Source organism: Gadus morhua, chromosome 23 (genome assembly GCF_902167405.1).
Source record: "Gadus morhua chromosome 23, gadMor3.0, whole genome shotgun sequence".
Classification (NCBI taxonomy): domain Eukaryota; kingdom Metazoa; phylum Chordata; class Actinopteri; order Gadiformes; family Gadidae; genus Gadus; species Gadus morhua.
In genome coordinates, this window is record NC_044070.1 from 20,878,026 (window position 1) to 20,982,454 (window position 104,429).

Sequence of the window (104,429 nt, forward strand, 5' to 3'; positions counted from 1 at the left end):
TTTTATATCTTTAATTTCTAAGTATTTAAGACCTTTTGGGTTTACCTTATTATTTGTTTTGCTCTTGATGTGAAGCTTGTTTTATTATTAATTATTGATGACTTATATTGGTTTATAAAAGTTCAGACAGGTGTGCAACCAAGTAGATTAGAGATGGCCATTTGTAAATAATTTACAGAAGATGACTTGCATTTTGTTGTCCAAGTACCTGTTAGCCTACTACGGCACGCGCCTGCTTTGCAGCTATAAGGCATTCCAATCTTAAAGGCATATTGTAGGGGATCCAGTATAATATGCACTTCTTAATATGTTGTTGAAATTGGTTTTTACATCCTGACAGCAATAAATAACTTATGGGCAATGAAAAAGAAGCGGAAAAAAAAACGAATTCTGTATCTGCTATAAACCTGTTAAAATGCTTACCAATCGGAGACACTGTGCCCGGATCTAAAGAACCAATCACAAGCCTGCGCGTTCTCTCCCCTCTGTGTACGAGCCTAAGCCGGCCTGAGCGCGTTCACGGAGGGCAAAGAAAGCGTTGTTGTCATAGTAGTTCATGACAGTGGACTAGACCTAGTGAGCCTACAACGTTTACACAATGGAAGAGAAACAACTGAAGTTACCACTGCCGTTGAAGTAAGCCGTAAGCAGCAGCAGCGCTTGTGCACGGCTCTGTGTCGAGGGGTGGGGGCAGGGAGTCCTGAAGGGTGGGGGAGGAGTTAAACGGAACTCCGAAGAGAAGCTAATTTCAAATCATGCTAGCTCTCTCACATCGTACAGTATAGCTTTAACTTAAAGGCCCACTATGCAACTTCGGGCATTTCTTGGCTGTTTTCTTGGTTTTGGCACGCACATTTCTCTACACAGCGCCCCCTACAGCTTCGTAGTAGATATTTCACAACACTGTCGTAACAACTCGTTGACGACCCTTCCCCATGCACTTCTACGCGAGCCATGTGCATTTGTTTTCAAAGAAGCCGGCGAATGCGTGGAGCCATGTCCGAAGTAGATGTTCATAAAGTGTAGGCAAGGTTATACATTTTTAAAAAGGTGTATTTGTATTGCAATAAACATAAATCCATCCTTTTTTATAGTTGACGGGGAGAATGTATATCCTAGATTATAATTGTTATATCTTAGGTTGAACAGAACAATCAGTGTAAGAGGTTTGGCCAACATAATAATCTAAATAAACAAGAACCTGGATTCGGGGATTCAGTCTGTATCTGGGGGACGAGACGGACGAACAGCAAAACACCAATGGAAACAAAGGTGTTTATATGGTTGCAACCAAGCAAGCTAGAAACATACAGGGCTCAACAAAACGGTCGAGAAAACAGTTTTTACAGGGCTCACAACAAAATGGTTGAGCAAACACATTTGTACAGAGACTATCAACATCAAGAATACCACGAAGACAAAGATCACCTAAAGGTACTTTCAATTTCAAAAGCAACACGGCCGAGTCGGCGTCTGATTTGCAGTCTTCTTTTTCTTTCAGTTCACGCTATTCCTGAAAAGCTTGCTCAACGTTTACTTGTGTCTGGCCTCTCTGTCGGTCAGTCTCCCTTTTCTCTTCTTCTGTTCCTCCGACATTGGGTTTCTCTGTCTCTTTTTAGTCGGCTGATCTATGATGAATATAACAATCCCTTAGTTACTTGTGTTTATATCGAGCCGGTTCCGCGTTTGGGGGTCTGTGCCGTAAAGCACCAACGCCCGGAGTTCAGGGGTCTCATTTATAACCGTTGCGTACGCACAAAACGGGGCTGAAAGTTGCGTACGTGACTTTTCACGCCAAGGTTGTGATCTATAAAAAACCAACTTGACGGGAAAATGTGCGCAGCCCTAAGCAAACTCTGACCCATGCGTACGCATGGTTTGGAGGAAAAGGAGAATTGGCGACACAGACGGTGTGGTGGTGAGCTGAAGTCAGACCGAAGAATTGCAGAGTGAGAAGAACGATTATGTTTTATCATCGCCCTTCATCAATTTAATTTCAACCCGTATCATGCGTTAAATCCTAATCAGAATAATTTAAGTCCACTGCGTTATTTCTCAGTTATAACTCCAGAAATATCTCCTTAGAATAGAAATAAAAAGAAATTCTCTACATTTAATCCCGTCACTCCATACTGTCCACTGACGGCGCGACTGCATGGAATAGAGCATCTGTCCAACATGTGTCAATAACATAATATTTTTATGTGACACTGTAAACACCTGTAATCCTTAGCCCAAGTGAAGGAGTTCAAGTACCTCGGGGTCTTGTTCGCGAGTGAGGGTACTATGGAGCGTGAGATTGGCCGGAGAATCGGAGCAGCGGGGGCGGTATTGCGTTCGCTTTACCGCACCGTTGTAACGAAAAGAGAGCTGAGCCGCAAGGCAAAGCTCTCGATCTACCGGTCGATCTTCGTCCCTATCCTCACCTATGGTCATGAGGGCTGGGTCACGACCGAAAGGACGAGATCGCGGGTACAAGCGGCCGAGATGAGTTTTCTCAGAAGGGTGGCTGGCGTCTCCCTTAGGGATAGGATGAGAAGCTCAGCCATCCGTGAGGAACTCGGATTAGAGCCGCTGCTCCTTTACTTAGAAAGGAGTCAGCTGAGGTGGTTCGGGCATCTGGTAAGGATGCCCACTGGGCGCCTTCCTTGGGAGGTGTTTCAGGCACGTCCAGTGGGGAGGAGACCTCGGGGAAGACCCAGGACTAGGTGGAGAGATTATATCTCAACACTGGCCTGGGAACGCCTCGGGATCCCCCCGTCAGAGCTGGTCAATGTGGCCCGGGAAGGGGAAGTCTGGGGCCCCCTGCTTGAGCTGCTCCCCCCGCGACCCGACCCCGGATAAGCGGACGAAAATGAGATGAGATGAGACTGTAAACACATAATCAAATGTCAATTAAATCAAGTGTGAAAAACCAAGCCACACTCCTCATCACAATCGTTGTCCGTTACTCTTGATGCTTTTCATGACAAATCAGGCATTAAAAAGGGGTTATGTTCAAGAACATTTTACGTGGGTGATTACAAACTGATTATCCAAGGCGTTCTCGTCTTATTACCGTAACCCTATAAATACAGAGGTGAGCGCCGTGGTAATGCTGCACCATATGGCACTTCTGGCGGACCATGCAAATGGCAGGATTCGGAGGGAGAGGGTATTTAGGGACCATAACGATTTATTCGTAGTCTACATAAAAATATGTAACTCTCTGTCATACCACTTCTTTTTTTAATTCTGGGACAGTGCGCTCCGTGCTACTGACAGAGTTCACTGCTGCAGCAACATGTTGCCACTCACTCTGCTTTTTGTAATTGGCGATCCCAAATACCGTGACCGCCGAACAAAACTACCTTTCGGTCCTCGCTTCGCTTTTTTGATTTTCTCAGTACAAGTTCTGCCATTGTTTCCAACAAGACATAATACCGGCATCTGAGTGTGTTTTATATGCAGATCGCATTCATGCGGTAATTTGCATTGACCATTTATGGTTAAAAAGGGGCGTGTAGAGGGCGGAACGTGAAGCTGATTCAGCTGCGCACAATTGTAGTCAGTATGTGATTTATAAAGCAAAGATTGCGTACAGGTGTGCGTACGCAGTGTTTTATAAATCCGAATATTTTTTGGCGCACGCAAAACTTGGCTTCTGGGCGTACGCACATTTTTAGTAACGATCCCACGCACAGTTTTATAAATGAGACCCCAGAACTTTCAATGCTCCAACGCGTGACGCTTAGCCACGATAGCCAATCAGCGTGGAGCTTGACCCGACATCACCGACAGAGAGTAGTGACCCTTGCACAGAAGCATACGGCCGACATCTTTCTTTATTCTGGGGGTGGAAATAGTAACATAGTTACGCCATTAAATGCGTTTATGGAAACATTTTTAGCGAGAAATGTGCATTTTACTTTCATTATGTTCGCTCGGTGAATGTGAAGGATGTTTGGTTTGATAGTTATGACGGAGAGGGAACGCTCCGTTCACTTGCATGGATTGGACAGAGTCTCTGGATGCTAAGCAACCTCAACGTCTTGGCGGACTATTTCTCTCCTGATCAACACTACGAATGCTGGAAACACACCAGACACACCATGTGAAGTTATTCAACCCGATTATTGTTATTTATATCAGAGATTATTTAATCTAACCCGATCTAAGCTCTATCACCCAAACGCGGCGTTTGTGTTTCCTACCTCGGACTCCAGCGCAGCCACGGCCGACAACTATCTTTATTCAGGGTGGAAATAGTAACATAGTTACGCCATTAAATGCGTTTATGGAAACATTTTTAGCGAGAAATGTGCATTTTACTTTCATAATACTCGCTCGGTGAATGTGAAGGATGTTTGGTTTGATAGTTATGACGAAGAGGGAACGCTCCGTTCACTTGCATGGACATGGACTCATCTAGCTGCGTTGACGCGTTGGAAGCGTTGAACCGAGTAACCACCACACAATGATCAAGCGTCAGGTTACTCGCGTTATCGAACGCGAGTAACGCGTTTGGTGTGGCCGCACCATTAGTCGATTGATCCATGATGAATGCAACAATTGCCTCGCAACTGGCTGTTTATATCTAGCCGGTGCCATGTTTGGGTGTGTGTCTGTGCCGTAAAGCATTTTCGAAACTACAATCTGACTACATTTTCGAGGATACTTCCGTTGCGTCACATCCGGATTGTGTCGGTCCGAACAGAGCAAGTTGCATATGCGCTTTTTCACTGGAGAGGCGACATGGGTAAATGACACACCCACCAATCGACCCAGAAATGGATGCAGAACCATCAGCATAACTCTCAACCTGCATACTTAATGTAATTTTGGCTAAAAAAGTTGCATAGTGGGCCTTTAAGTCTTTAACTATGATGTTTCTGTAATACACAGCCCTGCTCTTTTCTAATTATTATAATTTCTTTATAGATAGACGGTTGATCAGTATTACCTCAAGAATGTAGTCTCTCTGCCGCGCCGCTTGCTTCGTGTTCGTTTGGAGGACTCTCCCGCCTTCCTTGTATTCAAAATCAGTGCCGGTGGGAGTCTCGGGGATGGGGGGGGGGGGGGGGGGGGGCAGGCGGGATGGGGCAATATTTCCTGGTTGCATTCACCTACAGTCGGACTTTTGAAACTCGCTTTTGTAAATGTCTTGTAAAAGCAAAAAAAAAAAGCCCATGCCACCCCAGTAGATCCGCCCCTGCATTGCATCATATTCCAGCGCACCGCCTGGAGCGCCCTGCCTGGAGCGTCCAGAGTCTGACGTTCCGCACTGTGCTTGAAGTAACGTCAACTCCTTTGAAATTTTCCACACAAACACACTGCTCAATCGGTCTCAAACTGTTTAAGACTTGGTCACCTATGACGATATCTTTAAGAGAATTTATCCGCCTGATTATTTCTAAAAAAGTATTCAATACGGGGCAGACGAGTATCTGCTGCTCAGCAGCACTGCACAGGGTAGTGAGTGCTCCTATACATCCTGGGGGGGACTTTACGTCCTACGTCACTCGCTATGGGTGTGCATGTGTGCGCGTAGCCGTCACTCGCGATGGGTGTGCATGTGAGAAAGGTTTTGGCTTTTAGTGTCTATGGGTTGGTAATAACGGTTCTGATGATTTTTCTGATGGAAAAGTGGTCTTTTATTTCCATAATCTTTGTTCAGTGAACGCATAAACCCGTTTGTTAGTTAGCAGTTAAACAAAATGCGATCTCTTTGTTTACAGTTACCAACGACCAACGTTTAAAGACTGATGATTGGGGGTTCGATTCCCTAGTGATGCAAGGTTTTTTCTTTCATTTTGGACTGCACACACAACGCGAGTGACGGATACTCGCACAATGTACACACATCACTGTCTTTACAATTTCTAGGCAACCGAAGTTTAAAGATTGTCAAGTGGTTAACTCTTGAATCGCATGTACTAAGACCTGATGGGTTAGTGGCCAGAGAACAACTAATTAACGCAGGGATAAGGGGTTCGATTCCTTAATGAAGATAGCTTTTTTCTTTCATATTGGACTGGATGTTTGTATGCCATTTTGCGTAACTTGTAGTTTATGATGAAGAATTGTTACTGGGGTTAAGGTTAGGGTAACGGTAAGGGTAAGACACAAAGTGTTTTTGCAACACAATATTTCTTACAATAACAAAGTTCAAAGTTTTGATGACTCCAGTAGGAAACTTAAGATACCTAGAGAGAGTGCTCACAAAACATCAACAAGTCAGCAGTGTGGTACAGGGTGATCATTTCTGATATACAGTACATAAGCTGAAACTATTAGCCAGGAGTGGGAAAGATGCAGACGCAGACGTGAGAAGCAATAAGGTTGAATCCCATTACTTGGCTCGCTTCAAAATCTCAGCCCTAACCCTCGCTGTTGCGCGTTCACGCGCCGTGGAGCCATGTCCCAATACCAGTTTAAAGGTAGTTTAAGGGGTAGGGGGAGGGCTAACATCCCCTCAAAATTGAGATTTTCGATGGGCACCCTCAAAGCGCTTCAGTTGTGACTTGCTCCCACAATACCTTGCGAGAAAACGGAAAATCAAGAAATATCCTAGACAAGATGGAGGGCGAAAAGATGCGACAGGATTGGAAAAACACAAATGCAAGTGTTTTCTCTGTAATTAACTAGTAATTATTTTATTAATTATACTCTGCAGCCCGGCCGCGGGCTTCGAAGCCCGGCCGTGGACTCTCGGAAGATCGCGAAAGTCCGCGGCCGACTTTCGCGGAAGATCGCGAGGCCGACTTTCGCGGACCGCCCGACCCCGGTTCTCGGCCGGGCTCTGCAGCCCGGCCATCGACCGGGCTGCAGAGCGGGCTGCATATCATGTCGTATGATATCCAGATCTTCCATGTTCTAGTGACTCCAGGTTAAAAATAAGCGTTATACTAATATATTATATTATATTAGTAATATTCTATAAGTAATATTATATATACTAATATATTATATTATATTAGTAATATTTTATAAGTATTATTATATATACTAATATATTATATTATATTATATTAGTAATATTACATGGTTAATCAATGTATTTTTTGGCTGTACTATATTGTGTACATAGCTATTATATATTGTACATAACATATGGCCATATCAACCAGTTCTGGCATATAATTCCTAATTCCTTCTTATTCGTTTTCTTTCAGGACTTCGTTGAGTCCACTGCCACCAGCCCCCCCCCCCCCCACCTCTCCCTCATGCTCCTCCACCCCAGGCACCTCTTCCACCACCCCAGACACCCCTTCCAAGAGGAGAGTGCCAGGGAGCAGGCGAGGCATGAGGAGAGCGAGGCAAAGTTGGCGGAATGGTTGAGAAGATGTGATTCTCCACCATTCTCTCAAAAGCTGAGAGAGAGTGTGTTTGTGTGTGTGTATTTTTAGGTGTGCGTGTGTGTGTATTTTTAGATGCGTGTGTGTGTATTTTTAGATGTGTGGTTCAGTGTTTCTTATTTAAATAAAGTGTTTCTTCTAAAGTGTTCTTGTTCATAACCGATTATTATCTAAGGGTGCACTCACACTAGGCCATCTGGCCGTGGCCGTGGCCTAACCATGCTCAAATCTGCCAGTGTGAGTGTGGCCAGTCTGGCCAGGCCGGGCCAATTTGGCCACTTGGGAGAGGTGTGCTGCTACGGCACGGGCCGCTACGGTACAGATGCTAATGAGCCGACACGCGCACACGCACGGCTACGCAACCTGAGCTGGATGACGTATAGTCAATGCGACGACCACGGACATAATAAAGGCGACGAGCCTTCTTTCCCATTAAACGGTAAACATCGCGTCAAGCAGTTCAACTGTTGGTGTGTTCTCTGTGTTGTTGTCCATTGTTGTTAAAACTCTGACTGGCGGCAGACTTTATTATGGTCCATGCAGCGGACGCTTGGTGATGACGTGTTACGACGTGATGACGTATGTACAAGAGAACAATGGGGCCATTTGAGCACGGTTAGGTGTGACAACGGCCAACGGCCATGGCCTAGTGTGAGTGCACCCTAATACCACCTTTAACATGTAGCTAAGTGATATTCAAAATAAAGGTATATTACGAGGGACAAATAGTATTTTTTTTTTTTTAATACTTTATTTAAACATGCCAATTACAAAATATAAATGCCATTTCAGGTTGAACATCTTTACAATGGGTCTTGCTCGTTGCCCGAGACAATGGCAGCCAGTCTGTCTCTTGTAACATTACCAGGGGTCTGGTTATCTGCTAGGGGGCACGGGGAGGCCATGATGACGTCACAGGGTAGGGTTGTCCCATTTGGTAGGGGATCGGTTAGGGGTAGCAATGAGGGGTAGCAATGAGGGTTAGGGTTGAGACAGAGCAAAGAAATGGGATTGGGCCTAAGACACACCAACACACAGTTGCCTGTTGCAAAGTGGTTCAGGGTTTAATAGAAATAGTTAGGGTTAGCTGGTATGGCGTTATCTGGTATGGCTATAGTCTAATGTTAGCTTAGTTCGTGATTCGTCTTGTCATTTGTAGAAATATAGCCTATCATCACAGACTGTAGGAATGTCACCCACCCTCCATCGCGTACGACACTGACGCTCGTAATCCTGTAGTGCAAGGGAGTTCGTGCACAGATCCCTGAGACAAACGGCTACGCGCACACATGCACACCCATAGCGAGTGACGTAGGACGTAAAGTCCCGCCCAGGTCGAAGTGGCGTCGATTTAGAGAGTCCCATCACTGTTTGGCTTGGAGCTACAAGGCAGCGCACAGCTCCCCCCAAACACACAGCCCACTTGGGGTTATGTAGATCAGAGAATAGGGGGGTGTTGGAGGCATAATCTTCATTAATTTTAGAAACAGGTCCTTAAGTAATACTACGATGGTGATAACTGATAATAACTGACTAGTAAATTATCTTGAATTGCCTCATAAAACATGACCTTTAGACCTTCTGAGAGAGTCAAAGACGACTATATATCCTCTTAAACAATCCTGACAGACTTATGTTCTCTGGCCTTTTATTTTTTGTTCAGCAACACACATGTTAACTTTCCCAGTCTGCTTTTCTCTCTCCTTCTCTCAAACAACCTGACCCATCTGAGAACCTGGGTTCAAATGAGGTCAAAAATGATGCGAGAATCTAGTAATTATAGTAAAAAAGTGAAAGTTTCAGATTTAATCAATGTACAATAATTTTTTTTTTTTTTTATTATTATTATTTTCAACATTCTAAGTACAACCTAAGTGCTATATATTTTTTTTGAATAAATAGATAGTTTGAGTTATGGTGCTAGTCAAAATATCAAGCATAACAAACCAAACATAGAAGACTCTTGATATTAGGTTTGCCAGAGAGACGGTTTATATCCGGTCCAGCTTACCTCCCTGAACAACGACCAGCCCCGTCAGTAACACGACCGTCTGAATCACAACACTGCCCAGTGCTGTCATTGTCTCTGTCTTCCTCTCAGCCGTCTGAATCGGCAGTATAACAATGCTTCCCCCAGAGAACATCGTCCCCATCGTCAGATTCTAACCCTGAGGAAGTTGTCTTGTGTTAAGGAGATAAACCTCCTGACTTTACCATCAGACAAAGCAGGGTTGGACTCGGCCAAAGGTTGAAACGTTTATTTAGAGGTGTGTCTTTACTAAGTATGACAGGTGTAGGCTGAGCCCACAGAGGAGGGGGCAGGTGCAGCCCGCTCCTCTGTGGAACTCGACGACAGGCGGGTAGTCAGGCAGGCAGGGGTTCGGTGGCAGGGGGAGTACTAGAGAGGTGGTTATCAAGGGGACAGGCTAGAGACAGAGTTTCGAGAATGCTGGTAGGACCGATACTGACTAGGTAGACGTAACGACGAACTGGCACCGGCTGGTAGGAGATCCCCGGCTGAAGTAGGGAATGGTGGTTGGATGATTGCAGACTGGTGTGTGAGGAGAAGGACCACTGGCGTCAAGTAGCCACTAGATGGAGGTAGTGGACCGCGTAGCGGGACGCGGCGTGACACTTTACTATACTAGGCCGATTTATGCTCAGTTACGTAAGCGTAAGCGCAAGCGCAAGAGGCCCTTGCGCGCCCTTGCGCACCCATTGCGCGACTTCTCACGTCTTGCGTGCGTCGGGCGATTTTTCTAGACTTGCGTCATTTTTTACGTAAGCTTTTACGCGAGCCGCGCAGCCTGCAAGGCTGTGATTGGTCTGCTGGTCTGGTTACTACTTCCTGTCTGGAGTATCACATTTCCTGTTTTCATACCGCGGTTTGATAGAATGGAACCCGGCAGGCTCATATACAAAAGCATTAACGTGAAGTGAAGTTAACTTTGCTGCCAACACATTATGTCGTTTTAAAATGTAGAGAGATATGCACATTTATACAACCCCAATGATCAACAACTTCATCACCCCTGTTCCTCTGTCTGTTGCCATCATTCACTGTGTATGGGGAGAACACGATCTGGCACATAAACAAACCAACGACTCCCACAGACAAAGACGTCATTCTCGAGGTCGTCTTCAACGAAAAACTTTACTCCACATATTACTCCACCTACTGTTCTGGCGGTAAATTTCTTGGCAACACGCGCAACACGCGCAACCTAAAAGGGAGCATGAATTGCTTTGAGTAAATTTTGCGCAACAACGTAACACCAACGCTGAAGCATGCAGCCGCCTTACTTATTACTTTAATATACTTGACTTACACATGACAATAATTTAGTGTAACTTCAACTTCATTTAAAATTGCATTGGCTATTAAATAAACCATAGTAAACCATTGCTATCCGCTACTAACGTAAGCTGCGAGGCTGCACCGTAAACAACTTAACGCCGCTGACTCTCAGCTCTACGCCCAACACGGGTACCCAGAGGTCCCCCACATGCTGCGCGGGAGGATCTGGCCCTCCACGCCGCCCTACAGGGGCTCACCCCGGAGCAGGAGTATGGGGCACGAGAGTTGAAGACTCGTTTGACCTGGGATCATCTAGTTCGTCCCGTGCTGCTCGCCACAGTATCTTTGCTCAGAAGAAAATAACCCAAAACCAGCAGGGAGATTTGAAATGACAAGCAATAGAGGATTCAAATATCTATATATATATTTATTCATTTAATTTGATGTGGTCACCGTTAACATAATGGGTACAACATTACAATCTGTGCAGCACCAGAGGCATCGTGTGTTTGAGGTGAAGCTCCATTTTAACACCCATCCACAGTGAGGCAGTGAAGACACAGACAAATATAATAATACAAATAACGCGGACAATGATAATAAATCATCCTAGGAGCAACCTTTACCTTAACAGCAAAATGCAGCTCACATTGCTTTTCCATCCAATCAACAGGCAGACTATAAAACACCACGTAGGACATGTATCAAATAAACAGTGAGCAATGTCTGTTTGATGAAGCAGAACGATATCTGAACTCTGTTCATCCAGATACATGTGTCTGCACTCCTGGAAGGGTGCCCTTTGGACGTCCCTGCTTTGGGGCTGAAGCTGTCTTGCTGAAGTTACGTCCCTGATTGCCATCCAATCGTCAGTCTGTCAACTGTCCTCTTCCCTGAAGCTGGTCAGCCCCTCTAACAAGGCTCCCCTAAATGACTTGTGACCGTTGAATCCTGGCCCCTACGACCCAGACTGACCCTGCTGTGTCTGATGGTACCGGTCATACAGTCAGGAGGTTTAAAAGAGTAACATGGTGATGATTAAAATGATCATTAGAACCCCTAGGACTCCTAATGTGATCCAAATGCTCCAAAGTGGGCTAGAAGATAATCTCTCTGGAACAGAAAGAGAAAATATTTATTATTATTTCTCTAATAAGGATGAGAATAATAACAATGACAGCAAGACACATCCTAATTCCTTCACAATAAACATGACCTAGATATTTTTTTGTGAAGATGGCTTATCAGTTACTGGCCCAATGAACATGGTTTAGTGAAGAAGACAACGGACACCCTTTCCTTACTCCCCCAAGTGTAAAAACACAATGTTGCATTTTACACCACGGATGTTTGATTGACTTTGGTCATTTAAAATACGAGTTATTAAAATGTTTTATTAAAAGGTTTTTTGTTATTAAAAGTTTTTTTTAAATAATACTTAGATTGAATTGAAAGCTAGAGAGAGTCGACTTTTCTCTTTATATTTATTTATTTTTGTTTAAATTAATATTGATACAATAAAAAAAAAACGTATACTGGCAATGATGGAAGAGTATAACAAATTGGGGAACAACTTCACGTGACAAATGAAGAAAGAGGGAACAGAAATTGTTTGCTTTTCAAAAAATCATCAATATATGATTTCATTTCCTCATCCTCATCGTCATCCGCTTATCCGGGGTTGGGTCGCGGGGGGAGCAGCTCAAGCAGGGGGGCCCCAGACTTCCCTTTCCCGGGCCACATTGAAATGATTTCATTTCGATTCAAATAATATTTTTCTTGGAATTGGTATCCATTATTATCTATTTTATTTTCTGCTCTTCTCTTCAAACAAACCAATAAAAAATAAAGAAACATTATGTCTCCTCCATTTCGGACACTTTGCGCTTCCTCGGGATACCGAAGATAGTAGCTCTTGCCATCTCTCTGCCCTCCTCCGTGAAATGAGCAAACCGTCTGCAATGACTGCAAAAATATAAATATTCATAAACATTTATAAGTAGCCTAGTCTAGATAGACATAGTCCTTCTGGCAAGAGAATAAACAACAACCTGTTTACCACCTGAAGTGTATTAACCTATCCTATCCCCAGTCAGGTCTCTCTGTGTGTGTGTGTGTGTGTGTGTGTGTGTGTGTGTGTGTGTGTGTGTGTGTGTGTGTGTGTGTGTGTGTGTGTGTGTGTGTGTGTGTGTGTGTGTGTGTGTGTGTGTGTGTGTGTGTAAGGTCTGCCTCACTTGTACATTTGCTTAACTAACTTGAATGGAACTTTAGACATTTGGGGATAAGCAGCATAGCAGTCAGGTAGCTATTTAAAGCTATAATAAACCGCGTATTTCGTTTATTTAGATAAAGCATTAAGAAAAAGTTTGCATGCACAATAAAGCATACACATAAATTTGGCGCGCAGCATTTTCATTTTCACTCTGGGCTAAGCCCCGGATGTTTATGAATCCTAGAAATCCCCACCCAAATCTATTCTCTTGAGTCTATGAATCTATCTATATTAAGTTAATCTTTGATGAGTGTCGATTTGGTGTGTTTATCCTTATGGCGTGTATCTATATGGTGTGTAACTATGGTGTGTGTGTATCTATATGGTGTATACCTATGGTTTGTATCTGTCGTTTGTGTGTGCATATGGTTTGTATCTATATGTTGTGTGTGAATGTGTGTATCTGTGGTGTGTGTGTGTGTGTGTGACAGTTTGACCACTGTCCATGTCTGTTTCACTGCCCGTCAATAGCGGGCATTGATGGATAGTGCATGAACAGTAAACCTTCAAGCATACAATATACATACAAGCTCTTTATTCAAGCCACACACACTCACAAACAATCTCTCCCTCTCACCATGGCTCCGTACTGCAGACTAAAAGAGTCGCGGTGGGGCTGAGGTGTTTAAATATGGTGTCAGGAAACACCTGCTGCCACTGATTGGCCCAATTTGGGCCAAACCATTTTTCCTTGTGTCAAAGGAGGACACTGAACATTGACATTGGACATTAATGAGCGACAAGCCTAAATGCACTAGTGAAAATCACTGATCTAAAAGTTGAAATGAACTTTAACATGCATGCTGTATATTTGATAAGTTTATTCATACTCAGTGATTGAGTTTAATTTGCATTCATTTTGCTAATGGATTATGTGATTTATTGACATTATTTGAAGTACCGGTTTTTGATTTTGAATATGCTTGATTTATTATAGAGAATATTTAATAATTGATTATTTTGATTGAATTATTTGTTTTTGGAAATGGTTTTGAATGTTTTTATTTTACTATTTTCAGATATTTGGGGGTTGGCCTCCTCTGTATGTTTGGCACTTATCTGACACTGTGGGGGGAATGAATGTTGTTAAAAACCTATTTGCAACTGTGTGCCTTGCCATCCTTTGGGTTTGAAAGTCCGGTGTATGAAGGTTACATTACCTTCACGTGTGTGTGTGTGTGTCGCACAGTAAGGTGAATTGAAAGAAGACTTTTTTCGTTTTGAAGTATGAATCTAAATCCGACTCATCCCTTTAATTAAAATGAGGTAGGTCATTTAAGATCAAACACAGAGCTGAAATAGCCTCTCACTGTTACCAAGAAGACCACAGGGCGCCGAACCTGCATTGAGTTTTACTAATTAGCTCAATTAGCATTGAGTTTTACTAATTAGGGATTGTGGTGGTTTAACTCATTTGAAATTGTACCATGAGTAAACTGTTCCTTCCTTCAAAGGTCTATCATGGATATTTAACTGCAGTTCTGTGAGTATCCCAACTTAACCATGAAGATGAACTGCAAACTAAGTTATTAATTTCTCACTACTCTTGGGCACATTGATGTATTTTGGCTTCCTGGTGAGTTAACCTTTTACCTGAAGGTTGATCTGAGTAGCAAGGATGTTTTATTGGTTCATGGGTTACTTAGGGATTTGGTTTATGTTGGTTTTAATGATTTGTTAAAATGGTTACAGGCTCCAAGTTATTGTTGTAAGCCTGGGCAATGGGTTGGTTTCTGATATCTGCAGTCTTCTTTCATTCTACTCTCCTGAGCTCTGCATCTTCATCACATGAGTGTTGCTTTACTGATGAGGGTGTGGTCTGAGTGAGCAGATGTGCATACTGGGATACAGAGCTGTCTGAAGTCTACAGGTCTGTAGACGCGCCCCCTCAGGGGAAACCGAGTGTTTGAGAAACTGTCGTGACGTCAGTTACATGGACTGGAATGTTCTTAAAGATGGAGACAGGGATTCAGAAGGAGAAACACCAGGGGGAGATGAGGGGGCTCCTCAACGTCGCTAGATTCATAAATGCATTTTTTTCAACAAGGAAGTCTCTGTAGCCAATCAGATGCCTCCCTCGTTTTCAGTCAACCACATGACTGCTGTGACTGGGTTTTTACGTCGTAGCCGTTTACTACTTTAACGGCACCGATAATCCCAAAACCCAGTCGAAATTAGATGGAAGAAAAGTGTCGTGACGCAGCATTCACTTCTTCACCACCTAGAGATTGTTATGTACGATCATTCAAAAAACCATGTTCTTTCCGATAGAGTAGACATTTGACAGAGAACCGGGAGGCTTGGAGGCTGGACTCAGAGGTCGGAACTGCAGCCATGTGATTGGCTGAAAACGCGGTCGTCTCCTCGCTGCCGATGGACCACCGCCTCGGCTTCAGGATGCGGTGATTAGCGCAGACCGCTGCCGAGGCGGCGGGAAGCAGGGCTCAAGGGATTTGGTTTATGTTGGTTTTAATGATTTGTTAAAATGGTTACAGCCTCCAAGTTATTGTTGTAAGCCTGGGCAATGGGTTGGTTTCTGATATCTGCAGTCTTCTTTCATTCTACTCTCCTGAGCTCTGCATCTTCATCACATGAGTGTTGCTTTACTGATGAGGGTGTGGTCTGAGTGAGCAGATGTGCATACTGGGATACAGAGCTGTCTGAAGTCTACAGGTCTGTAGACGCGCCCCCTCAGGGGAAACCGAGTGTTTGAGAAACTGTCGTGACGTCAGTTACATGGACTGGAATGTTCTTAAAGATGGAGACAGGGATTCAGAAGGAGAAACACCAGGGGGAGATGAGGGGGCTCCTCAACGTCGCTAGATTCATAAATGCATTTTTTTCAACAAGGAAGTCTCTGTAGCCAATCAGATGCCTCCCTCGTTTTCAGTCAACCACATGACTGCTGTGACTGGGTTTTTACGTCGGTGCCGTTTACTACTTTAACGGCACCGATAATCCCAAAACCCAGTCGAAATTAGATGGAAGAAAAGTGTCGTGACGCAGCATTCACTTCTTCACCACCTAGAGATTGTTATGTACGATCATTCAAAAAACCATGTTCTTTCCGATAGAGTAGACATTTGACAGAGAACCGGGAGGCTTGGAGGCTGGACTCAGAGGTCGGAACTGCAGCCATGTGATTGGCTGAAAACGCGGTCGTCTCCTCGCTGCCGATGGACCACCGCCTCGGCTTCAGGATGCGGTGATTAGCGCAGACCGCTGCCGAGGCGGCGGGAAGCAGGGCTCAAGCGGGATACATTCGCGGCCAACAATCCCTTTCTCCTCCATGTCGTGGTTCATGTAGCCTACTTCAGGGAGTCAAAGCCAAAGTTCCTTTCCCCCAATTCATTCTCAACCATGGCTGAGATAACCCCCACTACGAGTCTCGTTTTAGAAATACCAGAGACGAGAGTCCGACGTGTTATGCGCCATCACACCAACAGCAGAACGGTTATCCAAATAACAAGGAAGTGTACAAGACTTGCGTTACAGTCCTGGAGCTCTGCTCTATATCTAAATAATATCATATAATACATAGATATCTATATCAAATAATACATATTATCACGGCCAAAAGCTGTGTGCGCGTCCAGACGATATAATGAATCACAAAGAACTTCGTCGGGTTCTCTGACGTCTCTGGTTCTTCCACTTCCACATCAATCTGAAGTAGACGCGGTCGTTTGAGATTCATAATAACCTATCGTCTGGAGGCTCACACAGCTTTTGGCCGTGATAATATATATTATATATTATATGATATAGATATCTATGTATAATATGGGTTTCTACGAGCCATTGCGATGCATCCACCGTAAACAGAGCGCATGGTACCGTGGCTACAAGCTGCTCAGGGCCAGGTGATAATATATATTATATATTATATGATATAGATATCTATGTATAATATGGGTTTCTACGAGCCATTGCGATGCATCCACCGTAAACAGAGCGCATGGTACTGTCAGTGGCTACAAGCTGCTCAGGGCCACACCCCCACCCCCCTCCTTGACCTGCCTTGACACGCCCACCGTATACAGAGCGCATGGTAGTGGCTACAAGCTGCTCAGGGCCACGCCCCCACCCCCCTCCTTGACCTGCCTTGACACGCCCACCGAAACAGCGCGTTTGGGGGAAGCTCAATGTGCTACTGTTTCGGAGTGACTGTAACACTGCACCACGGCTGAATTTCGGGGACGTCTTTGAATACTGTGTTTGTGGCCCACTTATACCTATATTAAAGCATCATAAAATAGAATGGCATGGGATCTTTAATATACAATGCAGATGTTTTGTCATTTTGAGAACGCAAATATCTGCTGACCTTCTCCCCGAAGTCGAAGCAGGGCGAGGGGAAGGTCATGTCCTGGCTGCTGAAGGACAGTCGACGGAGGTCTTGTGGATGAGGGCGTCGCCTCATTCCCGGGGTCAGGATCCCCCGCCTCTCCATGTAGGAGCACCCGTTGGGGTAGGAGCCCAAAGGTCAACAGGCTGACCCCCACATCCAGACCGTTGTCTGCCCCCTCCGCGTTCAACACCCGGCTCATCAGACCCTCTGATAAACACACCCATGGTTCTCAGGTTAGACACACGTCATACGATGACCGATCACCAACATTTCAGACAGACTATCTGAAGACTAAAACTCCATCCGCAGGCCAAATGTCGATGAAATGCAAGAAAAGCAACAGAGCTACGATGTCTGTGGATGCAGGGGTTTGACTCAGGGCAGAGCAAGCAGGGGCTTGGGGAATAGGAATCCATTCATGGGAGAATCGGGACTCTTTGATTAAGCGATACTTGATTGAGTAACGTTGTCAGATTGACACAAATCAATACTTTCCTATAGAGAGCTCTATAGGAAAGTATTGATTTGTGTCTCTCTGACAACATTGCTCAATCAAGTATCGGTTAATGTTATGCGTACTCGACAATCGTCCATTTGCATTGAGGACCTGTAGAACAGAAACCACAACGTAAACCTTCCAGAAAGATCAAAATACCGTTCCACAATATTTACAGAATCTCAGTATTCACACAACGGCTTTTCATATCGCATCGTCCCGGCTGATTCCAGACCCTAGGAGAGACTGCGGTGGGCGGGGCAAGTGGGGATGTGAACCAATCACTTTCAGGGAAGCCAGCGATGGTGAGGATGTCCTCCAGCTGGACCTTGGCCTCCAGGGTCATCCTCAGGGTGGACGTGTTGAGGCGCTTCTGCACACACACACACACACACACACACACACACACACACACACACACACACACACACACACACACACACACACACACACACACACACACACACACACACACACACACACACCAGAAGTGAAGACTAGAATATAGTTGATTTCTATAATTGCTGGTTTGGTCAAGTGTTGTTTAATTCAAACCACATCATATAACATTTATAGCGCCTAGAAGGGCTGCAATAGTAACTAGGGCCCCATCCTATTATTCCCCCTAGCCCTAGATTTGAGCCCTAGCCCTAGAAGTTGTGCGTTCCCTCGGAGGGGTAGGGTGATCCAATACTTAGGGGCAAGAGAGAGGGCCTATTTCCCCTTAAAGTCCCTTGGCAGCTCGCCAGCTCGGTACCTCACTTACAGCCAAGGGAGTATCACGTATGACCCAGGACACGTTGAGAACTCAGCAAGCGGCTGTTTTTCCATGTTTCTCAAACAGTTAGACATTATGTTAAATTATTTATCCGTAGACTGGATTTAACTGTACGATCTGAATGTGTAGGTTGTCTTATTTTCGACACAAGGGTGACATTTTCAAACGTGAATGAAAATAGTAGTAGGCTCCTTCCTGTAGTGTAGACACGTCGGTGCTGCGCGTGACGTAGGGGAGCACGATCACTACGCTAATTTGCATAATATTCATTATAGTGGTGTCACATTTCGTAGGGAACGATCTTCACTATCACTTCACTCTTTATTGTGGAGGGAAGTGTTCTCGTTAAGGGGAGAGGAATGGGACAGGGCCTAGTACTCATCTAACGAAGCAAGGATCAACAATATAAAGTCACTAGTTAAAATAGTAACAGGTAACTGTTGGAAAAGCGACGAGTAACTTCAATACAAGCACTAGTAACTCAAATGAGTTTGGCTTCTGGACGCAGTGTTCAAACATAGATACAGAATAGACGGGAATGAGCGCTGGTGGTGGGGAACAGGACGCTCACTTGAAGAGGCCTCCCATGATCATCATCCCCTCCCTCCTCCCCCTCTTCCTCCTCCACCACCACCTCCACCGCCTCCTCCTCCTCCTTCACCTCCTTGTCCCCCTCCTCCTCTTCCCCTCCCCCTCCTCTATGATATGTAAACGAGCGGTTATGGTGGGAGCAGGACGCTCCCTTGAAGAGGCCTCCCATGACCATCATCTCCCCCAGGCGGGGCTCCCCGGTGGGCCACGGGGCGTCCCAGAGAGGGCAGCTCGTCGTTGCTGTCCACAGCGTCCACTTCTGGTCGACCAACCCCAAGGAAACATCAACAATCCCCACAGTAAGTAAGTAATTAAAATCCATTCATAAGGCACATTTAAAAACTGTTTTCATTGGCGAAAGTGCTGTACATGGTGCAACCAAAGTCACATAATAGAACACAGGCCACCTTATATAGGTGGCCTGTGTTCAGACACTGGGTCAAAACCCAAAGTATATACACCGTCAATACAAAGACACATTCAGAAACATCATGACCGGGTTTCTTACTTGCAGGAGTCGATGACGTCGTTGAGGGCGATGCTGGTCTCTGCGATGTTGGTGGACAGGACGACCTGCAGGAGACAGGGAACAACAACAGGAGATGGAAAGGGATGGGTGGATTCCAGGCAGCTGGGCAGGCAGAGGAGCACACGGGGTGGATGGCAGGCAGCTACGGGGTTGGTGATCCTGGGCCGAGGAGAACGCGGAGATTTAAAGGTCCAATGACATGCCACCAGGTGTGGTGTGATTAGCCGTTACAAGCCGTTTTGGAAATCGGCCCCTTATGACATCACAGGTGGGCGTGTCCACCTAGATGTGTGCTGGATAGATCAGTCTACTAGCCTACCCAGTGGACTGTAGCAAACGTTGCTCATCTCTCCGTCAAGTTATTAAAGATATGTGAACCTGTTTATGATTTGTATTTGTTAATAAACCATAAAGTTACTATCCATCTCGATGGATCCAAATTTTTCTGTATCACAGGAAGTCGCATGTGTCAGTTTTAACTGTCTATCACCTACCTTCTCCTTAATCACATATATCAGTACTCACTGTCTATCCCTTACCTGCTCCTTGATCTCATATCAGCATTCACTGTAAGTAGTGTTGAAATAATGCGCATCTGTTTGTTAATCAAGCCATGTGTTGTTACTTATTGCATGTGGAGCCACTAGGGGGCAGTGAATCCACCTCGATGTAGTTCACCTTCTGGCCAACAAGAATAACGCGAAGGAGACACAAAGTGTGTGTGTGTGGGTGTGGGTGTGCACCACCTTGCTTTGGTACCTTTCTGAACACCTTCCGGTAAAAGGTGAAACAGTATGAGGAAGGAAAAAACAAGAGAAGAATCCAACCCAACAAGATTAATGATTTAACAAAGAGATAATGGAGGAAATAGCCCGGCCTAATAAAGAAACATAAATGACATGTGAACGTTGAATCCTGGCCCCTACGACCCAGTCTGACCCTGCTGTGTCTGATGGTACCGGTCATACAGTCAGGAGGTTTAAAAAAGTAATATGGTGATGATTAAAATGATAATTAGAACCCCTAGGACTCCTAATGTGATCGAAACGCTCCAAAGTGGGCTAGAAGATAATCTCTCTGGAACAGAAAGAGAAAATATTTATTCTTTCTCTAATAAGGATGAAAATAATAACAATGACAGCAAGACACATCCTAATTCCTTCACAATAAACATGACCTACATTTTTTTGAAGATGGCTTATCAGTTACTGGCCCAATGAACATGGTTTAGTAAAGAAGACAACGGACACCCTTTCCTTACTCCCCCAAGTGTAAAAACACAATGTTGCATTTTACACCACGGATGTTTGATTGACTTTGGTCATTTAAAATACGAGTTATAAAAATGTTTGTTGTAATACTTAGATTGAATTGAAAGTTAGAGAGAGTCGACTTTTCTCTTTATATTTATTTATTTTTGTTTAAATTAATATTGATCTAATAAAAAAAAAAATACGTACTGGCAATGATGGACAAGTATAACAAAATGGGGAACAACTTCACGTGACAAATGAAGAAAGAGGGAACAGAAATTGTTTGCTTTGCAAAAAACGTCTGCATTTTTATTTTCTTGCAGTGTATATTGTGTGCTTAATAACCATCAATATATGATTTCATTTCGTTTCAAATAATGTTTTTCTTGGAATTGGTATCCATTATTATCAATTTTATTTTCTGCTCTTCTCTTCAAACAAACCAATAAAAAAATAAAGAAACAAAGAAAAGACAAATATTATGTCTCCTCCATTTCGGACACTTAGTGCTTCCTCGGGATACCGAAGATAGGTGGTAGAGTTCCTCTTGCCATGTCTCTGCCCTCCTCCGTGAAATGAGCAAACCGTCTGCAATGACTACACACACGCACACACACACACACACACACACACACACACACACACACACACACACACACACACACACACACACACACACACACACACACACACACACACACACACACACAAAAATAGTTGTTGTAGGTCATTGTTACGGTTGTGTTAATATCGGAATTCACAGCACATCTGCTTCAGAAGAACTATACCCTTCAGTATGGAGATTCTCCAACACAGTGGAGCGCCACCACTTCCTGAGATGTGTTACGTCATGATGTGGAAGATAACAGTATATCAGTCAGAATTAACTTCCAAAGACTGTAATGAGAGTAGACTGTTTGTACTCGACTACATCATAATTTTGCATTAACTTTAGCCATTTCATTTTCGTATATTGTCCTTTATATATATTTGTATGTATCTAGTATACTATTTGAAATTTCGTTGAGATAAATAAGTTGCATGCAATTATAACTATGATTTAAGTGTCTGCTATCGTGGATAAATAGGTTAGCTTAAGGCAGAGGATGTTTATGAATCCTAGAAATCCCCACCCAAATCTATTCTCTTGAGTCTATGAATCTATCTATATTAAGTTAATCTTTGATGAGTGTCTATTTGGTGTGTTTATCCTTATGGCGTGTATCTATATGGTGTGTAACTATGGTGTGTGTGTATCTATATGGTGTATACCTATGGTTTGTATCGGTCGTTTGTGTGTGCATATGGTTTGTATCTATATGTTGTGTGTGAATCTATGTGTGTATCTGTGGTGTGTGCGTGTGTGACAGTTTGACCACTGTCCCTGTCTGTTTAACTGGCCATCAATAGCGCGCATTGATGGATAGTGCATGAACAGTAAACCTTCAAGCATACAATATACATACAAGCTCTTTATTCAAGCCACAAACACTCACAAACAATCTCTCCCTCTCACCATGGCTCCGTACTGCAGACTAAAAGAGTCGCGGTGGGGCTGAGGTGTTTAAATATGGTGTCAGGAAACACCTGCTGCCACAACCATTTTTCCTTGTGTCAAAGGAGGACACTGAACATTGACATTGGACATTAATGAGCGACAAGCCTAAATGCACTAGTGAAAATCACTGATCTAAAAGTTGAAATGAACTTTAACATGCATGCTGATTATTTGATGAGTTCATTCATGGTTGACCTGCAAGATGCCACAGTATTATAATCCCCCTGTTGATTGAGCCTGTCTAGTGGGAGGGGCCATGGGGTATAAAATGGGTGAGCTGCTGTCCTTCTGACAGTCTGCGGGATGCTGTTGCCAGAAGAGGTTGTCTGTGTTGAGCAGGGTGCTCAGCTCTCCACGAGATGCTAAATATTTACTGAGGTGATTATTCCATCATGTTGTAAATTATGGTTAAATATACTCAGTGATTGAGTTTAATTTGCATTTATTTTGCTAATGGATTATGTGATTTATTGACATTATTTGAAGTACCGGTTATTGATTTTTAATATGCTTGATTTATTATTGAGAATATTTAATAATTGATTATTTTGATTGAATTATTTGTTTTTGGAATTGGTTTTGAATGTTTTTATTTGACTATTTTCAGATATTTGGGGGTTGGCCTCCTCTGTATACTTGGCACTTATCTGACACTGTGGGGGAATGAATGTGTTAAAAACCTATTTGCAACTGTGTGCCTTGCCATCCTTTGGGTTTGAAAGTCCGGTGTATGAAGGTTACATTACCTTCACGTGTGTGTGTGTGTGTGTCTGTGTGTCGCACAGTAAGGTGAATTGAAAGAAGACTTTTTTCGTTTTGAAGTATGAATCTAAATCCGACTCATCCCTTTAATTAAAATGAGGGAGGTCATTTTCAAACAAAGAGCTGAAATAGCCTCTCACTGTTGCCAAAAAGACCACAGGGCGCAGAACCTGCATTGAGTTTTACTAATTAGCTGCCGCAGCTCGCCTGCCAAGTGGTTTTCTTAATTAGTTAATTGGTTGCATCTGGTGTGTTTCACTTGAGAGGGAGCCGGACGGTACAGTGGTGTCTTCCACTGTTTGGCAGTGTAGCGTCTCTCAAACGTATGTTGATGTGTTCACAGAAACCACAACGTGTGTGTCTACTGTTTTGTTGAGGTCTGTTGTGACTTATTGAACATCTCTTCCTGTTTCACAGGTTAGAGACTTTTTGAGGTAAAGAGGAGCATCTCATCTGAACCTGATGTGAGTAGAATTGTGTTGCAAAGCACAACTGACGTGACTTGTATGTTGAATATAAATCACTGATAATGTGTGAAGGGAAATCGGGGATTGTGGTGGTTTAACTCTCATTTGGACCATGAGTAAACTGTTCCTTCCTTCAAAGGTCTATCATGGATATTTAACTGCAGTTCTGTGAGTATCCCAACTTAACCACGAAGATGAACTGTAAGTCATTAATATCTCATTACTCTTGGGCACATTGATGTATTTTGGCTTCCTGGTGAGTTAACCTGTTACCTGAAGGTTGATCTGCGTAGTAAGGATGTTTTATTGGTTCATGGGTTACTTAGGTGTTTGGTTTATGTTGGTTTTAATGATTTGTTAAAATGGTTACAGGCTCCAAGTTATTGTTGTAAGCTGGAGCAATGGGTTGGGTTCTGACATCTGCAGTCTTCTTTCATTCTACTCTCCTGAGCTCTGCATCTTCATCACATGAGTGTTGCTTTACTGTTGAGGGTAAGGTCTGAGTGAGCAGAGGTGCATACTGGGATACAGAGCTGTCTGAAGTCTACAGGTCTGTAGACGCGCCCCCTCAGGGGAAACGGAGTGTTTGAGAATCTGTCGTGACGTCAGTTACATGGACTGGAATGTTCTTAAAGATGGAGACAGGGATTCCGAAGGAGAAACACCAGGGGGAGATGAGGGGGCTCCTCATCTCAACGGCTAAAACACAACTTCAGTCTAACGGAGAACCATGGAACACGTTCAACAGTCCCCTCCAGGCATCGTCACTCCTCAGGAAGGTTTCATTTCCAAGGTCTTATTTGGGGCCATCCCCATATGGATCCTGCTCCTCAAGAGCCACCCCCCTCCACTGGGTGGTCTTCTGAACAGATGACCTCCTTCCTGTCCTCAGGCTGACTAAAGCTGCACCGTTTGCATCTGTGAAGGCCCCTCATTCAGGAAACCACTGGACTACAAAGACATGACCTCAGAGACGTTGAATCAACCTGGGACATATTTTGGAGACGCAAAGCATAATCCATCACCAATGTGGGACGCCACTGAAGAATGTTGTGCATAATTTACGTCTCTGGAGACATTGGTTGTTCTGTTATGGGTGCCCTGGCAGGAGGCCTGGGGGGTGTGGGGGGAGAAACGATGGAATGTTATTTGGCATGAGGTTTTTACCCTGCATGATTGTTTGGCCTTTTATGGCTCAGTTGTGTGTGTGTGATTTTTGAGCATCGCTAGGGTTCTACTGTGTCTCCCACTCACACCTGGCATGGGGTTCTACGTGCCTGTCCTGGGTTCTATGTGTGTGTCCGGCTTGCTTTGACCGTGATAATGTTCATACGGAGGTCTACATGATTGGCTTGGGATATTGGAATGGTCAACTAAATCATACCTGATGGACGTCCACACGTTTACTCAAGGGCCTCCAGTAGGCATGAAGAGCCCTGAGCGACATCCAACAGGAAGGAGAGTATCCAACTCGAGTGTAAAAGGATGCAAGCGGCGTGTTCAGATCAGTGACTTCAAATTAGGACTACACCAATCAGGATCAATGGAGGATTGACACCCAAAGGAATTCCACAAGGAGAGTGACGTTGGAAAGGGACCTAAATGGATTTTCAAGATGACCTTCAGACCTGTAATGAGTCGGCTCTTCCTACCTGGCCGGATTGATGGAGAGCCCTGTGGAAACCTTCACTGGGGCTTCAAGGTATAAAGAGGAGAATGTTTCAATGGTATTCCATGGTACCCTGATGAAGACCGTTGTTGTGTTCCACTGGCTGAGGGGGAGAACCCACACATCTTTCTCTTGACCGTTCTCCTCTGAGAATCCTGGTGCCATCTTGAAGGATATTCCAGCTCATGTAACTGATGTCACGACAGTTTCTTAAACACTTGGTTTCTCCTGAGGGGCGTGTCTATAGAACTGAAGACTTCAGACAGCACTGTATCCCAGCATGTATCTCTGCTCACTCAGACCACACCCCCATGAGTAGGATGCAACACTCTAGTGATGGAGATGTAGAGTTTTTATAAGTAACGAGGGAGCAGACTAAGGTGATTAGAACACAATGGAATGTCCAGTCTGTTAATCTTTAAACCATGAAGATGGTTGGATAGTTCAGGAATTGGGCTTCTTTTTATTATGGGCAGTCCTTTCACTCGGATGCCCACGATGATGCCCATGATTTGCTGTTGGTGATGAGGCGGTCAGGGTGACGTTGCAGGGCTATGGTCGGCTCTCTGCTCAACGTTTAGATTGGCTCTGTATGGTTTATACCCGGAATAATCTAGATAATTGTAAAATGTATACACGGTTTTGTATTGAATGATTTTAGTTTTAAAGTTGTTGTGGGACGTACATGGTAGTTTGGTTCTTCGTATGGTTTTGAGTGATATAACTTGTACACACTGGGTGCATAATAATGTAAAGGTACACTGAATAGTAATGACCAACAGCAACAAACAGATCTCCTCAAGGTAAGTCTGTTGGCTGTGTTTTAATGAAGACCATCGCTGGACTTCAGGATCTTCCTCCGTTCAGCTCAAGGTGAGGCGCTGGTTCTGTTTGTTCTTTGGTTGGTTCCGGCCGGAATGTTCGGATTCCAGTCGGACGGTTTGTGCTTCCCGCCGTGGAAGGTTCTGAGTGCGGTCACTTGATTTAGTCCCAATCGTTAGCATAGAACGTTGTAGTCTTAACAACCATGAGAAACCACCTGGCAGTTTGTTGGACTGGAGTCCTCTGAGGGAATCTGGCGGAACGTTCTGGATTGTATTTGCGTAACCTCGAGCCGTTTCCTATTCTATTTCAGTCGGTTTCGATTGGGAATTGTTGCCCCTATCTTAAACAACTTAAGTCTGATATTAAATACATACTGATGCGTACGTCGTACAATATGTTGATAAATTCCGATGATTGTGCCGTACTTTTAACCACGATGACGTGACGGGACTCTCACTGCGTACAAAACGGCGTTCTACTTGCGGGCCCATTTTTGACATCAGGGGAGGCTGAAAATCATTTCAAGGTGGAAGCTAATTTGACATTTCTTCAACGGAACCCAGCACCTGAATATGGCTGAGTATATTTGATTTAATATCGATACTGCTTAGAGTTCTTTGTTACTTCAACTTTTGTACGTTCTAAATATCTGCTGTCATTAATTGCCACAGAAGTTAAACCCTACCCAATGGAATGACGTTAAACAACGACTTTGGTTCAGTTACCAACTTCATAATATCAAAGCTAAAATAATGGCAGTCATTCCCACATGTTACAATAGAAGATACTCTAGAACTGTACAAGGTTAAAAAGGTAACATGTAGTTTGTCCCAAGGTGTCTGCCTCCTCACCCAGAGCAAGACCTCCACCTCCTCACCCAGAGCCAGACCTCCACCTCCTCACCAAGAGACAGACCTCCACGTCCTCCAGAACAGGTCAGTGCTCTGTGTGAGTAGTCTTCTCAGGTCAGTTTCAATGCATGGCCTGAACCACTTCTTTAAACTTGTGGACAGCTCTGTCTTCATTCCCGAAAACGGGATGCTCATGTCTGGTCTCGAGTCTTTTCTAGCCTTGAGTTATAAAATAATAGTTCAATTAATTGTGCAACACTGTTTCGGTTGAGTCAATTAAGTTTATTGTTGGGCAAATGCTGATATAAACCTGCTGCTGTAGCTGAACGGCGAGGCTGAGAGGCTGGGGACCAGAGGCTTGTGGTGCCAGGGTGGACCGGAGACGGGAGGCTGGAGACCAGGGGCCCACAGCACCGGACCAGAGGGTAACCATCACCAAGCTCATCTGAAACACTAAAATCCACGGTAGTTTAGGTCTAGTTTTGATCATCTTATGACTTTAAATCTGTGCCAAGCTGTGATTTTAGTGAATTCATACGGGGGTTATGTAGTAGTCATATGAGCCATTAATGTTACTAGTGCTCCTACGACCGTAGTGGATGAATTGCTGAATGCGACAATCTGCAGACATTGTCTAATTTAAGTGTTTAAATTTGTATTCCATTTTACAAGTGAACCTCAGATGCAGGAGGTGGGGTGTGTTGCGTCACCAGGTGATTTACTGCTGAGATGAACTGGGTTTGTAACCAGACCAGGAATCCATGTCTGGAGGAGCCGTGCTGAAGGAGCTGATGGAGGAGCCGAGCTGATGGAGGACCCGTGCTGAAGGAGCTGTTGGAGGAGTCGTGCTGAAGGCCCTGCCTTGTGGAGGCCCTGCCTGGTGAAGGACCTGCCTTGTGGAGGCCCTGCCTGGTGAAGGACGTCTGTCATGGGGTAGATGGAGCTTGACTCGGAAGTGATCATCACACTCACTGCTACCACAAACTACCGGCGTTTGTACCATGTATACCAGACGACTACATCTGTTTTACCACATGTTGAAGCAAGACTTCCGCTGTTTTTCCAGACTAGGACTCTGTCTGAGGAGAGCTGATGGAGGAGCCAAGACTCTGGAGGAAGACATCGCTCCACCAACCAGGATCCTCGTAAGTTTGCCTAAAATAAACAGTGGACTTGTTGTAACGCAGGTTTAGTTTGTCCAGTACAAGTTCTGGCATACTATTGTGGTTGTTTACCAGACAAACTACAGCTGCTACTTTGTTATTAGAGCCCAACTACTCCTGTGTTTGTGACCTCACATTAGAGCCCATCTACTACTGTGTTTGTACCTTGCATTAGAGCCCATCTACTACTGTGTTTGTTACCTGATATTAGAGCCCAACTACTCCTGTGTTTGTTACCTTTCATTAGAGACAAAGTACTACTGTGTTTGTTACCTGATATTAGAGCCCAACTACTCTTGTGTTTGTTACCTTACATCAGAGACAAATTGCGTTTCTAACCAGACCAGGAATCTGGAGGACTGATGGCGAAGCCGTACATCTGGAAGGAAAATCCTGAGGATCACCAGCACTCTACCATCAAGGATTCCTCATAAGTTTGCATTATCTGGACATGGTGGACTAGGTAGGGAGTTGGGGTTTCAACTCTCAAACCAATGGTGCCGGATTCAAGTCCTCAGAATACAGTGATGTGTCCTTGAGCAAGGCGCCCTAAAGCCTGTCTGCTCCTTAATGACTTATCTTTGGTTCAGATAATGTTGCATTTTTGAATAATGAACCTAATCAATGTCCTTGTTTGGTCCGGGCAGACGCACCTGAGCTGAACCTCACCTGATCCTGTTTGGTCGGGGGTAGACACACCTGAGCTAAACCTGCCCTGATCCTGACATCCTGCTGGTCCCGTCTCCTCAGTTCATCTGAGCCTTGTCCTCCAAAAGACCTGCTGAGCTCAGCAGTCTGAGGCTGATGGATCACTGACCTCCAGTGGGAGTGATCTTCTTGACCCCACATATAACCGTGTGCTTCCACACGCCTTTCCCTCACGTCTGTCACTAACCTCAGTACTTCACTACTCTCTACTGCTTCCTCTTTTCTTCCTTCTCTCTGGTTCAAATCTTTACACTGAAGGCGCGTCTTCCTGCCCTCAGAGGGTTTAGCGTTAGGGTTGAGAGTCAGGGACAGAGCTGGTCAGGGAGGACTGCTTTTACACAAACCTCTTCACTTGCTTTCGGAATGGTGGTGACATTTCGAAAAGATGAATTTGGAAAATGTTTTCCTCTGCTTTCCTTTATAAAATTGTATTACATTTCTGTCAAGTGTTTTTGTTTTCATATATTAAAATCCCACATTGACTTCTACATGTTTGGTGCGGTTCATTTAATTGTCCTTTTCACTTGGTTCGTGTCAAGCTAAACTCCTGCAATACATTTAATATACATGATTGTTATTCAGCAATGTTCACATAATCCATTTTGTAAAAATATGAAACCTCCATATTACTACTAATTCCAAGCCTATTCATGTATTTAACAATGTACATACTGCCCCGCAGGCCATTCTCTGCTACTACAACGCAAATGTTGATTTCCTGAGTGGTAGAGACATTCCTGGGGCCGGGTCGCCACATATGGCGGAGAATCGACCGAGGACTCGACCAAGCTACGGACCATTTTTTTTGAGTGAACGCCAGCCTCCAAAGCAGCCGCGAGGCAGCCGGAGACGACGCAGCGGGCGACGCCGGCAGCGGGAGCAGCTCCGCTTCAGGCAGGACCGCCGCTCCAACACGAGGCCCCAAAGCTGCATCAAAGGGTGGAGGAGTGTGGCAACCCGGATCCGGCCCAGCACCCCTGGAAGCAGTCTACCCCCAGATGACGCCATTGAGGGCGTTGGAGCAGGGGGCCAATTAACTAAATGCAGAGCACCTGAGGAACAGATCGAGAAGCAGGGCTTGAATAGCCTGCTTCTCCACTCAATCAGGGCTCTCTCAGCCATGTGGCTTGAGCAAAGAGAGACAGGACCTCGTGGGATAGGACCGTCGATTCCTCCCAGGTTTCTCGTTTCTCGACTTTTTGGATTAAACAGGCCTTTTTGCCCAGTAAAGTTGTGTCCGGTTTGGGGAGGATGCGGTTCACTGGAGAAGGCGGGTTGCCAGAATATACAGTACATCGTTTTTCAAAAAGTCTTTGAAAATGGCTGATTACAACTTTATAGGCCTAATACAAATAAAATGATCAATATTAATACATAACAATTGGTGTAATCCGTTGGAGATGGTTTTCCTTTAAATCTGTGAAGAAGACAATTCCACTGACGGTACAGTAAGATAAGGGACGCATGTTACAACTCATCCATTCATTGCCTTAAAGATTAATTTAAGTTTCACGACTTCTAATAAATGTCAAAGTAAAAGAAAATAGTGGGATCATAAGGATGACAAATGTCAACGCTTTTCAAGTGACCAAACAAATCGTGTACTTAGTCAAACGTTTCATTCCCATTAATCCAGACTCATGTTTCTTTGCTCTTGGACGTGTGCTCTGTGGTGGGTCACCAAGGTCGTCCATGTTGTTGTTGTTGTTGTGGTGCTGAAGTTGCCTCGGTTGTACCCATCACATTGTCTGTTTGACCTTTTCAAAGTCTTTCTCTGGTGCAGAATCAAAATATCCTCCCAGTCCATCTCAGATGAAGACACCGGGCAACATAGCAGCAGACTCTATTCCCAGCAGAGGACTCAGAGGTCAGAATCAGCCCCTACAGACCACACCTACTCACCTTTTACACACCTCAGCCTCACTCCTGAAGCTGGTCAGTCCCTCCTACAAAGAACCCCCCCCCCCCCCCCCCCCCCCATTCTACTGTTACACCCCTAAATTACAACGTAAACATGGATCCTGGCTCCTGCGACCACAGTCTTACCCTGCTGTGTCTGATGGTACGGTAATAAGGTCAGGAGGTTGAACCCGTTATCTCACAGAGGAACGACTTCCTGAGGAGAGGGTTCAGTACTTTGGTTGTTTGAGCTCCTTCCTCGTCCTTCTTTGGCCTAGGAGTAACAAAAATGTTATATTAATAATAGCTTCATAATCCTATTTGTAAAACTACACAGTCCCACATCACTCATAAATAACCCAGAATTAACCTCCCCACCTTTCTCAAGAAATTCTATAAAAAGAAAAATGTGTAGTAAACATGTTATTAATGAATGCTGAAAGTAGTGGTTTTACCTTTATCGGTTATATGATATATAAACTGTTGATGGCGATGATTAAAATGATAACGGGATCCATGACTCCTAAAATGATCCCAACTGTGCTAGAAGATCCCTCTGAACAGAAAAAGAATGTTTCTTATTCTTTCAATAATAATAATAATGATAACACTCATTATAACAATGACTGCAATACACATCCTAATACCTTCACATTAAACATGTTTCAATCACATTGTCTAAGGTGGCTCCTCAGTTACTGGTCCAGTTAACATGGTTCAGTAAAGAAGACAATGGAGAACCCTTTGCCTTACCCCCCCATGTGTTGTAAATAGAATGTCGCTTTTTCCCACCACAGGTGTTTTAGCATCACACAGATTGCTTTTGTATTTACACCAAGAGCCTACCTTCAATAGGGTCTTCCAATATCTTCGGTTCAATGTGGGTTACGTCTTCTTCGTCTGCGTACCTGAGAGTACACCTGTACGTCCCTTCACTCTGGGCTGATGAGGTCACATACAGCCGGAGGCTGCCTGATTCAGACAGGTGGTCCTTTACTGCATGTCTTCCCTCCTAGCATAATGTTAATAAACAACTCAGTGGATCAACTGAACGTTCTCGTATGTCTCCATTCACCCCTTCATCAGTGGGGAGGGAGGATATTACCACACAAACAACAATGGAGTCTCCATTCACCCCTTCATCAGTGTTTGGAAAGGATATAACCACACACAACAGTGGAGTCCGACTTTTTTAACCACACACACATACAAAAAAACTAAGTAATCTGGGGAAAAATATACAAACACACACTCGCATACAATAGATAAATATTGTAAATAAGAAACTGTTCTTAATGTTTTATATTGTTACGTATTTTAAGAATCTAAGCTACCCACACATGGACCCAATGAAGCAGGACCAAACATATAAGCCGTAAATACCATACATAGCCACAAGGGGAGCAAGACCTTACTGAAGGCTGTAATAAATACTTTAGCCACAGAAGGCAGCACCACAGACCAGGCGAGAAAAGCCGAGGGTTATCTCACGTCGGCTCCCCCCCACTACTTCCGGACCGCGCTGGTCAGATCATAACGGCCTACAGATCCACATTGTCTTCAGAAACTCCCGGTAGCGATTGGACAGGGTTAGGTCTATTGATCAGCTAGGAGTCGCTCAGCACGTGTTTAGAATACATCTTCAATCTCTCTTTGCTTCAGAGTATCAGTTTACCATACCGAAAATACTTTATACAAATAAAGTCTCTTTAAAGCTATTCCTTTGGATTCGAATACTTTCCCTGAAGAAATACGCAATAATCTGGAAAAATAAAGGTTAAAAAAAAGAATAAACACATAAACATGCGCACATTACCGAGTTACAATTATGTTTATTTATTTAATCTAGAAATCGCTGAAGTTCCTTCCTTCATGAAACATAGATAATATAACTGTCAACAGAGTTAGTGAGAAGCTTCTACCGCTAACCCTCCAACGTGTTTCAGGACATGAGTTTAACTTATCTAAATCATCATTCAGAGTTCAAGTTATGCGAGGGCACACCATCCGCGAGGATTGATTCAACACCAGTGAGACACCAGTGAGACACCAGTGGGACACCAGTAAGACACCAGTGAGACACCAGTGAGACGTTCTGCCATTCTTCCAGAACACACAAAGGACTGAGGCCTCCTCAGTGCTGCCCCTGCTGGCCGGACCTCCACATGTCCAGTAGATAGACGATAGTGATGGGATTTTCGGCTCCTTTGCGAGATGCGGCTCTAATGGCTCTTCTTACTGTGGAGAGCCGGCTCTTTCGGCTCCCAAACGGCTCCCCATACACATGTTTTACATTATTAATTAATCAATAGCTTAAACCTAATTTTATAACATTTTGTTTCATTATTGACATTGTTAAGCACTTATGAGTAAAAATGCAGCATAACAATGCTTTATGAGTAAAACCTTTATTACTAAATAGCACCACTTCCGTCTGTGCAGGTTGTTAGTGGAGCCTGCACGATAGGATATTCTGGTTTTGCAGAGTCTACACTCTGCCCTGGTGGAGTCTGACATTAAAATGAGTCCAGATTTTGCTCCGTTTTCTGTCACCACTCATTATCACACAGGCCTATTCAATTGTCACACTGACTCCCCTTCTTTATGCCGTGTGTGCTTCTTGACTGCTGCGTGCGTGACTGTGCATTGACACCTGGCCACGAACGCTATACAGCTTGGCCAATTGCCTGCGGTTTCCAAAAAAAAAGTGGAGAGAAACTTTTTTTTCAGTGTTTTCCCGGCGCATTATTAATTGAAAGCTGCGTGTGATTGGTCAGATGTGTGGAGCACACGCTTGACACGAGGGCAGTGGAGACATTAAGGCACCGACGGAGGAAAAGAAAAAACCTCTGCTTTACCACAGGCAGAACGCGCAAGGAGAGAGAGGGGGAGGGGGAGGGGGAGGGCAGGGGGAGAGACAGCGAGGCACCGCAGAAGAAAAAAAAACGAAAAGCAGAGCAAAAGCACATGCAGCGACGGGGAGGCGGAGAGAGCGAAAAACTGAAAAAAAAAAACCGGCTCCCAAATAGGATCTTAAAACGGCTCCCATCGTAGAGCCGGTTCCAATCGTTCACGTCAAAGAGCCGGCTCTTTGAGCCGGATCGTTCGCGACCGACACATCACTAATAGACGATAGCCCAGAGCAGCGGGCCGCAACCTCATTCTCACCGCTCCCCTGATCCTCACCCCCTGAGAGGGTCCTAAACGCTGGGCCTTCTCTTTAGTCCTGGGGGGCTCTCCCTCACAGCAGAGGGTCCTAAACGCTGGGCCTTCTCTTTAGTCCTGGGGGGCTCTCCCTCACAGCAGAGGACTCCTAAACGCTGGGCCTTCTCTTTAGTCCTGGGGGGCTCTCCCTCACAGCAGAGGGGCTGCTTCAAACCGTCTGACTGATTGACCTCTGTTCAGGATGGTGAGCCCCCCCCCCCCCCCCTCAAGCGCCCCTAACTGGGCTCCTAATGGCTGCTGTTGATTCTGCTTTAGTTTTGTTTGTTTAATTATTCTTATCGATTAAACAAAGTTCCGTTCTGTACGCAATAAAAGGTTGTTTGTGCTTTAACCAAGTACGACCCCTAGAGGGCAGTGTATCTAGTGTTGATTGGGTGTAGAGATGACACAGTCGGCATGGAAACGAAACACCTCTAACGTTGGGATTCATTCATTGGTTGAAGACGGAAGGAGGAATGAAGGAAACAATTAAGTGAATCCAATATAATACGTCTGTAAATAAACAGATGTAGGGAATCAAGAGTATTGTTACTCCTGGGGGCGCAGCGGCACAATCAGCGCTCAGTGAACACCCCCGCTATTTTTCAAAACCCAGGTACTACCAGCCAAGTTCTTACCATGCAACATGCGAGTTGAATAGCAACTAGCCTTGAATTAGCCTCAGAGGTAATAACTTACTTCCGGGTCTGTCCTGTGGTTTGATCCGAGGTGTTTCCGACAGCGTGTTTTTGGGGTTGTTGTCTTTTATGTCCCTTAACTCAGAAGTTTTCAAAATAAAAGTGTTTCCTAAGCTTTTCTTTTTTTCCAGTTGTAGTTTGATACTCTGAGAGTTCCAGGATTTCCCCACAGACGATATAAAGTAGGCTACAGCATTACTATACGATACGTCGACTTTGTATGGAGTCGAACGCGCCCGTTGCCTGGAACGCGTCTATACGTTGACTTTGTATGGAAGTTGCGCCGCCCCTTCGCTTTTGGTGTGAACGCGCCATTACTTTAGTTTCACTAGAATTTCACATAAACGATGTGACGCAGTTAGCTGTGGCAAAGCTCTTCCTCTTTCTGATCTGTCTGCCATAAGGACCCAAGCAGCTCAATCTTTACTTTCAGAACCTTTGTTAATGTTCTGTCTCGCTTCTAAACACTTCTCTGTTATTTGGTGAACACCTAAATCTCTTTATTCTCTCCTTTCCTTGCATTTGTGCTTCTATATTTCCATTCAACACGGGCAGCACACTTTTCGTCACGGAAAAGATAAGGTACCGTTTCCTGAATTCCTGTTTTCTTACCAGATGTATTCAAACTATATTAATTTATTCTTACTAAATTAATCTGTTTCCAGTCCAAGCTGATTGTATCCATGTTAGTGGTGTAAAATAGGTTTTGTGTGTGTGTGTGTGTGTGTGTGTGTGTGTGTGTGTGTGTGTGTGTGTGTGTGTGTGTGTGTGTGTGTGTGTGTGTGGTGTGTGTGTGTGTGTGTGTGATCTAGAAGACATAGAGAATGATTAGAATGTAGCTCTAGACAGAGAGAGTGATAGAGTTTGTGATCTAGAGATTGAGTGTGTAGTTCTAGACTGAGGGACATTTCATGTTTTGTACTTAAAGAGAATCCAGAGAAACAATATGGCATTGTGTTTGTGTCCAGGTCTCCAGTCTACTATGGATGAGGAGAGAGAGGAGGGGGCTCCTACCTCTAAAACCACTCTGTCTGGGGAACATGGCCGCCAGAGCAAAGCTAAGAGGTAAGAAGTGGATCTCTCTGTCTGTGACTGTTGTCCTTCTCAGAGCTCAGCACTGATATCTCATGACTCCATCATCAGTCTTAGTAAAAGCTGTGTGTGTGTGTTGAAGCCCAGAGCAGCGGGAGAGAGCAGACTCCCCTGGACCCAGCTGTGTCTCCTTGAAGAGTGACTGGTCTATGGATTATCCGCATGACTTTAGAGATGGAATTCAGTCTATTGAGAAGAGGTGAGGATTTATCAGATATTATACAACTATATCTATCAGACATCCTTTAATCCTGGTTCTTGTTTTTCTAGAAGAGTCCAGAAGGAGAGAGCAGACTCCCCTGGACCCAGCTGTGTCTCCTTGAAGAGCGACCGCTCTATGGGTCATCCTCCTGACCTTAAAGATAGACGCCCCTCCAGAGAGGAAGGGTAAGGATTTGTCAAAGATTATAAAACTACAGCATCTATCAAACACCCATAAATCCTGGTTCTTGTTTTTCTATAAGAGTCCAGAAGGAGAGAGCGGACTCCCCTGGACCCAGCTGTGTCTCCTTGAAGAGCGACCACTCTATGTATCATCCTCCTGGATTTAAAGATGGACGCCCCTCCAGAGAGGAGAGGTAGGAGTTTCCAACAAACTAGTAGTTTTACTGACTGATATTTACAATCAGGAAATATTTGTATTAAAAAGATACTGTGTGTGTGTGTGTGTGTGTGTGTGTGTGTGTGTGTGTGTGTGTGTGTGTGTGTGTGTGTGTGCACGCTGTCTCCACAGGCGACCACAGGAGAGGTCAAAGGTTACCAGTGCTCAGTCTGTACAGCAGAATCAAGCAGAGCTGATCAAGGTGTGTAAATGAAACAAGACATTTGAATTCAGCTCTAAACGGGGGCGCCGTAAAGGGAGGGGGGGGGAATTCATCATGATCAAGTTAATATATTTCGAGTGAAAATGTTATTGATTAAAACGTAGCAATTTAAACAAACAAGGGGTTCGTTCCTCCATGTTTAGCTAAATGTTCAGTATAGTCTATATATTCCAGAAGGAGAGAGCGGACTCCCCTGGACCCAGCTGTGTCTCCAACTGGTCTATGGATCATCCTCCTAATCTTAAAGATGGACGCCCCTCCAGAGAGGAGAGGTAGGAGTTTCCAACAAACTAGTACCGTAGTTTTACTAACTGATATTCACAATTCAGGAAATATTTGTATAAAAATATACTGTGTGTGTGTGTGTGTGTGTGTGTGTGTGTGCGCGCGTTCTCTCCACAGGCAACTCCAGGAGAGGTCAAAGGTTACCAGTGCTCAGTCTGTACAGCAGAATCAAGCAGAGCTGATCAAGGTGTGTAAATGAAAAACTACATTTGACTTCAGCTCTAGACAGGGGTGACCTAAGGGGGGTGTAGTAGTAGTCTATATATTCCACCTCTCTCTCTTTATTGCATGGTTCAGTCTTGCGTGGATCCAGTTTTCAGCACAGAGTCTTCCACTCGGTGCCCTTACAAGCAGAACAGACGGAGAACAGACTGTCAGTAGTTTGACACGTCGTCGTTGAGGTAGAAGTCGGGGTATCAGAAACAGAAACCTGAGAGGGAGGAGCAGGGCCCACAGTTGGTCACCCAGTTTATACAAATAAAGGTTTTTATTTATTCACCTTCCTGTGGTGCCCATTATCACGGAGCTACCTAGTGAATCATAGAATCTTATATCAATCAAATAGTTCTTCATCAAACATGAAATTCATGAATATGAATCAATGAATGAGGTAGACAGGTGGATGAACCAGGAAACTGTTTACTGAGGCCTTCACTAATTTTCTTCTACTTATCAACTATACAGCCAGGGTAGGTCTGAATACTGACCCTAGTGGTGAAAAGTAATGGCAGAGTATGAAGTATGAAGTGTCTTTTCTGTCCCATTTTACTGAGGTGTTTAGAGCCAGTGTAACATTACTGGCATCTGACAAGCTTTGGGAACAAATTGACCAAAATGTAGAACACCACTGAATTTCTCAAGAGGAAAGCCTTTTGCCAGCACAGCAACAGTAATGAGAGATGCCAATCATTACCTCTAACATTCATACATCAATGGTCAATGACAGCAGGCCAAGTATTGGTTAATTAGCAGTACGCTACACTACAGCTAGTCTATCAATTTATGGGTTGTCAAATGGATTTTCTAGGCTGGTGGGTGGTCTAGGTTGTAGGCCCAATATATTATTTGATAAGGCCCACAATCTCTAGTGGTGCCCTGGCTCTAGATGGGCAATAAAAGCATCTCTTGTGGAGCTTATAGGCTCCAGTTTTCCCTCTTTATACTAGGGAGACGTTAATCTAGGACAGATGCTTCTGATGTCCTCAGTTAGTTCAAAGTAAAGTTCTCCTTGATGTTTGTTCTGTTCCAGAGGGCTGAGGAGAACGCACACGCTTTTCTAGACAAGGAGCTGAAGAAGCTCTGGAGGGAACTCTTCTCAGATTACCCACAATGCTCAGAGAGTCAGAGGGAGAAGGAGGAGGAGCTGGATGATAAGAACGAGGAGCAGAGGAGGCGCGCCATAGAGGGAGTGGTAGACATCACAAAGCTCTGCCTGATGGAGATGAACCAGGAGGAACTGGCCGACAAGCTGGGCAGTGGTAAGATACTCATATATAGGTTAAATGGTTTGATCCAGATATGTAGGGTCATTGTGGGGGCATCAGGTTGAATGGTTTGATCCAGATATGTAGGGTTATTGTGGGGGTATCAGCTTAAAGAATTTTAAACATTAAACTGCAGATCAACACTAGAATAATTCAGTGAAAGAGATGCACCACTATCTTGTTATATCAGGTTAGCAAGTCACTGATACCACTGATACTCAACAACGACAGCACTACTAATAAAGTTATAAGATCCATGTAAAGTAGAATTGTGTAATACTTTTTTCTTTACACCAGTAATATTGCTTGGAAATATGAATGGTATGTTTCTTCTGGTTTGTGATTTAGGAGCTGTTGCGGTCCAGTGGCAACATGAACTCAAGGCTCATCTGAAGAAGAAGTTCCAATGTGTGTTTGAGGGAATCGCTAGAGCAGGAGAGCAGAGACCTCTGAATGAGATCTACACAGAGCTCCTCATCACAGAGGGAGGCAGTGGAGAGGTCAACAAGGAACACGAGGTCAGACTGATTGAAAAGGCATCCAGGAAAACAGCCAATGAGGAAACACCAATCAGATGTGAAGACATCTTTAAACCTGGACAAGATAAACCAATCAGAACAATAATGACAACCGGAGTGGCCGGCAGTGGTAAAACTCTCTTAACACACAAGTTCACTCTGGACTGGGCCGAAGGCAAAGCCAACCAAGACATAGACTTTGCATTTCTCCTCACTTTCAGAGAGCTGAATTTACTGAAAGGGAAAGAGTTTAGCCTACTGGAACTTCTTCATCAGTTTTCTGTTGAAACCAAAGAATCAGGAATCTACAGATACGACCATGACCAAGTAGTCTTTATCTTGGATGGTCTGGATGAGTGTCGACTTCCTCTGGACTTCCAGAACAACCCGATCTGGACGGATGTCACCGAGCCGACCTCAGTGGACGTGCTGCTGACAAAACATCATCAGGGGAGTCCTGCTTCCCTCTGCCCGCATCTGGATAACCACACGCCCTGCCGCAGCCAATCAGATCCCTGCTGAGTGTGTTGACATGGTGACCGAGGTGAGAGGGTTCACAGACCCACAGAAGGAGGAGTACTTCAGGAAGAGATTCAGAGAGGGGACAATGGCCACCACAATCATCTCTCACGTCAAGAAATCTCGAAGCCTCCACATCATGTGTCACATCCCAGTCTTCTGTTGGATCACTGCTACAGTTTCTAGTGGACTTCTTCAAAACATCCAGAGAGGAGAAGAGGTGCCCAAGACCGTGACTCAGATGTACAGCCACTTCCTGAGGGTTCAGTCCATACAGGGGGACAGGAAGTATCGTGAGAGAGCTGAAACTGATCCACTCTGGAGTTCGGAGAGCAGGGAGATCATTGTTTCTCTGGGGAAACTGGCTTTTTACCAGCTGGAGAAAGGCCAGCTGATCTTCTACGAGGCAGACTTGGCAGAGTGTGACATCGATATCAGAGCAGCCTCAGTGTACTCAGGAGTGTTCACCCAGATCTTTAAAGAGGAGTGTGGACTGCACCAGGACAGGATGTTCTGCTTCGTCCATCTGAGCATCCAGGAGTTTTCTGGCTGCCCTTTATGTCTTTCTGTCCTACATCAACACTGGTGTCAACCTGCTCTTAGAAGAACAGCCAACCTCCAGGGAAGCTGAACTCCTCCCCCTCTACCAGAGTGCTGTGGACAAGGCCTTACAGAGTGAGAACGGACACCTGGACTTGTTCCTCCGCTTCCTCCTGGGCCTCTCTCTAGAGACCAATCAGATGCTCCTACAAGGTCTGCTGGGACCAAGAGGAAGTAAATTACTGGGCAATCTAACAAAAAACGTTCCATCGGGGCTGACAGGAAGGAGGTCACAAATCAATACCCAAATAGTCCATTACATCAAGGAGAAGATAGGTGGAGATCTCTCTCAAGAGGGGAGCATCAATCTGTTCCACTGTCTGAATGAACTGAATGACAGTTCTCTAGTGGAGCAGATCCAACAGTACCTGTCATCAGGAAGTCTCTCCACTGAATCCCTCTCCTCTGCTCAGTGGTCAGCTCTGGTCTTCATCGTACTGACATCAGAAGAGCAGCTGGACGTGTTTTACCTGAAGAAATACTCTGCTTCTGACGAGGGTCTTCTGGGGCTGCTGCCATTGGTCAAAGCCTCCAAAACATCTCTGTAGGTTCACTCATAACATGTATTAACAATACAGCACTATACATAATACTAGAATATAAAAGTTATAGTAAATTTAAAAACATCTCTGACGGTGCACTCAGAACATGTATTGCAATGCGCACAATACAATATACATAATACTAGAATACAAAAGTTACAATAACATACAATATATACATTCTTATAACATGTTTTACGATACACACTATATACATAATTCTATAAAAGTAATATTATGATACCGTTTTCTGTTATAGCATTTTTGTTAGTATCAACATTGTACACCTAATATGTAACTACCATTTAAAGATCTAATGTATAATCATTTGTTCAACTATCAGAAAAGTCTTATCAAACATTTAATCACGGTTCTCAACATGTTCTGTTTATTGTGTGTGCAGGCTGATTGGCTGTCATCTGTCAAATAGATGCTGTAAAGCTCTGGCCTCAGTTCTCAGCTCCAACTCCTCTAGTCTGAGAGAGCTCGACCTGAGTACCAATTGTCTGCAGGATTCAGGAGTGAAGCTGCTCTCTGCTGGACTGGGGAGTCCACACTGTACACTGGAAACTCTCAGGTCAGTTTTACTAAGTGCAAACTGTTACACCACAAGGTCGGTTTCAGAAGACTTTTACCTTCTGCCGCCTGGTCTGAGAATCACACCTAAATGACGTCAAACTATATCAGATAATAACTCAGTACCTATGATGACCACATGTATTAGAGTGGTGCCATTGGACATATAATAAAAGTGCATTCCCACAATCCCCTGTTAACGGGACAGTGGTAGTTAAACAAATGAAGTCACAGTATTTGCATCCATTAAAGTTTATCGGTCTAATTAAACCAGCAGCCAGACCCATGTAGACCCTGCCTTAGCTGAACCTCTGAAGCTAAGCAGGTGGGCTTGGTTAGTACTGGATGGGAGACCAACTAGGAACACTGAGCTGCTGCTGGAAGTGGTGTCGGTTGGTGGCCAGTAGGGGGCACTCTTCCCTCTGGCCAGAGCATAAATCCTGATGCCCCAGTGCAGTGACGGGGACACTGGGCTGTTGAAGGTGCCGTCCTTCAGAGGAGACGTAAAGCCGAGGTCCTGACTCACTGAGGTTATTAAAGATCCCAGGGCACTTATCTCAAAAAGAGGAGGGGATTCCCCGGGTCCCGTCTTAAACTGACCAACCAGGCTCATTCAATCTGGCCCCCTATTCATCCCCCTGTTTAAATGGATGATTCATTCATCCCCTCACTCTCCACCTCAAGCTGGTGTGTAATTGATTGATTGAAATGATTGAAATTCTTTGACACATGCACAAACGTAAGCATACAAATGAACAGGTCAAAAGGATAACACATAAAAGCACATGGGCTTATTTCCATTGTGGTCCCTTGGTAGTGTAAGCATGTCTATAGGTGTATGTAAGTGTGTGTGTTAAAGGTAATGTACATGACAATGTACATCAACAAAGTAAAATATGACATTCCAATCACACGTTCACAATTCATGTGTGGTGAGCGTTTTGGCGCCGATTGGCTGCCGTGCATCACCCATGTGGATGCTACACATTGGTGATGGTTAGTGAGGTCCCCCCTTCACTGTAAAGCCCTATATGAAGTCAATGTAAGCTGACTTGAAAAGCGCTATATGAATGTATAGTTCATTTCAAGTTCATAAATGTATAATTTTCATAGGAGAAACTCAACAATTTCTTTTTTGTTGCCATGACTTTATAAGGTCTTTGTTACGTTATCATTTTTTACAGATATACTTTATATATATTTTATCTTCAGAACTTCAATTGAAGACATAAAATACAGAACAAGGTCCAACAATTTTAGATGTAGAAATACAGAACAATAAATGCAGAAATACAGAGCAACATAAAACAATTTAATATGTGTAAATACAGAACAACATAAAACTATTGATCATGTAGAAATATAGAGCAACATAATAGAATTGAATATGTAGAAATTCAGGACAACATAAATTAATATGTTAAAATACAGAACATAAAACTATTGACTATGTAGTAATACAAAACAACATTATTGAAAATGTAGATATACAAAGCATCATAAAACGATTGAATATGTAGGAATGCATAAACATAAAAAGATTGAATATGTAGGAATGCATAAACATAAAAAGATTGAATATGTAGAAATACAGAGCAACATAAAACGATTGAATATGTAGAAATACAGATCAATATGTATCTGTTTAATATGTAGGAATACAGAATAAGATCAAACGTTTGAATATGTAAAGAAGCAAAGCCCCAGAGGGGTTTCATAGTCGTCCTTGTTTTGAAGCCCCCTATAAGTGTCTGAAGTCAGGAAGGGCAAGTGCCCTCAGTGTTATAGGTTTATGTAAATGAGCTTAAGCACATTTATGATGGTTTATCAAAATAAAAGGTTGAATTAATGAATTAATAGTCTCACAGAAGGAAGCATTGGGATTGATAGAGCGCTGAAGGCCCTCCTTGGCTCCACAGCCCTCTGCTTCGTTAGGTCTGACTCTGTTCACACAGAGTTCAGGATCCCTACGGCCATCAGGGGACTGCTGAAGGAAGTTTGAATGTTCACAGTCATCTCCTTGAGCTCCCTTCCCTGATCCCTGATAGCAGCGTGGAGAGCCGAGGCGCTAGCATCACTGGACGTCCTCCCCTCCAGTGCTGCCCCATGGCAGCCCTGTGCTGTTCGTTAGCTACACCATGTTTCTCCTGTGAACTAGTTGGGTCCTTTAAGCACTTTTAATCTCACTTCCTAACATGTTCTTTTTATTGTGTGTGCAGGCTGAATTCCTGTGATCTGTCAAAGGACTGCTGTGAAGCTCTGGCCTCAGCTCTCAGCTCCAACTCCTCTAGTCTGAGAGAGCTGGACCTGTGTTCCAATGGTCTGCAGGATTCAGGAGTGAAGCTGCTCTCTGCTGGACTGGGGAGTCCACACTGTACACTGGAAACTCTCAGGTCAGTTTTACTCAACGTGCAAACAGTTCCGTATCAGGAGATTATTAAAAGACGACTATTGGCCCCTGGTTTAAGGATCAATCCTAAATGTCGTCTAAATATATAATCGAATGACTCAGTACCTTTGCTGACCACGTTTATCAGGGTGGTGCCATTGGACATATTACACCTTGTTGTATGTGCGGTGCGAAAATGAAAAGTTGAAAAGTTATCCGAGTTGCCATTGCATCTTTTCAATTATATACACAAAATATAATAATAGTGCCCTCCCACAATCTCCCGTTAACGGGAGAGTGCGAGTTAAACAAATGAAGTCACAGTATTTGCATCAATCAAAGGTTATAGGTCTACCTAGAATTATTATATTTTGGCGAGCAGCACAGGAATGACCCAACGGGAGACCCGGTTTAAAGCAGTTACACAATACACCACACGACCCGAGAGTTGCCTTTATTTATTTTTAATATGTCTTAAATTGTTTGACGTGTAAAAAAGTATAACATAACAAAGACTTTATACGCATACAAAAAATATAAATTCTTGAGTTGTTCCAATGAAAATGATATTTTTGCGATCACGGCCGTGGTCACCGTGTCCGGGTGCCGCAAAGGATCCTGGGAGGCCCGGGGGGCAGCGTCGCCACCAAGGGATCCTGGCTAACGAGGGCTCCAGGGGTGCTCGTAGGGTGCTAAGAGCATCGTTACTATAGCCTCAGTGGAGTCACCTGCTGGACATTCTGTGGTATTGGATGTGTTTTATTAAAACACATCCAATACCACAGAATGTCCAGCTGGCACCATTTCGCAATACCTCCTAAACAGTGGTTACCGCCAATATATTACTCATAGACTACTGTAAGATTTAAAAAGCAAAGACCGAGACAGAGTCAACAACAACATAATTTATTGCAGCAATTTAAAATTCCAAAAATAAATGCGCAGCCGAAATGTACCGATCAAACGCCACGTCCCAAGGTAACCCTCAAGGCATATAATAATTTCAAATGATTCCATTCGTCTTGTGTGGGAGGTCGCTTTCGAGCTGCACTTGCTGTCTCCCTCTGATTTTAATTCAACCATCGTGGTTGGTCCTCATATTGATTAATGACAGAAGACATACTGTACATGAATCAGGCTGAGACCAGCGGGTGTCGGGGAATTTCTGCAGGCGTTTTTTGTTGCGATTGTTTGCCATAAAGCACTGAAGGCGCTTCGTGCTTTATGGCTGTGTTGAAGTTCATTATTAATTGGACCGTGTCTAGACAGTAACGAACATCCCTGACCTTATAGTAGAGTGCACAATCGAGAGCGTGGTTTCTGCAGTGAACGTAGACTTCTGCGGGAAACTGTGCTGCAATGCGTGCCTGAATGCCACGCGCTTTCCCGCTTACATTACCAGCACCATCACAAGGCGTATTTACACTGCCAAATATGCCGTCTTATGCACGCCTTTTTTTTCGCGGCACGATCCACGCGTTAACACTACCCGAGGTAAATTGCCTGCTTGAGCTAGCACCCCAATTTAGTTAATTTAGTCAGCAAAATAAAGAATATGTTGGCATTTTTGCACTTGTAAATTGTTCAACGCGTTTATAGCCTACACTGACGTGAACTCATTTTTGCATGCGGGTGACTTCATTCATAAAAAAAATAAAACATTCGGGAGTATGCAAATTATTCTAAAGAGGTCTAAACTCTGTGCGCAGCCCCGCCTTCTCCAGTGAACCAAGAAAGCCCGCGCCGTGACGAACGGGGGATTTGACCCCCTTCGGTTTTACACAGGAAACTTAAGATAAGACGGTGAAGTCGCCGGGCATGCCAAGCTGCGACCGAACCGGCTTGGCAGTGTAAAGAGGCCTACACATCATCCTGCCCAACAATATGGGCAGGATCTAGACCATGCGCTTCTAATCGGGTCAGCAATAGCCGTGTGTCAATGCCCAGCCTCTGCCTTTGACTGATAATGAATGTATGGAACGTTGCATTTTTAATGTTTACACCAAAGATTCTAGACTAGAGAGTGCGCGCCAATCCATGAAACCTTTTAAGGAATCAGATAAAGTCTGCTCTCTTCACTGAACAAAGCATGTTTCAGAAATCAGCACATTAAGATAAATGTAGTTGTCACACAAGCTGTTTTAGATTTTTGTAATATGGAATTGTTTCAGGGGGGAAAATGCCTCGAAAAAATATACGCACAGTGCGTTCAAGATTAGGACTGACAAAGCATATGTCAGCCCAGGCCTAATCAATTGTGTTGTTATATCTTCGGCATTCATATTATTGTAGTCTATTCTTTTCGTAGGATACTCTGTCGTTAGCCTTGATGGGGACATATTTGAACCCTATTTAACCCTATTTTCCATCGACAATCCTGCGTCTCCCCCTCCTATAGAGCCCATTCCAGCACCGTGTCAGTGGACAGTTGCAAGCCTACAAACGTCGTTAGAGCAATGCACGCGCGTTCATGTTAAGAGGAGTTTCAGGAAACGTAGCCTTTTTTTTTTACACACACACAGACACACACACAGACACACGCGAGCGCTTCACGCACGCACGCACGCACGCACGCATGCACGCACGCATGCACGCACGCATGCACGCACACACGCACGCACACACACGAATACTCACACACACACACGAATACTCACACACGAATACTCACACACACACACACACACACACACACACACACACCACACTCTCATACTCACACACACGACTCCCTTGGTGGCGGTGCCGCTTCCCCCCGAGGCTCCAAGGATCCTTTGCGGCACCCGGACACGGTGACCACGGCCGTGATCACCACAATATAATTAACAGAAGAATAATGTATCATCATTTTTATACAACTATCAGAAAAGAAAAGTTTCTGATAGCTAACTATCAGAAAAGTCGTCTAAAACATTAAATCAGGGTTCCTAACATGTTCTGTTTATTGTGTGTGCAGGCTGATTGGCTGTCATCTGTCAAAGAGATGCTGTGAAGCTCTGGCCTCAGTTCTCAGCTCCAACTCCTCTAGTCTGCGCGAGTTGTACCTGAGTTACAATTATCTGCAGGATCAGGAGTGAAGCTGCTCTCTGCTGGACTGGGGAGTCCACACTGTACACTGGAGACTCTCAGGTCAGTTTTACTCAATGTGCAAACCTTTACAGCACAAGAGTCTTTATAAAAAAAAAGTAACAAAAAAACTTCAATAAAGACATTTAATGTAGAATGTACAGTTTACTATTTTTTATTATTATTATTCTACCTATTCACATGTAGTCAGGCTTTTTTTAAAGCTTATTATTAGAATTTAAACATAAAAAAAATTAACATTGGCGTAACTTCTCTTTCAATTATGGAAAATGTTAAAGTCATAAACACAGTAACATGGTCTTTTATTTTGTGTGTGAAGGCTGACTGGCTGTCATCTGTCAGAGAGATGCTGTGAAGCTCTGGCCTCAGTTCTCAGCTCCAACTCCTCTAGTCTGAAAGAGCTGGACCTGAGTACCAACGATCTGCAGGATTCAGGAGTGAAGCTGCTCTCTGCTGGACTGGGGAGTCCACACTGTACACTGGAAACTCTCAGGTCAGGGTTAGGGTTAAATTTGTCTTTAGGTTGTTTGATAGTAAGGGATAATCCAGGACTAGGTGGGCTGTTATCTAAAAGAACAGACGACACGTGTCTAAAGCCCAGTTCAGACCAAAGATTAGCCTCGCAACGACTTGCAACTCGCAACTCCTTCCAACTCCTTGCGACGAGACGGGCTGCGACGTTCTAAAAATGGGGCAGTTCAAACTGCTGCACCGGGCGGCGACGTCAGGTGGTTTCCCTAGCAACTGTGAACGCTCTGGCACAGCTGAGAGCCGCAACAGCATCAGCATCACGCTAAAAAGTAGCCTAACTTAGGTTTGCGATTAGGTTGCTTGAGCTTGCACCCCAATTTAGCCTCCCGGACCCTACACACACATTGGCGGTTTATTGGGTTTCATTCTGATGTAAATGTGACGGCTCCGCGGTTCCGGGGGGGGGGGGCGGGGGCTTGGGCAGAGGTGTTGCTGAGCTGTCTCCACAGAGACAACGCAGCGATATCATCATGAGCATTTCTAACTTTGTAGAGAGATTTCTATTTGCAAAAAACTGTTGGTTTATTTTTATTGATCCCCTTCGAGAATTTGTGTGCAAATGGGGGGGGACTAGGCTATATTCTCGCCTTCCTACTTTGTAAAGCGCATTGTAGGCCTGTTGCTTTTGGGCCGATACTGCGCCCATTCCTTGATTCGTTCTGCCGCATCACTCCAAACAATTAATTTTATTCCAATGTTCGTCAAATCCACTCCAATAGTGGTCCTGCATTGAGTTGAAATCCAACTCTAATGAATATATGGTCCAGTTTTAAGTTTCAAGAACATTTATACATTCCCAGGGCATGTTAAATGAGTGCATGCCCCGCCACTCATAACACACTTGTAAAATGCAGTCGTCAATTGATGGAATGGGTTATTTCATACATCATCACAAACAAAATTTGGATTTAATCAAATAAATTACAGATAAATAATACTGAAATGGCCACTTTTTGGTTGAACACATTTCGAAGGAAATAATTGCGATCCCCAATGTTGACCTGAAGTTAGGGTTAAGGTCACGCTGCTGCAACTCTTCCCCTGCGACGTTCCAAAACAGCCTCGTTGCGAGGCGAATCTTTGGTCTGAACTGGGCTTAAGATCCCCACCAGATTCAGCATCATTATTCATTTGTAGGCTGGGGTCAACATGTCAGTGGAGCACAGATGGGAGGAGGGAGGCCAAGAGGCCAGAGGAGGAACAGAACTTTAGAGGACGAGGATTTTAGGAAGATATCCTTTTTTTGAAGGGTTGTTTATTTTTGCAGTCTTGTTAGCTGCTAGTGTGTCATTAGTTAACAGGTTATTCTAGCTGACAGAACACTGGCCAGCTGATGTGAGGGTGAGGGGTTGCTGTCCTGTTAACTGCTAGCATGTTATGTATGTTATATGTGATGTAACTCTGGCCAGCTCATGTGAGGGTTAGGGTTAGGGGTTGCTGTCTGTATGTTATGGATGTTATGTGTTATATGTTATGTAACTCTGAGGAGTTGCCATTAGTGTAGACATGAGGCTCGGTGATGGTGGCTCTAGACGGGCTGTGATCTAAATTAAATCATAAAGCTTTAGTTGTCCCATCATATGGAATTAATACTTTATTTTATCTGTTTACTTCAGTAAGAAATATTCTCTTCCAGATAGAATAAATGAATGTGTGTGTGTGTGTGTGTGTGTGTGTGTGTGGTGTGTGTGTGTGTGTGTGTGTGTTGTGTGTGTGTGTGTGTGTGTGTGTGTGTGTGTGTGTGTGTGTGTGTGTGTGTGTGTGTGTAGGTTGTCTGGCTGCCTGGTCACACAGGAAGGCTGTGCTTCTCTGGCCTCCGCTCTGAGCTCCAACCCCTCCCATCTGAGAGAGCTTGACCTGAGCTACAATCACCCAGGAGACTCAGGAGCTGCGCTGCTCTCTGCTGGACTGGAGGATCCACGCTGGAGACTGGACACTCTCAGGTATGGCGAGGACAGCTCACCATTCAGAGAAAATGCCTCCTACAAGGATTCAACCCTCTGCTAGATGAAGTTGTTTGAAAAGGCAGTTGTAACTTATGTTGTGTAGAAAGTGATGAGACGGCAGATGATGATGGTGAATGTTTCAACATGCTGCTCTCACTTTGTTTCCCCCCCAGTGTGGAGCACGGTGGAGTGTGGAGGCTGAAACCAGCTCTAGAGAAGTGTAAGTGTCTGTTTGATTCATCACAACGCACACTGACTATTGAGAGGGAAAGTCCATCCACACAGCAGGAGGTGACGTCTGTTCATTCCGATATCTGGGAATGAAGCTGATGACTGACATCATGTATCTTACATATATAAACATTAACATAATTGCTGTGATTATATCAGGAGTGATGATTTTACAACATTGGACATAACACCATAATAATCAGGATACTGTTAATCATAATTACATGTCTATTTTATATTCAAAAACTATTAAATTAAACTATCATCTTGTCACCATTATAATAATTATAATATTGTTTTAATTCCTGTCATTACATTAGCTATGGCACATAATAATCATATTAACATGTTTTGAATGATGCATGTGTTTCACCTTAGATTTAAATTAGAGCTGGTGATGCTGTTTATTTAATAATGATGACGATGATGATGATGATGATTATAATTAATAATATTGGTTTAGCAGCCTAATCGTGTTTTCTCCCGTCAGATGCCTGTGAACTCACACTGGACCCCAACACAGCCTACAGTTACCTCTCTCTGTCTGAGGACAGCAGGAAGGTGACGCGGGTTGAAGAGGACCAGTCGTATCCGGATCACCCAGAGAGGTTTGACGGCTGGCACCAGGTGTTGGTTAGAAGACGGTCTGACTGGGCCGCTGCTACTGGGAGGTAGAGCGGGGAGGAGGGGTTGGTATAGGAGTGGCATACAGAGGAATGACAAGGAGAGGAGGGGGTACTGAGGGCCTGGTTTGGATTGAACAACAAGTCCTGGAGTCTTGGTTGTAATGACGACGATGATGATGCATGTCTACACTGCCTATCACGACCGTATTGGAACAAACCATACGTCTCCCCCCCCCTCGCTCTAACAGAGTAGGAGTGTATCTGGGACCGGCCCGCTGGCTCTCTGTCCTTCTACAGAGTGTCCCCAGGTGGAGGAGGGTCCCTCAGACACACTGACACTCCTCCACACCTTCCAGGCCTCCCTTCACCCAGGAGGTCCTCCTCCCTGGGTTTATGTTAGGTAACAGTGGTTCCTCAGCGTCTCTGGGAGTGTCCATTGTAGACACACAAACACACAAAAAGACCCATGGAAAAGCACGCACATGTAAACAGTCATAAACACACCCAAACCAACAAACACATTGTACATAGAAATTAACACACGCACACACAAACAAACACATCGTTCATGACTCTATAAACAAACACACACACAAGCACACACAAACAAACACATCGCACTCTATAAACACACACACACACACTTACACAGACTTATTTAACACACACACACACACACACACACACACACACACACACACACACACACACACACACACACACACACACACACACACACACACACACACACACACACACACACACACACGTACACAGACTTATTTACACAGACATGCACTCACACACACACACCGTTCATGGATCTAAACCCACAGCAGGTCAGTGTGCCGGTGGTAAGCAGCAGGTAACATCAGTGTCTCTCGTGGTTCATCTCTCAGCCCTCTCTGTGTTCAGCTGGGCTGCTGAGCGTCAGATTAGAGGGGGCCGCTTGGGTCTGGGGGGTCCTCACAGTCCTGACGTTGTTGAGGACCAGCTGTTAGGGGGACGTTTGAATACCTGTGGACCCATGGACGTACCTGTAGTGCATCGGGTTGTTGAGCAGCAGCTGTTGGTGCTCTGAGGGGTCAACCCGTTCAGTGGAAGTACAACACTTTGTGATTGATTTAAATGCTCCTCTGAACTCCAAATGCTGCATTTTATTGGGCTTCTGGAAGGTTCAGCATAAACCATGAAAGGAAGATCTTCCTTTGGGTTAAGCAGGTTGTACAAAGATTTACTTTCTAAGGTAAAATGTGTTTAAATGTTTATTGAGTGTTATTTACTACAATATTTTAGATATTTTCAAACATCGTTTTGAAGGAATCCAAAATCAGTTTATATTTTGCCATGCCTGACATGGAAAGTGATTTAAAGCAGATTTAACAAACATAATCATGAATGATGATAAGAGTTCTATGGGAAAGGGTAACAATGTTGTAAATTACTTTCAACGGATGATCGTTTTTTGTGTTCTTTGGGAACAAGTCAACATGTTCAGTCATTAAAGATGCCTTATGATTGTAATTGTTCATAAATTCATAATGTTAATAAACTACTCAGTGCGTCAAATGAACGTTCGCGTGTGTTCAGTACGATTCTTCCCCGGTAGTTCAGTTGAAATCCTCCAGTCTTCTGGAGTCGTTTCCTCCAACACAACAGTGGAGTCTCCATTCACCCCTTCATCAGTGTGGAGGGAGGATATTACCACACACAACAGTGGAGTCAGATTTTTTTAACCACACACGCATATACAAAAACAAAAAGTAAGTAAAAAGGTGGCGAGCCTATCTGGCGAGCTAACCAGCTAGGCTCTGGCGAGCCTAGCCTATCTGGCGAACTCTGCTCTCTGATTGGTTCAGAGACAGCAGGCCTGTGGTAATGCATCAGGCCCTTAGATGGTAGTTCACGTTATATGGTGCAAAGGTTTCCTTACGTCCTCATCTCCATCCTCACCCTACTGGATGCACTCCTCCAGGTAGTACCACACACGCACACCTTGTCAATCAAAATTAAACCATTTTCATATTTTTCTTGATACATTTTGGGCCGATAAGGTGCTGTGATTTTTGTAGTTTCCCAGATTATCAATCTCTTCAATTTTGATACATTTTTTCTGTTAATATACAATGCAGATGTTTTGTCATTTTGAGAACGCAAATATCTGCTGACCTTCTCCCCGAAGTCGAAGCAGGGCGAGGGGAAGGTCATGTCCTGGCTGCTGAAGGACAGTCGGACGGAGGTCTTGTGGATGAGGGCGTCGCCTCATTCCCGGGGTCAGGATCCCCGCCTCTCCATGTAGGAGCACCCGTTGGGGTAGGAGCCCAAAGGTCAACAGGCTGACCCCCACATCCAGACCGTTGTCTGCCCCCTCCGCGTTCAACACCCCGGCTCATCAGACCCTCTGATAAACACACTCATGGTTCTCTGGTTAGACACACGTCATACGATGACCGATTACCAACATTTCAGACCGACTACCTGAAGACTAAAACTCCATCCGCAGACCAAATGTCGATGAATATGCAAGAAAAGCAACAGAGCCACGATGTCTGGATGCAGGGGTTTGACTCAGGGCAGAGCAAGCAGGGACTGGGGGAATAGGAATCCATTCATGGGAGAACCGGGACTCTTTGATTAAGCGATACTTGATTGAGCAACGTTGTCAGATTGACACAAATCAGTACCTTCCTATAGAGTGCGCTCTATAGGAAGGTACTGATTTGTTTCTATCTGACAACATTGCTCAATAGAGTATCGCTTAATGTTATGCATGCTCGACAATCGTCCCATTTGCATTGAGGACCTGTAGAACAGAAACCACCACGTAAACCTTCCAGAAAGATCGAAATACCGTTTCCACAATATTTACAGAATCTCAGTATTTACACAACGGCTTTTCATACCGCATCGTCCCGGCTGATTCCAGACCCTAGGAGAGACTGCGGTGGCGGGGCAAGGGGGACGTGAACCAATCACCTTCAAGCCAGAGATGGAGAGGATGTCCTCCAGCTGGACCTTGGCCTCCAGGGTCATCCTCAGGGTGGACGTGTTGAGGCGCTTCTGCTCACACACACACACACACACACACAACACACACACACACACACACAACACACACCACACACACACACACACACACACACACACACACACACAACACACACACACACACACACACACCAGAAATGAAGACTAGAATAGAGTTGATTTCTATAATTGCTGGTTTGGTCATGTGTGTTTTTAATTCAAACCACATTGTATAACATTTATAGCGCCTAGAAGGGCTGCAATAGTATCTAGGGCCCCATCCTATTATTCCCCCTAGCCCTAGATTTGAGCCCTGGCCCTAGAAGTTGTGCGTTCCCTCGGAGGGGCAGGGTGATCCAATACTTAGGGGCAAGAGAGAGGGCCTATTTCCCCTTAAAGTCCCTTGGCAGCTCGCCAGCTCGGTACCATCACTTACAGCCAAGGGAGTATCACGTATGACCCAGGACACGTTGCGAACTCAGCAAGCGGCTATTTTTCCATGTTTCTCAAACTGTTATACATTATGTTAAATTATTTTATCCGTAGACTGGATTTAACTGTACGATCTGAATGTGTAGGTTGTCTTATTTTTCGACACAAGGGTGACATTTTCAAACGTGAATGAAAATAGTAGTAGGCTCCTTCCTGTAGTGTGGACACGTCGGTTGCTGGCGCGTGACGTAGGGGAGCACGTTCACTACGCTAATTTGCATAATATTAATTATAGTGGTGTCACATTTCATAGGGATCGATCTTCACTATCACTTCACTCTTTACTGTGGAGGGAAGTGTTCTCGTTAAGGGGAGAGGAATGGGACAGGGCCTAGTACTCATCTAACGAAGCAAGGATCAACAATATAAAGTCACTAGTTAAAATAGTAACAGGTAACTGTTGGAAAAGCGACGAGTAACTTCAATACAAGCACTAGTAACTCAAATGAGTTTGGCTTCTGGACGCAGTGTTCAAACATAGATACAGAATAGATGGGAATGAGCGCTGGTGGTGGGGAACAGGACACTCACTTGAAGAGGCCTCCCATGATCATCATCCCCTCCCTCCTCCCCCTCTTCCTCCTCCACCACCACCTCCACCGCCTCCTCCTTCACCTCCTTGTCCCCCTCCTCCTCTTCCCCTCCTCCCTCCTCTATGATATGTAAACGAGCGGTTATGGTGGGAGCAGGACGCTCCCTTGAAGAGGCCTCCCATGACCATCATCTCCCCCAGGCGGGGCTCCCCGGTGGGCCACGGGGCGTCCCAGAGAGGGCAGCTCGTCGTTGCTGTCCACAGCGTCCACTTCTGGTGACCAACCCCAAGGAAACATCAACAATCCCCACAGTAAGTAACTAAGTAAAATCCATTCATAAGGCACATTTAAAAACTGTTTTCATGGCCAAAGTGCTGTACATGGTGCAACCAAAGGCACATAATAGAACACAGGCCACCTTATATAGGTGGCCTGTTTCAGACACTGGGTCAAAACCCAAAGTATATACACCGTCAATACAAAGACACATTCAGAAACATCATGACCGGGTTTCTTACTTGCAGGAGTCGATGACGTACACCGCGTCGTTGAGGGTGATGCTGGTCTCTGCGATGTCGGTGGACAGGACGACCTGCAGGAGGCAGGGAACAACAACAGGAGATGGACAGGCAAGGGTGGATTCCAGGCAGCTGGGCAGGCAGAGGAGCACACGGGGTGGATGGCAGGCAGCTACGGAGTTGGTGATCCTGGGCGAGGAGAACGCGAGATTAAAGGTCCATGACATGCCACCAGGTGTGGTGTGATTAGCCGTTACAAGCCGTTTTGGAAATCGGCCCCTTATGACATCACAGGTGGGCGTGTCCACCTAGATGTGTGCTGGATAGATCAGTCTACTAGCCTACCCAGTGGACTGTAGCAAACGTTGCTCATCTCTCCGTCAAGTTATTAAAGATATGTGAACCTGTTTATGATTTGTATTTGTTAATAAACCATAAAGTTACTATCCATCTCGATGGATCCAACATTTTCTGTATCACAGGTAGTCGCATGTGTCAGTTTTAACTGTCTATCACCTACCTTCTCCTTAATCACATATATCAGTACTCACTGTCTATCCCTTACCTGCTCCTTGATCTCATATCAGCATTCACTGTAAGTAGTGTTGAAATAATGCGCATCTGTTTGTTGATCAAGCCATGTGTTGTTACTTATTGCATGTGGAGCCACTAGGGGGCAGTGAATCCACCTCGATGTAGTTCACCTTCTGGCCAACAAGAATAACGCGAAGGAGACACAAAGTGTGTGTGTGGGTGTGGGTGTGGGTGTGCACCACCTTGCTTTGGTACCTTTCTGAACACCTTCCGGTAAAAGGTGAAACAGTATGAGGAAGGAAAAAACAAGAGAAGAATCCAACCCAACAAGATTAATGATTTAACAAAGAGATAATAAGGAAATAGCCCGGCCTAATAAAGAAACATAAATGACATGTGAACGTTGAATCCTGGCCCCTACGACCCAGACTGACCCTGCTGTGTCTGATGGTACCGGTCATACAGTCAGGAGGTTTAAAAAAGTAATATGGTGATGATTAAAATGATAATTAGAACCCCTGGACTCCTAATGTGATCGAAACGCTCCAAAGTGGGCTAGAAGATAATCTCTCTGGAACAGAAAGAGAAAATATTTACTATTCTTTCTCTAATAAGGATGAAATAATAACAATGACAGCAAGACGCATCCTAATTCCTTCACAATAAACATGAATTTTTTTTGTGAAGATGGCTTATCAGTTACTGGCCCAATGAACATGGTTTAGTGAAGAAGACAACGGACACCCTTTCCTTACTCCCCCAAGTGTAAAAACACAATGTTGCATTTTACACCACGGATGTTTGATTGACTTTGGTCATTTAAAATACAAGTTATAAAATGTTTTTTGTAATACTTAGATTGAATTGAAAGTTAGAGAGAGTCGACTTTTCTCTTTATATTTATTTATTTTTGTTTAAATTAATATTGATCTAATAAAAAAAAAAAACGTACTGGCAATGATGGAAAGTATAACAAAATGGGGAACAACTTCACGTGACAAATGAAGAAAGAGGGAACAGAAATTGTTTGCTTTGCAAAAAACGTCTGCATTTTTATTTTCTTGCAGTGTATATTGTGTGCTTAATAACCATCAATATATGATTTCATTTCGTTTCAAATAATGTTTTTCTTGGAATTGGTATCCATTATTATCAATTTTATTTTCTGCTCTTCTCTTCAAACAAACCAATAAAAAATAAAGAAAAAGAAAAGACAAATATTATGTCTCCTCCATTTCGGACACTTAGTGCTTCCTCGGGATACCGAAGATAGGTGGTAGAGTTCCTCTTGCCATGTCTCTGCCCTCCTCCGTGAAATGAGCAAACCGTCTGCAATGACTACACGCGCGCGCGCGCACACACACACACACCACACACACACACACACACACACACACACACACACACGCACACACACACACACACACACACACACACACACACACACACACACACACACACAAATAGTTGTTGTAGGTCATTGTTACGGTTGTGTTAATATCGGAATTCACAGCACATCTGCTTCAGAAGAACTATACCCTTCAGTATGGAGATTCTCCAACACAGTGGAGCGCCACCACTTCCTGAGATGTGTTACGTCATGCTGTGGAAGATAACAGTATATCAGTCAGAATTAACTTCCAAAGACTGCAATGAGAGTAGACTGTTTGTACTCGACTACATCATAATTTTGCATTAACTTTAGCCATTTCATTTTCGTATATTGTCCTTTATATATATTTGTATTTATCTAGTATACTATTTGAAATTTCGTTGAGATAAATAAGTTGCATGCAATTATAACTATGATTTAAGTGTCTGCTATCGTGGATAAATAGGTTAGCTTAAGGAGGATGTTTATGAATCCTAGAAATCCCCACCCAAATCTATTCTCTTGAGTCTATGAATCTATCTATATTAAGTTAATCTTTGATGAGTGTCTATTTGGTGTGTTTATCCTTATGGCGTGTATCTATATGGTGTGTAACTATGGTGTGTGTGTATCTATATGGTGTATACCTATGGTTTGTATCGGTCGTTTGTGTGTGCATATGGTTTGTATCTATATGTTGTGTGTGAATCTATGTGTGTATCTGTGGTGTGTGCGTGTGTGACAGTTTGACCACTGTCCCTGTCTGTTTAACTGGCCATCAATAGCGCGCATTGATGGATAGTGCATGAACAGTAAACCTTCAAGCATACAATATACATACAAGCTCTTTATTCAAGCCACACAATCTCTCCCTCTCACCATGGCTCCGTACTGCAGACTAAAAGAGTCGCGGTGGGGCTGAGGTGTTTAAATATGGTGTCAGGAAACACCTGCTGCCACTGATTGGCCCAATTTGGGCCAACCATTTTTCCTTGTGTCAAAGGAGGACACTGAACATTGACATTGGACATTAATGAGCGACAAGCCTAAATGCACTAGTGAAAATCACTGATCTAAAAGTTGAAATGAACTTTAACATGCATGCTGTTATTTGATGAGTTCATTCATGGTTGACCTGCAATGCCACAGTATTATAATCCCCCTGTTGATTGAGCCTGTCTAGTGGGAGGGCCATGGGGTATAAAATGGCTGAGCTGCTGTCCTTCTGACAGTCTGCTGGATGCTGTTGCCAGAAGAGGTTGTCTGTGTTGAGCAGGGTGCTCAGCTCTCCACGAGATGCTAAATATCTACTGAGGTGATTATTCATCATGTTGTAAATTATGGTTAAATATACTCAGTGATTGAGTTTAATTTGCATTTATTTTGCTAATGGATTATGTGATTTATTGACATTATTTGAAGTACCGGTTATTGATTTTTAATATGCTTGATTTATTATAGAGAATATTTAATAATTGATTATTTTGATTGAATTATTTGTTTTTGGAATTGGTTTTGAATGTTTTTATTTGACTATTTTCAGATATTTGGGGGTTGGCCTCCTCTGTATACTTGGCACTTATCTGACACTGTGGGGGAATGAATGTGTTAAAAACCTATTTGCAACTGTGTGCCTTGCCATCCTTTGGGTTTGAAAGTCCGGTGTATGAAGGTTACATTACCTTCACGTGTGTGTGTGTGTGTGTGTCTGTGTGTCGCACAGTAAGGTGATTTAAAAGAAGACTTTTTTCGTTTTGAAGTATGAATCTAAATCCGACTCATCCCTTTAATTAAAATGAGGGAGGTCATTTAAGATCAAACAAAGAGCTGAAATAGCCTCTCACTGTTGCCAAAAAGACCACAGGGCGCAGAACCTGCATTGAGTTTTACTAATTAGCTGCCGCAGCTCGCCTGCCAGTGGTTTTCTTAATTAGTTAATTGGTTGCATCTGGTGTGTTTCACTTGAGAGGGAGCCGGACGGTACAGTGGTGTCTTCCACTGTTTGGCAGTGTAGCGTCTCTCAAACGTATGTTGATGTGTTCACAGAAACCACAACGTGTGTGTACTGTTTTGTTGAGGTCTGTTGTGACTTATTGAACATCTCTTCCTGTTTCACAGGTTAGAGACTTTTTGAGGTAAAGAGGAGCATCTCATCTGAACCTGATGTGAGTAGAATTGTGTTGCAAAGCACAACTGACGTGACTTGTATGTTGAATATAAATCACTGATAATGTGTGAAGGGAAATCGGGATTGTGGTGGTTTAACTCTCATTTGGACCATGAGTAAACTGTTCCTTCCTTCAAAGGTCTATCATGGATATTTAACTGCAGTTCTGTGAGTATCCCAACTTAACCACGAAGATGAACTGCAAACTGTAAGTCATTAATATCTCATTACTCTTGGGCACATTGATGTATTTTGGCTTCCTGGTGAGTTAACCTGTTACCTGAAGGTTGATCTGCGTAGTAAGGATGTTTTATTGGTTCATGGGTTACTTAGGTGTTTGGTTTATGTTGGTTTTAATGATTTGTTAAAATGGTTACAGGCTCCAAGTTATTGTTGTAAGCTGGAGCAATGGGTTGGGTTCTGACATCTGCAGTCTTCTTTCATTCTACTCTCCTGAGCTCTGCATCTTCATCACATGAGTGTTGCTTTACTGATGAGGGTAAGGTCTGAGTGAGCAGAGGTGCATACTGGGATACAGAGCTGTCTGAAGTCTACAGGTCTGTAGACGCGCCCCCTCAGGGGAAACGGAGTGTTTGAGAATCTGTCGTGACGTCAGTTACATGGACTGGAATGTTCTTAAAGATGGAGACAGGGATTCCGAAGGAGAAACACCAGGGGGAGATGAGGGGGCTCCTCATCTCAACGGCTAAAACACAACTTCAGTCTAACGGAGAACCATGGAACACATTCAACAGTCCCCTCCAGGCATCGTCACTCCTCAGGAAGGTTTCATTTCCAAGGTCTTATTTGGGGCCATCCCCATATGGATCCTGCTCCTCAAGAGCCACCCCCCTCCACTGGGTGGTCTTCTGAACAGATGACCTCCTTCCTGTCCTCAGGCTGACTAAAGCTGCACCGTTTGCATCTGTGAAGGCCCCTCATTCAGGAAACCACTGGACTACAAAGACATGACCTCAGAGACGTTGAATCAACCTGGGACATATTTTGGAGACGCAAAGCATAATCCATCACCAATGTGGGACGCCACTGAAGAATGTTGTGCATAATTTACGTCTCTGGAGACATTGGTTGTTCTGTTATGGGTGCCCTGGCAGGAGGCCTGGGGGTGTGGGGGAGAAACGATGGAATGTTATTTGGCATGAGGTTTTACCCTGCATGATTGTTTGGCCTTTTATGGCTCAGTTGTGTGTGTGTGATTTTTGAGCATCGCTAGGGTTCTACTGTGTCTCCCACTCACACCTGGCATGGGGTTCTACGTGCCTGTCCTGGGTTCTATGTGTGTGTCCGGCTTGCTTTGACCGTGATAATGTTCATACGGGGTCTGTATGATTGGCTTGGGATATTGGAATGGTCAACTAAATCATACCTGATGGACGTCCACACGTTTACTCAAGGGCCTCCAGTAGGCATGAAGAGCCCTGAGCGACATCCAACAGGAAGGAGAGTATCCAACTCGAGTGTAAAAGGATGCAAGCGGCGTGTTCAGATCAGTGACTTCAAATTAGGACTACACCAATCAGGATCAATGGAGGATTGACACCCAAAGGAATTCCACAAGGAAGTGACGTTGGAAAGGGACCTAAATGGATTTTCAAGATGACCTTCAGACCTGTAATGTCGGCTCTTCCTACCTGGCCGGATTGATGGAGAGCCCTGTGGAAACCTTCACTGGGGCTTCAAGGTATAAAGAGGAGAATGTTTCAATGGTATTCCATGGTACCCTGATGAAGACCGTTGTTGTGTTCCACTGGCTGAGGGGAAGAACCCACACATCTTTCTCTTGACCGTTCTCCTCTGAGAATCCTGGTGCCATCTTGAAGGATATTCCAGCTCATGTAACTGATGTCACGACAGTTTCTTAAACACTTGGTTTCCCCTGAGGGGCGTGTCTATAGAACTGAAGACTTCAGACAGCACTGTATCCCAGCATGTATCTCTGCTCACTCAGACCACACCCCCATGAGTAGGATGCAACACTCTAGTGATGGAGATGTAGAGTTTTTATAAGTAACGAGGGAGCAGACTAAGGTGATTAGAACACAATGGAATGTCCAGTCTGTTAATCTTTAAACCATGAAGATGGTTGGATAGTTCAGGAATTGGGCTTCTTTTTATGGGCAGTCCTTTCACTCGGATGCCCACGATGATGCCCATGATTTGCTGTTGGTGATGAGGCGGTCAGGGTGACGTTGCAGGGCTATGGTCGGCTCTCTGCTCAACGTTTAGATTGGCTCTGTATGGTTTATACCCGGAATAATCTAGATAATTGTAAAATGTATACACGGTTTTGTATTGAATGATTTTAGTTTTAAAGTTGTTGTGGCGTACATGGTAGTTTGGTTCTTCGTATGGTTTTGAGTGATATAACTTGTACACACTGGGTGCATAATAATGTAAAGGTACACTGAATAGTAATGACCAACAGCAACAAACGATCTCCTCAAGGTAAGTCTGTTGGCTGTGTTTTAATGAAGACCATCGCTGGACTTCAGGATCTTCCTCCGTTCAGCTCAAGGTGAGGCGCTGGTTCTGTTTGTTCTTTGGTTGGTTCCGGCCGGAATGTTCGGATTCCAGTCGGACGGTTTGTGCTTCCCGCCGTGGAAGGTTCTGAGTGCGGTCACTTGATTTAGTCCCAATGGTTAGCATAGAACGTTGTAGTCTTAACAACCATGAGAAACCACCTGGCAGTTTGTTGGACTGGAGTCCTCTGAGGGAATCTGGCGGAACGTTCTGGATTGTATTTGCGTAACCTCGAGCCGTTTCCTATTCTATTTCAGTCGGTTTCGATTGGGAATTGTTGCCCCTATCTTAAACAACTTAAGTCTGATATTAAATACATAGCCTACTGATGCGTACGTCGTACAATATGTTGATAAATTCCGATGGTTGCGCCGTACTTTTAACCACGATGACGTGACGGGACTCACTGCGTACAAAACGGCGTTCTACTTGCGGGCCCATTTTTGACATCAGGGGAGGCTGAAAATCATTTCAAGGTGGAAGCTAATTTGACATTTCTTCAACGGAACCCAGCACCTGAATATGGCTGAGTATATTTGATTTAATATCGATACTGCTTAGAGTTCTTTGTTACTTCAACTTTTGTACGTTCTAAATATCTGCTGTCATTAATTGCCACAGAAGTTAAACCCTACCCAATGGAATGACGTTAAACAACGACTTTGGTTCAGTTACCAACTTCATAATATCAAAGCTAAAATAATGGCAGTCATTCCCACATGTTACAATAGAAGATACTCTAGAACTGTACAAGGTTAAAAGGTAACATGTAGTTTGTCCCAAGGTGTCTGCCTCCTCACCCAGAGCAAGACCTCCACCTCCTCACCCAGAGCCAGACCTCCACCTCCTCACCAAGAGACAGACCTCCACCTCCCAGAAGTCCTCCAGAACAGGTCAGTGCTCTGTGTGAGTAGTCTTCTCAGGTCAGTTTCAATGCATGGCCTGAACCACTTCTTTAAACTTGTGGACAGCTCTGTCTTCATTCCCGAAAACGGGATGCTCATGTCTGGTCTCGTCTTTTCTAGCCTTGAGTTATAAAATAATAGTTCAATTAATTGTGCAACACTGTTTCGGTTGAGTCAATTAAGTTTATTGTTGGGCAAATGCTGATATAAACCTGCTGCTGTAGCTGAACGGCGAGGCTGAGAGGCTGGGGACCAGAGGCTTGTGGTGCCAGGGTGGACCGGAGACGGAGGCTGGAGACCAGGGGCCCACAGCACCGGACCAGAGGGTAACCATCACCAAGCTCATCTGAAACACTAAAATCCACGGTAGTTTAGGTCTAGTTTTGATCATCTTATGACTTTAAATCTGTGCCAAGCTGTGATTTTAGTGAATTCATACGGGGGTTATGTAGTAGTCATATGGCCATTAATGTTACTAGTGCTCCTACGACCGTAGTGGATGAATTGCTGAATGCGACAATCTGCAGACATTGTCTAATTTAAGTGTTTAAATTTGTATTCCATTTTACAAGTGAACCTCAGATGCAGAGGTGGGGTGTGTTGCGTCACCAGGTGATTTACTGCTGAGATGAACTGGGTTTGTAACCAGACCAGGAATCCAGTCTGGAGGAGCCGTGCTGAAGGAGCTGATGGAGGAGCCGAGCTGATGGAGGACCCGTGCTGAAGGAGCTGTTGGAGGAGTCGTGCTGAAGGCCCTGCCTTGTGGAGGCCCTGCCTGGTGAGGACCTGCCTTGTGGAGGCCCTGCCTGGTGAAGGACTCTGTCATGGGGTAGATGGAGCTTGACTCGGAAGTGATCATCACACTCACTGCTACCACAAACTACCGGCGTTTGTACCATGTATACCAGACGACTACATCTGTTTTACCACATGTTGAAGCAAGACTTCCGCTGTTTTTCCAGACTAGGACTCTGTCTGAGGAGAGCTGCTGGAGGAGCTGAGACGCTGGAGGACGCTAGAATCGCCAACAAGGATTCCTCGTAAGTTTGTTTTTAGTTACATGGTTGACTTAAAGGGCAAAATACAGCTGTATGCGTTAACCACTACCGCTGTGTTTTCTTACTAGAACGTGTTCCTGGAGGGAGGCAAGCTGGTAGGGGAGCCGTGAATCTGGAGGATGAACATCACTCTACAAGGATTGTAAGTTTATATTAACCAACAAACCGGGAATAAAGGGCTTAAAAATAAGACCAACTACATGTTCGTTACCAGACTTGGGGCCAGACTCGCTCTGTTTGTTCCAGACCACGACTCTGGCTGTGGAGAGCTGATGGAGGAGCCAAGACTCTGGAGGAAGACATCGCTCCCCAACCAGGATCCTCGTAAGTTTGCCTAAAATAAACAGTGGACTTGTTGTAACGCAGGATTAGTTTGTCCAGTACAAGTTCCGGCATACTATTGTGTTGTTTACCAGACAAACTACAGCTGCTACTTTGTAATTAGAGCCCAACTACTCCTGTGTTTGTGACCTACATTAGAGCCCATCTACTACTGTGTTTGTTACCTTGCATTAGAGCCCATCGACTACTGTGTTTGTTACCTGATTTGAGCCCAACTACTCCTGTGTTTGTTACCTTTCATTAGAGACAGTACTACTGTGTTTGTTACCTTACATCAGAGACAATTGCGTTTAACCAGACCAGGAATCTGGACTGATGGAGAAGCCGTACATCTGGAAGGAAAATCCTGAGGATCACCAGCACTCTACCATCAAGGATTCCTCATAAGTTTGCATTATCTGGACATGGTGGACTAGGTAGGGGGTTGGGTTTCAACTCTCAAACCAATGGTGCCGGATTCAAGTCCTCAGAATACAGTGATGTTCCTTGAGCAAGGCGCCCTAAAGCCTGCCTGCTCCTTAATGACTTATCTTTGGTTCAGATAATGTTGCATTTTTGAATAATGAACCTAATCATGTCCTTGTTTGGTCCGGGCAGACGCACCTGAGCTGAACCTCACCTGATCCTGTTTGGTCGGGGTAGACACACCTGAGCTAAACCAGCCCTGATCCTGACATCCTGCTGGTCCCGTCTCCTCAGTTCATCTGAGCCTTGTCCTCCAGAAGACCTGCTGAGCTCAGCAGTCTGAGGCTGATGGATCAATGACCTCAGTGGAGTGATCTTCTTGACCCCACATGTAACCGTGTGCTTCCACACGCCTTCCCTCACGTCTGTCACTAACCTCACTACTTCACTACTCTCTACTGCTTCCTCTTTTCTTCCTTCTCTCTGGTTCAAATCTTTACACTGAAGGCTCGTCTTCCTGCCCTCAGAGGGTTTTAGCGTTAGGGTGAGAGTCAGGGAGAGTCAGGGACAGAGCTGGTCAGGGAGGACTGCTTTTACACAACCTCTTCACTTGCTTTCGGAATGGTGGTGACATTTCGAAAAGTGAATTTGGAAATGTTTTCCTCTGCTTTCCTTTATAAAATTGTATTACATTTCTGTCAAGTGTTTTTGTTTTCATATATTAAAATCCCACATTGACTTCTACATGTTTGGTGCGGTTCATTAATTGTCCTTTCACTTGGTTAGTGTCAAGCTAAACTCCTGCAATACATTTGTAAATACATGATTGTTATTCAGCAATGTTCACATAATCCATTTTGTAAAAATATGAAAACCTCCATATTACTACTAAATCCAAGCCTATTCATGTATTTAACATGTACATACTGCCCGCAGGCCATTCTCTGCTACTACAACGCAAATGTTGATTTCCTGAGTGGTAGAGACATTCCTGGGGCGGGTCGCCACATATGCGGAGAATCGACCGAGGACTCGACCAAGCTACGGACCATTTTTTGAGTGAACGCCAGCCTCCAAAGCAGCCTCGACACAGCCGGAGACGACGCAGCGGGCGACGCCGGCAGCGGGAGCAGCTCCGCTTCAGGCAGGACCGCCGCTCCAACACGAGGCCCCAAAGCTGCATCAAAGGGTGGAGGAGTGTGGCAACCCGGATCCGGCCCAGCACCCCTGGAAGCAGTCTACCCCCAGATGACGCCATTGAGGGCGTTGGAGCAGGGGGCGAATTATCTAAATGCAGAACACCTGAGGAACAGGTGGAGAAGCAGGGCTTGAATCGCCTGCTTCTCCACTCAATCAGGGCTCTCTCAGCCATGTGGCTCGGGCAAGGAGAGACAGGACCTCGTGGGATAGGACCGTCGATTCCTCCCAGGTTTCTCGTTTCTCGACTTTTTGGATTAAACAGGCCTTTTTGCCCAGTAAAGTTGTGTCCGGTTTGGGGAGGATGCGGTTCACTGGAGAAGGCGGGTTGCCAGAATATACAGTACATCGTTTTTCAAAAAGTCTTTGAAAATGGCTGATTACAACTTTATAGGCAATATAAAATGATCAATATTAATACATAACAATTGGTGTAATCCGTTGGAGATGCTTTTCTTTTAAATTTGTGTAGAAGACAATTCCACTGACGGTACAGTAAGATAAGGGACGCATGTTACAACTCATCCATTCATTGCCTTAAAGATGAATTTAAGTTTCACGACTTCTAATAAATGTCAAAGTAAAAGAATAGTGGGATCATAAGGATGACAAAAATGCCAACGCTTTTCAAGAGACCAAACAGTAATCGTGTATTTAGTCAGAAAACGTTTCATTCCCATTAATCCAGATACATGTTTCTTTGCTCTTGGACGTGTGCTCTGTGGTGGGTCACCAAGGTCGTCCATGTTGTTGTTGTTGTGGTGCTGAAGTTGCCTCGGTTGTATCCATCACATTGTCTGTTTGACCTTTTCAAAGTCTTTCTCTGTTGCAGAATAAAAACATCCTCCCAGTCCATCTCAGATGAAGACACCGGGCAACATAGCAGCAGACACTAATCCCAGCAGAGGACTCAGAGGTCAGAATCAGCCCCTACAGGCCACACCTACTCACCTTTTACACACCTCAGCCTCACTCCTGAAGCTGGTCAGTTCCTCCTACAAAGCACCACCCCCCCCCCCCCCCATTCTACTGTTACGCCCCTAAATTACAACGTAAACAAGGATCCTGGCTCCTGCGACCACGGTCTTACCCTGCTGTGTCTGATGGTACGGTAATAAGGTCAGGAGGTTGAACCCGTTATCTCACAGAGGAACGACTTCCTGAGGAGAGGGTTCAGTACTTTGGTTGTTTGAGCTCATTCCTCGTCCTTCTTTGGCCTAGGAGTAACAAAAAATTTATATTATATTAATAATAGCTTCATAATCCTATTTGTAAAACTACACAGTCCCACATCACTCATAAATAACCCAGAAGTAACCTCCCCACCTTTCTCAAGAAATTCTATAAAATAAAAATGTGTAGTAAACATGTTATTAATGAATGCTGAAAGTAGTGGTTTTACCTTTATCGGTTATATGATATATAAACTGTTGATGGCGATGATTAAAATGATAACGGGATCCACGACTCCTAAAATGATCCCAACTGTGCTAGAAGATCCCTCTGAACAGAAAAAGAGAATGTTTCTTATTCTTTCAATAATAATAATAATGATAATAACACTCATTATAACAATGACTGCAATACACATCCTAATACCTTCACATTAAACATGTTTCAATCACATTGTCTAAGGTGGCTCCTCAGTTACTGGTCCAGTTAACATGGTTCAGTAAAGACAATGGAGACCTTTGCCTTACCCCCCCATGTGTTGTAAATAGAATGTCGCTTTTTCCCACCACAGGTGTTTTAGCATCACACAGATTGCTTTTGTATTTACACCAAGAGCCTACCTTCAATAGGGTCTTCCAATATCTTCGGTTCAATGTGGGTTACGTCTTCTTCGTCTGCGTACCTGAGAGTAAACCTGTACGTCCCTTCACTCTGGGCTGATGAGGTCACATACAGCCGGAGGCCGCCTGATTCAGACAGGTGGTCCTTTACTGCATGTCTTCCCTCCTAGCATAATGTTAATAAACAACTCAGTGGATCAACTGAACGTTCTCGTATGTCTCCATTCACCCCTTCATCAGTGGGGAGGGAGGATATTACCCCACAAACAACAATGGAGTCTCCATTCACCCCTTCATCAGTGTTTGGAAAGGATATAACCACACACACAACAATGGAGTCCGACTTTTTTAACCACTGACACATACAAAAAACTAAGTAATCTGGGGAAAAATATACAAACACACACTCACATACACACATACAATCGATAAATATTGTAAATAAGAAACTGTTCTTAATGTTTTATCTGGAAAAATAAAGGTTAAAAAAAAGAATAAACACATAAACATGCGCACATTACCGAGTTACAATTATGTTTATTTATTTAATCTAGAAATCGCTGAAGTTACTTCCTTCATGAAACATAGATAATATAACTGTCAACAGAGTTAGTGAGAAGCTTCTACCGCTAACCCCCAACGTGTTTCAGGACATGAGTTTAACTTATCTAAATCATCATTCAGAGTTCAAGTTATGCGAGGGCACACCATCCGCGAGGATTGATTCAACACCGTGAGACACCAGTAAGACACCAGTGGGACGTTCTGCCATTCTTCCAGAACAAACAAAGGACTGAGGCCTCCTCAGTGCTGCCCCTGCTGGCCGGACCTCCACACTGCAGTCATGTCCAGTAGATAGACGATAGCCCAGAGCAGCGGGCCGCGCCCTCATTCTCACCGCTCCCCTGATCCTCACCCCCTGAGAGGGTCCTAAACGCTGGGCCTTCTCTTTAGTCCTGGGGGGCTCTCCCTCACAGCAGAGGGCTCCTAAACGCTGGGCCTTCTCTTTAGTCCTGGGGGCTCTCCCTCACAGCAGAGGGCTCCTAAACGCTGGGCCTTCTCTTTAGTCCTGGGGGGCTCTCCCTCACAGCAGAGGGTCCTAAACGCTGGGCCTTCTCTTTAGTCCTGGGGGGCTCTCCCTCACAGCAGAGGTTCCTAAACGCTGAGCCTTCTCTTTAGTCCTGGGGGGCTCTCCCTCACAGCAGAGGGGTCCTAACGCTGGGCCTTCTCTTTAGTCCTGGGGGGCTCTCCCTCACAGCAGAGGGCTGCTTCAAACCGACTGACTGATTGACCTCTGTTCAGGATGGTGAGGCCCCCCCCCCCCCCCCCCCCCCCCCCCCCCCCCCCCCCTTCAAGGGCCCCTAATTGGGCTCCTAATGGCTGCTGTTGATTCTGCTTTTGTTTTGTTTGTTTAATTATTCTTATAAATTAAACAAAGTTCCGTTCTGTACGCAATAAAAGGTTGTTGGTGCTTTAACCAAGTACGACCCCTAGAGGGCAGTGTATCTAGTGTTGATTGGGTGTAGAGATGACACAGTCGGCATGGAAACGAAACACCTCTAACGTTGGGATTCATTCATTGGTTGAAGACGGAAGGAGGAATGAAGGAAACAATTAAGTGAATCCAATATAATACGTCTGTAAATAAACAGATGTAGGGAATCAAGAGTATTGTTACTCCTGGGGGCGCAGCGCCACACTCAGCGCTCAGTGAACACCCCCGCTATTTTTCAAAACCCAGGTACTACCAGCCAAGTTCTTACCATGCAACATGCGAGTTGAATAGCAACTAGCCTTGAATTAGCCTCAGAGGTAATAACTTACTTCCGGGTCTGTCCTGTCCCTGGTTTGATCCGAGGTGTTTCCGACAGCGTGTTTTTGGGGTTGTTGTCTTTTATGTCCCTTAACTCAGAAGTTTTCTAAATAAAAGTGTTTCCTAAGCTTTTCTTTTTTTTACAGTTGTAGTTTGATACTCTGAGAGTCCCAGGATTTCCCCACAGACGATATAAAGTAGGCTACAGCATTACTATACGATACGTTGACTTTGTATGGAGTCGAACGCGCCCGTTGCCTGGAACGCGTCTATACGTTGACTTTGTATGGAAGTTGCGCCGCCCCTTCGCTTTTGGTGTGAACGCGCCATTACTTTAGTTTCACTAGAATTTCACATAAACGATGTGACGCAGTTAGCTGTGATTCAAAGCTCTTCCTCTTTCTGATCTGTCTGCCATAAGGACCCAAGCAGCTCAATCTTTACTTTCAGAACCTTTGTTAATGTGCTGTCTCGCTTCTAAACACTTCTCTGTTATTTGGTGAACACCTACATCTCTTTATTCCCTCCTTTCCTTGCATTTGTTATTCTATATTTCCATTCAACACGGGCAGCACACGTTTCGTCACAAGGTACCTTTTCCTGAATTCCTGTTTTCTTACCAGATGTATTCTAACTATTAATTTATTCTTACTAAATTAATCTGTTTCCAGTCCAAGCTCATTGTATCCATGTTAGTGGTGTAAAATAGGTTTAATGAAGGAGTTTGCGTCAGGACATCAGTAACTAGTTTTACCGTGTTGAGGGCGATTATATACGGATCATTCCTTGTATTGTGGACTTTTATTCTGTAGGGAGGTCAGAACGGTCATAGTTTCATTGGTAACAGTTAAGAATTGATGGTTTGGAAGTGTCGGATCTAAAGGTAAATAAATAATTGTCCATAATTAAATGAACGTGTTAGAAGCTGTGTGTGTGTGTGTGTGTGTGTGTGTGTGTGTGTGTGTGTGTGTGTGTGTGTGTGTGTGTGTGTGTGTGTGTGTGTGTGTGTGTGTGTGTGTGTGTGTGTGTGTGTGTGATCTAGAAGACATAGAGAATGATTAGAATGTAGCTCTAGACAGAGAGAGTGATAGAGTTTGTGATCTAGAGATTGAGTGTGTAGTTCTAGACTGAGGGACATTTCATGTTTTGTACTTAAAGAGAATCCAGAGAAACAATATGGCATTGTGTTTGTGTCCAGGTCTCCAGTCTACTATGGATGAGGAGAGAGAGGATGGGGCTCCTACCTCCAAAACCACTCTGTCTGGGGAACATGGCCGCCAGAGCAAAGCTAAGAGGTAAGAAGAGGATCTCTCTGTCTGTGACTGTTGTCCTTCTCAGAGCTCAGCACTGATATCTCATGACTCCATCATCAGTCTTAGTAAAAGCTGTGTGTGTGTTGTGTTGAAGCCCAGAGCAGCGGGAGAGAGCAGACTCCCCTGGACCCAGCTGTGTCTCCTTGAAGAGTGACTGGTCTATGGATCATCCTTCTAACTTTAGAGATGGAAATCAGTCTATTGAGAAGAGGTGAGGATTTATCAGATATTATACAACTATATCTATCAGACATCCTTTAATCCTGGTCCTTGTTTTTATAGAAGAGTCCAGAAGGAGAGAGCAGACTCCCCTGGACCCAGCTGTGTCTCCTTGAAGAGCGACTGGTCTATGGATCGTCCTCCTAGACTTAAAGATGGATGCCCCTCCAGAGAGGAAGGGTAAGGATTTGTCAAAGATTATAAAACGACAGCATCTATCAAACACCCATAAATCCTGGTTCTTGTTTTTCTATAAGAGTCCAGAAGGAGAGAGCGGACTCCCCCGGACCCAGCTGTGTCTCCTTGAAGAGCAACTGGTCTATGGATTTTCCTCCTGAACTTAAAGATGGACGCCCCTCCAGAGAGGAGAGGTAGGAGTTTCCAACAAACTAGTAGTTTTACTGACTGATATTTACAATCAGGAAATATTTGTATTAAAAAGATACTGTGTGTGTGTGTGTGTGTGTGTGTGTGTGTGTGTGCGTGTGCGTTCTCTCCACAGGCGTCCCCAGGAGAGGTCAAAGGTTACCAGTGCTCAGTCTGTACAGCAGAATCAAGCAGAGCTGATCAAGGTGTGTAAATGAAACAAGACATTTGAATTCAGCTCTAAACGGGGGCGCCGTAAAGGGAGGGGGGGGGGGGGGGGGGAATTCATCATAATCAAGTTAATATATTTCGAGTGAAAATGTTATTGATTAAAACATAGCAATTTAAACAAACAAGGGGTTTGTTCCTCCATGTTTGGCTAAATGTTCAGTATAGTCTATATATTCCAGAAGGAGAGAGCGGACTCCCCTGGACCCAGCTGTGTCTCCATGAAGAGCAACTGGTCTATGGATCGTCCTCCTGGACTTAAAGATGGACGCCCCTCCAGAGAGGAGAGGTAGGAGTTTCCAACAAACTAGTAGTTTTACTAACTGATATTTACAATTCAGGAAATATTTTTATAAAAAGATACTGTGCGTGTGTGTGTGTGTGTGTGTGTGCGCGCGCGTTCTCTCCACAGGCAACTCCAGGAGAGGTCAAAGGTTACCAGTGCTCAGTCTGTACAGCAGAATCAAGCAGAGCTGATCAAGGTGTGTAAATGAAAAACTACATTTGACTTCAGCTCTAGACAGGGGTGACCTAAGGGGGGTGGGGGGGTAGTAGTCTATATATTCCACCTCTCTCTCTTTATTGCATGGTTCAGTCTTGCGTGGATCCAGTTTTCAGCACAGAGTCTTCCACTCGGTGCCCTTACAAGCAGAACAGACGGAGAACAGACTGTCAGTAGTTTGACACGTCGTCGTTGAGGTAGAAGTCGGGGTATCAGAAACAGAAACCTGAGAGGGAGGAGCAGGGCCCACAGTTGGTCACCCAGTTTATACAAATAAAGGTTTTTATTTATTCACCTTCCTGTGGTGCCCATTATCACGGAGCTACCTAGTGAATCATAGAATCTTATATCAATCAAATAGTTCTTCATCAAACATGAAATTCATGAATATGAATCAATGAATGAGGTAGACAGGTGGATGAACCAGGAAACTGTTTACTGAGGCCTTCACTAATTTTCTTCTACTTATCAACTATACAGCCAGGGTAGGTCTGAATACTGACCCCTAGTGGTGAAAAGTAATGGCAGAGTATGAAGTATGAAGTGTCTTTTCTGTCCCATTTTACTGAGGTGTTTAGAGCCAGTGTAACATTACTGGCATCTGACAAGCTTTGGGAACAAATTGACCAAAATGTAAAACACCACTGAATTTCTCAAGAGGAAAGCCTTTTGCCAGCACAGCAACAGTAATGAGAGATGCCAATCATTACCTCTAACATTCATACATCAATGGTCAATGACAGCAGGCCAAGTATTGGTTAATTAGCAGTACGCTACACTACAGCTAGTCTATCAATTTATGGGTTGTCAAATGGATTTTCTAGGCTGGTGGGTGGTCTAGGTTGTAGGCCCAATATATTATTTGATAAGGCCCACAATCTCTAGTGGTGCCCTGGCTCTAGATGGGCAATAAAAGCATCTCTTGTGGAGCTTATAGGCTCCAGTTTTCCCTCTTTATACTAGGGAGACGTTAATCTAGGACAGATGCTTCTGATGTCCTCAGTTAGTTCAAAGTAAAGTTCTCCTTGATGTTTGTTCTGTTCCAGAGGGCTGAGGAGAACGCACACGCTTTTCTAGACAAGGAGCTGAAGAAGCTCTGGAGGGAACTCTTCTCAGATTACCCACAATGCTCAGAGAGTCAGAGGGAGAAGGAGGAGGAGCTGGATGATAAGAACGAGGAGCAGAGGAGGCGCGCCATAGAGGGAGTGGTAGACATCACAAAGCTCTGCCTGATGGAGATGAACCAGGAGGAACTGGCCGACAAGCTGGGCAGTGGTAAGATACTCATATATAGGTTAAATGGTTTGATCCAGATATGTAGGGTCATTGTGGGGGCATCAGGTTGAATGGTTTGATCCAGATATGTAGGGTTATTGTGGGGGTATCAGCTTAAAGAATTTTAAACATTAAACTGCAGATCAACACTAGAATAATTCAGTGAAAGAGATGCACCACTATCTTGTTATATCAGGTTAGCAAGTCACTGATACCACTGATACTCAACAACGACAGCACTACTAATAAAGTTATAAGATCCATGTAAAGTAGAATTGTGTAATACTTTTTTCTTTACACCAGTAATATTGCTTGGAAATATGAATGGTATGTTTCTTCTGGTTTGTGATTTAGGAGCTGTTGCGGTCCAGTGGCAACATGAACTCAAGGCTCATCTGAAGAAGAAGTTCCAATGTGTGTTTGAGGGAATCGCTAGAGCAGGAGAGCAGAGACCTCTGAATGAGATCTACACAGAGCTCCTCATCACAGAGGGAGGCAGTGGAGAGGTCAACAAGGAACACGAGGTCAGACTGATTGAAAAGGCATCCAGGAAAACAGCCAATGAGGAAACACCAATCAGATGTGAAGACATCTTTAAACCTGGACAAGATAAACCAATCAGAACAATAATGACAACCGGAGTGGCCGGCATTGGTAAAACTCTCTTAACACACAAGTTCACTCTGGACTGGGCCGAAGGCAAAGCCAACCAAGACATAGACTTTGCATTTCTCCTCACTTTCAGAGAGCTGAATTTACTGAAAGGGAAAGAGTTTAGCCTACTGGAACTTCTTCATCAGTTTTCTGTTGAAACCAAAGAATCAGGAATCTACAGATACGACCATGACCAAGTAGTCTTTATCTTGGATGGTCTGGATGAGTGTCGACTTCCTCTGGACTTCCAGAACAACCCGATCTGGACGGATGTCACCGAGCCGACCTCAGTGGAGGTGCTGCTGACAAACATCATCAGGGGAGTCCTGCTTCCCTCTGCCCGCATCTGGATAACCACACGCCCTGCCGCAGCCAATCAGATCCCTGCTGAGTGTGTTGACATGGTGACCGAGGTGAGAGGGTTCACCGACCCACAGAAGGAGGAGTACTTCAGGAAGAGATTCAGAGAGGGGACAATGGCCACCACAATCATCTCTCACGTCAAGAAATCTCGAAGCCTCCACATCATGTGTCACATCCCAGTCTTCTGTTGGATCACTGCTACAGTTCTAGTGGACTTCTTCAAAACATCCCAGAGAGGAGAAGAGGTGCCCAAGACCGTGACTCAGATGTACAGCCACTTCCTGAGGGTTCTGTCCATACAGGGGGACAGGAAGTATCATGGGCGAGCTGATACTGATCCACTCTGGAGTTCGGAGAGCAGGGAGATCATTGTTTCTCTGGGGAAACTGGCTTTTAACCAGCTGGAGAAAGGCCAGCTGATCTTCTACGAGGCAGACTTGGCAGAGTGTGACATCGATATCAGAGCAGCCTCAGTTTACTCAGGAGTGTTCACCCAGATCTTTAAAGAGGAGTGTGGACTGCACCAGGACAGGATGTTCTGCTTCGTCCATCTGAGCATCCAAGAGTTTCTGGCTGCCCTTTATGTCTTTCTGTCCTACATCAACACTGGTGTCAACCTGCTCTCAGAAGAACATCCAACCTCCAGGGAAGCTGAACTCCTCCCCCTCTACCAGAATGCTGTGGACAAGGCCTTACAGAGTGAGAACGGACACCTGGACTTGTTCCTCCGCTTCCTCCTGGGCCTCTCTCTAGAGACCAATCAGATGCTTCTACAAGGTCTGCTGGGACCAAGAGGAAGTAAATTACCGGGCAATCTAACTAAAAAAGATCCACCGGGACAGACAGGAAGGAGGTCACAAATCAATAACCAAATAGTCCATTACATCAAGGAGAAGATAGGTGGAGATCTCTCTCAAGAGAAAAGCATCAATCTGTTCCACTGTCTGAATGAACTGAATGACAGTTCTCTAGTGGAGGAGATCCAACAGTACCTGTCATCAGGAAGTCTCTCCACTGAATCTCTCTCCTCTGCTCAGTGGTCAGCTCTGGTCTTCATCGTACTGACATCAGAAGAGCAGCTGGACGTGTTTTACCTGAAGAAATACTCTGCTTCTGACGAGGGTCTTCTGGGGCTGCTGCCATTGGTCAAAGCCTCCAAAACATCTCTGTAGGTTCACTCATAACATATATTAAGAATACAACACTAAACATAATACTACAATATAAAAGTTATATTAAATTACAAAACATCTCTGACGGTGGACTAAGAACATGTATCGAATGCAAACAATAGAATATACATAATACTAGAATACAAAAGTTATAATAACATACAATATATATCTGTAGGCATACTTATAAAATGTTTTACGATGCACACTATATACATAATTCTATAAAAGTAATATTATGATACAGTTTTCAGAACTACAAAACAACTGTTATAGCATTTTTGTTAGTATCAACATTGTACACCTAATATGTAACTACCATTTCAAGATCTAATGTATAATCAGTTGTTCAACTATCAGAAAAGTCTTATAAAACATTTAATCACGGTTCTCAACATGTTCTGTTTTTTTGTGTGAAGGCTGGACAGCTGTAAGCTGTCAAATAGATGCTGTAAAGCTCTGGCCTCAGTTCTCAGCTCCGACTCCTCTAGTCTGAGAGAGCTCGACCTGAGTACCAATGATCTGCAGGATTCAGGAGTGAAGCTGCTCTCTGCTGGACTGGGGAGTCCACACTGTACACTGGAAACTCTCAGGTCAGTAAGTGCAAACTGTTACACCACAAGGTTCGGTTTCAGAAGACTTTTACCTTCTGCCCCCTGGTCTGAGAATCACACCTAAATGACGTCAAACTATATCAGATAATAACTCAGTACCTTTGATGACCACATGTATCAGAGTGGTGCCATTGGACACATTACACCTTTTTGTATATGTGGGATGCAAAAATGAAAAGTTTAAAAAGTAATCCCAAAGTTGCCATTGCAACTTTTCAATTATTAACACAAAATATAATAAAAGTGCGTTCCCACAATCCCCTGTTAACGGGACAGTGGTAGTTAAACAAATGAAGTCGCAGTATTTGCATCCATGAAAGTTTATAGGTCTAAATAAACCAGCAGCCAGACCCATGTAGACCCTGCCTTAGCTGAACCTCTGAAGCTGAGCAGGTGGGCTTGGTTAGTACTGGATGGGGGACCAACTGGGAACACTGAGCTGCTGCTGGAAGTGGTGTCGGTTGGTGGCCAGTAGGGGGCACTCTTCCCTCTGGCCAGAGCATAAATCCTGATGCCCCAGTGCAGTGACGGGGACACTGGGCTGTGGAAGGTGCCGTCCTTCAGAGGAGACGTAAAGCCGAGGTCCTGACTCACTGAGGTTATTAAAGATCCCAGGGCACTTATCTCAAAAAGAGTAGGGGATTCCCCGGGTCCCGGCTAAAGCTGACCAACCAGGCTCATTCAATCTGGCCCCCTATTCATCCCCCTGTTTAAATGGATGATTCATTCATCCCCTCACTCTCCACCTCAAGCTGGTGTGTAATTGATTGATTGAAATGATTGAAATTCTTTGACACATGCACAAACGTAAGCATACAAATGTACAGGTCAAAAGGATAACACATAAAAGCACATGGGCTTATTTCCATTGTGGTCCCTTGGTAGTGTAAGCATGCATATAGGTGTATGTAAGTGTGTGTGTTAAAGGTAATGTACATGACAATGGGGTCAACAAAGTAAAATATGACAGTCCAATCACACATTCACAATTCATGTGTGGTGAGCGTTCTGGCGCCGATTGGCTGCCGTGCATCACCCATGTGGATGCTACACATTGGTGATGGTTAGTGAGGTCCCCCCTTCACTGTAAAGCCCTATATGAAGTCAATGTAAGCTGACTTGAAAAGCGCTATATGAATGTATAGTTCATTTCAAGTTCATAAATGTATAATTTTCATAGGAGAAACTCAACAATTTCTTTTTTGTTGCCATGACTTTATAAGGTCTTTGTTACGTCATCATTTTTTACAGATATACTTTATATATATTTTATCTTCAGAACTTCAATTGAAGACATAAAATACAGAACAAGGTCCAACAATTTTAGATGTAGAAATACAGAACAATAAATGCAGAAATACAGAGCAACATAAAACAATTTAATATGTGTAAATACAGAACAACATAAAACTATTGATCATGTAGAAATATAGAGCAACATAATAGAATTGAATATGTAGAAATTCAGGACAACATAAATTAATATGTTAAAATACAGAACATAAAACTATTGACTATGTAGTAATACAAAACAACATTATTGAAAATGTAGATATACAAAGCATCATAAAACGATTGAATATGTAGGAATGCATAAACATAAAAAGATTGAATATGTAGGAATGCATAAACATAAAAAGATTGAATATGTAGAAATACAGAGCAACATAAAACGATTGAATATGTAGAAATACAGATCAATATGTATCTGTTTAATATGTAGGAATACAGAATAAGATCAAACGTTTGAATATGTAAAGAAGCAAAGCCCCAGAGGGGTTTCATAGTCGTCCTTGTTTTGAAGCCCCCTATAAGTGTCTGAAGTCAGGAAGGGCAAGTGCCCTCAGTGTTTTAGGTTTATGTAAATGAGCTTAAGCACATTTATGATGGTTTATCAAAATAAAAGGTTGAATTAATGAATCAATAGTCTCACAGAAGGAAGCATTGGGACTGATGGAGTGCGCTGAAGGCCCTCCTTGGCTCCATAGCCCTCTGCTTCGTTAGGTCTGACTCTGTTCACACAGAGTTCAGGAACCCTACGGCCATCAGGGGACTGCTGATGGAAGTTTGAATGTCCAGTCATTTCCTTGAGCTCCCTTCCCTGATCCCTGATAGCAGCGTGGAGAGCCGAGGCGCTAGCATCACTGGACGTCCTCCCCTCCAGTGCTGTTCGTTAGCTACACCATGTTTCTCCTGTGAGCTAGTTGGATCCTTTAAGCACTTTTAATCTCACTTCCTAACATGTTCTTTTTATTGTGTGTGCAGGCTGAATTCCTGTGTTCTGTCAAAGGGATGCTGTGAAGCTCTGGCCTCAGCTCTCAGCTCCAACTCCTCTAGTCTGAGAGAGCTGGACCTGAGTACCAATCGTCTGCAGGATTCAGGAGTGAAGCTGCTCTCTGCTGGACTGGGGAGTCCACACTGTACACTGGAAACTCTCAGGTCAGTTTTACTCAACGTGCAAACAGTTCCGTATCAGGAGATTATTAAAAGACGACTATTGGCCCCTGGTTTAAGGATCAATCCTAAATGTCGTCTAAATATATAATCGAATGACTCAGTACCCTTGCTGACCACGTTTATCAGGGTGGTGCCATTGGACATATTACACCTTGTTGTATGTGCGGTGCGAAAATGAAAAGTTGAAAAGTTATCCGAGTTGCCATTGCATCTTTTCAATTATATACACAAAATATAATAATAGTGCCCTCCCACAATCTCCTGTTAACGGGAGAGTGGGAGTTAAACAAATGAAGGCACAGTATTTGCATCAATCAAAGGTTATAGGTCTACCTAGAATTATTATATTTTGGCGAGCAGCACAGGAATGACCCAACGGGAGACCCGGTTTAAAGCAGTTACACAATACACCACACGACCCGAGAGTTGCCTTTATTTATTTTTAATATGTCTTAAATTGTTTGACGTGTAAAAAAGTATAACATAACAAAAACTTTATACGCATACAAAAAATATAAATTCTTGTTGTTCCAATGAAAATGATATTTTTGCGATCGCGGCCGTGGTCACCGTGTCCGGGTGCCGCAAAGGATCCTGGGAGGCCCGGGTGGAGGGTCACCGCCACCAAGGGATCGTGGCTAAGGAGGGCTCCAGGGGTGCTCGTATGGTGCTAAGAGCATCGTTACTATAGCCTCAGTGGAGTCACCTGCTGGACATTCAGTGGTATTGGATGTGTTTTATTAAAACACATCCAATACCACGGAATGTACAGCTGGCACCATTTCGCAATACCTCCTAAATAATAATAATAATAATACATTTAATTTAGAGGCGCCTTTCAAAACACCCAAGGTCACCTTACAGAGCATATAGTCATCATACATTTTTTTAAAAAAAAACAAGACATTGTGGAAAAAATAAATAAATAAATAAATAATTAAATAAATAAACATAAGCAATAAGAAATAAATAAAACAAAAACAAGACAAAACAAACAAATGTTCATACATAACTAAACAGTGGTTACCGCCAATATATTACTTATAGACTACTGTAAGATTTAAAAAGCAAAGACCGAGACTGAGTCAACAACAACATAATTTATTGCAGCAATTTAAAATTCCAAAAATAAATGCGCAGCCGAAATGTACCGATCAAACGCCACGTCCCAAGGTAACCCTCAAGGCATATAATAAATTCAAATGATTCCATTCGTCTTGTGTGGGAGGTCGCTTTCGAGCTGCACTTGCTGTCTCCCTCTGATTTTAATTCAACCATCGTGGTTGGTCCTCATATTGATCAATGACAGAAGATATACTGTACATGAATCAGGCTGAGACCAGCGGGTGTCAGAGAATCTCTGCAGGCGTGGTTGGTCCTCATATTGATTAATGACAGAAGACATATTGTACATGAATCATGCTGAGACCAGCGGGTGTCTGAGAATTTCTGCAGGCGTTTTTTGTTGCGATTGTTTGCCATAAAGCACTGAAGGCGCTTCGGTGAGGCTGTGTTGAAGTTCATTATTAATTGGACCGTGTCTAGAGTCTAGACACGGTCCAATTCGTTACTGTCTAGACTCAAGACAGTAACGAACATCCCTGACCTTAGTGGAGTGAACAATCGAGACCGTGGTTTCTGCAGTGAACGTAGACTTCTGCGGGAAACTGTGCTGCAATGCGTGCCTGAATGCCACGCGCTTTCCCGCTTACATTACCAGCACCATCATAAGGCGTATTTACACTGCCAAATATGCCGTCTTATGCACGCCTTTTTTTTCGCGGCACGATCCATGCGTTAACACTACCCGAGGTAAATTGCCTGCTTGAGCTAGCACCCAAATTTAGTTAATTTAGTCAGCAAAATAAAGAATATGTCGGCGTTTTTGCACTTTAAAATAGTTAATCGGGTTTGTAGCCTACACTGACGTGAACTCATTTTTACATGCGGGTGACTTCATTCATAAAAAAAAAAAAATATTCGGGAGTGTGCAAATTATTCTAAGGAGTTCAAAACTCTGTGCGCAGCCCCGCCTTCTCCAGTGAACCAAGAAAGCCCGCGCCGTGACGAACGGGGGATTTGACCCCCTCGGGTTTACACAGGAAACTTAAGATAAGACGGTGAAGTCGCCGGGCATGCCAAGCTGTGACCAAACCAGCTTGGCAGTGTAAAGAGGCCTATGCATCATCTTGCCCAACAATATGGGCAGGATCTAGACCAAGCTCTTCTAATCGGGTCAGCAATAGCCGTGTGTCAATGCCCAGCCTCTGCCTTTGAATGATAATGAATGCATGGAACGTTGCATTTTTAATGTTTACACCAAAGATTCTAGACTAGAGAGTAAGTGTCATCACTGAAACCTTATAAGGAATCAGATAAAGTCTGCTCTCTTTGCTGAGCAATGCATGTTTCAGGAATCAGCACAATAAGATAAATGTAGTTGTCACACAAGCTGTTTTAGATTTTTGTAATATGGAATTGTTTCAGGGGGGAAAATGCCTCGAAAAAATATACGCACAGTGCGTTCAAGATTAGGACTGACAAAGCATATGTCAGCCCAGGCCTAATCAATTGTGTTGTTATATCTTCGGCATTCATATTATTGTAGTCTATTCTTTTCGTAGGATACTCTGTTGTTAGCCTTGATGGGGACATATTTGAACCCTATTTAACCCTATTTTCCATCGACAATCCTGCGTCTCCCCCTCCTATAGAGCCCATTCCAGCACCGTGTCAGTGGACAGTTGCAAGCCTACAAACGTCGTTAGAGCAATGCAGGCACATTCATGTTAAGAGGAGTTTCAGGAAACGCTCCAAAGAAATTTACGAAGGTTCGCAAGATCCTTCGTGAGAATGATCATATGAGCTTCGATCCATCGTTATCGGGAAACGGGGCCCAGGTTTAAAGCAGTTACACAATGCAAGACCCAGAGAGTTGCCTTTTTTTTTTACACACACAGACACAGACACACACACACACAGACACACGCGCACGCACGCACGCACGCACGCACGCACGCACGCACGCACGCACACACACGAATACTCACACACACACACGAATACTCACACACGAATACACACACACACACACACACACACACACACACACACACACACACACACACACACACACACACACACACACACACACACACACACACACACACACACACTCTCATACTCACACGACTCCCTTGGTGGCGGTGCCGCTTCCCCCCGAGCCTCCCAGGATCCTTTGCGGCACCCGGACACGGTGACCACGGCCGTGATCACCACAATATAATTAACAGAAGAATAATGTATCATCATTTTTATATAACTATCAGAAAAGAAAAGTTTCTGATAGCTAACTATCAGAAAAGTCGTCTAAAACATTAAATCAGGGTTCCTAACATGTTCTGTTTATTGTGTGTGCAGGCTGATTGGCTGTCATCTGTCAGAGCTATGCTGTGAAGCTCTGGCCTCAGTTCTCAGCTCCAAATCCTCTAGTCTGAGAGGGCTGGACCTGAGTTACAATGATCTGCAGGATTCAGGAGTGAAGCTGCTCTCTGCTGGACTGGGGAGTCCACACTGTACACTGGAAACTCTCAGGTCAGTTTTACTCAATGTGCAAACCTTTACAGCACAAGAGTCTTTATAAAAAAAAAGTAACAAAAAAACTTAAATAAAGACATTTAATGTAGAATGTACAGTTTACTATTTTTTATTATTATTATTCTACCTATTCACATGTAGTCAGGCTTTTTTTTTAAAGCTTATTATTAGAATTTAAACATAAAAAAAATTAACATTGGCGTAACTTCTCTTTCAAATATGGAAAATGTTAAAGACATAAACACAGTAACATGGTATTTTATTTTGTGTGTGAAGGCTGACTGGCTGTCATCTGTCAGAGAGATGCTGTGAAGCTCTGGCCTCAGTTCTCAGCTCCAACTCCTCTAGTCTGAAAGAGCTGGACCTGAGTACCAACGATCTGCAGGATTCAGGAGTGAAGCTGCTCTCTGCTGGACTGGGGAGTCCACACTGTACACTGGAAACTCTCAGGTCAGGGTTAGGGTTAAATGTGTATTTGGGTTTGTTTAATAGTAAGGGATGATCCAGGACTAGGTGGGCTGTGATCTAAAAGAACAGACGACAGGTGTCTAAAGCCCAGTTCAGACCAAAGATTAGCCTCGCAACGACTTGCAACTCGCAACTCCTTTCAACTCCTTGCGACGAGACGGGCTGCGACGTTCTAAAAATGGGGCAGTTCAAACTGCTGCACCGGGCGGCGACGTCAGGTGGTTTCCCTAGCAACTGTGAACGCTCTGGCACAGCTGAGAGCCGAGAGCATCAGAATCACGCTAAAAAGTAGCCTAACTTAGGTTTGCGATTAGGTTGCTTGAGCTTGCACCCCAATTTAGCCTCCCGGACCCTACACACACATTGGCGGTTTATTGGGTTTCATTCTGATGTAAATGCGACGGCTCCGCGGTTCTGGGGGGGGGGGGGGGGGGGGGGGGGCTTGGGCAGAGGTGTTGCTGCGCTGTCTCCACAGAGACAACGCAGCGATATCATCATGAGCAGTTCTAACTTTGTAGAGAGATTTCTATTTGCAAAAACTGTTGGTTTATTTTTATTGATCCCCTTCGAGAATTTGTGTGCAAATGGGGGGGGACTAGGCTATATTCTCGCCTTCCTACCTTGTAAAGCGCATTGTAGGCCTGTTGCTTTTGGGCCGATACTGCGCCCATTCCTTGATTCGTTCTGCCGCAGCACTCCAAACAATTAATTTAATTCCAATGTTCGTCAAATCCACTCCAATAGTGGTCCTGCATTGAGTTGAAATCCAACTCTAATGAATATATGGTCCAGTTTTAAGTTTCAAGAACATTTATACATTCCCAGGGCATGTTAAATGAGTGCATGCCATGCCACTCATAACACACTTGTAAAATGCAGTCGTCAATTGATGGAATGGGTTATTTCATACATCATCACAAACAAAATTTGGATTTAATCAAATAAATTACAGATAAATAATACTGAAATGGCCACTTTTTGGTTGAACACATTTGAAGGAAATAATTACGATCCCCCAATGTTGACCTGAAGTTAGGGTTAGGGTCACGCTGCTGCAACTCTTCCCCTGCGACGTTCCAAAACAGCCTCGTTGCGAGGGGAATCTTTGGTCTGAACTGGGCTTAAGATCCCCACCAGATTCAGCATCATTATTCATTTGTAGGCTGGGGTCAACATGTCAGTGGAGCACAGATGGGAGGAGGGAGGCCAAGAGGCCAGAGGAGGAACAGAACTTTAGAGGACGAGGATTCTAGGAACATCATTTTTATTTTTTAAGGGTTGTTTATTTTTGCTGTCTTGTTAGCTGCTAGTGTGTCATTAGTTAACAGGTTATTCTAGCTGACAGAACACTGGCCAGCTGATGTGAGGGTGAGGGGTTGCTGTCCTGTTAACTGCTAGAATGTTATGTATGTTATATGTGATGTAACTCTGACCAGCTCATGTGAAAGTTAGGCTTAGGGGTTGCTGTCTGTATGTTATGGATGTTATGTGTTATATGTTATGTAACTCTGAGGAGTTGCCATTAGTGTAGACATGAGGCTCGGTGATGGTGGCTCTAGACGGGCTGTGATCTGAATTAAATCATAATGCTTTAAGTTGTCCATCATATGGAATTAATACTTTATTAATCTGTTTACTTCAGTAAGAAATATTCTCTTCCAGATAGAATAAATAAAGGTGTGTGTGTGTGTGTGTGTGTGTGTGTGTGTGTGTGTGTGTGTGTGTGTGTGTGTGTGTGTGTGTGTGTGTGTGTGTGTGTGTGTGTGTGTGTGTGTGTGTGTGTGTGTAGGTTGTCTGGCTGCCTGGTCACACAGGAAGGCTGTGCTTCTCTGGCCTCCGCTCTGAGCTCCAACCCCTCCCATCTGAGAGAGCTTGACCTGAGCTACAATCACCCAGGAGACTCAGGAGCTGCGCTGCTCTCTGCTGGACTGGAGGATCCACGCTGGAGACTGGACACTCTCAGGTATGGAGAGGACAGCTCACCATTCAGAGAAAATGCCTCCTACAAGGATTCAACCCTCTGCTAGATGAAGTTGTTTGAAAAGGCATCTGTAACTTATGTTGTGTAGAAAGTGATGAGACGGCAGATGATGAAGGTGAATGTTTCAACATGCTGCTCTCACTTTGTTTCCCCCGCCAGTGTGGAGCACGGTGGAGTGTGGAGGCTGAAACCAGCTCTAGAGAAGTGTAAGTGTCTGTTTGATTCATCACAACGCACACTGACTATTGAGCTGGAAAGTCCATCCACACAGCAGGAGGTGACGTCTGTTCATTCAGATATCTGGGAATGAAGCTGATGACTGACATCATGTATCTTACATCTATAAACATTAACATAATTGCTGTGATTATATCATGAGTGATGATTTTACAACATTGGACATAACACCATAATAATCAGGATACTGTTAATCATAATTACATGTCTATTTTATATTCAAAAACTATTAAATTAAACTATCATCTTGTCACCATTATAATAATAATTATAACATCGTTTTAATTCCTGTCATTACATTAGCTATGGCACATAATAATCATATTAACATGTTTTGAATGATGCATGTGTTTCACCTTAGATTTAAATTAGAGCTGGTGATGCTGTTTATTTAATAATGATGACGATGATGATGATGATGATGATGATGATGATTATAATTAATAATATTGGTTTAGCAGCCTAATCATGTTTCTCCCGTCAGATGCCTGTGAACTCACACTGGACCCAAACACAGCCTACAGACGACTCTCTCTGTCTGAGGACAGCAGGAAGGTGACGCGGGTTAAAGAGGCCCAGTCGTATCCGTATCACCCAGAGAGGTTTGACACCTGGGAGCAGGTGTTGTGTAGAGAGGGTCTGACTGGCCGCTGCTACTGGGAGGTAGAGTGGGGAGGACGGGTTGTTATAGGAGTGGCATACAGAGGAATGACAAGGAGAGGAGGGAGTAGTGACAGCGGGCTGGGAATGAACAACAAGTCCTGGAGTCTTGTTTGTGATGACGACGGTGACACTGCTCCCTACTCTGCCCTTCACAACGGTAGTGGAACAGCCACACGTCTCCCCCCCCCTCGCTCTAACAGAGTAGGAGTGTATCTGGACCAGCCTGCTGGCTCTCTGTCCTTCTACAGAGTGTCCCCAGGTGGAGGGGGGTCCTCAGACACACTGACACACATCCACACCTTCCAGGCCTCCTTCACCCAGGAGGTCCTCCTCCCTGGGTTTAGGTTAGATAAGAGTGGTTCAGTGTCTCTGGGAGTGTCCATTGTAGATACACAAACACACAAAAAGACACATGGAAAAGCACACACATGTAGACAGTCATAAACACACCCAAACCAACAAACCCATATGTACATAGAAATTAACACACACGCACACACAAACAAACACATCGTTCATGACTCTATAAACACACACAAGCACACACAAACAAACACATCGCACTCTATAAATACACACACACGTACACAGGCTTATTTACACACACACACACACACACACACACACACACACACACACACACACACACACACACACACACACACACACACACACACACACACACACACACACACACACACACACGTACACAGAATTATTTACACAGACATGCACTCACACACACACATCCTTCATGGATCTAAACCCACATCAGGTCTGTGTGCCGGTGGTAAGCAGCAGGTAACATCAGTGTCTCTCGTGGTTCATCTCTCAGCCCTCTCTGTGTTCAGCTGGGCTGCTGAGCGTCAGATTAGAGGGGGCCGCTTGGGTCTGGGGGGTCCTCACAGTCCTGACGTTGTTGAGGACCAGCTGTTAGGGGGACGTTTGAATACCTGTGGACCCATGGACGTACCTGTAGTGCATCGGGTTGTTGAGCAGCAGCTGTTGGTGCTCTGAGGGGTCAACCCGTTCAGTGGAAGTACAACACTTTGTGATTGATTTAAATACTCCACTGAACTCCAAATGCTGCATTTTATTGGGCTTCTGAAAGGTTCAGCATAAACCATGAAAGGAAGATCTTCCTTTGGGTTAAGGAGTTTGTACAAAGATTTACTTTCTAATGTAAAATATGTTTTAAATGTTTATTGAGTGTTATTTTACTACATTATTTTATATATTTTCAACATCGTTTTAAAGGAATCCAAAATCAGTTTATATTTTGCCATGCCTGACATGGAACGTGATTTAAAGCAGATTTAACAACATAATCATGAATGATGATAAGAGTTCTATGGGAAAGGGTAACAATGTTGTAAATTACTTTCAACGGATGATCGTTTCTTTGTGTTCTGTTGGGAACAAGTCAACATGTTCAGTCATTAAAGATGCCTTATGATTTGTAATTGTTCATAAATCATAATGTTAATAAACTACTCAGTGCGTCAAATGAACGTTCTCGTGTGTTCAGACGATTCTTCCCGGTAGTTCAGTTGAAATCCTCCAAGTCTTCTGGAGACGTTACCTCCAACACAACAGTGGAGTCTCCATTCACCCCTTCATCAGTGTGGAGGGAGGATATTACCACACACAACAGTGGAGTCTCCATTCACCCCTTCATCAGTGTGGAGGGAGGATATTACCACACACAACAGTGGAGTCTCCATTCACCCCTTCATCAGTGTGGAGGGAGGATATTACCACACACAACAGTGGAGTCTCCATTCACCCCTTCATCAGTGTGGAGGGAGGATATTACCACACACAACAGTGGAGTCTCCATTCACCCCTTCATCAGTGTGGAGGGAGGATATTACCACACACAACAGTGGAGTCTCCATTCACCCCTTCATCAGTGTGGAGGGAGGATATTACCACACACACACAACAGTGGAGTCTCCATTCACCCCTTCATCAGTGTGTGGAGAGTTTATTACCATACACACAACAGTGGAGTCTGACTTTTTTAACCACACACGCATATACAAAAACAAAAAGTAAGTAAAAAGGTGGCGAGCCTATCTGGCGAGCTAACCAGCTTGGCTCTGGCGAGCCTAGCCTATCTGGCGAACTCTGCTGTCTGATTGGTTCAGAGACAGCAGGCCTGTGGTAATGCATCAGGCCCTCTGATTGGTTCAGAGACAGCAGGCCTGTGGTAATGCATCAGGCCCTCTGATTGGTTCAGAGACAGCAGGCCTGTGGTAATGCATCAGGCCCTTAGATGGTAGTTCACGTTACATGGTGCAAAGGTTTCCTTGCGTCCTCATCTCCTCCCTCCTCACCCTAGCTGGATGCACTCCTCCAGGTAGTACCACACACACACACACACACACACACACACACACACACACACACCTTGTCAATCAAAATCAAACCATTTTCATATTTTTCTTGATACATTTTGGGACCGATGAGGTGCTGTGATTTTTGTATTTTTCCAGATTATCAATCTCTTCAATTTTGATAATTTTTTTTCTGTTAATATACAATGCAGATGTTTTGTCATTTTGAGGACGCAAATATCTGCTGACCTTCTCCCCGAAGTCGAAGCAGGGCGAGGGGAAGGTCATGTCCTGGCTGCTGAAGGACAGTCGACGGAGGTCTTGTGGATGAGGGCGTCGCATCATTCCGGGGTCAGGATCCCCCGCTTCTCCATGTAGACGCACCCGTTGGGGTAGGAGCCCAAAGGTCAACAGGCTGACCCCCACATCCAGACCGTTGTCTGCCCCCTCCGCGTTCAACACCCGGCTCATCAGACCCTCTGATAAACACACTAATGGTTCTCAGGTTAGACACACGTCATACGATGACCGATCACCAACATTTCAGACCGACTACCTGAAGACTAAAACTCCATCCAGAGGCCAAATGTCGATGAAATGCAAGAAAAGCAACGGAGCTACGATGTCTGTGGATGCAGTGGTTTGACTCAGGGCAGAGCAAGCAGGGGCTGGGGGAATAGGAATCCATTCATGGGAGAATCGGGACTCTTTGATTAAGCGATACTTGATTGAGCAACGTTGTCAGATTGACACAAATCAATACTTTCCTATAGAGTGCGCTCTATAGGAAAGTACTGATTTGTGTCTCTCTGACAACATTGCTCAATAGAGTATTGCTTAATGTTATGCGTACTCGACAATCGTCCATTTGCATTGAGGACCTGTAGAACAGAAACCACAACATAAACCTTCCAAAGAGATCGAAAGACCGTACCACAATATTTACAGAATCTCAGTATTCACACAACGGCTTTTCATATCGCATCGTCCCGGCTGATTCCAGACCCTAGAAGAGACTGCGGTGGGCGGGGCAAGGGCGGACGTGAACCAATCACCTTCAGGGAAGCCAGAGATGGTGAGGATGTCCTCCAGCTGGACCTTGGCCTCCAGGGTCATCCTCAGGGTGGACGTGTTGAGGCGCTTCTGCTCACGCATGCACGCACGCACGCGCGCGCGCACGCACACCAGAAGAGAAGACTAGAATAGGGGATTATCACGCTGATACGTATTACTTCCGCATTTGGTGATCTTTGTGCACTGTGACATCCGGTGAATATCTCATCACTCTGGCGAACCGATGATGGAGGACCGGCAGTTCACTTTCACTACATCCCTGATAAATGTACCCAAAATCACGTTTCCTGACGTTCACAGACTTCCCGAACAACATTCCATTACAGCCCGCTCCAAACTGGACAAGGGATACCGTTTATTTTTCGAGAAATATATCTACGACTACGAAGGTGAGTGTCTGCTCTCTAGCTTACGCTAGGTAGGTTGGCTTATGTTAACGTCAGTTTGGCGTCAGCTCAGACAGTTCATTTTAATTATTCTGACGTTAGCGTTTGTCAGTGTCAACTACCTAACAGCAACATACAAGTGTCCCTTTGCTAGAATGAACAATCCCCAGTACATGCATTGATTTTTTTTTTTTCTACCAGTGTCCAACTTCATTGATAGGGAGGTGGCTGTCAGGTCTAGGTGTTACAGGTCGATGAAGAAGCGAGGACAGCCCCACTATTTGAAGGTTATTTTAGGAAGCTAAGGCATAATGGCAAGAAGTTTGACCCCTTACACTGTTGCCTGTTTACATCATACTATACCTTTTTTGACATATGTACAGTATGCAAATATCAATATCATGATAATGTAACTTTGCATTTAAATTCTTTAATATCCTGTTTGTTGAATCCAACATGTTAATGGTGTAAGGGTTTGCAATGCTCTTCCTTACATTTCTATATAATTTGCAACAATCTGTTTATTTTAGTTTAACTTTAACAACTTAAATATTTGTAGATTGTTTTCCAAGCTGACGGCGCCAATCTTCAAGAAACCACATGCAGCTGTACAGCAGCCAAGGTTCTTTGCAACCATCTAGTGGCCTTGTTGTTCCAGAGTGCCCATTACAGCATGTTGCAGGTGAGGGCTGAGGTCTGGGAGGATGTTCACATGGGCAGGTTGATTGGAGTGACACTGGTTCTAGAGGTCTGCCTTCGATCATTAACAAGCACATCCTCAATCCCGGTTTGCTCTTCTATCTCTTGTTCTGCAGGTGAGAGCTGTACCACCACCTATGGCCTGCACAAGCTCTCTGCAAACATGGCATCGACCAAGGACTAAGGTAACATTGTAGCTGTGCGGAGCTGCACCGTATTGAATAGACTTCCAGGCTATTTTCAGCCGCGTTATGAGCTGCCCCGCGTGCCGCGCTTCGCTCTGCGAGCAGTGTGTTCCAAAACACAGGCCAACGTTATATAGGTGGCCTGTGTTCAGACACTGGGTCAAAACCCAAATTATATACACCGTCAATACAAAGACACATTCACAAACATCATGACCGGGTTTCTTACTTGCAGGAGTGGATGACGTACACCGCGTCGTTCAGGGTGATGCTGGTCTCTGCGATGTTGGTGGACAGGACGACCTGCAGGAGGCAGGGAACAACAACAGGAGATGGACAGGCAAGGGTGGATTCCAGGCAGCTGGGCAGGCAGAGGAGCACACGGGGTGGATGGCAGGCAGCTACGGGGTTGGTGATCCTGGGCCGAGGACAACGCAGAGAGTTAAAGGTCCCATGACATGCCACCAGGTGTGGTGTGATTAGCCGTTACAAGCCGTTTTGGAAATCGGCCCCTTATGACATCACAGGTGGGCGTGTCCACCTAGATGTGTGCTGGATAGATCAGTCTACTAGCCTACCCAGTGGACTGTAGCAAGCGTTGCTCATCTCTCCGTCACACATCTAGGTGGACACGCCCACCTGTGATGTCATAAGGGACAGATTGTTGTTGTTACCAAACATTCACTAGTGCCGAGACTGGTATCTACCACTGTAGTTGAAACAACGATCTGGCGATGAGTGGCTGAAGAACCGGGGTTTAAGTGGAGCAGAGATGATGACTGGAGACTGATGACAGGTGTGCAAGTCCGACAGGTGTGGAGCTGGGGAAAGCGAGGAAAGCCCTTGCCCAAGAGGGGGAGGCAGAGCTGAGCCTCCACTGGTACGGCCACAGCCCTAAGAGTAGGCCTTCCCCCCCTCAATGGGCACCTCCAGGCGACCCAGCAGGTCTATCAGGGTGCACCTCATGGAAATATCGGACCAACGATGCATCAAAGATGCATATACACTTCATTGGAAATATATTCAAATTAAACTTTAAGGAGGATCAGTTAAGTGTACTTTAAGATGAAAACTGAAAGTATACTTCAAGTATTACAACAGTAGCATACTTATTCTCAGTATATTAAAGTTGAGGTTAATGCCATCCTGACTGAAATACAATTTATCTGAAATATATTCTAAATAAACTTCAAAAAAGATCAGTGAAGTATACTTGTAAGAAGTATGCTGAATGCATACTTCAAGTATTACAGCCGTATCATACTTATTTTCAGTATATTACAGTTGAGCTTAATGACATCCTGGCAGAAATATACTTTATCTGAAATATATTCTAAATAAACTTCACAAAAGATCAGTGAAGTATACTTGTAAGAAGTATGCTGAATGCATACTTCAAGTATTACAGCCGTATCATACTTATTTTCAGTATATTACAGTTGAGCTTAATGACATCCTGGCAGAAATATACTTTATCTGAAATATATTCTAAATAAACTTCACAAAAGATCAGTGAAGTATACTTGTAAGAAGTATGCTGAATGCATACTTCAAGTATTACAGCAGTATCATACTTATTTTCAGTATATTACAGTTGAGCTTAATGACATCCTGGCAGAAATATTCTTTATCTGAAATATTTCGTAAATACACTTGTATACTGAAACAACACTTTAAGTACATTAGCGTTGGTATATTTATTTCAAGTACACCTAAATTGAACCTAAAAAGATCTCAGAAGAAGTATACTTTTCCAAAAGTCTACCTAAAATATACTTAACAAGAAGAAGAAGTATATGCCTGAAAAATTTACTAATGAATTATGTACTTCGAAAATATATTTTTAATACACTTCAGTGTACTTAATTTTCACCAGGGGATTTTTGATGTCGGGTGTTGGTGTGTTAGTATTCAGACCGCCAGCCCACCAATTTTCACACACACACACACACACACACACACACACACACACACACACACACACACACACACACACACACACACACACTGCTCCACAGTTGTGGGTGCATCAGAACAGCACAGTAGCATTAAGTCCTCCTGCCTGGTGTCTCTTCCTCCAGAGACGAATCCTCTGACCTTCATAATGAAATCACAGTACCACTCACATATTGATTTGGTGAAAATACATTGAATAATATTGTGTATTGAAAAATATCAGAACAATATTGATCATATTGATGACTCTAATTACCCTCCCCCACCTCCCTCACTGGCTTCCCCCGGGTCCTCAGTTTCCCTCTGCCACGCCTCAACCTCCTCCCCCTCTCCTGCCCCATTGGTCAGCTGGACGCCACGCCCCCCTCCAGGCGCTACTTCCTGCTGGACCAATCACAGCCGGAGTACTACAGATGACCCAACCGGGACTCTTAGGTTGTGGTGGTAGTTAGGTCTAGTCCAGGAGGTCGTGGTGGTAGTTAGGTCTAGTCCAGGAGGTCGTGGTGGTAGTTAGGTCTAGTCCAGGAGGTCGTGGTGGTAGTTAGGTCTAGTCCAGGAGGTCGTGGTGGTAGTTAGGTCTAGTCCAGGAGGTCGTGGTGGTAGTTAGGTCTAGTCCAGGAGGTCGTGGTGGTAGTTAGGTCTAGTCCAGGAGGTCGTGGTGGTAGTTAGGTCTAGTCCAGGAGGTCGTGGTGGTAGTTAGGTCTAGTCCAGGAGGTCGTGGTGGTAGTTAGGTCTAGTCCAGGAGGTCGTGGTGGTAGTTAGGTCTAGTCCAGGAGGTCGTGGTGGTAGTTGGGTCTAGTCCAGGAGGTCGTGGTGATAGTTAGGTCTAGTCCAGGAGGTCGTGGTGATAGTTAGGTCTAGTCCAGGAGGTCGTGGTGGTAGTTGGGTCTAGTCCAGGAGGTCGTGGTGGTAGTTGGGTCTAGTCCAGGAGGTCGTGGTGATAGTTAGGTCTAGTCCAGGAGGTCGTGGTGATAGTTAGGTCTAGTCCAGGGGGTTGTGGTGGTAGTTGGGTCTAGTCCAGGAGGTTGTGGTGGTAGTTAGGTCTAGTCCAGGAGGTCGTGGTGGTAGTTAGGTCTAGTCCAGGAGGTCGTGGTGGTAGTTGGGTCTAGTCCAGGAGGTCGTGGTGGTAGTTGGGTCTAGTCCAGGAGGTCGTGGTGATAGTTAGGTCTAGTCCAGGAGGTCGTTGTGATAGTTAGGTCTAGTCCAGGAGGTCGTGGTGGTAGTTGGGTCTAGTCCAGGAGGTCCTGGTGGTAGTTGGGTCTAGTCCAGGAGGTCGTGGTGATAGTTAGGTCTAGTCCAGGAGGTCGTGGTGGTAGTTAGGTCTAGTCCAGGGGGTCGTGGTGGTAGTTAGGTCTAGTCCAGGAGGTCGTGGTGGTAGTTAGGTCTAGTCCAGGAGGTCGTGGTGGTAGTTGAGCAGGTCACAGGTCAGCACCAGGTCGGTGTGGCCCGCCTCCCTCACCAGGCGGTGCAGCTGGCTGGAGGTGGCGCTGGCGTCCTGCAGCTCGTCCAGGGGCCAGTCCAGCAGCTGGGCGCTGGAGGGCCAGGCCCAGGCTCCGCAGGGCCCGGCAGCCGCTGAGAGACCGGGCCAAGGAGCAGGGCGGGGGGGGGGGACAGCACACATTAAGAGACACCTCTCACATCCCCTCGGGGAGACCTTTTAGAATGCTGCCAACCAGCTGGGCCCTGGCGAGCCTCTCTGCCTAGCTCACCGCTCCTGACTTTGGCCATGCAGCGGACTTCTCCTTGTGAACCTTTAGAGAGACGCAGGGCGAGCTCCCATCTGAGGCCTCGGATTATTGTGTTGTACGCCTTTTCTATTGTTTGTTGATGCATGTTGTGATGCATCGTTGTTTGTACTATTATTACAAATATATATGATCATAATTGTCCACAAGTATTGCTGGCTTTTTTGCGTTTGGAAATCTCATCTGTCTGAGACGAAATATCTGGTCAAGGAATTGCCACGACAACACACACACACACACACACATCATTCATGAATCTATAAACATAAACACACACAAACACACACACACACACACACACACACACAGACACGTTTGCAGACATAAACACACACAGAAACATATGTACATAGACATGAACACACAAACACCCGCACACACACATTGTTTATCAATCTATATCCACACACACACATATACACAAACATAGAGACATAAAAACACACACACAGCCGCACACACACATGCACAGACATATGTACACAGACATACACACACACACACACACACGTACACACACATTTATGGATCTAAACCCACAGCAGGTCTGTGTGCCGGTGGTAAGCAGCAGGTAACATCAGTGTCTCTCGTGGTTCATCTCTCAGCCCTCTCTGTGTTCAGCTGGGCTGCTGAGCGTCAGATTAGAGGGGGCCGCTTGGGTCTGGGGGGTCCTCACAGTCCTCACGTTGTTGAGGACCAGCTGTTAGGGGGACGTTTGAATACCTGTGGACCCATGGACGTACCTGTAGTGCATCGGGTTGTTGAGCAGCAGCTGTTGGTGCTTTGAGGGGTCAACCCGTTCAGTGGAAGTACAACACTTTGTGATTGATTTAAATACTCCACTGAACTCCAAATGCTGCATTTTATTGGGCTTCTGAAAGGTTCAGCATAAACCATGAAAGGAAGATCTTCCTTTGGGTTAAGGAGTTTGTACAAAGATTTACTTTCTAATGTAAAATATGTTTTAAATGTTTATTGAGTGTTATTTTACTACATTATTTTATATATTTTCAACATCGTTTTAAAGGAATCCAAAATCAGTTTATATTTTGCCATGCCTGACATGGAACGTGATTTAAAGCAGATTTAACAACATAATCATGAATGATAAGAGTTCTATGGGAAAGGGTAACAATGTTGTAAATTACTTTCAACGGATGATCGTTTCTTTGTGTTCTGTTGGGAACAAGTCAACATGTTCAGTCATTAAAGATGCCTTATGATTTGTAATTGTTCATAAATCATAATGTTAATAAACTACTCAGTGCGTCAAATGAACGTTCTCGTGTGTTCAGACGATTCTTCCCGGTAGTTCAGTTGAAATCCTCCAAGTCTTCTGGAGTCGTTTCCTCCAACACAACAGTGGGGTCTCCGTTCACCCCTTCATCAGTGTGGAGGGAGGATATTACCACACACACAACAGTGGAGTCTCCATTCACCCCTTCATCAGTGTGGAGGGAGGATATTACCACACACAACAGTGGAGTCTCCATTCACCCCTTCATCAGTGTGGAGGGAGGATATTACCACACACACACACAACAGTGGAGTCTCCATTCACCCCTTCATCAGTGTGGAGGGAGGATATTACCACACACACACAACAGTGGAGTCTCCATTCACCCCTTCATCAGTGTGTGGAGAGTTTATTACCATACACACAACAGTGGAGTCTGACTTTTTTAACCACACACGCATATACAAAAACAAAAAGTAAGTAAAAAGGTGGCGAGCCTATCTGGCGAGCTAACCAGCTTGGCTCTGGCGAGCCTAGCCTATCTGGCGAACTCTGCTGTCTGATTGGTTCAGAGACAGCAGGCCTGTGGTAATGCATCAGGCCCTCTGATTGGTTCAGAGACAGCAGGCCTGTGGTAATGCATCAGGCCCTCTGATTGGTTCAGAGACAGCAGGCCTGTGGTAATGCATCAGGCCCTTAGATGGTAGTTCACGTTACATGGTGCAAAGGTTTCCTTACGTCCTCATCTCCTCCCTCCTCACCCTAGCTGGATGCACTCCTCCAGGTAGTACCACACACACACATACACACACACACACACACACACACACCTTGTCAATCAAAATCAAACCATTTTCATATTTTTCTTGATACATTTTGGGACCGATGAGGTGCTGTGATTTTTGTATTTTTCCAGATTATCAAATTCTTCAATTTTGATAATTTTTTTTCTGTTAATATACAATGCAGATGTTTTGTCATTTTGAGGACGCAAATATCTGCTGACCTTCTCCCCGAAGTCGAAGCAGGGCGAGGGGAAGGTCATGTCCTGGCTGCTGAAGGACAGTCGACGGAGGTCTTGTGGATGAGGGCGTCGCATCATTCCGGGGTCAGGATCCCCCGCTTCTCCATGTAGACGCACCCGTTGGGGTAGGAGCCCAAAGGTCAACAGGCTGACCCCCACATCCAGACCGTTGTCTGCCCCCTCCGCGTTCAACACCCGGCTCATCAGACCCTCTGATAAACACACTAATGGTTCTCAGGTTAGACACACGTCATACGATGACCGATCACCAACATTTCAGACCGACTACCTGAAGACTAAAACTCCATCCAGAGGCCAAATGTCGATGAAATGCAAGAAAAGCAACGGAGCTACGATGTCTGTGGATGCAGTGGTTTGACTCAGGGCAGAGCAAGCAGGGGCTGGGGGAATAGGAATCCATTCATGGGAGAATCGGGACTCTTTGATTAAGCGATACTTGATTGAGCAACGTTGTCAGATTGACACAAATCAGTACTTTCCTATAGAGAGCTCTATAGGAAAGTACTGATTTGTGTCTCTCTGACAACATTGCTCAATAGAGTATTGCTTAATGTTATGCGTGCTCGACAATCGTCCATTTGCATTGAGGACCTGTAGAACAGAAACCACAACATAAACCTTCCAAAGAGATCGAAAGACCGTACCACAATATTTACAGAATCTCAGTATTCACACAACGGCTTTTCATATCGCATCGTCCCGGCTGATTCCAGACCCTAGAAGAGACTGCGGTGGGCGGGGCAAGGGCGGACGTGAACCAATCACCTTCAGGGAAGCCAGAGATGGTGAGGATGTCCTCCAGCTGGACCTTGGCCTCCAGGGTCATCCTCAGGGTGGACGTGTTGAGGCGCTTCTGCTCACACACACACGCACGCACGCGCGCGCGCACGCACGCACGCACACCAGAAGAGAAGACTAGAATAGGGGATTATCACGCTGATACGTATTACTTCCGCATTTGGTGATCTTTGTGCACTGTGACATCCGGTGAATATCTCATCACTCTGGCGAACCGATGATGGAGGACCGGCAGTTCACTTTCACTACATCCCTGATAAATGTACCCAAAATCACGTTTCCTGACGTTCACAGACTTCCCGAACAACATTCCATTACAGCCCGCTCCAAACTGGACAAGGGATACCGTTTATTTTTTGAGAAATATATCTACGACTACGAAGGTGAGTGTCTGCTCTCTAGCTTACGCTAGGTAGGTTGGCTTATGTTAACGTCAGTTTGGCGTCAGCTCAGACAGTTCATTTTAATTATTCTGACGTTAGCGTTTGTCAGTGTCAACTACCTAACAGCAACATACAAGTGTCCCTTTGCTAGAATGAACAATCCCCAGTACATGCATTGATTTTTTTTTTTTCTACCAGTGTCCAACTTCATTGATAGGGAGGTGGCTGTCAGGTCTAGGTGTTACAGGTCGATGAAGAAGCGAGGACAGCCCCACTATTTGAAGGTTATTTTAGGAAGCTAAGGCATAATGGCAAGAAGTTTGACCCCTTACACTGTTGCCTGTTTACATCATACTATACCTTTGTGACATATGTACAGTATGCAAATATCAATATCATGATAATGTAACTTTGCATTTAAATTCTTTAATATCCTGTTTGTTGAATCCAACATGTTAATGGTGTAAGGGTTTGCAATGCTCTTCCTTACATTTCTATATAATTTGCAACAATCTGTTTATTTTAGTTTAACTTTAACAACTTAAATATTTGTAGATTGTTTTCCAAGCTGACGGCGCCAATCTTCAAGAAACCACATGCAGCTGTACAGCAGCCAAGGTTCTTTGCAACCATCTAGTGGCCTTGTTGTTCCAGAGTGCCCATTACAGCATGTTGCAGGTGAGGGCTGAGGTCTGGGAGGATGTTCACATGGGCAGGTTGATTGGAGTGACACTGGTTCTAGAGGTCTGCCTTCGATCATTAACAAGCACATCCTCAATCCCGGTTTGCTCTTCTATCTCTTGTTCTGCAGGTGAGAGCTGTACCACCACCTATGGCCTGCACAAGCTCTCTGCAAACATGGCATCGACCAAGGACTAAGGTAACATTGTAGCTGCGCGGAGCTGCACCGTATTGAATAGACTTCCAGGCTATTTTCAGCCGCGTTATGAGCTGCCCCGCGTGCCGCGCTTCGCTCTGCGAGCAGTGTGTTCCAAACGTTACACACTGTTCGCAGAGCGAAGCGTGAAAAGGAAGTCTATTCAAAGAGGTGCAGCAGATAGGGCTGCGCAGCTGTACGTCTGGCTACGTCGGTTAACATGGGAGTGAATTGGAAGAGGCGCCGCTCCACGTGGCTACGGCGAGCAGTGTGTTTACGCTACTACAAGCAAGATACTATTACAATCATGGGAAGATGCCTCCCATGACCATCATCTCGCCCAGGCGGGGCTCCCCGGTGGGCCACGGGGCGTCCCAGAGAGGGCAGCTCGTCGTTGCTGTCCACAGCGTCCACTTCTGGTGGACCAACCCCAAGGAAACATCAACAATCCCCACAGTAAGTAAGTAAGTAAAATCCATTCATAAGGCACATTTAAAAACTGTTTTCATTGGCCAAAGTGCTGTACATGGTGCAACCAAAGGCACATAATAGAACACAGGCCACCTTATATAGGTGGCCTGTGTTCAGACACTGGGTCAAAACCCAAAGTATACACACTCAATGCAAAGACACATTCAGAAACATCATGACCGGGTTTCTTACTTGCAGGAGTCGATGACGTACACCGCGTCGTTGAGGGTGATGCTGGTCTCTGCCATGTTGGTGGACAGGACGACCTGCAGGAGGCAGGGAACAACAACAGGAGATGGACAGGCAAGGCTGGATTCCAGGCAGCTGGGCAGGCAGAGGAGCACACGGGGTGGATGGCAGGCAGCTACGGGGTTGGTGATCCTGGGGCGAGGACAACGCAGAGAGTTAAAGGTCCCATGACATGCCATCAGGTGTGGTGTGATTAGCCGTTACAAGCCGTTTCGGAAATCGGCCCCTTATGACATCACAGGTGGGCGTGTCCACCTAGATGTGTGCTGGATAGATCAGTCTACTAGCCTACCCAGTGGACTGTAGCAAACGTTGCTCATCTCTCCGTCAAGTTATTAAAGATATGTGCATCTGTTTATGATTTGTATTTGTTAATTAACCATAAAGTTACTATCCATCTTGATGGATCCAAATTTTTCTGTATCACATGTAGTCGCATATGTCAGTTTTCACTGTCTATCCCCTACCTGCTCCTTAATCACATATATCAGTACTCACTGTCTATCCCCTACCTTCTCCTTAATCCCATATATCAGTACTCACTGTCTATCCCCTACCTGCTCCTTAATCACATATATCAGTACTCACTGTCTATCCCCTACCTGCTCCTTAATCACATATATCAGGACTCACTGTCTATCCCTTACCTGCTCCTTGATCTCATATCAGTATTCACTGTAAGTAGTGTTGAAATAATGCGCATCTGTCTGTTAATCAAGCCATGTGTTGTTACTTATTGCATGTGGAGCCACTAGGGGGCAGTGAATCCACCTCGATGTAGTTCACCTTCTGGCCAACAAGAATAAGGCGAAGGAGACACAAAGTGTGTGTGTGTGTGTGTGTGTGTGTGTGGGTGTGGGTGTGGGTGTGGGTGTGCACCACCTTGCTTTGGTACCTTTTTGAACACCTTCCGGTAAAAGGTGAAACAGTATGAGGAAGGAAAAAACATGATTAAAATGATAATTAGAACCCCTAGGACTCCTAATGTGCTCCAAATGCTCCAAAGTGGGCTAGAAGATGATCTCTCTGGAACAGAAAGAGAAAATATTTATGATTCTTTCTCTAATAAAGATGAGAATAATAACAATGACAGCAAGACACATCCTAATTCCTTCACAATAAACATGACCTACATTTTTTTGAAGATGGCTTATCAGTTACTGGCCCAATGAACATGGTTTAGTAAAGAAGACAACGGACACCCTTTCCTTACTCCCCCAAGTGTAAAAACACAATGTTGCATTTTACACCACGGATGTTTGATTGACTTTGGTCATTTAAAATACGAGTTATTAAAATGTTTTTTGTAATACTTAGATTGAATTGAAAGTTAGAGAGTCGACTTTTCTCTTTATATTTATTTATTTTTGTTTAAATTAATATTGATCTAATAAAAAAAAATATGTACTGGCAATGATGGAAAAGTATAACAAAATGGGGAAACAACTTCACGTGACAAATGAAGAAAGAGGGAACAGAAATTGTTTGCTTTGCAAAAAACGTCTGCATTTTTATTTTCTTGCAGTGTATATTGTGTGCTTAATAACCATCAATATATGATTTCATTTCGTTTCAAATAATGTTTTTCTTGGAATTGGTATCCATTATTATCAATTTTATTTTCTGCTCTTCTCTTCAAACAAACCAATAAAAAAATAAAGAAACAAAGAAAAGACAAATATTATGTACACACACACACACACACACACACAAATAGTTGTTGTAGGTCATTGTTACGGTTGTGTTAATATTGGAATTCACAGCACATCTGCTTCAGAAGAACTATACCCTTCAGTATGGAGATTCTCCAACACAGTGGAGCGCCACCACTTCCTGAGATGTGTTACGTCATGCTGTGGAAGATAACAGTATATCAGTCAGAATTAACTTCCAAAGACTGCAATGAGAGTAGACTGTTTGTACTCGACTACATCATAATTTTGCATTAACTTTAGCCATTTCATTTTCGTATATTGTCCTTTATATATATTTGTATGTATCTAGTATACTATTTGAAATTTCGTTGAGATAAATAAGTTGCATGCAATTATAACTATTATTTAAGTGTCTGCTATCGTGGATAAATTGGTTAGCTTAAGGCAGTGGCGTCCCTATGCTGTTTTATTTGGGGCTAAAGCCTCGGATGTTATTTAATTAGCCCCGAATATGATCTTTGGGAAAAAAATAAAAAAAATAAAATACAAATATTCATAAACATTTATAAGTAGCCTAGTCTAGATAGACATAGTCCTTCTGGCAAGAGAATAAACAACAACCTGTTTACCACCTCAAGTGTATTAACCTATCCTATCCCCAGTCAGATCTGTGCACGTGTGTGTGTGTGTGTGTGTGTGTGTGTGTGTGTGGGTGTGTGTGTCTGCCTCACTTGTATGAATGGAACTTTAGACATTTGGGGATAAGCAGCATAGCAGTCAGGTAGTTATTTAAAGCTATAATAAACCACGTATTTCGTTTATTTAGATAAAGCATTATGAAAAAGTTTGAATGCACAATAAAGCATACACATAAATTTGGCTGTAAACAGTCGTTAAGAAGCCAGTTATGTCATAGAGTCCCTGGTCATCTTCATGGACCTCGGTTGTGTTCTGGAGGACAGTAGCCGGGCGAGGACTGACGGACCAGGTGAGCTGTGGTCTTGGGTAGATTCCTCCAGACTTACAGGTGACAGTGTTGTTCACTAGTACAATGTCCACTCTAGAAACAGGAGCTGCAACGACATGGTAGTGCATCAAAACGAGAAACTCAAAAGAGTTGTTCTTTTTCAAATATTTAATATTTTAGTCCTAAACAGGACTTTAGCTCACCTTTCACTGTCAGGGTGACGAAGGTCTCCTGGTTGTTCTGTGAAGTGCGGGCGTAACATAGGTACCTGCCCTGGTCCTGGAGGTTCACCCTGGCCAGACCAAGGGATGCGTTGCCCCCTGAGATCTGGTCATGGAACAGGGAGGTCCTTCCCTTGTAGAGAGGGTCCTGGTGTCCCAGTTGGTCCTGGTCATCGTAGTAGGAGTGGACCTGAACGTTCTTCCCATTCAACTTGTTCCAGTGGAGGATGGTATCACTGCTTGGCTGGAAGCGGCAAGGCAGCACACAGCTGCCCCCAAACACACAGCCCACCTGGGTGTCTGGAGGTCAGAGAACAGGGGGGTGTTGGAGGCATACTCTTCATATACTTTAGAAGCAGGTCCATAAGTAATACTCTGATGGTGATAACTGTTAATAAGTGACTGCCCATTTAAAAATGATCTTAAATCGCTCATAAAACATGACCTATAGACCTCTACAATCTGAGAGAGTGAATGACAAACTGTGTCCTCTTAACTAATCCAGAGGACAGATTTATGTTCTCTAGCTTTTTATTTTTTGTTCAGCAACACACATGTTATCTTTCCCAGTCTGCTTATCTCTCGCCTTCTCTCACATAACCTGACCCACCTGAGAACCTGGGTTAATCTTTAGACAGCTTTGGTTTCTGTATGAGCAAAGTTCAAATGAGGTCAAATACATTTATTTATTTATTTTGTATTTCATTTATTATTTTCCACATTCTAAGTAAAACCTAAGAGCTATATTTTTAGAAAAAAAAGAGAGTTTGAGTCCTGGTTCTAGTCCAAATATCGAGCATAACAAACCAAACATAGAAGAAGTCTTGATATTAGGTTTGCCAGAGAGGCGGTTTAGATCCGGTCCAGCTTACCTCCCTGAACGACGACCAGCCCCGTCAGTAACACGACCATCTGAACCACAACACTGCCCAGCGCTGTCATTGTCTCTGGCTTCCTCTCTTGTTATAAACCTCCTGACTTTATTATCGTACCATCAGACAAAGCAGGGTTGGACTCGGCCAAAGGTTAAAACGGTTCTTTTGTAATGTAGAGGTGTGTCTTTCTTTACTAAATATGACAGGTGAAGGCTGAGCCCACAGAGGAGGGGGCAGGTGCAGCCCGCCCTAATGAGCCCTGCACGACGGGGGAACCGCTGTCAGCCGCCGACCCCCCCCCCCCCCCCCCCCTGGTGGTCAGGACACCGGCCAAGCTGCCTCAGTTCCACGAGGCGCCGCTGCTGGTGCCGTACCTGGCGCAGTTCCTGCTTGCTGCGATTTGGGCAGCGGACTTTCAGTGACCAGAGCAGGGAGCAGCCAGCTGGTCGCCACCGCCAGGAGGAGGAGAGCCTGGGGGCTAAGCTAACGCCGCTGGCGCTAGGCTCTACGCCCAACACGGGTACCCAGAGGTCCCCCCCATGCTGCGCGGGAGGATCTGGCCCTCCACGCCGCCCTACAGGGGCTCACCCCGGAGCAGGAGTATGGGGCCCGAGGGTTGAAGACTCGTTTGACCTGGGATCGTCTAGTTCGTCCCGTGCTGTTCGCCACAGTATCTTTGCGCAGAAAAAAATTACACAAAACCAGCAGCGAGGTTTGAAATGACAAGCAATAGAGGATTAAAATATATATATATTTATTCATTTAATTTGATGTGGTCACCGTTAACTTAATGGGTACAACATTACAATCTGTGCAGCACCAGAGGCATCGTGTGTTGGAGGTGAAGCTCATTTTAACACCCATCCACAGTGAGGCAGTGAAGACCAAGACAAATGGTAAGACATCATTTACAGATAGTTACCTAAAATATATAATTTTTTAAATTATAATACAAATAAAGCGAACAATGATAATAAATCACCATAGGAGCAACCTTTACCATAACAGCAAATTGCAGCTCAAATTGCTTTTCCATCCGATCAACAGGCTATAAAACACCACATCTGTTTGTTGAAGCAGAAGAAGTCCTTCATCTCTATCCTTCTAGATACACATCTCTGCACTCCTGGAAGGGTGCCCTTTGGACGTCCCTTCTGTAGTGCTGAAGTTGTAGTGCTGAAGTTGTAGTGCTGAAGTTGCCTCCCTGATTGCCATCCAATCGTCAGTCTGTCAACTGTCCTCTTCCCTGAAGCTGGTCAGCCCCTCTAACAAGGCTCCCCTAAATGACTTGTGAACGTTGAATCCTGGCCCCTACGACCCAGTCTGACCCTGCTGTGTCTGATGGCACGGGTCACAAAGTCAGGAGGTTTAACCCTCTGCCCCAGACAGAGGAAGGCATTCATGGGGAGAGTACAGAGTTCAGTACTCAGGTTGTTTGAGCTTATTCCTTGTCTTTTGTTTGCCTAAGAGTTAAAACAAAGTTATATTAATAATAGATCCATGCCAATCAGATTTGTAAAATTATATAGTCCCACATCACTCATAAATAACCAACTTTCTCAACAAATGCACGCTGGATCAAATGTGTATTAAACATAATAAATGAAAGTGAAACTATTTTTTTACCTTTCTTTTTATATGTAAAGAGATGGTGAGGCTTAAAATCATAACTGGAACCCCAACTACCAATGCAATAAGAATGATCCAAAGTTTGTTAAATGATCTCTCTGGAACAGAAAGGGAAAATGATTATTATTATTTCTATAATAAGGATGAGAATAATAACAATGAGAGCAAGACACATCCTAATACCTTCATAATAAACATGACCTAGATAAAAAAAAAATGAAGATGGCTTGTCAGTTACTGGCCCAGTGAACATGGTTCAGTAAAGAAGCCAACGGACACCCTTGCCTTACTCCCCCAAGCATGAGCCAAGTGTTAAAACACAATGTCGCTTTTTTACACCAAGTATGTTTTAGCATCTCACAGATTGCTTTTGTTGCTATTGCTATTGCAAGAGCCTACCTGCAATAGGGTCCTCCAGTATCTTCAGGTCAATGTGGGTTACGTCTTCTTCGTCTGCGTACCTGAGAGTACACCTGTACGTCCCTTCACTCTGGGCTGATGAGGTCACATACAGCAGGAGGCTGCCTGATTCAGACAGATCTCCTACATGCTGCTGCCACTCTGTTTCCACCACCTTCAATTGTCCTGCTTGTCTTCTGAGGATGGTCTGGTGGTGGTTGAAGGTCCAGGTGATGTCATCGAGCCCCGAGGCGTAACACGGGAGTAACACCTCACTCCTGGGAGCATTTTGCATTGGAGCTGATTCAGATAGACACACGAGTGGACGGAGAGTCAGACGATTTTTCCTTATCTGACCAATGGAGAACGCAAATCCCAGACCAATTACATCAACTCTAACATTTTACCATTTTTCTGCGAAAATGGAGTAGATGTAGAAGACCGAAATATTTTCACAAACACACATTTGAAGCA

At 44.4% G+C, this 104,429-nt stretch overlaps 3 protein-coding genes and 10 long non-coding RNA genes across 15 annotated transcripts; 11 read left to right on the forward strand and 2 right to left on the reverse strand.

Moving 5' to 3' along the window:
- Positions 1-17,099: 17,099 nt before the first annotated feature.
- On the forward strand, positions 17,100-21,491 carry LOC115537779 (uncharacterized). Its single transcript, XR_003974879.1, has 2 exons — positions 17,100-19,422; positions 19,638-21,491. It is a non-coding gene; the product is annotated as an uncharacterized LOC115537779 (long non-coding RNA).
- Positions 21,492-22,662: 1,171 nt separating this feature from the next.
- Positions 22,663-23,886, forward strand: LOC115537780 (uncharacterized). The gene is made up of 3 exons (XR_003974880.1): positions 22,663-22,841; positions 23,643-23,689; positions 23,832-23,886. It is a non-coding gene; the product is annotated as an uncharacterized LOC115537780 (long non-coding RNA).
- Positions 23,887-28,128: 4,242 nt separating this feature from the next.
- LOC115537781 (uncharacterized) lies at positions 28,129-28,907 on the forward strand. Its single transcript, XR_003974881.1, has 3 exons — positions 28,129-28,182; positions 28,543-28,663; positions 28,848-28,907. It is a non-coding gene; the product is annotated as an uncharacterized LOC115537781 (long non-coding RNA).
- Positions 28,908-30,228: 1,321 nt separating this feature from the next.
- Positions 30,229-34,840, reverse strand: LOC115537793 (uncharacterized). 2 transcript variants are annotated; one of them, XR_003974885.1, is made up of 4 exons: positions 34,711-34,840; positions 31,654-31,819; positions 31,263-31,363; positions 30,229-31,081 (listed from the first exon to the last, which is right to left on the reverse strand). It is a non-coding gene; the product is annotated as an uncharacterized LOC115537793 (long non-coding RNA). The 2 variants fall into 2 exon arrangements; XR_003974886.1 differs by lacking the exon at positions 31,263-31,363.
- Positions 34,841-35,025: 185 nt separating this feature from the next.
- Positions 35,026-72,000, forward strand: LOC115537786 (uncharacterized). Of its 2 annotated transcripts, none has more exons than XM_030349819.1 (9): positions 35,026-35,291; positions 35,678-35,774; positions 35,884-36,000; positions 36,072-36,188; positions 70,255-70,368; positions 70,446-70,559; positions 70,691-70,760; positions 70,965-71,071; positions 71,195-72,000. In XM_030349819.1, the coding sequence occupies exons 2-9, from the start codon at positions 35,692-35,694 to the stop codon at positions 71,274-71,276; spliced, it is 804 nt and encodes a 267-aa protein (XP_030205679.1). In that variant the 5' UTR covers positions 35,026-35,291; positions 35,678-35,691; the 3' UTR covers positions 71,277-72,000. The 2 variants fall into 2 exon arrangements, with proteins under 2 accessions (XP_030205679.1, XP_030205680.1); XM_030349820.1 differs by having other exon boundaries at positions 36,075-36,188.
- On the forward strand, positions 38,309-39,434 carry LOC115537787 (NACHT, LRR and PYD domains-containing protein 3-like). The gene is made up of 2 exons (XM_030349821.1): positions 38,309-38,388; positions 38,743-39,434. Exons 1-2 carry the CDS (start codon positions 38,346-38,348, stop codon positions 39,432-39,434), a joined length of 735 nt encoding a protein of 244 aa, XP_030205681.1. The 5' UTR covers positions 38,309-38,345.
- Positions 41,101-43,462, forward strand: LOC115537796 (uncharacterized). Its single transcript, XR_003974889.1, has 2 exons — positions 41,101-41,150; positions 43,369-43,462. It is a non-coding gene; the product is annotated as an uncharacterized LOC115537796 (long non-coding RNA).
- LOC115537791 (uncharacterized) lies at positions 56,250-68,787 on the reverse strand. The gene is made up of 6 exons (XR_003974883.1): positions 68,668-68,787; positions 66,844-67,009; positions 66,453-66,553; positions 66,141-66,267; positions 56,602-56,666; positions 56,250-56,401 (listed from the first exon to the last, which is right to left on the reverse strand). It is a non-coding gene; the product is annotated as an uncharacterized LOC115537791 (long non-coding RNA).
- LOC115537795 (uncharacterized) lies at positions 57,661-58,790 on the forward strand. The gene is made up of 3 exons (XR_003974888.1): positions 57,661-57,750; positions 58,554-58,600; positions 58,742-58,790. It is a non-coding gene; the product is annotated as an uncharacterized LOC115537795 (long non-coding RNA).
- A 479-nt stretch (positions 72,001-72,479) lies between the features above and the next one.
- Positions 72,480-85,287, forward strand: LOC115537790 (NLR family CARD domain-containing protein 3-like). The gene is made up of 6 exons (XM_030349823.1): positions 72,480-72,559; positions 72,914-74,744; positions 81,693-81,866; positions 83,674-83,847; positions 84,025-84,071; positions 84,587-85,287. Exons 1-6 carry the CDS (start codon positions 72,517-72,519, stop codon positions 85,207-85,209), a joined length of 2,892 nt encoding a protein of 963 aa, XP_030205683.1. The 5' UTR covers positions 72,480-72,516; the 3' UTR covers positions 85,210-85,287.
- Positions 85,288-88,316: 3,029 nt separating this feature from the next.
- On the forward strand, positions 88,317-89,495 carry LOC115537792 (uncharacterized). The gene is made up of 3 exons (XR_003974884.1): positions 88,317-88,567; positions 89,124-89,246; positions 89,380-89,495. It is a non-coding gene; the product is annotated as an uncharacterized LOC115537792 (long non-coding RNA).
- A 3,076-nt stretch (positions 89,496-92,571) lies between these two features.
- LOC115537797 (uncharacterized) lies at positions 92,572-93,293 on the forward strand. Its single transcript, XR_003974890.1, has 2 exons — positions 92,572-92,645; positions 92,801-93,293. It is a non-coding gene; the product is annotated as an uncharacterized LOC115537797 (long non-coding RNA).
- Positions 93,294-96,587: 3,294 nt separating this feature from the next.
- Positions 96,588-97,571, forward strand: LOC115537794 (uncharacterized). Its single transcript, XR_003974887.1, has 3 exons — positions 96,588-96,612; positions 97,168-97,290; positions 97,424-97,571. It is a non-coding gene; the product is annotated as an uncharacterized LOC115537794 (long non-coding RNA).
- Positions 97,572-104,429: the final 6,858 nt, after the last annotated feature.

What these genes read in the sequence shown, in the direction of transcription:
- LOC115537786 (XM_030349819.1), top strand. Translation starts at nt 35,692, where the DNA reads ATGGATGAGGAGAGAGAGGAGGGGGCTCCTACCTCTAAAACCACTCTG. An exon ending in CGCCCCTCCAGAGAGGAGAG is followed by an intron (nt 70,560 to 70,690) that starts GTAGGAGTTTCC and finishes TTCTCTCCACAG; the next exon opens with GCGTCCCCAGGAGAGGTCAA. An exon ending in ATCAAGCAGAGCTGATCAAG is followed by an intron (nt 70,761 to 70,964) that starts GTGTGTAAATGA and finishes TATATATTCCAG; the next exon opens with AAGGAGAGAGCGGACTCCCC.
- LOC115537787 (XM_030349821.1), top strand. Translation starts at nt 38,346, where the DNA reads ATGGAGATGAACCAGGAGGAACTGGCCGACAAGCTGGGCAGTG. An exon ending in GGCCGACAAGCTGGGCAGTG is followed by an intron (nt 38,389 to 38,742) that starts GTAAGATACTCA and finishes TTTGTGATTTAG; the next exon opens with GAGCTGTTGCGGTCCAGTGG.
- LOC115537790 (XM_030349823.1), top strand. Translation starts at nt 72,517, where the DNA reads ATGGAGATGAACCAGGAGGAACTGGCCGACAAGCTGGGCAGTG. An exon ending in TGGAGACTGGACACTCTCAG is followed by an intron (nt 83,848 to 84,024) that starts GTATGGAGAGGA and finishes TTCCCCCGCCAG; the next exon opens with TGTGGAGCACGGTGGAGTGT. An exon ending in GAAACCAGCTCTAGAGAAGT is followed by an intron (nt 84,072 to 84,586) that starts GTAAGTGTCTGT and finishes TTCTCCCGTCAG; the next exon opens with ATGCCTGTGAACTCACACTG.